General features: G+C 38.8%; 6 protein-coding genes and 1 pseudogene across 10 annotated transcripts; 2 read left to right on the top strand and 5 right to left on the bottom strand.

Moving 5' to 3' along the window:
* Nucleotides 1–13,349: 13,349 nt before the first annotated feature.
* Nucleotides 13,350–34,647, bottom strand: SWN (SET domain-containing protein). Of its 3 annotated transcripts, none has more exons than XM_010260991.3 (17): nucleotides 34,497–34,647; nucleotides 33,238–33,336; nucleotides 32,625–32,899; nucleotides 32,011–32,172; nucleotides 29,454–29,538; nucleotides 29,131–29,286; nucleotides 28,965–29,012; nucleotides 28,817–28,888; nucleotides 25,052–25,707; nucleotides 23,043–23,196; nucleotides 21,445–21,665; nucleotides 20,045–20,176; nucleotides 15,255–15,345; nucleotides 15,125–15,172; nucleotides 14,917–15,045; nucleotides 13,826–13,903; nucleotides 13,350–13,751 (listed from the first exon to the last, which is right to left on the bottom strand). In XM_010260991.3, exons 1-17 carry the CDS (start codon nucleotides 34,533–34,535, stop codon nucleotides 13,560–13,562), a joined length of 2,637 nt encoding a protein of 878 aa, XP_010259293.1. In that variant the 5' UTR covers nucleotides 34,536–34,647; the 3' UTR covers nucleotides 13,350–13,559. The 3 variants fall into 3 exon arrangements, with proteins under 3 accessions (XP_010259293.1, XP_010259296.1, XP_010259294.1); XM_010260992.3 differs by having other exon boundaries at nucleotides 13,613–13,751; nucleotides 13,826–13,878; XM_010260994.3 differs by lacking the exons at nucleotides 33,238–33,336; nucleotides 34,497–34,647 and having other exon boundaries at nucleotides 32,011–32,177; nucleotides 32,625–32,764.
* LOC148801824 (1-aminocyclopropane-1-carboxylate synthase CMA101-like) lies at nucleotides 16,759–19,552 on the bottom strand (annotated as a pseudogene). Its single transcript, XR_016084574.1, has 4 exons — nucleotides 19,546–19,552; nucleotides 18,810–18,898; nucleotides 18,550–18,710; nucleotides 16,759–18,435 (listed from the first exon to the last, which is right to left on the bottom strand). The product of XR_016084574.1 is annotated as a 1-aminocyclopropane-1-carboxylate synthase CMA101-like (transcript).
* A 6,726-nt stretch (nucleotides 34,648–41,373) lies between the features above and the next one.
* Nucleotides 41,374–44,401, top strand: UBC32 (ubiquitin-conjugating enzyme 32). The gene is made up of 5 exons (XM_010260990.3): nucleotides 41,374–41,601; nucleotides 42,229–42,360; nucleotides 42,520–42,604; nucleotides 43,404–43,567; nucleotides 43,662–44,401. Exons 1-5 carry the CDS (start codon nucleotides 41,491–41,493, stop codon nucleotides 44,109–44,111), a joined length of 942 nt encoding a protein of 313 aa, XP_010259292.1. The 5' UTR covers nucleotides 41,374–41,490; the 3' UTR covers nucleotides 44,112–44,401.
* A 5,744-nt stretch (nucleotides 44,402–50,145) lies between these two features.
* Nucleotides 50,146–51,983, top strand: LOC104598777 (uncharacterized). 2 transcript variants are annotated; one of them, XM_088901644.1, is made up of 4 exons: nucleotides 50,146–50,546; nucleotides 50,733–50,870; nucleotides 51,304–51,809; nucleotides 51,954–51,983. In XM_088901644.1, exons 1-4 carry the CDS (start codon nucleotides 50,383–50,385, stop codon nucleotides 51,965–51,967), a joined length of 822 nt encoding a protein of 273 aa, XP_088757770.1. In that variant the 5' UTR covers nucleotides 50,146–50,382; the 3' UTR covers nucleotides 51,968–51,983. The 2 variants fall into 2 exon arrangements, with proteins under 2 accessions (XP_088757770.1, XP_010259291.1); XM_010260989.3 differs by having other exon boundaries at nucleotides 51,304–51,983.
* Nucleotides 51,984–60,186: 8,203 nt separating this feature from the next.
* Nucleotides 60,187–74,891, bottom strand: LOC104598776 (ATP-dependent Clp protease proteolytic subunit 5, chloroplastic-like). Its single transcript, XM_010260988.3, has 9 exons — nucleotides 74,438–74,891; nucleotides 74,237–74,356; nucleotides 74,010–74,127; nucleotides 73,818–73,910; nucleotides 64,050–64,095; nucleotides 63,897–63,969; nucleotides 62,705–62,739; nucleotides 62,488–62,576; nucleotides 60,187–60,804 (listed from the first exon to the last, which is right to left on the bottom strand). The coding sequence occupies exons 1-9, from the start codon at nucleotides 74,563–74,565 to the stop codon at nucleotides 60,601–60,603; spliced, it is 906 nt and encodes a 301-aa protein (XP_010259290.1). The 5' UTR covers nucleotides 74,566–74,891; the 3' UTR covers nucleotides 60,187–60,600.
* Nucleotides 74,892–77,101: 2,210 nt separating this feature from the next.
* On the bottom strand, nucleotides 77,102–88,514 carry LOC104598775 (protein SEMI-ROLLED LEAF 2-like). The gene is given in 21 exon segments (XM_088902227.1): nucleotides 77,102–77,528; nucleotides 77,660–77,866; nucleotides 78,111–78,239; nucleotides 78,610–78,747; nucleotides 78,869–79,060; nucleotides 79,517–79,641; nucleotides 79,718–79,796; nucleotides 80,599–80,748; nucleotides 80,909–81,289; nucleotides 81,291–81,314; nucleotides 81,442–81,591; nucleotides 81,705–81,988; nucleotides 83,608–83,804; nucleotides 83,949–84,139; nucleotides 85,208–85,255; nucleotides 85,376–85,504; nucleotides 86,136–86,250; nucleotides 86,711–86,826; nucleotides 86,921–86,995; nucleotides 87,910–88,047; nucleotides 88,375–88,514. Coding segments are annotated over 20 exon segments (2,979 nt in total). The 5' UTR covers nucleotides 88,045–88,047; nucleotides 88,375–88,514; the 3' UTR covers nucleotides 77,102–77,414.
* Nucleotides 88,515–98,719: 10,205 nt separating this feature from the next.
* Nucleotides 98,720–100,480, bottom strand: LOC104599041 (pectinesterase PPME1-like). Its single transcript, XM_010261411.3, has 4 exons — nucleotides 100,000–100,480; nucleotides 99,687–99,899; nucleotides 99,353–99,582; nucleotides 98,720–99,224 (listed from the first exon to the last, which is right to left on the bottom strand). The coding sequence occupies exons 1-4, from the start codon at nucleotides 100,402–100,404 to the stop codon at nucleotides 99,062–99,064; spliced, it is 1,011 nt and encodes a 336-aa protein (XP_010259713.1). The 5' UTR covers nucleotides 100,405–100,480; the 3' UTR covers nucleotides 98,720–99,061.
* Between the last annotated feature and the right edge of the window lie 11,051 nt (nucleotides 100,481–111,531).

Raw genomic sequence — 111,531 nt, forward strand, 5'->3', positions numbered from 1 at the left:
CACACTGCTCTCTAGAAGCACATTGCCTTCTACAGAAACAAAGATGGTCTCATTTATTTGTGGGAGACCTACGAAGGTTCCCTTCTCTGCGATTTTTTATTTTTTATTCTCCTTAATGTTTATGTTGGTCATTCTTTATCTTATCGATCGAGCACTTTTGCTAATATACATTTCAGGGTTTTATGTGATCAGCTGTGACATCCCCTTTTCCGTCGCCACTGCCATCTTCATCAATGTTGTTCTCAGTTGGCAGAGGAGTTTGGACTGTCAATCATTCTATGCAAGAAGGGTTTTGGTGTTTGTGACAGAGAGAATTGGTATATGTTTCATGTTTTCCTGAGGAAGAAGATGATGAACAGTGTATTTTATTTTTAAGGATAATTTTATCATTTTCAAAAATCTTAAGTGGCACATGAGGTCACGTGATATACATAACCAACTGTTCATTAAAGCATGTATCAGATTGTCGCATTTTAAAGTTTAGAGACCAAATTATCACTCAAACCAAAATACAAAATACTCATCTAAAATTTTCCCTTATTTTTTATTTTTTAAAGCTTCGAGACCGACACCTTACAATACATTATCTTTTCGAGTTATTACACCTCAACTACGCCTCTAACGCATTTACTACAGAGTGTCGCCTTGGAAAAAAATAAATAAATAAAACTACAGGGTGTCAGTTGCTGGTCTGCATTAAATTCCATCTTCAGACCATATGGTGTACTAGTTGCTCCAAGTATCCCTTTATTAGGTACAATATATAGTCAATTAGAATGTGAAACTTTAATAATTTAGTGGTCAAAATAACCAATGATGTTAATTTATTAATTAATTTACTCTCACTCTCTCTTCTTCATGGGCTACATACGGCTGAAACTTGGCCTGGGTTAGCATGACACCAAGGGTAAGTGATGATCCACAATCCGGCCTATCTTAGCTGTCAACGATCTTGCCTCTGAACTGAGTGGCAGGGACCTGAAACGGAGGGAGAGAAGAAGCTCCGGGGAGAACCCGGTGTAAGGGCTCTGAAGCTCAAGTTAGAGTCTTTCAAAGGCAAGATAGACCAGATAGCGCAAAGTTAGCATACCTCGTTCTTGGGGGGTAGGAGCCTTTTATAACCACCTCGCGCACTCACTTCCAGGCTTCCGTCAGATCGGGCATGATTATTTCTGAGCTCCTGCCAGTTCGGATGTCATTTCCTCTGGCCAGACAGAACCGTCACTGCTCCTTTTGTCGAAGCCGTCTCTGCGGCTAGTAACGACGGTGGCAAGTGGTGGTAGCAGGAGGCCGTTTGAAGTGCGGCTGTCAGGTGTCAGATCCCAAATCAGTCAGGTGCATCGCCCTTGGATACGGATGTCCTTGGTGTCAGGTACGTTTGGTCAGCCTGGTGTTTCGAAAGTGAAGTGCTGGAGTGGCGAGCGAGATGTCTTGAGTTCGGTTTGGGGAGTGTTCCGAGCTGCCATGGGCCAGCTCGGGTCACAGCTTTGTGAGGCTTGGGACCCGAGATAGTTCGTGCTCCTTGCAGGGAGCTCGGGTTCTCAGTAGGGAGCTCGGACTCTTAATAGGGAGCTCGGACTCCCAGTAGGGAACTCGGACTCTTGGTAGGGAGCTCGGGCTCCTATTAGAGCGGTCTGGTGGAGTTCGGGCTCAGTAGTGAGCTTGGACCGTTACTTTCGGTGCTCGTTTTGGGCGCTCTGCTGTCCCGAGTTGCTTGCTTTTGCCACGTGTCGGGTGATTGCGAGGTCGGGCCAAATTCCCCTTCATCAATTGCCCCCCACTCCCTGCGACAAGGGTCCTGTCTTGGCGCGGGGAGTTCGTAAGGTAGCAGGAGGGTTTTGGTCCGTACTGAGGGCGCTCGCTTTAATTTAATTTTCAAAAAAGGGCGTGCGTTTGGGAGACGTGATGGTAGTCGTTCGGGAGTTGTGCTGCAGATGCTTTTATTGCGAGGAGACGTATGCCGACACCCTGTCAGTTTCGAGAAGATGCGTGATGACACCTGTCCTTTGACAGGACGTGCGCGACGCCTCGTCAGTTTCGGAAAGACGTGCGTTGGTCGGCTTCGGAAAACATGCGGTTTAGCGCGGCTGTGGGCCGTTGGATTGGCTTCGATCTGGGCCGTCGCTTTCCGGCCGCTGTGGATATAAATAGCGCGAGGGGGGGCGTCCTTGCTACTGTACCTCTTGAGCTCGCGCCTAAGTTTCAGTTCGCGTCCAGGCTCTTCAGCTCGCGTCCCAGGTTCCTTGCTTGTTCGAGCTTTCGTGGTCTACTTCAGCCTTCTTCCCGGGTGAGTGCTCTTGGAATCCCGTTCCATTCCCTGATGTCTAGTTCGGAGGGTTCAGACAGTTCAAGCGGGTCTGATGCAGGTTCTACGAACCAATTTGCGTCCCCCGGTAGTTCAAGTGAGCCCGACGTAGGTCCTGAGGAAGGGGTTGAACCTACAGGCCGAGGTGCCTCGGGTAGGTCGGCGTCCACCTCCCGTCGTGGCCGGGTTTTAGATCAGTTCGGCCCTTCGACTATGACGCCTGAGGGACTTCAATCCCTCATAGACTACTACAACTTGCCCGAGGAGCACACCTACTTCATCGCTACGGGTAGCTTCCCTTGGGAACACGGTCCTGATGAGATCGTGATTTTCCGGGAGCAGCTTGCTGCGGGGTTGCGACTGCCTTTTCATCCTCTTCTCGTCGAGGTTCTAAACCACTTCAGTGTGACGGTCGACCAGCTTCACCCGAACTCCATTAGGAATTTAGTGGGGACGATCTCCTTGTTCTGTGACGAGAACTTTCCTTTGGATCTGGAGATTTTCTCCTCTATTTTAATGTTGAAAAAGCAAGCGGGTCCCCTTCCCGGGCGTAGGCAGGCATACTACCTATCTCCTCGTCCAGGCTTCAAGCTCTTACACGGACTCCCTAATAAGGTCCCGGCGTGGAAGCAGGACTATTTCGGGGTGCGAAGTGCGCTGGGGTGGCCGTTTCAGACCGGCTGGGGGATGGCCACTCCCGACTCCGGCATCACACTCGATAAGGAGACGGCGAAGGGCCTCTGGCAATGGGCGCGGCTTGGGCAGGAGTGTCAACGGTATCTGACGGAGGCCAAGCTTATTGTTGCTGGCCTGAGTTCGGGTGCGATCCTGTCTTGCTCTCCTTTTACGTGTCTTACTGATGCCGAACTCCTTTTTGCAGGTACGATGGACTCTCGAGGGACCCGAGGTGGGCACTTGTTCCAGGGCATGAAGAGGAGAAAACGGGTGGCTAAGCGAGCTCGCACCGAACCACCCCAGGGTGCGGAGCCTGAGGTGCCGGACTATCCGGCGGAGGATCAGCCTTTGGAGCCCGAGATGGTTCCTCCTATGCAGGAGCCGGCGGGGGCTCCTTATGCCGAAACCACACACACAGGGGCTCCCGCTTACTCCGAGTCTGCCCATACGCGAGCTAGGCCGTCGGGCTCGGAGGCCCCGGGGGACTTTAGGAGTGTGTTGTCGCCTGTTCACGCTCTTCAACGGAGTAAGGAGGCCATGTTTCCCGAGGAAGTCGCGGCGTGGACCGAGCTCCCTCTGCACCAAGTGGCCTGCCGTGCCGTTACTCATGCCATGGTGGTAAGTGCTCCCTTCTTTAGAGTTCTTCGGCCTTTATTCTTCTATTCGTTCCTTTGATCCCGTTTCCCTTTGATAGGTGAACTCTTCTATTCACGCCTTGGCGAACCAGGTGGAGAGGTGCTCGAGGCAGGCGCGAGCTGCCGAGGAGGCTGCTCGAACTGTCGAGGAGGCTGCTCGTGCTGCCGAGGAGGCTGCTCACCTCGCACGGTCTAGGCAGGCGAGGTCTCAAAGAGATGCCGAGGCCATGGGAGTGGTGGTGAAGCATATGGCGGAATTGAAGCTGGACCTGCAGCATCAGGTCGAGTATCTTTAGGAGGATATTAGGGAGAGGACTCAGATCTTCTCTCAAGGCATCGAACACGCGAAGAAGAAAGCTGTCAGTGATTATATTGCTTCGCCGGATTTCGATGATCTGATGGTGGACTCCTACAGGAGGGGTTTCAAGCTAAGCCGGTGGATGATCTGGAATACGTACCCCGAGCTCGATACTAGCGCCATATCCACTTTGCACATTACTCAAGAGATGGCTAATGCTGCGGATGCCGAATCGGACTCCGAGGGGGAGGCAGGTCCTTCGGGTGTTGTCGAAGTGGCTTCTGATAATGATGAAGTAGCCCCTGGCTTGTGAAATGGCTTTTTGTTTAAGTGGCTTCTGATAATGTACTCAAGAAATGAAATGTACACCTTTTATCTGAAATGAAATGACTTTTTGTTAAGTGCTGGTTGTCTTGTCTTCGAGCTGCGTTTTTTGCCGAACTGACCATTTCGGTCCTTCAATTCATTTTCTACCTAGGCTTCGGGGTACTTGCCTTGGTGGTTTATAGGTAGTATCTTCTTAAGTTGATGACGTTCCATGCCCGGGGTACTTGTTTCCCTTCTAGGGTTTCGAGCTCGTATGCCCCCCCACCGAGTGTTTTCTTCACTCTGTAGGGTCCTTCCCAGTTTGGTCCAAGTTTCCCTACGCCGGGTTCGGGCACCATGACCTTACGGAGAACCAGGTCGCCGATGCGGAAGTTCCTCTTCTTTACTCACGCGTTATAATACCGAGCTACCTTTTGTTGGTAGGCCGCAGTTCGGATGTGCGCGAGGTCTCTCACTTCGTCCAGTAGGTCGAGGTTGGTGCGTAACTCGCCCTTGTTTGTCTGTTCGTCGTACGCTTCTTGTCACAGCATAGGCACTTCGATTTCCGCTGGGATCACCGCCTCGGTGCCGTAGGTGAGGTTAAAGGGGGTCTCTCCTGTGGCATTTTTTTCCGTGGTTCGGTGAGCCCATAGAACACTTGGTAGTTCGTCTGCCCACAAACCTTTGGCTCGGTCTAATCGTGCTTTCAGTCCGCAGAGGATGGCTCTGTTCATTACCTCTGTTTGGCCATTTGCCTGCGGGTGTGCGACCGACGTGAAGTTCTGACTAATTCTCATACTTTGGCACCATTCTTGGAACTTGATATCTTCGAACTGTTTGCCGTTGTCGGAGATCAGTACCCGAGGTAGCCCGAAGCGACATACAATGTTCTTCCAAAAGAAGTTCTGTATGTTTCAGGCTGTAACTATTGCCAGGGGTTCAACTTCTATCCACTTTGTGAAGTAATCTACTGCCACCACTAGGAATTTTCTCCCGCCTGTCGCAGGTGAGAATGGCCCCAGGAGGTCGATGCCCCATTGGGCGAAGGGCCATGGGCTGGTGAGGTATTTGAGGTCGGCAGCGGGCTGATGGTGGATGTTGGCATGCTTCTGACACTTGTCGCATTTTCTAACGAGCTCGATTGCCTCTGTCTTCATCGTTGGCCAGTAGTATCCTTGTCGAAGTGCTTTTTGGGCGAGGGCTCTGCCCCCCAGGTGTTCTCCGCACAAGCCTTCATGAGTGTCGCGGAGTACCAACCCGGCTTCGGCTGGGCGCAAGCATCGCAGTTAGGGGAGCGTGTAGGATCGTCGGTACAACCGTTCGTCTATCATGACGTATTTGGCTGTCTGGCGCTGCACCCTCTTGGCTGCGTTGCGGTCCGCGGGGAGGGTTCCGTCTAGCAGGAAGCTCGCGAGTGGGTCGATCCAGCTCGGCTCTGCTTCAGTGACGGGAGCGACCTCTTCTGCCCCACCGAGAATGCTGGGCCGAGGTAAGTCCTCTACGTACACGGTTCTCCTGGCGTTGTGGCTCGTGCTAGCTAGTCGGGCCAGGGCGTCGGCCTCAGCGTTCTCTGACCTCGGGATTTGCTTGATGAAGTGTGACTGAAAGTTGAGTAGAGCCTCCTTTACTTTTGCCAAATATGCAATCATTGTGTGCTCGCGCGCTTCGTATTCGCCTGTAACTTGGTTGACCACGAGCTGGGAATCACTGCAGATAACCATGTGCTTCGCTCCAACCTTGTGCGCTAGGTTTAGCCCGGCTATCAGTGCCTCGTACTCCGCCTGGTTGTTGGATGCCGCGAACTCAAAGCGTAGTGCGTATTCCAGCTTTGTTCCGTTCGGGCCGCGTAGCACTATTCCAGCCCCGCTGCCTTGTTGGTTCGAGGAGCCATCTACATGAAAGATCCAGGGCTCCTCATCCCAGTTCGCGCTTGGTCTAACCAGGAGGGATGCTACACTGGCTGCTACTTCACGGGGTTCGGACTCGTTTGGCTTGGGAGCTCCGAGCTCGCCCGAACTGGGGATCTCGGGCTCGACCGGCTCAGGGGCTTCGAGGCTAAACGTGCATTCTACGATAAAATCTGTCAAGGCTTGGGCCTTAATGGCAGTTCTTGGCTTGTACTGGAGATCGTACTCGCTGAGTTCGATGGCCCACTTCGTCAGTCGGCCGGAAACCTCGGGTTTGAGCAAAACTTGTCTCAGAGGTTTGTCGGTCAGGACGATGACGGTGTGAGCCTGGAAGTACGGGCGGAGTTTCCGTGCTGCTATCACCAGTGCGTACGCTAGCTTTTCTATCTGCGGGTACCTTGTCTCTGCTCCCTGCAAGATTTTACTAACCTAATATATGGGTCGTTGGACCTGGTCTGCTTCCTTTACTAGTACCGAACTGACCACCTCGTCGCTAGCCGAGAGGTACAATTCTAAGACTTCGCCTTCCTCGGGCCGAGCTAAGGTTGGCACACCGGCGAGGTAACCTTTTAGCTCGTCAAACGCGAGCTGGCAGTCTTGGGTCCACTCGAACCCTTTGCTTTTGATTTTTTTGAAGAAGGGTAGGCAGCGATCTGCCGACTTGGACATGAAGCGGCTTAGAGTGGCTATGCGGCCGTTTAGCCTCTGAACTTCTTTTACTTTCTGGGGTGGTCTCATATCTAGGATGGCTTTTATCTTGTCCGGGTTGGCCTCGATACCGCGCCGATTGACAACGTAGCCTAGGAATTTGCTCGAGGTGACGCCAAAGACACATTTGTTGGGGTTCAATTTCATGCTAAACCGACGCATGATTTGGAAGACAGAGTCCAAGTCTTTTATTAGTTCTTGTGAAAACCGTGTCTTGACGACCATGTCGTCTACATAACACTCTATCTTTGTGCCAATCAGAGGCCGAAACAGCCTATTTACAAGTCTTTGGATGGTCGCCCCAGCATTTTTTAACCCGAAGGGCATGACCTTGTAACAGTACAGACCGAACTTGGTTATGAAGTTGGTTTTTTCCTCGTCGGACTGGTCCATCCGGATTTGGTTGTAGCCTGAGTAGGCATCCAGGAAGCTTAGCAATTCATGTCCCGAGGTCGCGTCCACTAGGTGGTCGATCCTAGGAAGGGGGAAGCAGTCTTTCGGGCCAGCTCGGTTCAGGTCGGTGTACTCGACGCACATGCGCCACTTGCTGTTCGCCTTTTTCACTAACACAGGGTTGGCCACCCAGCTCGGGTAATGGACTTCCCTTATGAAGTCTGCCGCGAGGAGCTTCTCGACTTCCTCGTCGACCGCCTTCCAGCGCTCTGGGGCTAAGTTCCGTTTCTTCTGCCTAACGGGTCTGACTAAAGGGTCAGTGTTAAGTTTGTGAGTTATAAGGTCAGGGTCAATACCGGGCATATCGGCACGGACCATGCAAAAATATCTAAATTTTGAAGTAAAAAACTTACTAGTTCGGTCCGTATGGGTTCTTTGACGGAAGCACCGATCTGGAGTGTGCGAGCTAGGTCCGTAGGCGAGGTTGGAATAGCGACTGTTTCCTCTGTGGGCGAGGCTCGTTCTTCGCCTTGTTCCGCGGGCCGCTCCAGATCGAGGTCGCCGGCTGCCTTGGTCTTTCCCTTTAGGGCGGCAACGTAGCACTTGCGGGACTCGAGCTGGTCGCCTCGCGCTACCCCCACACCGAAGTCCGTAGGGAACTTCATGGCCAAATAGTAGGTGGAGACCACCGCTCGTAGGATATGCGTGATTGGCCGCCATATTATGGCATTGTATGGGGAGGGGGTCGCGACCACCAGGAAGTCGTGGTTGAGTCTGACCACATAAGGCCACGTGCCGACTTCCACAGGTACCGTTATTTTTTCGAGGGGCCTGACTTCCTCTCCGCTAAAGCCCACCAGGGGAGTGTTTGCGGGCTTTAGTTTGCCCCTCGGCAGCTGTAGCCAATCAAACGCTGATTTGAAGAGGATGTCCGCCGAGCTGCCCGAATCTACGAGTATGCGTCTGACCTCGAAGTCGCTGATCCTTAGCTTAATGACAAGCGCGTCATCGTGGGGGTAGCGAACTCCTCGCGCGTCGTCTTCCGTGAAGAGGATTGGCTCTTCGGTCTTTGGCCTTTTCGGAGGGTTCTGCTCGAGGACCGCTTCGCGAACTGAAGTCTGGGCCGCTGCCGATGTACACCCCGCTACCACCGAACCTCCCACAATTACATGGATGGTTCCCCGAATTGGTCTCTCTACCGGAGGCTGTCGCTGCAACGGTTCGGCAGGCCTGCTGCTAGATTCGGGGGCGTCCTTTTCATGCTCGCCTGGCCGATCCGCTTTATTGTTATTATTGTTGTGCTGTACAAAGTTTCTCAAGTATCCGCGACGGATGAGCCCCTCTATTTCGTCTCGGAGATTATTGCACTGCTCGGTACTGTGACCATGGTCCCTATGGAAACTACAATACAAATTCTTGTTTCTTTCGTTCGGATTTCCCTTTAGGCGAGGTGGCCATTTCACGTACGGGGCGTCCTTGATCGTCATTAAGATCTCGGTCTGCCTTGTGTTCAGTGGCGTGTAATCCATCCGAACTGGTAGGGGAGCTCGGAACGACTGGTTCGGTTTTGGGTCCCGGGCCGGGTTTCTTCGGTCGGCTGAGTTAGAGGGCTCGCCATCCCTCTTTCTTTTCTCGTTTCCGCCCTCGGTTTGTTGGTTGATTTCCTCCTCCGTCCTCATGAACTTGTCCGCGAGCTTGAGAAACTCGGCCACGGTCGCGGGCTGGTTAGCTACCATGTGCCATTTGAACTCTTTGTGCATCACCCCTCTTTTTGCTGCCGCGAGCTGCACCGCGGGGTCTAACCGCGATATCTGTAAGCATGCTTCGTTGAATCGTTTGATGTAGCCCCGTATGGGTTCTCCTTCCCTTTGGACTACCCCGAAGATGCTTTCCTCTGCTCTGGGGCACCGTTTGCTGGTGACAAAGTGTGCAGTGAAGACTTGCACGAACTGAGCCCAACACTTTATCGACCCGGGGGCCAGGTTCCTGTATCAAGTGCGGGCTACCCCCCTGAGAGTGGTGGTGAAAGCCACGCACATGCATGATTCGTTGGCTCTGGCGATGTGCATTTGGGACTGGAAAGCGTCAACGTGGTCGTTGGGGTCGAAGGACCCGTCATACTTGTCTAGAGGTGGGAGCTTGAAATCTCTAGGCAAGGGGACTGCCAGGAGTTCTGATGCGAGGGGGGAAGGAACTGAGAGAATCGGGGCAACTCCTACCTCGTCCGAGCTCGTCTCGCCTTTGCCTCTGAGCTCTGACATGACGCGGGTGGCGGTTCGTCGACCTCGACGGCACCTTTGCTGTTGAGTGGGCCTTGTACTGGCGCGGCTGGCCTCCGTGTTGCCAAGCTCGATGGGCCCGGAGTGCTGGTAGTCCGCTGCTGCCAGTGCGCCGAATCGGTTTTCCACGAGTGGGAACTCCGGTTTGGAGCCCCGAGGTGCCGATCTCGCGGGCGAGGTTCCCGACCCGCCTACGAGCTGCGAGGTGGGGATGACTTTTCTCTCTCTCCGGCCTGGGGACGAGGCCTGGCTGTTTGGGGGGTTCTAGGGCCTGGAGGCCTTTCCTTGGTGGGGGCGCCCATCCTGCGGAGAGGCCTTGACCGGCTTCGGAGCAGGGTGGCGAGGTGGAAGTAGTGGTTGGTTCGGTGGCAGTTGGGGGAACTACTGTTGATAGTGATACTGGGAGAGGTTGTGCAACACTTGGTGCTGGTGAAGCTGGTGGTGCTGGAATTGTTGCATCTAGGCTTGCATTGCTCGCATGCACTGCATCAGGTCGTACAACCGATTTTGGCTAGCTGCCAGGGGGACGGCGGTTGGTTCAGCGAAGGTAGTCTCGATGGGGAGAGGAAAGGGGATGTTTGTGGCAGGAAGGTTTACAGGCGCCACTGCTTGTGGCGTATTCAGATTGGGAATTCCGTCCACCGAGAGGGGGATGGTGAACTGCCCAACACACACCACGAGAACTTGAGGCTGTTCCCCGGTGGTGTTTGTCTCTATGCCGCGTCCGACGTTGCTGGAAGAGGCCATGAGTGTTGAGTTTTTCAAAGAAGAAGAAAGGGGTATGAAAGTTTTGGAGGGAGGCCTTTTGAAGCTTTCCCACAGACGGCGCCAATTGATGATGCACAATCCGGCCGATCTTAGCTGTCAAAGATCTTGCCTCTGAACTGAGTGGCAGGGACCTGAAACGAAGGGAGAGAAGAAGCTCCGGGGAGAACCCGGCGTAAGGGCTCCGAAGCTCAAGTTAGAATCTTTCAAAGGAAAGATAGACCAGATAGCGCAAAGTTAGCATACCTCGTTCTTGGGGGGTAGGAGCCTTTTATAACCACCTTGCACTCACTTCCAGGCTTCCGTCAAATTGGGCATGATTATTTCTGAGCTCCTGCCAGTTCGGATGTCATTTCCTCTAGCCGGACAGAACCGTCACTGCTCCTTTTGTCGGAGTCGTCTCTGCGGCTAGTAACAACGGTGGCAAGTGGCGGTAGCAGGAGGCCGTTTGATGTGCGGCTGTCAGGCGTCAGATCCCAAATCAGTCAGGTGCGTCGCCCTTGGATACGGACGTCCTTGGTGTCAGGTACGCTTGGTCAGCCTGGTGTTTCGGAAGCGAAGTGCTGGAGTGGCGAGCGAGATGTCTTGAGTTCGGTTTGGGGAGTGTTCCGAGCTGCCATGGGCCAGCTCGGGTTACAGCTTTGTGAGGCTTGGGACCCGAGATAGTTCGTGCTCCTTGTAGGGAGCTCGGGTTCTCAGTAGGGAGCTCGGACTCCCAGTAGGGAGCTTGGACTCCTAGTAGGGAGCTCGGACTCTTGGTAGGGAGCTCGGGCTCCTATTAGAGCGGTCTAGTGGAGTTTGGGCTCAGTAGTGAGCTTGGACCGTTACTTTCGGTGCTCGTTTTGGGCGCTCTGCTGTCCCGAGTTGCTTGCTTTTTCCACGTATCAGGTGATTGCGAGGTCGGGCCAAATTCCCCTTCATCACTAAGGGTTAAGATTGACTTTTGCCAATTCGTCTGACCTGAACCCGATTTTACCATTACTGTTATACATATGTATTATTAGCCATATCCATTTCATAATTCCTAACTTTAATGATAAATTGTCAGTAGCGATCTTCATTTCCATAATTTTATGTTTTACTATTATTAATTTCATGATTTTAGACTTTTAAATAATATATCCATTAATAATTCATAATAGATTCTAGTCATTTAAATATTGAAAATATTCGTTTTTGCACCAAAACAATAAATGAAAGTATTAAACATGTAAATATTAATAAAAATATGGCCATAAAAGTTCAGTTTAGGTTTCTTAATCAATGATTAAGAGAATTTAAGAGATTTTATCAGATTTTTAGAGGATAGGACAGATCTGGTTGAGCCCAGCCCAACCCAAAGTTAACTTTGGTTAGATTAGGATTAGGGTTGAAGGTTCAAAATCTGAGGCTGGGTAAGGATTGACCTCAATCTGATTTAACCTTGCTCAACTTGCATCCCTGCTACAACAGACTTTATCAACTTGAAGAATAACTAACAATTTCAATTTACTTTTGGTTGTCTTTTTTCAATGATAGAGAATCACTATTAATTTATTGCTTTGGTATGTGATAAGGACAGCTATATCATGAGATTTTGATTGGTCAAAGATTTTCTGATATTATGTCTTTTCAGTATCATAGATCTTTCCTAATAACTAATATCTTTATAAAAAACAACTGTTTTGTTGGATAAGGTATTAAAAAGCTTTGGTTGAATTTACTTGATTTAAGCTTTTTAAAAGATTTCTCTATTCATTTGCATATGACTAGCACCAAGGTTTAAAGTATCGATATGTCTGATATATCAGTATGGGCGAATCGGTACAGCTTTTGATGTTTTTTGTTTTTTTATTTTTTTTTTGCAACCAGCTCAGGGGGACCAGTTTAGGGCTCCTCCACCCCCTGAACCAGTCAGACCCCCAATACACCCACTGTAGGAGTGTATCGGAGGGGTCTTGGAATGATACATATTGACTGATACGGACTGATACACATCGATACTTTAAACCTTGATTAGCACCAAGGAACCTTGAATTTTCTGATCTCATGCGTCCTGTTCAACTGTGTTTGTTCTATAATCCACAACGGTGATGGATTAATGTTTCTGAATTTTTGAAGTATCCTATAACAGTATATAAATAATTTTTCTTGTCACACCATATAATCAAAATTGAGCGAATCGTCTTTAAGAAGAATTCGGTTTCGTTCATTGCAAAGTCTGTTCGAACAGCCTTACATTGAGAATATCTTTGTATTTGGATGCTAAGATATTCTTTAGAAGAGATTGTTGCCTTGTTAGAACGGTGTGAGCATGGGCTTACACTGACCGAAGTCGAACTCCTTTTAAGAGCCGTGGGTTTCTGGCTTGCAGCTGCTATCACCTTGTCGGTCACAAGTGGATAACAAATTCGCGTGGTGTGATTGGATGTATAGCTTTTACGTACAGCTAGTTTTCACGGCTGCACTACAGTATAACATGCATGAACCTCAGTTGAAAAACTTGGGGTAAAAATCCCAAATTGTTCAAATCGGTTAGATGAATCTTCAATTGTGCATCTAGAGGCCAAAATGGTGAACACGGATAGCATTCAACAGCACATTAAAAAACTAACATCCAATTCCTTTCTATATCATAAATAACAATAGTTTTTATTTCTACGCTTATTTTTATTTTATATGATGAAGAAGTAGTAACGTAGACAGCTTCCTTTCTTGGTCTGTTGTAACAATACTGGATAAGACACTTACCACCTCTTGATGGGATGATAATGTCATAATAATAGGAATCACTGAATTGCTAGGACATCTCACAAGAAAGAGAAACTGGAAAGAGCTCACGGTCACAAGCTCACAGCTAACTTCGGAAATTTCGGGGAAGAAAAAACAAAAAAAGGATTCATGACCCCACTCCCCGCTGCTTATTTCCTCCAAGATCTATAATTAATGATAAGATGATCATAACCATCTGGTCCAATCTATTAAATTCTCTTCAAGGCTATGGCTATTGGCTGGTGGTCCATTCTGGTTAGTGTCATATCCATTTTTTACTACAGCTCAGTTTGGAAAGAGTACAAATACAAATATGTACACTAAAAATACATACAAATAATTGTAATTTACTGCATGGCTTATGGTACCATATATTAGTTTTTAATTTTACAGAATAATTAAATTTTATGTAAATATACACGGTAAAGAAAAAAAAAAAAAAAAAAAAACCTTGCCTGTCATGTAAAATGGGTTGTACTATGAATAAATATGAATGATGAGTGTCTCATTAAAAATCATGGTAAAGGTTGCAAACCATTAATGAGATTGGTGCTTTTGTGCTCGGCCGTGAGATACTGACGTATCGTCTTTTTTAGAACCTTCAGGTTTCCGGGCCCAAATTGGTGCTTGATCAGGTCCATATCGATAATCATAGAAAAGTTCTTCACTAGCCTCAATATGCTCCTTAGCATAAATGCCAACTCGATGATCTCCAGCTACCAGCATTACCTGTACAGACAAATATGCACCCAATAAAGGAAACTAAATTCTGGGATCATGTAGCTAAAAGCTGCATTGCATACCTTTGCATAACAATTAGGGTTTGATGAATGATTTGCAAATTTCAGCTTGTCTCCTTTGCGATATGCATCAAGAACATACTGTCAATAAGGGAAACCAATCCTGAGATCTTGTATATGAAATTACACTAGAATATGACTCTTTAAGATAAATGATCTACTCTGTTAACAAAAAATAGAAACTCTTTGGTACCTAGAGGCAATAATAGAAGCCGATAAAAAGATTACTAAACTAGAACTCACCAAAAAGACGAAATCACAAGTTTAGGCCTATAATGGATGCATTTTTGCAGCTCATTTAAGTATTCATAGTGAGAATCTTTTTTTTTTTTGTTAATTCCATTAAATGTTTGGCTCATGTTTCCAAGTTGCAACTATTGGTGTTGCATGGACTCAGTAGTTTCATCAATGAAGTTAGAGAGGGTAATTAGAACATTTTGCAAAAATGATAGTACAAGGAAATTGTATTTAGAATTTAAGAACTTAAAACCATGGATAATGAAAAAGAATTTTACACTCTACAAGTACAAAGAAAAAAAAAAGAATGAAGCCTAAAAATATAAATCTGTCAATAAAAAATCAATGCCATGTTTGGTTGCTTAGAAAATGAGTGGGGATGAGAATTTTGAACTTTTCTCAGAGACAGATGATTGATTGGTTTGAGAAAGTGATATGGCACAAAAACAAGATTTTCTTGTGTAAAAATTTCCTTACAAGTTCCAGGGCATTTTTCCCTTAAAAACCTTTCTGAAAAGTAAGAAAGCTGAGTATTTGCGAAATGGGTTGATTGGACTACTGATGGCAAGTTTTTTTATCATTTGCTTTACTTTAATTACAAACTAAACATCTATACGAAAATAAAACTTTTCCTTCATTTTCTTTTATCATCTTTTTTCTTCTAATTTCGTTTGACTTTCATATGTTTTCTTTGCAATCAAATGAAGACTAAGGTAAGAAAGAAGCCTGTTGATCTCAAACCTGGCACTAGGGAAAAAATCAAAAGCTTCCTACTCCAAGATATAGAATGAAAAACTGAAAACTTGAGAAGCTTAACATCTACTTTGAAGATACAGAAGCAGGTGAACATCACTTACCTGATCATTCAAGTCAAAAAGGAATGATGAATTTGCACGGTCATAAATCTTCCCACGCTTATCTGCTTCCTGGTGGGAGATCAATTCACCAGTGTATTCTCCAAGATAATCATTTTTGTTAACAGGATTCTGAAATCATGATAACCATAATTTGTGTGAATAACTAGCAAACAAAAATACAAAACAGAGAGTTGCTCTGTCTTATCACCTTTATGAATGCTCCCCATCCAGCAACATCAGATCTCCCCAAGAGTATCTGGAAATTGGGTAGCAGAAGTTACACATGTTAAACCTTTATTTTATTAATTTAGTAAACAGAAAAATCTAGAGCTTCTCACTCTCTGCTGTTGCTTTAGAAGGAGACTCATATTCCCACATTGATAACCATCAACTCGTTGTGGTGGCTGACCTAATGAACCATCTCCACAGCTGCACAAAGTATTAAGTTATTGTATTAAAAAAAAAAAAACATCGTTAGAAGGAATTCCCTACAATGAGATTTAAAAGAATAAAATCTCATTTCAATGGGTAATCATATGACTTGTATATCATATGGACTCAAAGTCTAAACATGAAACTCCTAATCTTCTACCAATATACATCTTCCCTTATTTTCTTGCATTCTTTCTCTCTTTGGTAGGATAGGGGTAAGTGGATGTTGTTGGTTTTTGAGCTGCAGTCATGTCAAAATCTTCTGATTTCACCAAATTAACAATTACTACCTAAAGGAAAACTGATGGAATGATCATGAACCAATGCTTAAAGTCTAATCAAAAGTAAAGTTGAAGTATCTGGCTTTCTTAGTTGGTAAATTTGGAAATGTAGATAAGATAGGCCAAGCTCCAGAATTCTGACATTGCCAGAAGCCACTTGCCAACCTCCCTAGGAAAAATCTATTATGCCAATAGATTTTGACAAGCCAACTTATTGAATTCACAGTACATTATAGAAGGAAAAATATCATTGATATTTTATCAAATAAACTTTATATACAAGTGCTCTAGAAAGATTATGATGTCAAGTTGAGAGTTCCATCTATGAGGATGCTGAAAAGGATAGATTGAAAACATAGCTTTACATGGGATATGTTTGATGAACAGTGACCTAGTCATGTAGCCAACCTAGTTATGACATGGCTTAATTGAGTTGATTTGCATCTCACCGTCATATCCCAAATGAAATGCTGGAACTCATTTGCCAAATTGAGGTATGGTCGTATGGATGTCAAAATCAGAGGCTGCAGAATTGAGCAGTGTAGCCAAGCTTGATATTTGGCTAAACAGATTTTTTTGTTGGTATCTTATACAGTTCAGATTTGGAATTTTGGTTCTCGCAACCCTTAACTTTGCAAAAAAAGTGCCACTTTTGACCCTAAAGATTCAAAAGGGCTACTTTTGCCTCAAATTATGGTGAAAAGGCCCTTTTTAAGGCAAAAACAAACAATGTTAGAGATGTCATTGATCGTTCCGCTAAACAAATAATAAAATAATAAGGCTTACTGATGTGGCACCGCTCAAGTAAAAAAAATGGAAAATTATAGGTGGGTTCCACTCAAAACTCCCACCCATTTAAATGTGACCAAGAATAAAAAATTAATTGTTTTTATTTAATATTAATAAATTATTAATAAAACAAAAATACTCTTCTTCTTTCTCTCCTTCCACCCAATCTCTTGTTCTCTACAACTAAACCACAAGACCACCGCCATTGAACACCTACACTGTTGAATTGGGGCTCATGAACCCAAATGCAGCTAGTTTCAAGAGAAATGGAGAATTCATATTCAAAGAACTCGCACTGTTTCAACTCACCATGCATTCTTCTTCTCACCCATCTGAAATCTTGAATTAGGGATTCAACATCGTTATTGAATCTATATTTTTCTTTATATAGGCATTGGTGGAATTCATGGCATAGATCAGAGGAAACAGAGTGGGCTTTGATCCTAACAAGTTGGTCCTCATTGTCAATGCAACTTCTTATAACGAGATGCTTATCTTTTGTCTTGTTGAATCCAGGAAAGCTTTCCTTCTTCCTACTCCATACAACCTAGTGTAAACTTTTTTTTCTTGTTTATTTGATGTTCTTCTTAGTTAGTTGATCATATAATATATTTGCTAATTAAAATGCAATGTATTAGCTCATTGTTCTTTTTTTGGATTCTTCTCATGTTCGACCAAGATCTTAAATGGCAAACCTAGGTTGAGATCATTCCGATACAATGTAACAACTCTAAAGGCTTCAGAATTACTCAATTTGCTCTAGACAAAGCTTATCAACAAGCCCAGAAACGTAATTTGAAGGTAATGGGGTCTTTATCATCAACCCTTCTTATCCTTTGGGTGTGACCATCAACAACGATGAGCTCAACCGCCTTATTAAATTTGTCACTGACAAAGAAATCCACTTAGTAAGCAATGGAGTTTATTCAGGAATAGTTTTCAACTTGTCGAGATTTGAAAGCACTGCAAAGGTTCTAATGGACAAAAGCCTTGAGGATACCTAAGCTTGGGACCGGGTCCATATCATCTATAGCCTGTCCAAGGATTTGTGTCTTCTTGGATTCTGAGTGGGTGCGATTTACTCTAATGACATCGCTTTAGTCTTAGCCCCAATACTCTCTCTACTCTGTCCTTCGCCGTGGGGCGACTATTGTGGAAAGAGCATGGTCATCCCAATACTCTCTCTCTCTCTCTCTCTCTCTCTCTCTCTCTCCTTCCACTCAATCCCATGCTCTCTGCAACTAAACCACAAGACCACCACCATTGAACCTATTATTGTCAAATTCCCAGTCTTTTGATTAGGCATTACATCATCCACAATGGCAACATTCTATAAAATGGCTGAAAATTAATATTAATTTCTTAACACCTGTTGCAACGCCAGTAACAAGTATTGAACAGGATGGTTGAGAAGTCAACAGCATTGTTTAGACTGGAGACTAGCATGTTGTGTCATTTTTAAAGATTCCTTTGGTTCTCTATAATAAAGTTTCTAGCGAACTTGATGTCGGAGAGGATGGCAGAACGAAAATACTAGGTTTGAGAAGAGATAAGTCCAAAACTTGACATTTTGATTGCGACTGAGACAAAAGTGACGTCATTAGAGTAAACATGCTCACTCAAAATCTAGGAAGATGCAGATCCTTGGATAGGCTATAGATGATGTGGACCTAGTCCCAAAGTTCAGTATCCTCAAGGTTTTTGCCCATTAGAACCTCTGCAGCGCTTACAAATCTCGGCGAGTCAAAGACTATTCCAGAATAAATTCCACCGCTTACTACGTGGATTTCTTTGTCAATGACAAAGTTAATAAGGTGGTTGAGCTCATCGATTGATGGTTGTGCCCAAAGGATTGGAAGGATTGGTGATGAGAACCCCTTTAACCTTCAAATTACGTTTCTGGGCTTGTTGATAAGCTTTGTCTAGAGCAAATTGAATAATTTGGAAGCCACTAAAGCTGTTACATAGTATTGGAACGATCTCAACCCCGCTTCACCATTTGAGATCTTGGTTGAACCTAAGAAGGATCCAAAAAATGAACAGTGAGCTACATATTGCATTTTAATTAGCAGATATATTATATGATTAACTAACTAAGAAGAACATCAAATAAACAAGAAGAAAAGTTTACCCTAGGTAGTATGGAGTAGGAAGAAGGAAAGCTCCCCTAGGTTCGAAATGACAAAAGATAAGCATCTTGTTAGCAAAAGTTGCACTGACAATGAGGACCAGATTGTTAGGATCAAAGTTTACTCTGTTTTCTCTGATCTTCACCATAAATTCCACTAATGCCTACATAAAGAAAAATGAAGATTCAATAGCGATGTTGCATCCCTAATTCAAGATTTCAAATGAGTGAGAGAAAGAATGCATGGTGAGTTAAAAATTTACTTTCTTAAAAGTTGGAAGGCCATGATAATCTTGAAATAGCGCAAGTTCTTTGAATACAGACTCTCCATTTCTCTTGAAACTAGCTGCATCTGAGTTGTTCACAAGCAATGATTCAACAACAATGGTCTTGTGGTTTAGTTGCAAAGAATAGGGGATTGGGTGGAAGGAGTGGAGAGAGAGAGAGAGAGGTGGGGATTTTAAGTGGGACTCACCTGTTATTTTTTCCCTTGAAATTACTTAAGTTGAAGGAGCCAGGTTATTTTTATTTTATTAATATTTCATTATTTTATTTATAAATTATTAATAATTCATAATTAAATAAAATAATTATTTTGTTTTTATTCTTGGTTACATGTAAATAGGTGGAAATTTTAAGTGGGACCCACTTGTAACTTTCCAATTTTTTGAATTAAGTAGTGTCACATCAACAAGCCTTATTATTTTATTATTTGTCTAACAGAATGACCAACAACATCTCTAACATCATTTGTATTTGCCTTAAAATGGCCTTTTCACCATAATTTGAGGGCAAAAATGGCCCCTTTGAAGCTTTAGGGTTAAAAGTGGCTTTTTTTTTTGCAAAGTTCAAGGGTTGTGAGAACCAAAAACCTTTATTTCAAGCTATATGCATAATCTTTTCTAGTTAAGTTTCCAAAAGAATGGGCACATGGATCACTGAACTATTGATCCCTAAAAGACATTGAAACAAGCATAATCCCCTGGTGAGCAACATAACCTGTCATATAGCCATGGTTTATTTATGACCATACTACAAAAGCATTTCCTTTTGTTGTCTAGGTAAGAGATAAGAAAAATAAAGAAAAAAATATAGCTAATCTACATGGTTGAAAATCCTTGGTTTTAAAGAGTCTAGAAATGCTTCAAGGATGGATACAAGAAGTTACATATCCATGAGAAATCTATGCATCAGTTGAAATTAAGTCTGAGAAACTTTAGTATTCGAGTTTGGCAATGATTTTCTATAGATTCAACCAAACGATTATGTGCAGTGAGTGAAACAATCAAATCCAGTCTCTCTGTTGTCTTGATATTTTACCATGGAATGCTGATAACATGACATCTTCAACAATTTGCTGGACAGTAACAAAATACTGTATACAGTGATTTATTGCAAAGAATTATCATTTACTTGATGAATTAGGATAAATTAACAAAACAAATGAAGCTGAAACCAACTCACGGATCAAAGGATTTAGAGATGCAAAGCTCATTACCTGACCCAACAATTCCTGCAAACATCTGGATCACATTCACGGCCAGCTGCAAAGCATGGGCACTGTCGGCTTCTGCACTGACTTTTGGCACAGTGGCACCCTCGAAACCGGTTTTTACAGCTCTTTGAGCACCTTTAAATTAGAAGAAACTCTTTGGATGAGTCAAATGCAATGACCTAACATTGTAGTACAACATGTGAAATTAACAGGTAGAAATAATATGTGGTTAGGTCTTGCATTTCACTCGATGTAATGTTTAATCAGTGGAATATTCAAAAACAAAGATGAGCATAAATTACATGAACTAGTGTAATTTCTCTAGGAAACTACCTCTGACCGAAATTAACATGAAACATCCTAAAAATCAAATTTGCATTTCCATAAACAAAATTCATCATTGTCATTCAAGCCTTATCCCAACTATATGGGGTCAGCTACATGAATCCTGTTTCGCCAGTCCATTCTGTTTAAAGCCATATCAATTGGTAAACTATTGGCGCTTAAATCATTTCTTACTACTTCTATCCATGTCCTTTTTGGTCTACCCCTTGCCCTTCTATCCCCTTCAACTTGTAACAAATCATTTCTTCTTACAAGTGTTGTTGATGGTCTTATGACCAAACCATCTTAGTCTACTTTCTCTCATTTTATCACCTATTAGAGCTACTCTTAAGTTCCTAGAAATGACTTCATTTCTGATCCTATCCTTTCTAGTTTTTCCGCTCATCCATCTTAGTATGCACATTTCTACCACACTCATTTTCTAGACATATTGTTTCTTGACTGACCAACACTCTTGATCCATACAACATAGTCGGCCTTACAACTGTTTTATAGAGTTTCCATTTTAATCTAGTGGTATATGCCTTTTACATAATACTCCACATGCACACCACCATTTTTCCCATCCTGCTCTAATTCTCTGGGCAGCAACATCCTCCTCAATCTCTACTTTGTTATGAATTATCAAACCAAGGTAACGATAAAGGTCACATTGAGTTATCTCTTGGTCTCTAATCCTAAGTATAACATGATTTGCACTCCCACTGTTATTAAATTTACATGCCATATATTCTGTTTTAGCCCTACTTACTTTAAAACCCCTTGTTTCTAAGGCATTTGCCCATAAGGCACAGTTTGGAAAGAGTACAAATGCAAATATGTAGAGTGCAAATACATACAAAATACAAGATTTTGCACTCTACATATTTGCATTTGTACTCCTTCCAAACTGAGCCTAAGCTTAATTTTGTATTTAATCCTTCATTAGTTTCATCAATTAACGTGATGTCATTACCAAACAACATGCACCATGGGACCTCCTCCTGAATATGTTTAGTCAATTCATACATGACCAGTGCTTCCATAAACAAAATTGTTAAAAGAAAATCTTGACATACCCACAGTATTTCTCGCAACAAGTTCCTTCTTGAAGACAAGGACACTGCTTTCCACACATAAACTGGCATCCACAAGGTGTATACTGTTTACATAATTGATGCTTTCCATCTGCAATTCTTTTGCGACTTGATGAATGGCCAGCAGACTTCCATGTGTATTTCAGTTTCCGTGCTCTTCCTCTTCTACGAAACAAACGTGATCTTGTTGGCATCTCTTGCTCCTAGTAAAAGTTCATACCAAATTAAGAACAAACCAGGAAAAAAATATGACAAAATCACAAGAAATAGCACGGATAAAGTAAACATATTAAAGGCCCTCTAATCCTGGAAAAGTGAATAATGGTTATTTATCAACCCTACCGGTCTATTTAACAAGTCTTCAGGAAAAAAACTACCTACTAAATTTAGAAAAGAGCTTCAGCAAAACAACTTCATTATTCTAACACAAGCCAAATGTCACAACAAATAGCAGCCACAAAGTTAACATTTTAAAGACCCTCCCAACCCTGCTGATAATAGTTATTTATCAACCCTACTAGTCTATTTAACAAATCTTCAGTAAATTCTCTTTAACCATTTAACTAGACAACTAATTTAAATAAACAAATAACGTGCAGAGAACAGGCAAAATTGAGATGGGAAAATCATTTTTTTTACCAGCACAAGATGATAGAATCATATTGATTCATGTGCATTGCCTGAAGCCAGATTAAGTGTGATATCTTAACATTTCAATAGTGAGAGGAACAATCTCTTTACAAATTTAGGTGCTTATATAGAAAAAAGAAATACAAATAAAAGGAGGGAAATTAGGATTTATATACCTATCACTGAGAATATGAACAGGGTTTACTGTGGAGTTAGCAGACTGTTCAATGAAGGGTATTCCATGGTAACTTCTATCCTATGATTAACTAACAGTAAAATTCAAATTTCCACTACTAATGTTGACTATTTTCAGTTTTTTTTTTTTTACTCCACAAGGTTTGAAGGTTTAAAGACTTGATTATGGCTATGAAGCAACTAGCCTAAACAACTAGGAAAAGTCAAAGATGATACAACTTGATTGAGTCCATTAAAACCTATGTTCTCCTTTTGAATAAGAAGGATGAAATAAAAAAAAAATGAAGACTGAAATTAGTCTCATAATCTTTATTATTCACTTGCACATAACCCTTGAAGGATAACTAGTCATTTAATTGCCTTTTCCAGTTCCTGAAAATAGATATTAAAGGTATACCATTATTATGGTATTTCACTATAAAAAGCAGACAACATACAATGAAGATATTACATGCATGGAACATAGAGAGCCAATCTTTAAGAATATATCATTACTATGATATTAAATTGTTCTGATCTGACAGAGCAAGTAACATATAATCCATATGCAATGACAATGCTATGCATAGAGAACACTGAAACTAATTAAATGAATACTTTAACCTATCTAACTTTGCCAGATCATCAGTTATTTACTTTGTTTATGAGTATCGTCAATTATTTACTTGTAACCTAACAATGAAACATGGCTTTCCTAAATGAAAAAAAAAAAAAAAAAGCAAAAGAAGAAGAAAAGAGATTGTTCCAGCACATACCATATTCTCGTTATCATCTTTATCATTGCTTTCCAAGCATGGACTTGGCAGATCTGCAGATTGGTGTGCCATTGCAGCTCCTTCCTTAAGCATGTAGGTGAATACCTCTATGCAGGTCTTCAAACCAGAGAGTAAATTCCTAGCTATGAGGCAACTGCAAAGCATGATTTGTAGATTAGGCATAAAAGAGATAGATGGGGCTTACACACAAAATTATATGATCAGAAGTCTTGGAGTAGCACAGACAGCCAGTATCATTCTCGAATAAGGAAAAACAATTATCCAGTAAGTCAATACATTTCATTTGCAAGAGACATGTGTTAGAATTTTCAGAACTAGTCTCGAAAATGCATAACTATAATCAACTATATCTAGTACGGTAATGCATAATTATGTTTTTATTCTGTTACTTCCATTGGAGATTGAGTTAGCAGTTTACTACTATGTAGAGATTTTAAAACAGTCGGATATCCAAGTTTCAACTTCTCATGTAAGAGATGCAGTACATTGTATCAGGCCTCCTACATTAGGTAAAATAGTAACAATATATTGAAGTTGTTGTTCCCTTGCCATATGCCTAAAGTAGCTACTGTTTTCGTATTTTGGAATTGCTATATCTTCTTTCTCTTGGTTTTCTAAGGAAACCTAGGGAACTTTACCATGAATTCAGGTCTTGGTTCAAACTCCATAGATGAAAATTTCTAAAACAATACCTTGCAGGGATTTGAATTGTAGTTTCCTAGTATCATTTTAACATAGAAATATACCTGTATAGCCACTTCAGTCCTGTTCTTCAATATATATGTGCATGCCTGTGAGTAGGTGGGATGTCAATCTGGGCATTGCTATCAATTCAGATGCACATAAAAGTTCTCGTTGTACCCATATTTCTTCAAAGCAAAGGTTATGAAAATTTGGTCATCGGGTATCATGTAGTGCACATACTGAAAACTGACACATCTAAACTCTAATTGAAATTGAAATTTTTCATAAATGTTATTTTTTATGATTAATTTTCATGAATTTTCCTTTTTACCTTTTCTTCTTGGTAACTCCACCAATGTGAGCTTATCTTACACTGCCAGTCCCAAGCCCAGATAAAGGAGGAGGGTTGTGTTAGGTTGGCAGATGGCAATAAAATGTTTGCCAAACTCTTATGGTCATGGATGGTGATGATGATAATGATCTTTTCTTCTTGGTCCTTTTGTGGACCTCCATAAAAATTCCCCTCTCATCTTCCTTTAAGTATAGAGTATCTATATCCAACGGGGAGGAGACCACCTAGCATCAAGGAATGCAACAAAAAAAGAAACAAAAAAACAAATACCATTTTCCAACTGACAAGAGACTAGTAAACAGTAGATAGTTTCACAAAAACAATTTCAAGATAGCGGAATAACAAAAGGAAAAACCAATGATTTCTTACCAATCAAAATAACTTAACCTGCCCTAATTTTATGGGCAGCGGCTCTTCAATGTTCAATCTCTCCTTCACCATGAATTATAAAATCAAGGTATCTCTCAGTTGCAAGTTTTAATTGTATCACCATTTCTATTCCTGATATTGCTAAGTTTGCACTACATATATTCCATTTCATCCTATCCATAAAACCTTTTGGTTCAAAAGCACCTGTCCACATGTATAATTTTGGATTTAATCCCACTTATACCAATGTTGTCCATTAGAAAATATGCACCATGGGACCTCCTCATATAAATTTCATTTAAGATTATTCTTGACTAGCATGTCCACTTGGAATATTTGCACCTCATTCACCAATCAATTTTTCTTTTTTACTTTAATGATTCTTCACAAACTCAAGGTTATCACCTTTCCTTGGATCCACAAGTAACAGTTGCTTTTCCCAAAGATCAAAGTACATAATACAATAACTCTAGAGAGCATACCATGTAATTATTTAGTTCTATATTATCAACAAATATGAACATGAAGGATGGAGGGGAAAAAAGAAAAGTGGAATGGATTAGATAAACTTAGAATTCTATACCTGTTTTTCCCAAATATCTCTATTCCCTTCAGGTACAATTCTTTCTCAATAGGTTTCCACTCAGAACCATTTAAAGTTCCGTCTTCATGTATTGCTCTGGAACTGGGAAATTGCTTTGTCAAAGGCCCTTCTACAGCATTATTTGTTTCATGTTCTATGTTCTCCTTATTCTCATCATATGCAACACTGCTAGGTAAAGTAATATTTTTCCAAGTATGCTCAAAAGATTCATTTAAACCACAGTCAGTGCTTGTTTGGGTTTGATTTTCATCAGGAGCTCCAGTAAGTGGATGCACAATATTGGCACTCAAACTGAAATCTGAATTTGGTACATCTGTTGTATTTGAAGATGATATTTTCTTCTGCTTCTTGACAGAAGAACTCTGGAAGTTGCTGGAATCTTGTGTTGACTCTTCTGGTGCTGTATTTCCATGCCTTGAGCGTTTCCCTAAATTTTCATGTGAAGATACTCCTAGAATAGATGTATCATTATCTAAAGCACCAAAAGAAACTTCTGGAGTATTATCATCTTGTGAAGAAACATTAGCAATCCCTTTCCCATCTTTGCATCTTTCATCAGTTCTGATGTCAGTGATATTATCATCAGGGCTAGAACTGGTATTAATCCTTTCTGATAAGTCTCTGGGTCCTTTTACCTGCAAGACAACTAAATTGAGTTAAACATGAGAAGTTACCAATAAAGGAAATATTAAATCAGTAACCAAAAAATTTAAATTTTATATTTCCATCTTGCTTTTCCCTCCACCAGTGTGAGCTTGTCTTGAACCGCTGATCCTAAGCTCGGATAAAGGAGGGTTGTGTCAGGTTGGCAGATGACATAAAACTTTTGCCAAATTTCTATGGTTATGGATCCTGAATTGTCTTTTCTGGTGAAATAGGATTCATGTAGCCAACCCCATATAGTTGGGTTAAGGCTTAGATGGCGATGATGATGATTTCCATTTTCCTTTTCCCACCTTTTCTGGATGAAAGATCCATGAGAATTTACAAGCATTTTTATAAAATGTGGTTCATGTAGATGTAGGACAAGCCCATGATTTCAGGCAGAATATATGATATAGAGGAAGTAAAGTGATAAACTAACCCAAGAATCAGCTCTATGGTTGTCTGAGTGTGGATTGATACCTAAAGGTCTATTATGAGTTAGTACGTAGTAGGGATTCTTTAATTCTTTAAGGAGTATTTCATTCCAGTCACCTTATAAATGTTTCTTTATTTATCAATGCATTCTGCTATTGTGATTTGTGATAGAATATTGGTCTCCAAAGGAGAACAAAATATCACCTAAGATCCTCTAAAATATTTACTAAGATGTTCAAATTGGATATCATATAACAAGAAATGTTTGTGGGGCCAACAATAGAGTTTTGTTTTTCTTTGTCAATTACTGGACCTTCATCATTCTCACCTGGCTTGAAAAAATTCATTCATGAATTTTCTTATGGAGGATAGATCTTTCTAGACAAAATCATTGGTTAGGAAATGAAATTACTTTGTCTATCCAATGAAGGGTACTAATACTCCTTGTGTTTTTTGAACTTGTTGAGCCTTCCAGGTCATCATGAAATGCCAACAATAAATAATCAGTAGATCAAGAGATGAAACCCATTTTTGGATTTTCTAGATTCTTGACATCTTCTGTAGCAATAAAATTCTGACATACAGAGGCATTATCATTGATATTGTAGATGATATTGAGAGTCTCTCCTTCAAAACTCAAGATTGACAACCTTTAGATTGAATATGTATTTGTTCACATGGTTCTGTGAGTGTTTAACTATACTTGCACCCATTAAGAGTGATCATTTCCAGCCCAGCCCAGAAATGTCTAGATCTTGGGCCTGGGCCCACAATATATATTATATATTTTAAAATATATAATATAATATATTTATAATATGAATATATATATATATGTATGTGTGCATGTTTTATTTTATTCTTTTGTGAATATATATATATATATATTTGCAAGTTGACACATGTCCACCAGTTAACTCGTAGAAGAGTGCATAGCTTATTCTCTTTGTTTAATTATTCTTATATAGGTGAATGCAAAATCTTCATTCTCATAACTAGTCAATGTGGGACCTTGAAAGTAGGGGTGATCATGGGTCAGGCCCAGGGCCCCGGGCTGGGTTTAGCACCAATTATAAAGGCTTCAACCTAGGCCCGGACCTGAACCTACACAAGACCGAGCTGGCCTTATGGGTTTCCCGGGTCTAATGAAAGATGATTTAAGGAATCATGGGCCAGGCCAGGAAGAACTTTGGACCCGTGGAATATAATGATAAAAATTTAATTATTTATAAAATTTTAAATTAAATAATATATAATACTTAAGAAATATTGCACAAGTCCAAGCTAGGCTAGACTTCGCTAGGCTTTGGACCTACTGCACAAAAAATAAGGCATGGGCCTTGCTTAATTCCTAGACTTAATTTGGCTTGGCTTACCTATTCTTTTATAGATGAAGGCCTTCATTCCCATACATTGCTCAAGAATGGGAAAAAGCCTTGTCTAGGGGGACAAATCTCAGACTTTTGACTCATGTGTTGACACATGAGTATATATATAATTTGTTATATATAATACATAATATAACACATTATAATGTAAAAACATTATGTATATTATATATTATATTATATTGTGGGCTGGGTCGGCCAGGTTTCCAGGTCAGGCCAAGAATGACCACCCCTGCTTGAAAGAACAAAGCAAGTTGAAATAGTTGGGAATGCAAGATAACATTCAAGGTCCCACATCGACTAATATGAAAAATGAAGGCTTTTCATTTGTCTATATAAGAAAAACAACCACAAGTGTTGGGTGGCCATATTTTTTGATGTCATAGGCCCAAAGCCCAGCTCAGCCTAGGTCTGTACAAACCTAGGCCCACCCCATGGTCAAGCCTAATGCCCAGAATATGAAATTTTACATTTAATTAGATATATATGTTTGGGAAAATTACTTAAACTATCCCTTAGGTTTTTGACAATTACTTAAAGTAGCCCTTTGGTTTCAAAAATTACTAAGTACCCCTATATAATGATGTATAATGAAAAATACTACCCCTCCATTAGGTGTCCATCACATTCCGTTTGCACCTGACTAGACAAGATATCTCTTATGGAGTTATGTGTCATTATTCAATTTATGCATCAACTACATACATCTCATCTAGAAGTCACTGAAAGATTCTTATCCTATCAAAAAGGGTCTCTAGAGTAACTTGTGGAACTTGGGTGTTGGATGCTTCTGAATTCTGATAAACCAACTACGATGGTCATTGCACGTAACATTCATGCACTCCCAAGCAAAGGTTCAAAGTATCGATACACATCAGCCCGTATCAGCCAATACGTATCGTGCCGGTGGCTTCCCGATACGCCCCTACAGGGGTTGTATCAGGTCAGACCATGGTTCAGAGGGTAGCCAGGACTTAAACCGACCCCACTGAACCGGTTTTGAAAAAAATAAATAAAACTTAAAAAAAAGCACCGATACTTTGAACCATGCTCCCAACTAATAATCTTTGTTAAAGACAGACCTAGGAAATATTTGAAGCTAATGTTTGCAGTTTTCTATTTTTGAAGAAGAAAACATTTGGGTCTACCATATGAAATAAAAGGGCAATATAATAAGAAAATTGAGGTCAACCGCAGAAACATTTTGGTCAGCATTTACAATTATACACAACCATCATGAAGTTTGCCATCTCAGTTTTCAAAAACAAAGAAATACCTGAAGATAGCACTGATCACCACAAGGTTTTCCATTTTCTTCATGTTCACCCCAATATGACCGCTTTTCACCCTGAAAGGAGACCTCCTATTAGGACAAATGAAAACAACTACCTACAGATTCCATGTAGGGAAAAGAATCTGCTTACTGGGATGACTAGATTTTGAGAACAACCATGCAGACGACAATCAAATACCTGTGGGATGAAAACCAGAACAGACAATAACTAACAGTGACAGTTAATGCCACAAATTAGACTGCAGAAATAAATCACTCTCTAACAAGTGGACCAACAATTTTCTGTGGCCAAGTACCAGACAGCGGCGGCAGAAAAGGTTATCAAAAGAATCTAAAGCAGCACTAAGGCTCTTCTCCAAAAGTAGACTCCTTTCAAATCCTCCTTGCACAGAATCTTGCATATTTTTGCTTGCTTTCTCATGATATTGCTCCATAAGTATGTTGTATCTTTCCTGCAAATCTCAGATGGTAGTATATATCTATTAGTATAAACAATTGTCGTAAAAAATGAATCAAGTAAATAGATAAATTATGATCTTTAAGTTGAAGTATTGAAGAAACCTCATCCATACTCATGAGGTTGAGGAAAGGAAGTCCCAAGTTTGCCAAATATTATTACCTGGACCTCAGTTGTTGTAGCCTCAATAAATTGGCTCAGAAGATTCAACACTTCCTGGTCTACCCCATGCTCCTGTAAGACGTTCCTGCAAAAGCCATGACAGGAAACAGAAAATGCTTATGACAATAAAAAGGATTCATATTACACAAGCATCTGCTAACAAAAGCTGAAGAATGGAAATGGGCATAAAGAAAAAGGATTAATAACAAGATATGAATTTGGGAGTGACAGAAGCAACAGTTCAATCAATAATAGAATAAACTTAAGCTCCATTTATAACAACAGAACAACATTGTCTTAGAACACACTCAAGTAAACTTCCATATGAGCTCATACTACCTTGTGGACCCAGTAGGTCAGAAGACGGAAGAAAGTTGATTGAGATGGTCTTATCATGTGAATAAAGAGCAATGGCTACACCACTGAGGAGTAATTTGGTGCAATAGGAAGGCCAGAAAATGCCTTAGATTGATGTAGTAAGTCACAAAGATTCTGAAACTTATTTGTTACTGGGATATGCCCTAGATATGTTGGATGGGCAAAGCAGGATTTATGTGGACAAACCCCAAATGCATGAGTCAAAGACTTAGTTGAGTTGAGTTAAACTCAATTTTCTCAAAACATTTCCTGAGCTTAGACATTTCAATGTTTTCTAAAATTTATATCACAATCTAGCTTATTTCTAATGTGGAGCATCATATGAACAGGAAAATGAAAATCCCTTGCCGCTGGTTTAAAAGCCAAATTAGATCAAATCATTAAGTGTTCAAATTACCAATAACTCTAATTTTCAGGCTAACCATTATATTATCACTTTCCAATATAAAAGTTTTTGTCAAGCAAATCACAGCTACCGGTTATACCACTAATCCCTGATCCAGAAGGTTACAATCCAATGGTAGTATTTAGCCTATAAAGACAAGACAACAATAGCTTCTTCCACTCTATAGTCTGTGTCTAAACATCCTTGAACATTTTCTTTTTAATTGTTAAATTAATTACAGCAATGACACCATGCTCAATATTTAGAATAGTTAACTACATTAATGACATAATGCTGCTATCATGGATCTAACGTGCCAATTGGATAGCTAACAATGGACAAATCACTTCAGAAGTCTGCGATCTGACTATGTTTCCAAAACATTGCTTACTATAATGCAAGTCTTTATATTTCAAGCACCTTACTGCCCCAAAGGTTCTGTTCTTCCCCTTAGAGAATATGTGACGCTTCAGATTATGATGACGTGCAACAACAGGACATGTTCATTTAATTTAGACAACGTATCAACTATTACAGGTATAAAGTTATGTTCCTTTAGCATTACAAGGAGCATGTATATGACACTACATGCCATTTAGGTCTGCCAACAGTCTGGGCCAACCCAGCTAACCTGAACCAACCCAATCCTATTACACAGGGCCAGGGTCTGCATGTTGAATTCCAATTATAATAAGGTGAGGATTGGTTTTACCTGTTCCGACCTGATTAAGATCGAAGCTTGATTTTGTTAAATACATATTATAATATATATTAGGATAGCATGTCAAAGATACCCCCAACATTTTATACATATTTTTCATGCCTTACCTGTGAGAACATCATAAAAGATGCCTAAATTCATCATTTTTAGGGCTTACATAAGATTTTATGAGAAGAAAGAACAAGATAATTAGCAGGTTTGCTGCCAAATTACTAAGCTAAAGGCCTGTAAACTATAATTGGGTCTTATTGGGTCAGACCTGATAAGCTCGATTAGGTTCTGAATCTAGTTCTTACAGAACCTATAGGATCTGCATCAGGACAGGATCTGTGTGCTTTCGGGTCAGGATGAGGTCTACCTTGACCCAACCCATTGACAGCTCTAATCATCTAAAGGAAAGAAATATAATAGAATAAAGAACATAAAATCATGCATTCTCAAGCAAAAGGTGAAAGGAAACAAAGATCATCAGCCCTGTCAGCAACAGAAAGGTATTTCTTCTAACAGAAAGTTCGATCTTTAATACTCAAGGATTTTGAGCTTATGCAAAGCAGTTATAGGTTAACTATTAAAGCAGAGTTCACAACTTGAGCCTTGAAATTGTTAGAATTAGTTGACAGGGGAATTATTGCCTTTTCCTTGTTATTTTTTCTCTCTTAGGTCTGCTGTAACTAATATAAGGGCATTGTTGTCATTTCAGCTTTAGTAAAATGTTAATACAAGCTGGGTCGACAGTAAGGAGGGGTGTGTGAGATTTCTCCTTGCTTGCCTTCCCTCTTTTTTTCTCCTTTTTCTTCTCTTTCCCTTCTCTTTCTCTTCCTATCTTCTCTTTCTTCTTTCTATCTTTCTCTTCAACTTTTCTTTTCTTTATTGAAGTTGGAACAGAAGTTAAACAACTTTTCTTTATTGAAGTTAAACAACTATCACCAGGAAAAGAAGGATAATTCCTAGTAGAAAAAGAACAAAACAAGTTCTGTTCCATTTTCATGCACATATGACCAGGTTTCTTGTTGATAATACAATGAACCAAGGATGAAACTGTAGCAAAGTAACATAAGCCACTTAGATCTTACCACAAAATCTGATCTTCACCTTCAGAGAACTCATGTTTCTCTTCCTCTGGTTCAGCAATATCTTCCTCACTATCACTACAGATCAGGGCTTCACTGCCACATGGATCATAGTAAATTTGTCTTCTCCCTAAGACTGATTGATCTTCAGCCATTCTCTGATTTCTGTGCTGTGTGAAGCAAATTTGAGAAAACAAGAAGAAGAAATAAAAAATTTATGGAAAATTAAGAGAAAAGGCAACCTGTCCAAGTAGGTAATCTATTTAGTGCAGAGTATAAATATAACAGTCCAAATAAAAATTGTTATAAAGTGTAGGAGATATGCACAATAGAACTTATAGTCAATGGGTAAAGGAAAAAAAATGCAAAATTCACAATAGATGTGTTATCTGCTAGTGTTTAAAATTTTAAAATTTCAATTACATTGCTCCCCTTTATAAGCTACTTGTTACTTATAAGGATCAATAGATTGCTCATGTCACTCTTATAATATTCATGATACAGCTATTCCTAGATTCTGTCCAATGCCACTAATTAAAATGCAGGAAACACTAGACCAAGAGTGAATGAGCAATCTTGTAATACTCATGATAAGCTATTACAGAACTGTGTCATACTTGTCCAAAAATATCCAAGTAGTATAAGGTGGAATCTTCTCGATTAAAGGAAGCCTGATAGCTGTTGAGGACAAAATTTCTTCATCATTAATGCAGTCCCTTTCTCCTGATCCCTGAGCAGACCCACTAAACTTACAAAGAGCATTCTCAGCTCTAAAAGAAAGCATGTCTTTTGACCCATTGTGCTCCATGAAATAGAAATCCTTCTTCAATGCTGCTGACTGAAGTTGGGAGGTGTGACATTGTAAAGTCTTTCTATTTCTTTCAAGCTTTTCCTACAAAATAAAACAAAAATCAACAAGAATCAATTACTGCTCACATGGAACAGACAGTGCAGCATCAGCTTATATGGTTCCTCTCCCTCCATTCACATTCAAAGTACACACAAAGACTGGCTTCAACACCAAAACAACCAAATTTTGAACCTCTTGGCTAAAGGTTTACATGATTGAGCAATGATAATGCTCAACCTATAAGAAGAACAAATATCGATACCATCTCTAGAAGGGGAACCAATATACATTAAGGTTGATAATACATATAGGAAAACAAGTACATACAACTTTCCATTGTTTTGCCAAAAGATATATATAGAATCCAATAATTGACTTACTCTAATTGAAGCAACTCTGGCGTTTTGAATCTCCTTTTTCAGTTGAGATATTCTGGATAATAACATCCCAAAAGTCTCATTTGTGTGTTCTTCAGATTTCTGTGAAGACATAAGAGATACCATATGATATGAATCCATGCTTAGTTTCCAATTATTTGATCTAGAAATCTAGGCAACTGAGCAAGACTTCGTGATTACAAATGGGTGAAAAGAAAAAACAAGGAATTGCTCTCTCTATAGTAATTCCAGTTAATATCATGCTGCAAGATTAATTTGGAAGGATAGCATGTCCTTTCAATGGCTTGACTACTAAATGCAAAAGTAATAAATTAAACTCCTGCATAATCCATGCCTCTGCTCATTTGATACAAATGTTGACTAGAAGTACAAAACAGTCTGGAGATAACCGATATCTGGCCATTTCACCATTAATTCGTGTAAAAACTATAAACCCTTCGCCCGTTTAAGCTATATATGATCAAGATTTGGAAATAAGTCAGGGCTTATAGGTACTAATATGAGTAGATGTCACATGAATTCCAACGAAATTCTGAATTATTTATTCATTTGATTCTCAAACAACTTCTTAAATAGAGACTTAAAGTCTAAAGGAGTAAAAACCTTCTTATTGAGATTATAGTTAAAACAAATTAATTGTCGATCAACTTGGGGGATTAAAGTATATCGAAAGGAATTGCCCCGCGTAAAATTATAATATAATTCGGATATCATATATAATTGAACAGAAATCATGAACCATCTCTTTACACTTATTTTCCCGATAGCATATGGTGTATCTATATTCTATAATCTAAGAAATCATGCGCACTCAGTTGAAGCAACGGAAAATAATTTCCTTTTTCTTTGTTCAAAATTTAATCGCCCAGTAAAACCGTGACAAGTTTGATTACATGAAACGCTAGTTCTTAACAAATTATTGATCCGGAAAGCCCGTAAGCCAAGAATTTCGATATTCTATTGCAATATTTTCTTCTAAGACACCGAAACAACTAACACTCGTCTTGAAACCATCGACTGAATTCTTACATTGATAACAAATCTCAGCAAAAAAATCAAGGAAACAAGAATCACAATCGCCAGCGTTGCATATTAATAGTATTTGGATTATAGATTCAATCAAACTTCTTTAAGAACTCGATGAATCGAAGGCAAAAAAAAACAGAGACAGAAATGCGCGGAAATAGGAAGAAAGTTTCCGGGAACAAAAGTAAAAATAAAAATAAAAAGAATCAACTGACTTTGATTCTTGATGCAGATTCGGTTGCTTTAGATGCCATGACGAATGCTCCCCTCTGTAGTCCGAACTTCGATCGACAGAGGGAGAGAGAGGAATGGAGAGAGGTGGGCGGAAGGGGAGGGGGAGGGGGAGGGAGGAGAACAGAGAGGTCAGAACTCGTAAAGCGTATAGGAGGAATATAGGGGTGTACTAAAGACAGTCGAGTGGATGCTTCATACTCGTGGCGCACTTTCAGAGGACCAAACTGTCGTGGTCCCACGATACGATCAGGTGACGGTGATGACTGATGACGAATTGACGATGGTTGGGTTTGGGTCATGAGAAACGATGGGTCACCCGACACCCGCGGGTGAAGAATTCGGATTTCGGATTTCATCCTCACTGCGACGTGGTTTTACCGTTTTAGGCTTGGATAATCGGATTAAAACCGTAAATCACAACCTTTGATGTATTGCAGTGGCCCCACCCTGACGTCACTGATTTAGGGTGGGGCCACTGATCTACATCGGAGCCTATGATCACTCACCGTTATGAGAGACAAATGCTCACAAACGCAAACCTACCCCGATTCATACGAGTACGAATTTGTTACCAATAAAACGCTCCCAACACTATTCTAATAAGCCACTACAGCCGTACATTGAGAACTTTCTTGGGAGATGTTCCCGATGTATGATACTTAATGGTTTGTTGGGCTTCATGTGATTACAAAATGGGAGTTCGGATCTCAGTTTTATGTATGCCGAGGTGTACTTCCAATTAAAATATCTTGCATTACACTAGGCCAAGGTTTAAAATTTTATCAGTTCGTATCGTCTGATACATTGCGGTTGAAGATCCGATACACGGAATATATCGAATCTGTATGTTTCGTGTATTATCGTTAGTATCGGTCCGAGACGAGCCTGATTTCGGGTATGTATGGGCAACTTGACTACTAAAAATCGCAAATAGAGGGCAAATGGATTTGAACCCTAGTCATTTATTTGTAAGGGCAAGAAGTCCACCACTATGGCACACTACAAGTGTTTGTCATATAAATTTGTATTTTAATTCTTAATTAAATTCGTTTGTTAGTGGATGATTATCAACAAAAGTTAAAATTCATCATTAAAAAATATAATAAATATCAATGATTAGAGGACCGGGCTAGACATCAACACAAAAAAGGGAGAGGTTCATAGGTTAGAGGTTTAACCGAGGTCAAATTGTGATGACGTAATATATTATATATTATATATATTAATATATAATATATAATATATATTATTATACATATATATAATATTAATATATAAAAATGTATATTATATATATTGGATTATAATATTATATATATAATATATTGAGGTGACCTTGGTTTCCGGAACAATATATGATTATAATATATATATATATATATATATATATATATATATATATATATATATATATTATACAATATTATAAATCATATATTGGATTCTAATATATTCAAATTATATAATTGTATTCTTTTATAATAAATATTTTATTTTAATTTCAATTTTTTATAAGACACCTGTAAACAAAAGGTCACTGCAATAGGACATCTAAGCAAAAAATTATGGCCTTTAGAATTTTGCATTAATGTACTAAAACAATTTAAAAAATCAGTTGTTTTTCTAAAACTATGACTGCTTCACTAGTTTTTGAGTTTGACTAGTCAGGTCAACACTTTTGGGAAATTTTTAACCTAATCTAGTCATGGTCCAACCGGTCCAATATGCCAATCAGTCCTATTTTCTAAAAAAGGTAAATATTAATACAAATTATATTAATTTTTTAAATACTATGGTATGTATCTATATAGAAACATTTTAATTCTTTTATCATTTTTCAACGGTTTCCAATTATGTTTCAATATTTCACACTTTGTATAAATCACTGAAATATGGATTTTTATGTTTTAATAGTTTATTTATAGTGATATAAAACTCATATTTATTGTAATTAACATAAGTTTTTAAGATTTATATGAGTTTCTTAGTGTATTTATGTGTATCTTAATTTTTCGTCTGTATCCATGCGTATCTTAAACGAATCTCAATACGTTTCTTAAAATTATCTCTACAATACACATTACGTTTCCAATACTTTAAACCTTGCACTAGGCATGATACTCCTACTCACATGTGCGAGCTCTACTAAATGACTATTGTTTTCCTGTGATATTTTCTAAACTTTAAAAAATAAAGTGAAAATTAGTTCGAGAGAAAAACAGAGGAGCAACATAGGAAATAAAAGGTTGCAGATGAAATCCTGGACGCCATTATGATTGGAGATTAAACATAGGGGAAAGCCATTGTTCCATGGTACCATCGTGGGCACTAATTAGTTTTTAGCGACTCGGACTTCGTTTTTTACAATGTTTTCAAAATCGGATTGGATCGCTTCACCCTAAAACCGGGAACTGGTCAACGAACTATTAATCCAGACAGTCGAACCATCAAACCATCGACCTGGACAATGATTTTTTGCCATTTTTTATTTTTTTAAATTTTTAATTTTTTTATCAGAGCAAGCCATCCATTCTGTCCAAACGGTCGAACCATTTGACTTGAGAATCAAACCCATAATGGTTCCTTATCTGGTCTAAAAAAGTCTTGATTTGTTTTAGTAATGGGTTCGACTATGATATGAAAAATATATGATGTCTGAAAAACTTATGACCAGTCAACTGGAATCATAAACGTAGTAGCCAATCAAGTGTTATTTATCAAAATTCATGGATGGATTTTGACTGAACAACTAAAAAAAATTACTTTCTTTCAAATTTTTTGGACCCTTGGTGCATCACACGACATTTGCACAAACTTGGTGGTAGTGACTAGTGAGTTGATTTTACTACCAGTTCTTGACGGGTCCAGGTCATTGGACCTAATGGAGTTAGATAAAGCCTGTTGAAAAGTTGGATGAAACTATGAAAGGGAAGATCCAGATCATTGCTGAACTAGAGGAAGGTAGTATTCAAATACAGATTATCTTCCAGCAACAGAAAATACACAAGCAGATGATCAACCGGTTGATTGAGAGGTATAATGTTAGAATGCAATAATTTCTGTGAAGGATTATGATGGGATTGACTTAGAATCCATTGTAATGGAGTTCATATTTTGAACTGATGTGCTAAGAGATTTTTTTTAACTGTTTTTTTTAATTTATTTATTTCTAAGCTCTCTGTTTTGGTAAGTGACCCTTAGGGGGCCTTGTTTTGGGGATTTATTTTTATTTATTTTTTTTTTGGGGGGGGTTTCAAATTTATGTAGGGGCCACGAAAAGCTTATTTTCCTCAGTGTCATTTACCCAAATGTGATACTTATCTCCCTGGTTGGTAATTTAGGGCCTGTTTGGTGCGTCTTTTTATGCGGTCTTTCGGCTGTTTACAAGTTGGAAGACCGAAAATTGGTCTGTTCTCGTTTGGCACGTGGAAGATCTAGCCACTAAAAGACGGGGCACCGAAAAGACGTGAGAAGCCCATTTTGAGCTGATTTTGGGAAGCTCCAAATGAAGTTTCTCGCATCTTTCGTGTTTTAATCTCGCGCGGAAAGACCCGAAACGACGCGTGCCCGCCAAATGGTCTTCGAGCTACCCAGGTCTTATGTCAAAAGCTCAATGTGTCTTTTGACTGTCAGAGCTACGAGAAGGTCTTCTCAAAAAGACTTGCCAAACGGGCCCTTAGTTTTCCCATCTTAAGGAAAGCTGTCAACACTTTGATGGGACAAAAATACCCCTTTTGATAATAGAATTTTTATGGATAAAATAGTCATTATTCTATTTACCCAAAAAATAAAAGAACATAGATAAATGCACTTACCCAGATAATTAACTTATCTTGGAAAGAATACAAATATAAACAATGCAAAAACTTATATTTTGTATTATTTTACATATTTTGCACTCTACATATCTATATCTGTATTTCTTCCAAACTGAGCTTTATTACTTGTAATGGAGGTAGGGAATTCATACCAGAATCTGCAGGTTTGGATACAAGGAGATTGCTTGATGGTGATTTCGCATATGAAAGGAAGCGCAGATGGAACAGCTTATAGATGGAGACAATTACTTCTTGATGCCATAGATTTTCTTCAGTCCCATGGTGTTATGGGATTTTCCCTTTTGACTAGGAATTTAAATGTTTTGGCTAATATTGTTGCTACAGGGTGCCTTGGAACAAATTGGTATGGAGATTGGGTTGGATGATGTCAATCATGCATCAAATACATTTTAATTAATTAAATTTATTTTTTGATGGTGGTTAAATTGGTAAATTTTTTCACTCATTATTGCAGGGACTTGGAATCAAATTTCGTGTTGTCACTGGAATTTGCGGGTTTATAGGTATGAACCGGATACTCCTATTGTATCCATAAATAAGAGGAATAGAAAAAAAAAAAAAAACTTTCATTAAATCTAGCCCATTTAAATAATCTCAATTATACAAGTATTACATGAAAATCTCTAAATATGAGAAAATCTATGATTCATTTAAGATATGATAAAAGCTTTGACCAATTAAAACTCCCCCATGAATTTTAATAAATACCACCTCCTGATTGCATACCACATTTATGAAACCGGGTCGATCAGTCACAAGTTTTTCGGATATCATGTCTTTAGTCGAACCAAAAAGAAATAGAGGCCAAGCAGTATAACATGTTAAAGTTAAACCTACGATTTTGGATTTTGGACCATCAGAAAAGGCCTCCTCAAATCAGTCAATGAATCTCAGCCATCCAAGTAGTGTATCAAAATTTCACCCGGCCCATCCAAAGATGTATCAAACCAATCCAAAGATTGAAGCCATCAAAAGGGGTTTCTTAATATGTTAGTGAATCAGTCTTGATCATTCAAGTAATATACAAGATTTTAACAAATCAAGGCCATCCAAATAATGTACCAACTCAATGCAAGAATCCAATCCGTTAAAGCATTCTTTTAGGGTAGTGGATTAACATCATCCATCTAAGTGATGTACCGATATTTTAGCCATAATCTAAAAAAAAAAAACTAAGTTGATATATCATTTGGATGTTTTATATTTATTATACTTTATGTTGTTTTTTTACATCAATTACTTAACCTTATTAATAAAATGTATTGAATGTCTAACATCAGCTTTGATATTATTTGTACTTTGTACATACTTGGATTGTCATTTGGAAAGGGTGTAAATGCAATAATATCATGGTTTTCAAAACCGGACCGGACCAGACAGTTGGACTCAGGTGATTGGTTCCTGCTTTTTCCCTAAAATCGGGATTTTCTCAAAAAAATGTTGATTTTGATCAATAAATCATTGACCTGAATGGTTAACCGTTCGAACCATTTAAACGGTTTTGACCGTTTTTTCACCTTATTTTTATTTTTTAATTTTTGTCAGAATAGGCTGACCGTTTGAACCCGATAACCGGACCCTGACCGATTCAATTTTAAAAACCATGAATAATACACGCTACAAATCATGACACCTCTGGTTTAGGTGCATGCAAAATGGGAAGAATGAAGAAGAGAACTGGGAGAGTGGGAGTGAGAGAGAGAGAGAGAGAGAGAGAGGGGGGGGGGGGGGTGGGGGGGGGGGGGGGGGGGGGGGGGGGGGGGGGGAGGGAAAAGGGAAAGGCACGGCGGGTGTCAGACAAGCTATTGTGGAAGTAGGAGGGATCACCGGTGTCAAAGGTCATCGGTGATTCGGTCGGAGGGCGGAGCGCCAAAGGCTGTTGGTCCTTTGGAGAAGAACGAAGAAGAGAACTCAGAACTGGGACTGGGAGAGTGGGAGTCTGAGAGAGAGAGAGAAGGAAAGAAAGGGAAAGGGAAGGGCACGGGTGTCAGTCTATCAGACAGGCTATTTTCCAGTCTGCCAGATTGGCGCGGGTGTCAAATTGTCAGATTGGCGAACTGAAAAGTCTCAGTTCATATTAGATTTAAAAAAAAAAACATAATATATATATCGGTCGGTTCAATTAATCGCCATTTTTTTAAATGGTTAACTAAAATTGAATCAAAACTATCGATTTTTTAAAAACATCGAACCGAAACTGAACCAACCAATAACCAAATTGGTCGGTTCAGTTTCAGTTAGTTTTTTCTCAGCTTTTTTTTTTTCTCAACCCTTATTTTATCTACATGCCATCAAAACACATTCCATTTTCATGGCTTAGATTAGTTGAAACTTTTGTACATCACTTGGATTTTCAAGATGAGCCGATTGGTTTTGAGGCACTACTTCAATAGTTTAGTTCTTTGCTCCATGATTTTTAATATATCTGACAATAGATATTATGATATGGTTTTCCAACCATCATAAACCTAAAACGGTCGAATAGCTTAGACAATTGGTTCGGTTTCACCCCCTAATCTCTCCTTTGCCAAAAAACTTTTGATTTGGTCAGCAATACACTGACCCATTGTTGATTTATTTGACTCAAACAATCAATCATTATTATCTTAATTAATTTTTAAATTGCAACAGACCGTCTGTTCAATTTAGAAGAAATACAAATGCAAATATAGAGTGTAAAAGTTTATATTTTATATTACTTTGTATGTATTCGTATAGTACATATGTACTCTTTTCAAAGAGATAAAAATTTACGGGGTAAAAAATAGTTTCGGCGGTACGTGGAATTTACCCGAAAAAAGAAAGAAGGGTTCGACTATGATATGACTACGAGATAACCAATGGGAACAAAATATGACTATGCAGAAGCCAATAGATGCATGACACGTTTGATATCGTTGAAAAGCCGATACACCGTCTGAATCATGGCCGTCAAATCTCCATCAGAATAGAAACGTGGCAAACGAAAAAAGAAACACGTCTATTGATCAATATATTTGGTCAGCACCTCCCTATAAAGGAGGACCTTTGCTCCCCGAGTCCCTCTGTTACAGGCTTTATCGCCGACGTCCGTCGTCCTCACTTCCGTCGTCCTCCCTTCCACGGCCAAATCGAAGGGTGTGTTCTATCTTACGCCATGGCGGAAGAGAAGTACAACCTGAAGAACCCAGCGGTGAAGAGGATCCTTCAGGAGGTGAAGGAGATGCAAGCAAACCCTTCCGATGATTTCATGAGCCTTCCTCTCGAGGTAACACCCTTCCAGACAGAACTTCTGCGATCCCCAGATCTCCTCCCCCGATCTGATAGGATTTCAAATTAATATCTCTGTTTATTATCCTTTTTCTTTTGTTTTTCGATTGGAAAAACTAATTTTGATTTTTGATGTTTCTATGTAACCGATTACAGGGATGTTTTTCCTTGTGGAACATTTCGAATTTTTTTTCCCTTTTTAACTAATTTTGGGAATGGTTCCTCTCTTGAGGCCGATGAGGTATGTTTTGAAAGTAAAGTGAGGTTCCGATTTTGGTTGGGAGCGTGATCAGAGTTTCATCCTTTGTTTTTGTCGTCTCTGGGGTTTCTTTTAAAAAATTTGTCACCGTCCCTTGACACAATCCAACTACAACGATTTTCATTTTTTTTCCGGTTAATTTGAGTTTTTACCTGAATTTAGGAGGCTCGACCATACGGTCCATACCATTAGGGAATTTGGGATTCGTATGGGTAACTAGGGATCTGATATTATAATCGGAATTTGAATTCCAAAGGAAAAAAAAGAGAGATGTAGCGTTGCAAGATATTGAATTGTCAATTTGTTTTTCTTATTGCAACTCCTGGTGGTTTTCAAAATCAGCTAATTTTGATATTATGTTGCCAGGAAAATATATTTGAGTGGCAATTCGCGATCAGAGGTCCCCGTGACACAGAGTTCGAGGGAGGAATCTATCACGGACGGATCCAATTGCCAGCAGAATATCCATTCCAACCTCCTGCATTTATGCTGTTAACTGTAATGACCCAACTCTCCACATGAAACTATTTAGGTTGATTCATCATCCAATAGTAGTAATAGAATTTACATGGGGTGTATTAGTCAACTTATTTGCATCCTATTTAATAATTTTTCATCAGATGATGTAACTTTTGAGTATTCTGTTTCCCTTTTCAGCCTAATGGTCGTTTTGAAACACAGACGAAGATTTGTCTAAGCATATCCAACCATCATCCGGAGCATTGGCAGCCATCTTGGAGCGGTAAATCACTCTCCTTTTTGAAACATTGTTATGGATGTATTTTAAAGAGTGGTGATTCTTTAGTAGCTCGCACACTGGAGCTGGATAAACCATATCTCTATCACTCATAAGCCTCAAAATTGAGTCACCAAGAAATTTGTTAGCTTTTAGTGATAATAGATGGCGTTTGGAATAGCACCCATTATATTTCTCATATAAAGTAGCATTGGAGCACCAAAAGTTCATAGTCTGGTTCATTAAATCCTCGGTTTACTGACTATACGAGCATGGTGCTATAGAGATTTCTTCATGGTCATCCTGCTGTTGTTTGAAGCTTTTGCCAAATGGCTAAGGTGACAGAGGACATCCACCAGAGTGATAACATCCTTTAGAAATGTGAGGGGTTGAAATTCTCAAACTGTTAAATGGTTTGGTCATGTGCATAGAAGATCATTTACAGCATCTGTTAGAAAAAGTGATCTGTTAGAAAAAGTGATCATTTAAGTGCCTAGAATTTAATGACAGATATTACACTGAGCAGAAATGAATGGTGTAATGTAGAAGACACTATATGGTTGGGACAAGGCTTAGATGAGGATGAGGATGATGATGAGAAAATTTCAAACTTCTAGATACTGGATCCATGAATGTTGTTTGGTTATTAAGCTTGCAATTGCCGCAGAAAAAGCACTTGCATTTTCATTATATTTATGTAGTATTCCTCAAATAGTGTTCATAAATCACATAAACATATAAGGCTATAAGCATTGATTGCATCTAAATTCTTGTCATGTGGTTAATATTCCACCGTTGTTTGCAGTGAGAACTGCTTTGGTAGCATTGATTGCATTCATGCCCACCAACCCAGATGGTGCACTGGGCTCATTGGATTACAAGAAGGAAGAAAGACGTGCATTAGCCATCAAATCTCGTGAAGCAGTCCCCAGATTTGGAACTCCAGAACGTCAGAAATTGATTGATGAGGTCAATTGATTACAAAACTTGGAATTTCCATGTATGAACATGTTGCTTGGTTTCTAATGCCCTCCCCCACTTACAAAGCTTTTTGACGGTGCAGATTCACCAGTGTATGTTAAGCAAGGCACCACCAATTCCGCAATTAAATGCCCCGCAGGCCTCGAATGAAGAAGAATCAACCGAGAAAGAAGCAGAGGCAGAGGTTAGCCCGCAAAATTCTGGTGCGGTAGCTGCAGCCGAGGGGGGTCATCCAAACCCAGAAGGTGATGATAGGATTGTGGAAGATGTGCGAGAGGTCCGAGTGAATGCTAATGCTGGCCCATTGAGAGTCAGCTTCAGCGCAGGTTTGAGGGTGTCAAGACGGATGCCTGCTGTTGACCCCAATGAGCAGCAGCAGTTGCAGAGGCAGGAAGTAAGAGTGCGGAAGCCCACTGATGATCGTATCTTTACGTGGGCTGCCATTGGCCTCACCATTGCTTTAGTGTTCCTTTTACTGAAGAAAATTTCCAGATCCAGCGGATACAGTGCTGGTTACGTGGAGAGATTGTAGATAGCAGAGACCTGGGGCGATGCAGACTGCAGAGGTGGAGCTATAACATTTTCTCGGCGAATTCCTATTTAGAGGGTTAAATAGAGAAAATGTATCCAAAATGCATGACATGTATTATATATCTCGTATGCTTATGCTTTCTCAAGTTTACATGTTAATAATATACATTGCAACTCGTTTCGCTACTGAGTTTGCGTTGGTGCAAACTGCAGAGGATAATTATCCTCCCTGTGTAAAAAAAAAAAAATCTCTCTTTAGTCTTAAGAAAAATGGTGCCAGTTGAATTTCAACATCACTGTTGAATACCTGTCTTTGTTAAGATCGATATATAATTGCCCAATGCACTTATTTACAGGTAATACTTTGAACATGAAAAAATATATATTATCCATATGGATCCACCCCCTTTTCATCTATTATGATCATGTTCAGGCTAAATTGAGGAGTGTTTAAAAGTAAGTGCTCTTACTTGATTAAGTGCTTATTTTGGGCCGGAGAACATCAACAAGCGATTTATTTGTTTATTTTTTAAAATAAGTACTTATTTTAAGTTAAAGATTTGGAGTTATTTTTAAGTGCTTATTTTCTTTGTAGCCTGTCTTGGCCCATCATGTATCATGTCATTTTGAAAGTATCTATACTATCTATAGAATAAGCATTTATTTTTAAGTGGATATTCAATAAACACTTATTTTTCAAATAAGCGCTCCCAGATACCTTTATATCTACAAAAAATTTATATTGCATGTTTGCAGTTTAAATTCTGTGACACAGACATTAGAGTAATTTTTAGTGTATTTAATTAATAAATATAATATTTTGATCAATTTTAGTTCAATTAATAAAGGCCATTCAATATCATTGTAGAATCTGATTATCTGATCTATTATACATTTGGGTTTGCAGCTATGTAGATTAGACATTTAGACCTTGTCAGCATCTTCATCCCCAGGACAGTGATCAGTACCCCTTTCATCAGGATACTGATCTGAAAATAAATAGTCCTTGACCAGTGAATTATAGTTTTCCTACAATAATCATAAAGAAAATTATCTTGTTTGGAAAGAGACTGGAACTACTAAGCACGTTAAATGGGCACTTGATAAATATTTTGACAACTGTCAAAAGTGGGTATTAATCTTTTTTAAGGATAGACCGGAGGTATTTTAAAGGACAGGTGTCGAAAAAAATTCGAAGTGTTCATTGCCAGGGGACCCAGGGGAACCATGACCCCCCATGGTCAGAAATAGACCTGTTCACGGGTCAGGCTTCGGACCTGACTTACATTGTGTTGGGCTCGGGCTTCAGGCCAGACCCATTCAAATTTTGGCAAAAGCCAAGCGTGAACTCAGCCTATGAACAGATCTACCCAGAAATCCCCACCATTAATACCATTTTTTCATGTAAATTCCTCCCTCCCCACCCCCCTAATTCGCTTTAGGTTTTGGCCCCCCCAATGAAAATTTACTGGCTCGGCCCCTGTGTCGTGCCTACATGATCCGAACTGCTCTTATGAACAACCGTCCAAACTTGATGGTTGCAGGTTTCGTTGGATTGAGCATCAAGGCAACAACTGCCAAAGTTGCGGACTTGCTTATGAGGATGAATTGGCCTGTGAAGCAGTAATAGAAACAAGAAATTGAAGAAATAGCAGGGTTGGTGTGTAGGAAAAGGGAGAAGAAGATGGTAGTAGGATTGGGGGTGAAGTTTAAGTATATATTGTGCAGTGGGAAGCTAAGACTACTTGATCATGGGAAAAATGAAAGAGAATGAGGTCTTAAGAAGGTATTATGCATTTACTGCAACGTGTATGTCTAATATCTCGTACAGAATTATGTTCCATGTGAAATCTCACTATATCATCATGTCAACTTCTTTTGAGTCTTTTGAACAAGTTTGAGAAGAGTGCAATTTGCAAATACAAGTATGTGTAAGCTAGGTTGTGAGACGATTTCTCCTCCTCCTCCTCCTTTCCCTCTTTTCTGCTTTCTTTCCTTCTGCTTGGTTGTTAACATTTTCATCGTGGACAGATTTTGGCCACAGAATCCAGAGATTTGCACTTAATTTGCACTACTTCAGTTCAACTAATTTTGATTCATATTTCATGATTCATCTTTCAAGTCATGACCGTGAAACTCGATGAATTTGATTGATACTTTTGTCATACATACTAGTGGAATATGGTTGGTTTTCTAACTCATTAATGAATTTGATTGATTCTTTTATTTGGCTAAAATTTCATTATTCATCCCCATGTCAAGAACAAATATTGCAGAGTATGTGACCGAAACAAGTATTATCCTATTTTGCGGGCATATAACGTTTATTATTTACAATGTTTCAAAAACCGATCCAGAATTAAAATCTTTTTGGCTATCGGTTTTCAGTTAAGCAATTCAACCATCCAATCCGAACAGATGATTCATTATAATTTAAAAAATACAAAAATAATTAAAATAAAAAACAGTCAAAACCGTTTTTCGGATCGATAATTTAAGCACCCAGATCAATGGGTCGATGATCAAGTCAATGGTTCTTGACAAAGAAATGGTTCAAGGGAAAGGATGGCAATTTCCCCCGTAAAACTGGGGGCTCGCCCTGCCCCAAATGGGGTGGGTTTTCCCCGACTTTAAACAAGGACGAGGCGGGGACGGGGAAAATAATTTTTCCCTGAACTGGGTATGGGACGGGGGCGGGTTTTGTATATAATTCCCCGAATCCACCCCAAATCCGAAGGTAAATTAGTAAAATATATCTAGGTTTAATATTGATATTTAAAATATCTCTAAATTTTTCCTAAAATTTTAAAATCCTAAGATACCATAATTTTATTTTTGAATTATCTATAAAAAGGTATTATAATTCAATTCTAAATACCCCAAAATTCTTATGTCTATGTATAAATTGTCCATAAAATAGATATTTTTTAAGTAATTGCTTTCGAACAGAAAAACTCAGGAATTCTCCATCCTCGATGGGGAATGAATGCCTCACCACCGGGGATAAGGCGGATACAGGGCAAGTATCGTGACTTTGGGGCAGAGACAGGGAGCAGGCCTGAACAGTTTTCTTGTCAAAGAGGACTAAGGCCGTAGCCCAGCGAAGAGAAGATAATTATTAGTATTTATTTATTATACACAGGACAGGAATCAAATGGACTTACAGAAATGAGAAATCCAATGTAATTAATGGTTAGTTAAGAATTCTCTTCTGAACTTAAAAATGAGTGATGGATTTAATAAGCATTCAATTATTTGTCACATTTCTGCTCTTATTTTGGGTGGTGAAGCATTTATTAATCCTAGTGTAATAGTGCTCCACCATCTCTCAGTCTTTCTCTGTGAATAGTGAACATTCTATTGAGCTGTGGGAGTGGAGGCATTAACATCTCATTAACTTGCTTCATGATCAGTGCATGCCCCACGCCCATATGCTCATCAGTCATCAATCGCCCATCAATGAGCTGGACCCCCACCACCTTCATCTCTTACCAATAATAATTCGCATCCTCTTAAATGCACACTTGCACACTACTTGGTGCTAATTGCCCTCTCTCCAACATGGTAACTCTCTAACTTCCATCCATCCAACTGGTAATAACTTTTTTTTTGCCACTTGGCTTTGTTTAAAAAAATTCTCGCACCCACTTGGCTCCCTCCAACATGCTGCTTAGTGCTTATTTGTCCATCACAGAGGAGTTGTTTGGTTCCATTGCTATTTATTTAATAATATTTTATATTTTATTTATTTTAAAAAATAAATTTTTATGTTTTTTTTGACAACTAGGCACATTAGACACCATCAAGCGTCACATAATCTCAATAGTGAAAAAATGCCTGGATGTGGGGGAAACATTTAGATGGTGTTTGGTATGGCTTATGTTTCTTTGATAAACGGTGCTGGTTCATTGCCATATAGGTGTTTGTACTAAAATGTTATTTGGTAAGTCTGTTAATAAATGTTTATTTCGATTTACGTGCAAGTCAACCGTTGGGAGAAGTTTCATTTTAACATTTCCCCCGACACCAAGGTGTTTATTTATTGTTCCACTTATGTGGTGACGAATGGTGCCTAGCTGTCAACAAACAATAGAAAAACTTACCAACCACTTTTCTTTGGTTTCAAAGACAAATCAAGTACAAACGTTTTTTAAACAAATAGAAGCCATACCACATATCCTCTAAAATGAAGCTTTCTCCTAACAAATGGCTCTCACACAAATCAAGACAAATGTTTATTTAATTAGCGATTTCACCTAATAACATTTCAGGAGAAACACATGTGATACTGAATTAGCATCGTTTTTCAAATAAATGACAATAGAACCAAATACCATCTAAGATGCTCATAGGATGTAAGCATTCATCATTTAAGAAAGATGAAGATGAGTTTGGATTGGCTCCCTATAGAGTGCATCTACACATGCCCCATAACATATCTCGATGTGCACCAGAAACATTTACAGTACTTGTCATGGGAGATATTCCCAATGCACAATTGGGATATTCTATGTGGCTTGTGTAGGGCATACTCAGTAGGGAGCCGATGCGAATTCGGTGGAGATTTGTCATTTGATATGATCCATTAACATCTCTCTTTCATCCTACTTTGTCTCATTTTTCTAAACCTTCATCACTCCATAATCCATCTTCTTAAGAACACTCCCGTGCTAAAAAAAAGAATAAATTGCATATTAATATCGTGTACTTTGGGGCTAGTCTCACTTTAGTACTCGAGCTTCAAAATGTTCCATTGTAATACTTGAACTCTAAAAAGCTGTCAATTTAATTTTCAAATGGAATGTGAAAGGGCATAAATATCCTTTGAATTTTGAATAGGTGAGAGGAACATAATTTTGAAATGGACAAAACAGCCTTGTTTAAATCCTTTGTTCACTTTATGCCCTAACCTTTTTGTCGAAGAACCAGTTTATCCCACCTGAGAACTATACGAAGAAGATGATGTCATTTTCTCGGAGAAGAGGGATTTAAATCGCCATCATTGTAATCCTTTCTTCAATTATTAAATTTATAATAAAGGGGGTTTTAGACCGCCATTGTTGCTATAGAAGACGAGTAATTCTTGATCTCACCAAGGTAAAAAGGTCTCAAAAACCTTAAAAAGGATAGATACTAAACCAACGGTTTTTGAGGAGTTGAATCTTCTGCTAACAAAATAAGTTCCAACCCTCAACTAATAACACAACACACCCCATCATAAGATTGGGACCCGCCATGTATGAAATGTGCGGTGTGAGATCATGTTGATAGAAGGTTAGAACGTATTTTGTTGATAGGTGATCTGTACTCGTTTTTGAGAATTCAGATACTCTAGTGGGACATTTTGAAGTTTAGGGACTAAAATAAAATTAACTCCAAAATATAGGGTACTAATATGCAATTTAATAAAAAAGTTCTCTTTATATTGATTATTTTTTAATTTTTATATTTTGATTATTCACAAGTCTCTTGTACACCTGTGCAGATATACGAGCTCTCCGGCCACTATAAAAATAATAATAACAAGGAAAGAGATGGGAAGAAAGGCTTTGCCTTCGAAGCCCCGAAATAATGACTTTTGGATCCAACATCCGTGCATTTTGCACAAAACGGCAAAATAAACACCAGTTTAGGTGTTTTTGGGGTTGGGTTTCAGGTTTCTAGTCCGGTCCGAGTAGGGAGGTCCGCTCCCCTCCTATCCAGTATCCAGATTCCAGTTTCCACCCAAAAAAGAAATTAGTTAAATAAATGATGATATATGATAGTCACCCTATTCCTACCTCAGCTCAAACTCATGGTGCAATGGTGCTCCAGCTCCACCATGAACATCATTGATTCAACTAACACGCTGACGCTACCAACTATATTTGCTTGCATCAGCACACTGGACCCACATCTCTATTCAGACGGCCAGGATCGTCTGATCTGTGCTGGTCATGATTGAGTTCTTCAATTGAATCATCAGAGAGAGAGAGAGAGAGAGTACGTTGATTATTTGTAAGTTGAAACTACGGTTGTTTTTTTGATAGGCTATAGCTTTTGTGTTAAATGAGATTGAAAAAGAAGAGAAAGCAACTTGGGCTTTGTCATCTCTTGTCTCCCCTCTCTCTCTCTCTCTCTTGATTAATTAATTGGAACTCTGCTTTGATTCCATTTCTTTATCACCTTCTCTGTAACTCCCATCTCTATCTTTTCGCCATCTCCCTCTCTGTTTGATAATCAGATTTTTTTATACTTCAAGCCAGAAGCAAAGAAGAAATAAAATAAGATCCATGGGAGAAGAGACTGCTGTAAACAAGTTACAGGAACAAGGACAAGAAGAAGAAGAAAAAGAAAGCCAGAAGAGATCTACAATAGATACTGCTTCTTCTTATGCAAAAGCAAATTCCAAGCCTTCAAAAGACAAGAAAATAGAAAACCAAGCATCCAAAAGAAGGTGGGTGTGTTTTCTTTTCTTTTCTTTTCTTTTTTAACTTGGCAAGTGGCTCACCAATGTTCTTTTAGTTTCAAAATTTTTTGCTTGGGTTTGCTTTTGGAAGATACTGTAAGGCTGAATTTCTTCCATTTCTTTCTTGCCAAGTGATCCAGTAGAATTTATGCATGTCTTTTGTAATCATGATAGGAAGGTGGTTCAGAAGACTGTGGTCACAGTGAGAATAGAAGCAAATTCTGACAGACAGAAAAGTGAAGGGCCACCTTCTGATTTTTGGTGCTGGAGGAAATATGGACAGAAACCCATCAAAGGATCTCCTTACCCAAGGTATGTCTCCTTTTGCTTTCTTTTTCCCTCTTCCTTCTTAAGATGTCATGATTTCTCATGCAAACTCTCTTACAATTGTCTATCAACTTCTTTCTCATCTTCTCCTTCTAAACTTCATTTTAGGGAAAAACATTAAAAATACAAGCTTTGGTTTTTAGTTTTTGATTTTCTCCTGGTGATGCCTTAATCCCAAATCATGGTAGACATACTTTATATGGGTTTTAGGATCTTTTTTTTTTCTGCTTCCTTTTCTTCTCTCCTTTTTTCTATAGGAAATCTCCAAGCATATTGCTCTCATGAGCTAAAGCAAAAAAGTGTTGTTGAATTGTCTCTGATGCAGTACTTTAAATTCTCATTCCAAGTCAAATTTCACATTGAGGAACATTAAGAAATTAAATCTTATTGTCTCCTTTTCCCATTCGATTTCTTACAGGGGCTATTATAGGTGCAGCACATCTAAGGGTTGTTCAGCTAAAAAGCAAGTAGAGAGATGTAGAACGGATGCTTCAATGCTCATCATAACCTACACCTCCAGCCATAACCATCCAGGTCCTGATCTCCACACTATCGACCCAAACCAACAATCACAACCAACCCCAGAAAGTCAGCCCACTGAGGAACTCCCTGCCACCATACTACAACAACAACAACAACAGACAATTACTAGTGAGGAAGAGGAAGATGCCCAAGAAAACCATCTCCAATACTCCCAATCTCCTATGGATTGCTCACAGGACAACCCCGCCAAGCAGGAAGAAGACCCTTCAACAACAGAACCAGAGAAGACCCAAAACTCATTAAATCTCCTCTTTGATGAAAATAATCCTCTCTCCTTTCCCCCTCTTATGACATTCCCAACCTCCAAAGCGGAAGAAAATGACTTCTTTGATGAGCTTGAAGAGCTACCCATATCTTCATCTTTAAGTGGCATCATGAGGAGTAATTTCTTTGATGAAAGGATCCTTATTCTTCCATTCTGAGAGCATTTAAGCAAATGTAGCAGAAATGCTCAGATATCATATTAATTATCATAGAGCACTAGTGTATGTCTTTGATTGTAACTTTTATTTGTTTATTGAAAAGGAGGAAAGAAGTGACTCTTCTCTGGGCTGAGATTCTGAGAATTAACATAAAAAAGTGGAATAGTTTGGGATCAAATGGTTACGAATATCGACAAATGGGAGATCCAAGGAGACACTGTGAAGTGCACCGAGGAGGTAACGGTGGAGGATATTGAATGGTCCTCCGTGTTTTGTGCTTTTTGGTAGAAAAGAGAAGATAAATGCCACGAAATTCATGAGGTGGCTGGCTTCCCGAATCCTGATTACTACTATTGCAGTTCTTCAGATTGGGGACTCGATTCTCAAGACACGAGCACTCTTTGTCTCTATCCTCCCTACGTTTGGGGAAAATTTTGGCCGTCTATATTCGATAGCTCAAGGTGCCAGCTACCTTTGCTGGTAAATAGGGGTGTCAATTGGACTGGGTTTCGTCCAATTCAATCCAGTCCAATGTGAGCCCATTACAAATGACCAGGTCCAATTCAGTCCATTAAAATATTTTGGATCATTTTGGATGTTTGGACAGTCTAATCCATTTAATTTAATTTTAATTTAGATTATTTTTAACCCAAACCTGATTCATTGACACCTATATTCTTATATTCTATTGTCTCAATCCAATCCAATCCAATATAAATTCATTATGATGGATTAAGTCCAATTTAATGTTTGGACTGACAATTTGTTTAATTTTATTTTAATTTAAATTATTTTTAACCCAAACCTGATCCATTGGCACCTATATTCTTATCTTCTATTGTCTCAATCCAACCCAATCCACTATAAAATCATTATGATAGACCAAGTCCAATTCAATCCAATAAATACTTTAGACTATTAAGTCTGAACCGGTCTAATTCAATATGTTTTATTGGTCCATCCAATCCATCCAAATTGATTTTGATTTGGACGGGATCCAACACAAAATTGGTCCATTAACACCTCTACCGGTAAAATCTCTCTAGCCAGTCATAACGGAGACCTGGGATCTGAGTCCTGCCTTCAACAGGGTTGAGGGGATTTAGGAGTTTTGGGAGCGAGGTACCTGAATGGGTGCCTGTTTGGAAAGGCTTTAACGTAGTGGCTTCTAACTTTGAAAGATGGACCCCACATAAAAAGCTTATAAACAATGTTTGGTGAAAACCCCAAAAGCCAAAAATACGCTTTCATTGAGACAAGAAAGTGACTTTCCAGTGAAACTGCTTTTAGTATAACTTCTTCAAAGCGGCTCAATGAAAGCAGTTCAGTCGAAGCTGAAGCCCTTACAAACGGGCCCTAGGTATTTATTCTCTAACATGCCTCTCACGACTTGGGATCTCTTGTCAACAAAACACATCCCAACAACCTAACAACATGATCTCCTCACTTTGAGACTGCGACCCACCATAAAAGTGGGACCCACCGTGCATGAAACGTGTGGTGTCAGATGATGTTGGGAGGATATGAAACGTATTTTGTCGGCAAATGATTCGGATTACACTCATGCAAAAGTTCATCAGGCTTGAAGTATGAACAAACACAGATCCATCCCTATCTTGTACTGAAATCAATTAATTATAACGCGGGTGACAAGGATCGAACGCTAAATCACTTAACTAAATAAGCTCCGATACCATCTTAAGAAACCGTTTAACATAAAACCTTAAGCTGTTTGGTGAAATACCTAAATAGGTATTTATTCTCATTGTACAATGAGTATTACACTAAGCATTTGCTCCAAAACTTCACACTGGTTGCCTTGTTGTGAGGCCTCACTCGGTTGAATCACTGTATCACCATTCTTGGGTTGTCATCTCAATTACAAACTTGAGCAATAGTAGAAAAAAGAGGTTGAATTAATCTTGTTTTGCAAGGATGAAATCCTGCAGGTACAAAATCAATTGCTCAAGTTAAAAAAAAAACAAAAAATCTTATCTTTTGATTGCCTCAGGGCGGGGGAATTGATGAAATAGAGCTTCCAAGTAGGTCCACACTCCATTGATTGCACAATGTATGAGGAACTAGAAAATGAAATGCGTCATCTCCCTCTTTTTTTTTTCTTTTTTGTTTTGTTTGCAATAGGGATAAACCGTGAAGTAAATGCCAAACTGAAAAGATATTGATTAAGATGCCACCCCAAAACAAAAAACAAAAACAATCGTTAGTGAGAGAAGAGCTGGAAATTGCCAGGCACAAGCACAATTTGTTGCAAGGTTGTAAGGTTGGGGAATATCATATTTCGTCTTTTAGTGTGTTTGGTAGTAGATTTACATTATTTTTATTTGGGAATCTTATCTATATGTATCTTAGGCCGCCAACCCCCACGTCTCCACATGGTCCCAGTCTTAAAACTTCATCCAACAAACGTGATATGGTTTAAGATTCTCCCCCTAGGCCTAGCTCTGTGAATTTATTGATGTAAACAAACTTGTAAAGCAAAGAATTCTGAGCTACTTGTTAATGTTTGTCCATGGTTGGATCCTGTGCAACACTAAATGTAGTAGCTTCTGAACTACCAAGGTGGTGGTCCTTTACATTTACAACATCCCTAGTGAATCACATCAATGAATGATTGATCTATCTACTGTGAAATCGAATATTGAAGCCTTCTTCCATAATTATTGCCTGAGTTTGGAACAGTATGGTATGGAATATGGAATCCATTTCGTTTCATGAATAGAAATGAGGCAGGCCCACAATCTAGGTCTTGCTTTTCACGAAACAACAGATTTCCCGAAGAGGGCGCTTTGGGTTTTGGAGCCACAGGAGTACACAACCAACGTCAGATTCTGCAAATTAGAAGAGAGGACCAACATGGGGTTAAGACTTAAGATTTAAGGCTCCGTTTGGTTTGTAGGAAGATTTGGGTGGGATGGAAAAATGTAAAAATTTACACTTTCATTGTTTGGTTTTAGATATGGGAAAATGACGGGAAAAGCACTGTGGCGAAGAGAAAGCCACTGTAGGGTGCTCTGTTTCACCGAGACAAAGACGAACAGTAGTTCGCCGGTGAAAAGCGAAGACGATGAACGATGAACGGTGCCACAGAACTGGGTTCGAGCGGGGAAGGTAGCAGATATGGGTTCGAAAGGGGAGGCAGCAGAAGAAGAAGAAGAAAGAGAAGCCGCCGTCACTGCTCTACTTCTGGGTTCAAACGGGGAAGGTAGCAGAAGAAGAAAGAGAAGCCACCGCCACTGCTCTGCATCTGGGTTCGAATGGGGATGGTAGCAGATCTGGGTTCGAAAGGGGAGGTAGGAGAAGAAGAAGAAAGAGAAGTCGCCGCTGCTGCTCTGTTTCTGGGTTCGAACGGGGAAGGAGAGGTAGCACTGGTTCTTTGTCGTCGATGGTAACAATGATTTCTCAAAATTTTCCACCGGGGTCGCATGGTTTTGGTGCAACCCCAAATCTATGATTTTGGAATCTAACATCCCACATATTTCTCATCTCATCTCTCTATTTCCCTCAAAACAAATGAGAGAAAAAGGAAGAATATTCCCTTTTTCTCATCCTCATCCCACAAACCAAATGGAGCCTAAGAATTTGCTTGCCTGACAGCCTGACACTACTTGGTGCCTGCACCTAAGAAGTGTGGAAAAAAGTGTCACATCCACGGATTAATCTTCATTAGAAAAAAAAGGTCCCAATCAGAATCAGAACCGGTATCGTAATAGTCTATTCCTAGTCTATTTAGTTCAAATAGGAGTTGAATTGAAAATTAGAATCATCTGGAATAGGATTTCATTCCCAAAAGAGAGGGAGGAAATGGCCATTCCCTCAAGTGGGGGAATGCCATTCTAGCAGGTCCAACCAAATAGTTGAGATCGAGATGACCCATTCCAATTCTAATTCCAGACCTGTCTTCCTGCAAAGCCAACGGGCCCTAATCACCTTTATGGTGGTCTAGTTCCTTCATATGTGCTATAAAGTGTTTCAAAGGTACTGTAGCTCCAGCGAGGGCAGTTCACATTCAGGGTTCTGCCCAGGTTTTAAAAACTGATCTGAAAATTGAACCACTTTGGCCATCGGTTTCTAAGCCAGCGGTTCAACCATCCAGGTCGAGTGGGTCAAAATGGTCAAGGTACAATTTTAGGTGTTTATTGCATCTTGACCATTGAATTAGCATTTAAGTCACAAGTTGGTTGGGAAGAAATACAAATAGAGAAGAGGTAGTTGTAAGCTTCCGCTGGGAAAGGAAAGAAAAGAGAGAGAAAGGGAAGAAAGAAAAGGAAAGAAAAAAAAGAAAGGAAAGGGAAGAAAGAAAGAAAGAAAGAAAGGAGGAGGAGGGCGTAGTGGTTCACCTGCAATGGCAGCGGCAGCAGCAATGGTGATGGTAACAGATAGCAGTGGCGAACTGGCAGCAGCAGATCCGACCTCAGATCTCATCTCAGTTCTCTTGCATCTCATCTCAGATTTGAGATCTGAAAACTGATCTAATTGATCTCATTTCAACCCCTCTCCCATCTCTCGATCTGCTCTTGATGTAACCGTTTCTGGTCATGTACCAATTTTCTTTTTTTGCTAAGTACCTTGTCATTTGACCTGGTCCCTGGTGGCGAATTGCCTGGGGGAGAGCTATGTCGAGCTCCCTGATGGTGAATTGCCTGGGGGAGAGCTATGCCGAGCTCCCTAATGGCGAACTGCTTGGGGGAGAGCTATGCCAAGCTCCCTAATGGCAAACTGCCTAGGGGAGAGCTATGCTGAGCTCCCTGTGGTGAGCTACCTTGGTGGACTCGTCATTTGCCCTACTCCTAGGCGGCCTGTGACTCAGAGAATGGTGGAGCTCCCTGGTGTAGCGCAACTCGACTGCCCTCTGCATGAGGTGATCTTCTCTCCTTTGTAGGCGGTGGGAGCTGAGGGACCTGTGAGACCTCCATCTTTTCCTCCTCTTCGTAGGCGACGGGAGCTGAGGGACCTGTGAGAACTAAATCAGGGGACCCGGGGGTATTTACCTGGCGGGGACTCTCCGATGCTTAAGTTAGCACTCTGACTGTGGAGAGCTTGAAGATGATATTAGAGAAATGAGAGAGAGCTAGAGAGCAAGGATTACCTCCATTTTTTCTCCCTTTCTTGTCTTTGGGGGTCGGAGTCCTTATATAGCGGTGTCCTGTCTAATCAGGCGTAACCGCTTCTGTCAAGTCAGGCATAACCGCCTTTGTCTCTCTGTCACAACCGTTACTGCCAGAGCTGAGGTGGCGGGTGCAGGCAGCTATTGCAGAGTACAGTTCTGCCAGGCAAGGGATAGCTCTCAGGGCTGACAGGCACGACGCCGCCTGTCAAGAGACGTGGGCGCAGGTCTCCGGATCTGTCAGGCAGGAGATCTTCCTGCGATATGCCAAATTGCTCTTCCGCGAGCTACCCTGTATCGAGCTACCCTACAAGTGGCGAGCTGCCTATAGCGAGCTGCCTGGGGAGAGCTATATCGAACTGCTTGTGGCGAGCTCTGTCGAGCTGCATGTGGTGAGCTATGCCAAGCTACCTGTGGCAAGCTATGCCGAGATGTCTGTAAGTGGCAAGCTGCCTGTGGCAAGCTCTGCCGAGTTGCCTGTGGCGAGCTATGCCGAGCTGTCTATAAGTGGCAAGCTGCCTGTGGCAAGCTCTGCCAAGCTGCCTATAGCGAGCTATGCCGAGCTGTCTGTAAGTGGCAAGCTCTGCCGAGCTGCCCAGTTGTCAAGAGGCTGCACTTGGCATGAGGTGCCAGGTGTCACAATTTCACTGGAGGGCCAAATCCGCCCTCATCAGCTCTGATCTCATTTCAATCTCTCCCCCATCTCTCGATCTGCTCTCTATTAAATGTTAACAGTTCAATAAACCATACCTCACTGCAAGGATCAAATGGTTTAATGGTTCGACCGCACAGGTCAGCATCAGCGGTTTTCTGACCTTTTCAACAATTTTTTTTTTTTTGAAGAAGAGCAGTTCATAATATAACAGGAACCAAAGACCTGACCGATTCCCAATTTTTCCAGTCCAACCATCCAATCCGGTCCCGTTTTGAAAACATTGGTTCTGCCTTTCCCCATTAATCGTTTCCTTTTTCAAACCGTTATCTGGGGTAAGAGAAACTTCATGCCAAAAACAAAGGTCGGCAGAGATTCCTGAGTACCGGCCCTGGTGTGAAGGAATTTCCCAGATGAGCCCAGCCATCTAGCGTAAAACAAATTAAAATGTGACTTTGATAGAGACGGGTTTGTTGTTAAGCGGCTTTTGTATTTTCTCCTCTTTTTCTGAAATCTGCTTTGTCGTTGAGCCCACTAAATGATATTTGTATCACAATTACAATTACTAAAAGATCGTAAAAGAAGATGAAAGATGTGTGCCAACCTCTTACATTGAATTCTCTCACCTCCTATGTGCTTCCTATGTAAGGTATGTTTTAGCCCACAGCCCCACCTATCATCTATTAATCTCCAATAATTTTCTACTCAGGATTTTGGAGCATGCAAGGTTCAAAATATCGACAAATATACGAGAAAGGTATTGTATCAGCATCCAAAGGCATGGGTGGAATGACACAAGGGCCATTTGAATGTTAATGGACCTATGACCGCAGTCATGACCACCACTAAAAGCTTGTGACTGCTAGCATATACCAATTACACCGGCTGTCCAAATTTGTTAGTTCCATGGATTTCTCAAAAAAAAAATGAAAACTCTGAAAATTATAAAAATAACATTTTAAATGTTTTTTTATTGCAGGAGAGAATTATAAGATGGATCTATAAATTATCTATTAAACTCATTGATCCAACAATAGCTTATATAAAAAATGATTTTTTCTTAATTTTTAGGAAAAGTCTGAAAATTTAAAAATATATATTTCATATATTCTAAATGATTTTCATGATAAAGAAGAACTATAAGATGGATCTATCAAAATCTTTGATCCAACAACAATTTAATGCATCTTGTAATGATTGGAAGCACAAACATTTATGTATTATACGGTTACTGTACAGTATCTACATGTTCTAGACTTGGTAATGTTGATTGTAATGTATCTCTTCATATAAACTATTAGTGTTTTTACACCCCAGTTATTTCAACATTTGATTTAGTGTTATTAATATACTTATGAGATTTGTAAGAGTTTCCCCAACATATTCAAATGCATCCATGTTTTTCCACTGTATCCATGTGTATTCAATGTGTATTGTGATACATATCCATATCCAAGCTTATCAATATGATGATTCATGTACTGATATTTTGAACCTTGAGAGCATGTCTTTACCCCCCTTGGATGGTCATTGATTTCAATTAAACCTTCGGAAGGGGGAAATTCTTTGGAAGTTTACAACCGGAATCTCAATCAAATGATCCATGCTGGGTGAAGACAACTAACCTAGAGAAATTCTCTTTTTCCACATATGGTATTCTAAGATGGTCAAAGAATAGCATCAACACCATAGTTGTTAAGTCATTGCCTAGGCGCTTGCTTGAGCAACAGAAATGGCTAGGCATCTTATTAGGGAACTAGATGCCCCACCCTTGGATGGTCATTGTCACTTGGGAGCCCAAGTGACTAGATGCCCCATGGCACCTTGACAACTATGCTCAATGCAAAAGGCTTCACTTAGCATCATACCTTCCTCTGTGGGACAAGATTAAAAATGAACTTTGATGGATTTAGCCTTGGGAACCCCGGTGAATCAAGTATGGGGGGTGCATTTAGGGACTTAAATCGGAAAATCAAAATGGCATTCTTTGGGCCAATAGGGACTTGCAACTGCATTCAAGAACTCCAAGTTTTTCAAGAATTGAAATTCGTAGTATCTTCTGGCTTTTGGAGATACCATGCTACAAGGGGGGATTCTAAAACCATCAGGTCATGGCTGGAAGCTTAGTAGTCTGGGCCATGGAAGGTCAGACATCTGATAAGAGAAGCAACTGGCAAGTGGCAACACACTTGGATGTGGGCCTCTTCTAGATTCCTCAATCTGCTAACACACGTGATGACTCACTACCTTGTGAAAGTGTTGGCACACAGGCTTTTGGTGTGGGGAGAATATCCTTTGTGCTAAAATCAGAGAATTGTATTTTTTTTAATTAGGTGCATATGGGGATGTCTTGCTCCTTGTGCAACATACTGTTGTAAATACACTTGTATTCTGATAATAAAAGTTTGTACTTTGTAGTTACTGATAAAGAAAAAAAAAAGACTCAAGACCTGGTGAAATACCAGGTGGGATGAGAATAGAGGGATCTGCTGACACACTTGATAACTTGCTAGCTTGTGAAAGTGTTAACAGACAGGCTTTTGGTATGGGGTGAATATATTTTGTGCTAAAATCAGAGAGAATTGTATGGGAGCTCTATTAGGGACATAGGAGGATCAATAGGGCTTGCTCCTTGTGCTTGTACATACTGTTATACACTGTATATTCCATTAGTGCAGTTACTTACAGAAAAGAAAAAGAAAAAAAGATTCAAGACTTGATGAAATACCTACCACGTGTGATGAGAATAGAGGGTTGGCTAGATAAACAAATGGAGATTTAATGGATAGATCATGCACATCAAAATGTATTCACTTCAAATTTGTTACTCTATCTCTATTGTAGTCTTCCTTTAGTACCAATGATGCGCAAGCTATTGAAGGATGAGAAATTTCATAACTTTACCTTTTTGAAATGAAATCTCACAAAAACAGAGAGAGCAACTAATTTGTGAAATTGACATGGAGACCGTCTTCACTGGTCGGTGGTAGGTGTTAGCGGCTGAAGGGCTTTCAGAGGGTTCATGATTACACCATCAATTAGTCCATATTCTTTGGCTTCTTTTGCACTCATGAAGAAATCACGGTCAGTATCCTGGTTGATCTTCTCAAGGCTTTGGCCAGTGTGGTAGGAGAGGTAACCATTCAGGTTAGCCTTGTGGTGCAACATTTCATTAGCCTGGAGAAAGATGGATACTGATTATCAAATAGAATTCCATATGCCAGACAGAAAGCTCCAAGGAAAATATGCTGATGATGAAGTGACACATTCAAAACATGTGAGATAGACATTTCCACGGGCACGCACACACACACACACACATCCTCTCATGTACATCTTCCTCTCCCCCTTTTGGAAATAAAAGTAACCTTTTTTTTTCAAATATATATATATAATATAACTAGGTACGTATATAATACAAACATAAAGTACATTAAAGCCAATTTTAATTATCCATACTGGTGTTAGAGCACGTGTTATGCTTGTATACAAGTAAAGAACAAACATACAAGTTTATATTACATAATCAAATTTTACTTTTATGGCATGCACCAATCCCAAAGCAAGTATCCCCTTATATAGTATAGATATCATTTTTTTGGATGATGTATGTGCATATCATATACTCATAATTCCATCATAATATTATTACGCATGTTCTATACTTGTATTTTATATACTTGAAAAATAGGTATGCTCACAATATACTTGTTTATATATGTGACTTTATAATTTTCCAAATCAATACAATATAAATCACCATCATCATCTAAGCCTTATTCCCAACTATTTGGGGCCAGCTACAAAAATCCTGTTTCGCTATTCCATTCTGTTTAATGCCATATTCATTATTAAATAACGGGCACCCCCACCTTCATGGTACATGCATGTAATATTCTTAATCTTTGAATATAGGCATGTAACTTTGAACTTTGATCTGGTTGTCCATTTGAATTACTTAGTATATGTTTGGCATCGATGCTGCAGTTGCAGCATCTTTGTTTGGAATTGTTGCTGCCAGGTAGGACGTTTCCTGGAGCAACAGCAACTTTTTCTGTTTGGTACCATTGCTCCAGGAAACGTTTTCAGCACTGGTACCCATTATCCAGTGCCACATCAATGCCCTGTTGATAGCAACGAGCTGCAGCTCCAGGAAACGCCAAATTTGGCGTTGCTCCAAGCCATGGCTTACCGATTTCCGAGGCGTGGCTCAGAGCACCGTTTTTGATGAAAAAACGGTTCCAAACAAATGCCCGTTTCCTGGAGCACCGTTTTTTCCGATGTGGCGCCGTTGCTCCAGGAAATGGCAACGATGCCAAACAGCCCCTAAATCTATTATAATATCAAATGATAGTATTCTATTCAAAAGATTAAAAAAAAACGTGTTAGTATCCTCCTGTGTTTTTCTCTTCTACAAAATAAGAGAAAAGATCAGGGCAAATTAGGAAATGTACCGCTTGTGCATATTATTCACAAAGCAGGTGATGGAGAAGGAATCAAAGAAACAAGATTGAAGGAAAACATTAGAAAGAAATGGCTTCAGTACCTGGAGTAATGATACAAGGGGGAAGGGAAGTTCAGACAACTGTTGGAGAAGAAGCCTCTCCAAACAGCACTCCATTAATAATATATAGTCTATTAGGCATCATGACAGACCATCAAATAACATGTTAATTGAAAATGACAACCAAACTAGCCTCAATAGAGGCAACCTTCATAAATAATATAGTAATCATATGCATTCTAAAAATATAATGAGAAACTACCAAATAATATGTTATTTTAAAATGACAACAAAACATGCCTAAACGTCCTATGAAAGACGTGAAAGAAAATAGTAATTAAATAGGTAACTTTTACCTGGATGTCTATATCAGTCTGCCCACCTTGAGCCCCACCAAGAGGTTGATGGATCATTATCCTCGAGTTTGGTAAACTATAACGTTTCCCTTTATTGATTAAAAATTTCAAGATGAAAAGGAGCATATCCAGAGAAACACATCATGAGCCAGGAAAAAGGAGAAGAAAAAATTAGACATCCTCTGCTCTTAGGAAGAGAAAGATATATATACATTACCTTTGGTGCCAGCACTCAGAAGGAAAGCCCCCATACTGTTCACAAGAAGGCCATTATGAGTACAATAGCTCAGTAGGCCGATGCCTTATTGCAAACCACAATTGTCAAGTTCTAGACAAGGAACACACTAGAACTAACATTCTAAATATTTGCATTGCAATTCTAACAACAATCCATGCTCCCATACTCAAGCATGAAACCACCGAGTCCCCTTTAATAGCCTCAGGTGTGCTGGAATTTTAATAACCAACTAATGTAGGAATTTAACAACAGTCCATATTAACTCTACCACAGGTCCACAGTCTGATGCCTATCTATCTGCTCATTTTACAAAAGAGGTAAAATTCCATCCTCTGATCATTCTACCAACTACTGGTAGTTATTTATACTAGTACCACCTTAACCTGTGTCTCTCATAAGATTGCCTACACATGCTAGCACAGATATACATGGATTATACTTGTATATTTACATGGATATTGTACTTAAATTGATATACACACATAAATGAATACATGTATATCAAACATATCACACATAGATTCAGAACTAATTTGTTAAGACATTTAATTTACATGTATGCAAAATTACTTATATTATTATTTAGATATGAACATCCAAACAGTTGGACAGATGACAATGAAAGCTTCATATTGAAATGCAACTTGTGACCTACACAGGGTGACAGTCCAACCAGTACAAACAAGCTCCACTGTAAAATTAAGCAATAAAAAAATAGGACTTCCACCATCCAAATTCAGCCCCCACCCCCTCTCCAGGGACTGGGACAAAATCCTAGAACAATGAACATTCTGGATGAAGCACAATGAACAATACACACATGCATTATAGTGGATACTACACCATATATTTAATCATTACTGAATAGTAACAGTAGAGAACTCCAACATTGAAGCAGAAGAATCAAATAAAGATATATAGCAAAAATGTAAACATGGAATGTTAATTATAATTATAGCACCATTGAGAGATTATAAAGTTTTAGTTAAGCAATAGAAATTTTTTCACCATCTGTAAACTATAGCATGTTTAATGAGGAAAAGTGAAACATATACATTAACGTAATACAAGAAAAAAGTGAAAAAAAAAAAGAATGGAAAGCAGGAGGAATCAAAATCTGTGAACTGTAAAGGCAGCATGATATGATAAAATCTACAATAAATGGGCCTACCTAGCTGCCAATCCAACACAAACGGTTGAAACATCAGGACGGATATGCCTCATGGTATCAAATATAGCCATACCTGCCAAGGATTTATGTAGTAGCTTAGACGAACAAAGCCAGGGTGTCTATGTGATATAGAAGGTATAGATTTGTTCTTACCAGCTGTCACCGAACCCCCTGGAGAATTTACATACATTACAATATCCTGTTATAAAATGTAAATAAATGTATTAAATTGTATGTCATGATTATTAATGGCTAAGCAGGAGTAGAAGGTTGGGTTGGAAAAGATAACAACCATAAGCAACAAAGAATAAAAGATATATCACAAGCACAGACACATTGGTCCCAACTATCTAGAGTCTTGGGATGGGTGGACTGGATATAAGATCTAACCTTTGGCCTTTTTTGCACATAGTGGTGGCTCACAGCCTCAAAATCATGTTGTTATGCTTGTCAGTCCAAGATTTTAGCATTACAAACACAGACACAAACAACTAAAAAATAAAAAATAAAAAGAATGCAAACTCAAAGAGTTAACTGGGATGTGAAAGGCTTGCATTGCTGTTTACCAGAGTTGAAATCTTAAAGATAGCAAATAATGCAAACAGAAAGGCCTAAATATATCGCCAGAAGGCCATTAAATTATGGGCAAATTTCTTAAACTACCCCTACCGTTTAGCGAATTGGCAAACTGCACCCTTACTGTTTAACTATTGTCTTAAACCACCCCTACTGTTTCTGACCATTGTCATCGCCATTAAGTCGTAACGAAAATGATGAAATGTCCCTTTTGCCCTTAGTTTCTTCCTCATTTAACTTAATTCAAAATCTCCCCTTCCTCCGGTCTAGCTGTTATCGTCCCCAACCTCACAATGGGAACATTTTTTTTTTTTGATAAATCTCACAATGGGAACATTGCATGCCAGCAACTCCTCCGATTTCTTCTCTTCCTCTCCTTAGACCCCTTTTTCTAATTATCTCTCTCTCTCTCTCTCTCAGCTTCTCTCTCCATCTCTCTCTATGTTACCCCTAACTACCCAACTCAAGTAAACCAACCCCAAAGCACCATTGAAAATTGTAGAAGATAACTGTAAAAAGTGAAAGCATTGGATGTTATGGGCCCGAGCGTAGGATCGTGTCACAGGTCGCTCCACCGCAGGAACCTCAGATCTTTCCTTGCCCTTGGCCTTGCGTACAAGCCCTATTTTGACTATCTCGTGGGTGATTTGTCCAAGAGATCACCCGAACTCTCCTTACTCTCTTTCTTGACTGCGAAAACTGAATGTCTTTTATTTCAATTCGTAGCTCCTTAAATAGAAAATTACAGAAGAAAATTCCTAATTAAACTCAAACCCCAACTTGAACTCAAACTCCTAATAACCTACTGTTAATGTCTTTTATTTCAATTCGTAGCTCCTTAAATAGAAGATTACAGAAGAAAATTCCTAATTAAACTCAAACCCCAACTTGAACTCAAACTCCTAATTACCTACTGTAATTGGTAACACACTCTTAAGATAAGATAAAGATAAGATAAGATAAGGGATGAGGATAAGGCTGGCAGCGAGTTCTTTTGACGTGTCCAGATAAGGGTGGGCCCACCCCTATGAGCTGTCGTGTGGGCCCCGCTCTGCTGCTGCTATCGGGTGCGTGCGCGCGGCTCACGGTGCTGCCGCCGCGCAGTGCGTGCGCGCGGCTCATGGTGCGTGCTGCTGTGCGCGCTGCCGAGCGGTGCGTGCTATGCATTGCCGGCAGTGTGTGCTGCTGTGCACGCTGCCGAGCGGTGCGTGTTGTGCGCTGCTGGCGGTGCGTGCTGCAGTGCGCGCTGTCGGGTTGCTGTGCGGCGCTCTTGGCGGTGCGTGCTGCTGCCTATGCCTGCATCGAAGTGTGCTGCCCGGTGGTGTGTCCATAACATCACACCCCTCCCGGACTACGAGCTTGTCCTCAAGCTCAAATTGGGTGTCGAAGACACCCTCAAAGGAATCCTGAATGGCTTTGCCCTCCTGGATTGGGTTCCCATGGAGGGGGTTCATCCTCCTCTTCCTCTTGTTTCACCAGGAGGCAGAAAAGTCTCTTGCACCTGTGCCCTGTTGAGTAGAGTTCATCGCAATTAAAACATTGCCCCCTTGCCCAGCGTTCTGCCATCTCCGCCCTAGACAAGTGCTTAATAGGGGGTGTACCGCCGCTACTCCGCACACTAGATGCTGATCTGGAATTGGTGCTCGTCTGTGTCTTCCGTTCTGGGCTGGCTGCTGGATATGGGGCCATTCCGAGGGGTTCCCTGTTGGCTGCCAGCGAAGACCCTCCTTCTGTAGGCTTCGGGTTTGTCCAAGCTGCTGCTGGGCATCCCATGCTGAACGGCCCTCGGCTAATCTGTAGTTTGCGCTCGAAGGCCCGGGCCAAATTCATTGCCGTGACCAGGTTAGACGGGCTCTGCATCTCTACATCCACTCTCAGGGGTTCGGCTAGACCAGTTGTGAACATATCCACCTACTGGTCTGGGCATACTGACGAGGCCCTGGCGAGAAGGGTCTGGAACTGCCGTTGATACTCCGCGACGGTCCCGGTCTGCTTGAGGTTAATGAGCTCCCCCAAAGGGTTGCTCGTTAATGGGGGCCCGAATCGGAGGAGGCAATACGACTTGAACTGGCCCCAACTAAGGCCTGGTTCTTCCTGCTCCACTCGGTAGAACCAGAGCTGTGCTTCATCGGTCAAGTGGAATTCTGCTAGGCTGATCTTGTCCTTCTCTTCCGTGCGCTGATTGCGGAAGAATTGCTCATAGCGGTACAGCCAGCCGAGTGGGTTGCCGCTACCGCTGTACGAGGGGAACTCCAAACGACTGTATTTGGGTATGATTGTTGCTGTCAGTGTGTCGTTCTGTCGCTCACCGGAGCCCTTTGTCCGATCTGGGCGGCGGCTGTGGTTAGTGGCTGCCCCTTCAGGGCTCCCTTCCCTGGTGGAGAAGTATAACTCCAATAGACGCCGAAGTTCCCTGACGTCCTCTTTAACTTCTCTTACCTCCGCATGATTTTCCGCGAGACGGTGTTCCAGCTTGTGAACCTTGGACGATAGCTGCTCCATGTCGCCCATGACGCTTGGCTCTGATACCAAAATGTTATGAGCCCGAGCGTAGGATCGCGTCACGGGTCGCTCCACCGTAGGAACCTCAGATCTTTCCTTGCCCTTGGCCTTGCGTACAGGCCCTATTTTGACTATCTCGTGGGTGATTTGTCCAAGAGATCACCCGAACTCTCCTTACTCTCTTTCTTGACTGCGAAAACTGAATGTCTTTTATTTCAATTCGTAGCTCCTTAAATAGGAGATTATAGAAGAAAATTCCTAATTAAACTCAAACTCCTAATTACCTACTGTAATTGGTAACACACTCTTAAGATAAGATAAAGATAAGATAAGAGATGAGGATAAGGGATGAGGATAAGGCTGGCGGCGAGTTCTTTTGACATGTCCAGATAAGGGTGGGCCCACCCCTATGAGCTGTCGTGTGGGCCCCGCTCTACTGCTGCTGCCGGGTGTGTGCGCGCGGCTCATGGTGCCGCCGCCGCGCAGTGCGTGCGCGCGGCTCATGGTGCGTGCTGCTGTGCGCTGCTGGCGGTGCATGCTGCTGTGCGCGCTACCGAGCGGAGCGTTGTCGGGTTGCTGTGCGGCGCTCTTGGCGGTGCGTGCTGCTGGGCGGCCCGTTGTGCGTGCTGCTGCTTATGCCTGCACCGAAGTGTGCTGCCCGGTGGTGTGTCCATAACATTGAATGCAGGTGGAAGGTTGAATTCTTCTTGGCAATGTTTGAATATTTTATTTAAATATCAAAATAGATTTTTTAAATGAAATATTATAATCTATAGTCGAACAGGGCGAAGAAGGCCATCTGCTACTCTGCTCTACAACCAATTCAACGTGGATGGAGAAGGCCATCCGCTGGTACAACCCCTGAGGGCGAGGGCTCTTGCTGTGGTGGCCGAGTTCGGAAGCTCTACTACTCTACACACTTGGCTGCCGGTGGCACTCTGTGCACCTAATCATCACAGAGGGCGAAGGCTCTTACTGTAGTGGACAAGTTGGGAAGCTTTGCTCCTCTGCAGTCTGTACAAATATCTTTAACAAAGATTCGAGTAAGAAACATGCGGAGAAGGGAAGCTTAGTGATATGTGAGGCCATTGCGGAGACAGCATCGATACAAGCAGACTGGATGACAGAATCATAGTTGTCAAGGACTAGGCGCCCTTGGTTGGGCACCTCACCTAAACGCCTTGACTTTTAGCAACTAGGCGCCCTTCTAGGCGATTAAGCGCCCGCCTAGGCGACAAAAATGACAAGGTGGACGCCTTTTATAATATCATTTATATTGTTGTATCTTATTAATGTATGTGTTAATACATTTTATTATATGTTATATATATATATATATCAATTATATTTTGTTTTAATGTTTTACTATTGAAATTTAAAAGATCAAAGGGTTTTGAGAAGAGAAAAAGAAAGAAAGAAAGAAAAGAAAAGAAAAGAAAGGGGAAAGAAACAACAGAATAATAAAGTTCTTTTTTCTATTCTCTCTCTAATTAAATAAAACAGAAACTCCATCCTTGTTTTTTTTTTCTATATTACTTTCCATCTTGAATATTTATCATATAAAGTTAATAACCTTCTTTAGCTGCTAATTAATATGAATTTGCTCTATTAAATACTTATTATAGTAGTATTATTTTTGAAAATAATGAAATTAATATATGTAAAAGATTTTTATCTTTTAGATGTGATGATTTGCCATATTTTTAGAGGAAACTTAATGTTCTTAATAAAGCGAATTGCTATTTTTCAATTAACATACATGCTGAATGGTATATAAAACTAGGAAACTAGCCAAAAGTCAGTTTTTCATATGATAAAATTTTTATCGCCTAGGCGACTAGGCGCCCCAGTGTCGCTTAGGCCTAGACGCCTTGAAAACTATGGGCGGAATCAGGGTCTCTAAGGTGACTTCATGGTTTCAAATGTCACCCGACATATGTCGATGTCGAGGCTCACCGACATGAAAATGGATGGTAATATAAAAATTACATTACGCCAGTCGCAATTTCCTATATTTCGGAAATGTCGACCAAATTGGTCCAAATAACCAAAAAAAATACAGTTTTTCCTATTATGTCGACAAGATGTCGACTAATGTACATTAAAAATATAATATATTAGTATATTATATTAATATAATACAATATATTAATATAGATTACTCCATTAATAATTTCTATTTAATTATTTCAAATAAAATATTTATAAAAAGAATTAACAAAATATAAAAACAAAAGAATAAATTAATTACTTTATAATATAAAACATAAAATATTTTTCAAGTAATAAAATATTAACTAGTTAATATTTTTTAAAATCAGAAAATGTTTATTAAATTTTATAATAAACCGTATTCTACATTTAATATAAAAAATCAGAATAAATTTAATAAATTTTATACTAAATCATAATTTATTATAAATTTAGTATTAAAAATCATAATAAATTCATTAAGTTTTATAAGAAATCAGAATTTATCATAATCTTAATACTACAAAAAAGAGAATCAGTTTATTAAATTTATAATAAAACATAATGTATTATAAATTTAATATTTAAAAAATCAGAATAAATTTATTTCTATTTACTAGTGTGAAATAAATATATTAGACTTTATAATAAATCAGAATTAAAAATAAGAAAAGAAGATATCAGATAACCTTGTAAAAACATCAAAATGCATAATAAATCACTAAATCGTCATTTACTAATTTGTTATTGATCTTAGTTTCTTAGCTTTATATAATGGTTGGGAATAAGATAATAGTCTAGAAATATGTATTAATGCTTCTTTTATCATTTTACAAAATATCTTTCCATATTTCCACATATTTCATAATATTTCCACAATGTCTCTAATTTTTACAATATTTCCCCTCAACATTTCTGATATATGTCCTATATTTTGGTAAGTGACATTTCCATCGACATCGACATTTTAAACTTTGGGTGATTTAGATTCCGAGCGATGGATTCGAGCTTGGAGGTAGCAATGGCATAAGTGTCTCGGTCATAGTTGTCAAGGCCCTTGGAGGCTCGCCTCGCCCAGTCGCCTAGCAGTTTTGTATACCGTCTTATAATATACTTTTATATGGTTACTTTTTTGAGATTATAATTATAAAATAGACATTATTAAACAAAGATATTCATTTTTTGTGTTTAAAACTAATTTCTTTTTATTATTTTCTTATTTGTTAGGGTTTAATCAACACAAACATTGCTAACTGCTGTATTGAACCCTCAAAAATATTCTTCTTCTTTTCCTATAACAAAAATAGGGGTTCAGTCCCCATATTTTTTGAATTTTCTGTTCTTTTTCTTCTCATAAATATATTGATTTTCTAGATATAAACATGAAGTTTATAATTTTCTTATGAAAATTATGGATAGTTATTAAGGAAAGATGGTTATGGAACCTAAGGAACTACCTAGGATATGTATTTTTCACTTAAAAAAATCAATCACCTAGGCAAAGTCTAGGCGCCTAGGCGACAAGGCGCCCCCTGTCGCCTAGCCTCGCCTTGGCGCCTTGAAAACTATGGTCTCGGTCAGAGAGCTTGTTGAGGTAGGTAATGACATGTTTTTTGATCAGTAGGTAATGACATGTTGTTTGAGATAGTGGAAGCATTTTGGGGTGGAGTTAGGGATGATCGTTTCGACTGAGCCATTGCTAGAGATGGAGAATAATGGGCATCAGAAACCCACATTTGTGAGAGGTGGGTCAGGTGGAAAGCAATGGCGCAACTGATATCTACGACAACATTGTCAGACTTGAAAACTATGGATGGTCTCGGTTAGAGAGCTTGTTGAGGTAGGTAATGACATGTTTGAGATAGTGGAAGCATTTTGGGGAGGAGTCAGGGATGATCATTTCGACTAAGCCATTGCCAAAGACGGAGAATAATGGGCGTCAGAAACCCGCATTTGTGGGAGGTGGGTCAGGTGGAAAGCAATGGCACAACTGATATCTACAGCAACATTGTCAGGCTTCTTTGACGTTCATTCAGATAGTTAGTTGAGATGTTCGTCGGTTGCGTAGGTTCGTCTTACTGACTCTGAAGCTGCAATTGAAGATATTATTGTTGTGATATTATCGCAGCTTCCCTTCTGTGCACTTCGACCTCTGTGAGTGCTCCGATGTTCTCCAACTTCAATGGTTGGTACTCATTGAACCGAAGTCTTTACTGGATATCAATTGGAAAAATCCAAGAAAAGGAAAGGCCATCACAGATTGGAAAGGGAGTGATCACTGATAGCATCTGTGTAGTGTTAGAGGCCTAACCGAAGAAGTCGGAGTGCTCGAAGATGAGGGGTCATATGACTCCCGAAGAAACGTATCTAGCTAGAAGACCAAGGTTTAAAATGTCGATGTCGATGGAAATGTCGCTTACCAAAGTATAGGACATATGTCGGAAATGTCTCAGAACATATGTTGGAAACATATCCAGCTCGAAGATGAGGGGTCTTCAGTGCATTCTTTGCCTTCTAAATTGTCTTAGGATAAGACAATATATCATCATCATCATCATCTAAGCCTTGGTGGCAAGGTTTAAAATGTCAATGTCGATGGAAATGTCGCTTACCAAAATATAGGACATATGTCGGAAATGTCGAGGGGAAATATTGTAAAAATTAGAGACATTGTGGAAATATTATGAAATATGTGGAAATATGCAAAGATATTTTGTAAAATGATAAAAGAAGCATGAATACATATTTCTAGACTATTATCTTATTCCCAACCATTATATAAAGCTAAGAAACTAAGATCAATAACAAATTAGTAAATGACGATTTAGTGATTTATTATGCATTTTGATGTTTTTACAAGGTTATCTGATATTTTCTTTTCTTATTTTTAATTCTGATTTATTATAAATTCTAATATATTTATTTCACACTAGTAAATAGAAATACATTTATTCTGATTTTTAAATATTAAAGTTATAATACATTATGTTTTATTATAAATTTAATAAACTGATTCTCCTTTTTGTAGTATTAATATTATGATAAATTCTGATTTCTTATAAAACTTAATGAATTTATTATGATTTTTAGTACTAAATTTATAATAAATTATGATTTAGTATAAAATTTATTAAATTTATTCTGATTTTTTATATTAAATGTAGAATATGATTTATTATAAAATTTAATAAACATTTTCTGATTTTAATAAATATTTTAAAAAATACTAACTAGTTAATATTTTATGTTTTATATTATAAAGTAATTAATTTATTCTTTTGTTTTTATATTTTGCTAATTCTTTTTTATAAATATTTTGTTTGAAATATTAAATAGAAATTATTAATGGAAATATTATTAATGTACATTAGTCGACATCTTGTCAAAATTAGTTGACATCCTGTCGACATAATAGGAAAAACTGCATTTTTTTTTGTTATTTGGACAGATTTGGTTGACATTTCTGAAATATAGGAAATGTTGACCGAAATAATGTAATTTTTATATTACCATCCATTTTCATGTCAGTGAGCCTCGACATCGACATATGTCGGGCGACTTTAGCAACATTTGGCGACATTTGAAACCATGTAGAAGACTGAGGGCAAAAGATGAAGAGGGTAATATTGGGTTTAAAAAAATGTGTCACGTGGTGTCGCGTATGTACGGATTTTGATAGAACATTAACGGATGTTAACGACAGGGGTAGAGCTAGTCAAAAAACAATAGGGGTGGTTTAAGACAACAGTTAAACAGTAAGGGTACAGTTTGTCAATTAGCTAAACAATAGGGGTACTTTAAGAAATTTGCCCTTAAATTATTTAAATTTTAAACTCCCATGCAAAGATAGATCAACTGGATACATTCTTATTATCCATCTTTTATGCCTTTTAGCAGGTAATCTTTTCAGGACCAATGTTTTCCACACAAGCTTTTTTTTCCTCCCAAGGAAGTGAGCAACTAGCATACAAGCTGCTCTATCAATTACCTGACAGGCCAGGTACACTTATCTTCCAAGTGGAACTAATATCCTGTGTATGAAGGTGACAGATAGGTGCTGGTAACGTCTCCAGATTTGTTTGCCCTAGATTGGGATTTTATAGTGCCTTTTAGGCCTGAGTTACTGCTATTGGCAGCTCCCTACATAGTTGTCAAGAGGTTGCCTAGGCAACTAGGTGCTCTTGGCTGGTCTCCTCGCCCAAATGCCTTGACTTATGGCAACTAGGCACCCACCTAGGCGATAAAAATGTCAAGGTTGGTGCCTAATTATAATATCATTTATATTGATGCATCTTATAAATTTGTGTGTGAATACATTTTAGTATATTCTATATATCATTTATACTTTGTTCTTTTGTTTTAATTTTTATTATTGAAATTTAAAAGATCAAAAGGTTTTGAGGAGAGAAAAGGAAAGAAATAATAGAAGCAGAGGTTTCTCTTTTTTTTTTTTTCTGTTCTCTCTATCTCTATTCAATTAAATAAAACAGCAACCGCTTCCTTTTTTTTCTATTTTACTTTTCATCTTGAGTTTTTATCATATAAAGTTAATAACCTCCTTTAGTTGCTAATCGATTTCAAATTGCTCTGTTCAATACTTATTGTACTAGTACTATTTTTGAAAATAATGAAATTAATATATGTAGAGGATTTTTTATCTTTTAGATATGTTGATTTGCCACATTTCTAGAGGAAATTTAATGTTTTTAATAATAAGAATTGCTATTTCTTCAATTAATATGCATGCTGAAGCCTGAATGGTACATAAAACTAGGGAAATAGCCAAAAATTACTTCTTTATATTATAAAATCCTTTATCACCTGGGCAAACAAATCACAGTTAAGTAAACAGAGAAAAGGATAAGTTAAAACCTTGTTGGGATCCACTGCATCGAGATATAGAAGCTGGGCAACAATTATGTTGGCCATGTCATCGTCAACAGCACCACCACAACGTATTATTCTCTGAATCCAATTCCACATAAATTCAGAAGCTAATAAACAAGTAAACGACACTACAGAATTCGTAATTTGAAAGAAGCCTATCCTAATTCTATCTCTTACATGTTGAAAGAGCTGGCTGATAACACTCTGGAAACGCTCTTGAACCATAGGAGGCGGTCCTTGCCCTCCTTGAGCATAGGCAGGAAAGTAAGGAGAAGATGGAACTTGCAAATCATCCCTATATAATCAAGTAATATGTTTTCAGAAAAGAAAATGGATAAACCTAAATATGACCATAAGAGTGCATCGACTACGACAAATTGTACCGACAAACATAAATAAGTTACCTAATAGACCAAATCCCTTGCCGCGAATTCGTCTCCGGAGCCCAAAATCCATCGGAGTAAATGGCCTTGGTTGGATAAATTCGAGGGATTTTCTCCTTAGAAACCAAACTTGTTAATTTCCTGTAGAGTAGACGAGAAATCTCAGAGCGAAGTCTATCAAGAAAGTTGAAGAGAAGGGAAGGGATGAAGAATAAGAAAAACCTGGGACGTAGAGGGTCAAAAGGGAGAGGCAGCTTCTGGGTTTCGGAACGGGACGTAGGGTTGGAGGAGAAGGCGAGGGAGTTGAATCTGAGAGTTGAAGTCGACGTTGCGACGCATGAATGCGCCATTGCAGGTAGTAGCTAAGCACTGGACTGGACCAACCACTGAAAAGGAAGCTTGGTATCGGAGTTTTCTTCTCTTTGTTCTGCCGTCTTATCCACTATTAAAAAGGGGAACGTTCGAGCGCAACAACGGCACCGGACTCCTCCGATCACGAGAGAAGAGTATTTTATGTTTAGGCGCGATGCGATCAAGAGAATGAGAGATGGAATCTCGTCACTCGTCACTCACGCTTTGAGCTCGAAGAATGAAGAGGGATTTGCCGAAATGGACTTGGGCTTGGCGCCTGCGCTTTAACTTGGGGTGTTCCGTAACGTTTGTATACGATTGTGGCAGGACCTATTCACACCACATCATTGTTTAAGGTGGACGATCGACGGAAACCGTTTACACCATTCTCCCTTCATTTTATACATCTCAGTATAATTTTGTGGAATAATTTATAATTTGAAATAATAATTGATAAAATAAAACATCAATATATAATTATTAATAAATATATTTATTATTATAATATTATCTTCTATAATAAATAATTAAAAAAATTAATATAAATTAAAATACATTAAAAAATTAAGTAAAAATTAGGATAGTTAGACATGTATAATATAGGTGTGTTACACCTAATCATTCCCACAAATTGTCTATGCCTTAGTATGTCCTCATGGAGGAGAAAATGTTGTGAATGATAAATTAGGGTGTGGCTCATCCCTACTCATGCTATTTTGTGGGTGGAAACTATACACACAAAACAGAACGTTGCATTGTATTGTTAACATAACCAAAATAGTCCCGTCCACGATATATTCGCACTACCAAACAGCATGCACACCTTTGCACTCGTTAAGTTGCTATTCACTAACGTGGTGGGATCTAATTCAGACTCACACATGAAAGTAGGGTGAGCATTCGGTTTTTTCAATTAAAAACCAAAACAATCAAACCAAAATTTTTTATTTGGTTTTCAGTTATTTCAGTTAAAACTGAATTTTATATAATATAAGTTAATATAATAAATAATATATAATATGTCAATTTGACTTTTTTAATTAACCAAAATTTTAAACCTCAAAACCAAAATAATCAAATCCATACCAATTTTTTTGGTTCAGTTTTTCGGTTTTAATTGAAAAATGCTCACCCCTAGTAATAAATAACCAGTATCATAAAACCAGTACCAATCGAGTGGTGTTTATCAAAATTCACACAACTTCTAGCATTTTATGAGCCAAACAACTTTAAAAGTTGTAAAACCCTATCTATTAAGGGAAAATTCCCAATTAATACCTTGTACTTTGGGCCTAGTGCCACTTTGATCTTGAACTTTTAAATGTGACAATTCAGTACTAAAACTTTCAAAACATGTCAATCTATTAACTGTATTAAGTGGCATTTGAAAAGACACAAATGCTCTACCAGTGTTGTCTAATTCTTTTTATTAAGTATCACATCTGGTGGGTATTTTGATGATCCCAACTTTCTTGAATAAAAGAAAAAGATTTAGATCTGTTCTTTTTTTATCAACATTTAAATAATTGATAAAGAGAATTAGATAACAGAAGAAATATCTGTTTATTAAAAAACTAGACAACTGAAAATAGAATTATATGAACCCAAAAATCAACTTCCTATAAAACTACGTAAGCTCGAAAGCGGCTCGCTCGGTCAACACAGTGCCATCATCTCAGAAGCCCTCCCAAACGGATTCACTCTAAAAGTTAAAACAACGATGCTAATATCCACGTCAAGGCTGTGGAAATAGTTGTGTAGAGAAGAGTCTTCCTAGATCGAATCGAAATTTGCTCCTCACGGAACGCATCTCGCAACCACCTCGTAGCCTTATCCCATCGTGTATTGGGGAATGGGGTACATATCCTGAATAACACAATACGGGAGATGTTCTAGATGTGCGGCTGAGACGCGCTGCGACGTTGGTGTGAAAAACGCTGTGAGGAGCAGATCCGGACTCTACTAGACCGGCTTGAAAATCTTTGGTCAATTCTGTGACTCAGAATAAAAGATTCTAAAGGGACGGTTTTCTTACTGGGCTGGACAACCTCATGCCGGCGTTGGCAGGGAAGATATTAACAAGGAAATGGGGATTTGATTAAACAGAGAATGAGAGAATACCTGCTTGAAGGTGGTCCAATTCAATCCAAACAATTGGTATCATAATAAGTTCTTGTCTTTTTTTTTTTCTTTTTTGAAGCTTAATAAATTCTTATGAGTATATATTAATTTAAAGACAAATAAATAAAATTATCAGTTTGCCTCCTATAAAACTAAAATGGATGGTTATGGCTGGTAGCTTGGTGCATGGATTAAGAGATATGGAGTAAACCATGTAAACTCTTCAGCTTGCCATACACGTGGCGTGGATAACCGAGATGAATCCACCCACAACACAACCATTCACGCAAATGTCTTGACAGTAGAATGAATGGTTTAAACAACACTACTGTTGTGATTTGAAACAACCACCCGTTGAATGAAAACTTCTGATTCATGACTGAGCTGCCACATCATATTAGAGAGAGAGAGAGAGACTAGTAAATATCTATTCACTCACAAGAAGATAAGAGTATACAAGGTTCACCACTGGGAGCACAACCCTCAGTCCTAACTACAATCCTAATCACTGCCTATGACTATCTATACATGTTAGAAAACATCAACAACCATGCACACACATGAGAAAGAGCAGTTAACATCTATTCACTCGCAACAAGATAAGAGTATACAAAGTAAACACCTGGGAATCTGTCCCTACAATCCTAATCACTACCTATGACTATACATGTTAGAAGACATTGACAGACATGCATACACATGAGAGAGAGAGAGATGGGTTCCTTCCCTAGCACCCAGCAGCTTTGAGGAAGTTGTCAAATGGGCTGGCAGGAGGCAACCTCATGGACAGCCACTGTTCAGTTGATAGGACACCTTGAACAGGGCCGCTCTCATTGGTTATCTGCAGGAACAAGGAGACCAGTGCAACAAAAGCAAAGTTAGGGAAAATAAGGTGTTATAGGCTTATTGTGATCACTAAAGAGCTGTTCTGATATTAGTCCAATATATATCTTGCCTAATAGAGTTGCAAACCTTTCTGATGGTTGACTGCCCATCCGCAGAAAAAGTGGATGGCATCTTGTCACTGGCTTTTACTGCACTTGCCTCGTAAGCCAACCAATTAGACAGCTTCTTCCTTGTTCCTGTACCAAGGGCCTCACACTGGCTTGCCATGGCGCTGTATGGAAGGGGTGAGGTTGACACAGTTGCCCCAACCACCTGGCCAGCTACTTCAAGTGCCTGATAGCACAACCCACATGATAAGAGTTTATAATAAAAACACATAAAAAAACATGGCATACCAAGACCAACATACAGTCAATGTGCATGTAACTCGTTGAAGTGTATACACACTTATTTGGGCATATGCTATATAGTACAGTTGGTGGTCCAGTCTGGATACTAAACACCTAAAGCATTGATATTTGTACAGATACTTCGCATATCAACGTATCTGTAATAGGAGATAGGATGAGAAAGTTACCGATTCTAGAAGCTGTCCAACACTGATAATATGAGACAGGGATGGAGAAGCAGGAACTTTGGGTTTGACAGGGAAGCCATTGGAAGAATCGCTTGTTACATCATCTTCACTTGAATTTGTTGGTAATCCCTGCAAAATTAATAGTACCTGTCAATGCTTTGTTTTTTTCCAACATTTTATTACTATTGTAAGTGCCACATGTCCAGGTGCCAAGAGGTGTCCAACATGTCAATCCCCAAAATTCCCAACACAGAAAAAAGCTATATAAGAAATGTAAAAATAACTTAGAAACAGGAACAAAAATAGACTTAATTCCATTCCTGATCTCTGAAAAAGAAGTTAACTTCAAAGAATTGTATATAACAAAGCATCAGGTAATTTGAGAAACAAATGATATTTTCAAGATAGTACCGACATGCAAGACACCTCATTTAAGGCTCTAGGACATTGTATAAAAAGGTTCTAAGTGAGCCAAAACACCAATCATAAAATAGCATACCCCATCTGAGTGTGACTCCTTTCTAAGACCAATCATCTGAAAGTAGCGCAAGCAAAGTGCAGAGTGCGGAGCAAACATTAGTGCATCATCAGGAGTGAAGGCTTCTGACAGTTGCTTGGCCAAATCATGCGTGTCCATCTTGTGGAACATAAAGCAACAAATTAACACTGCAGTTCACTAGTGGCAACAAAAATGCGTGTACATGCAAATACACTGAATTAAAATTTTCAACAAACCAGTTTCTCAGTAAAATGGCTACCTCAGTGACATTAGAAAGGCTTCCTACTAAGATGTCCAGTATGATCCTGTCAGATTCACAGGATACCTCCCTCAGCTCAGAGAGTGTGGCCATAGCAACTTGACAATCACTGGCTGATCCACATTCTCTCATATCTGCCTGAGGCCTTATGTACAATTGTGAGTCATTGCCAATGCTCAAGAATGGATCAACCTGATTTTATAAGAAAGATTCAATCAATTGAATACAAGCACAATGGTGAAGCATATTAAATCATAAGCATGTGAACCAAGGTCGCCAAAAATATGATATTTGGGGATACAAGCTAGTGTGATATGAAATAAATAGGTGAGAAATGAATACAAGAATAAACAAAATGTTTTGGTTCAGAAATTTTCCTTGGCTATGTGCCCAACAAAGAACCGATCATCTATAGTTCTACTCATAATACTGGGCCAATCACAATACATCAATTCATACGTGGGTGATTGCAATTTTGTCCATTGTTTTCATCCTCACAAGGGACTAAAATGATGTAGCAGCAGGTATTAATAGGCCCAATGCTGTATTTTTGACAAGGTGAACCAAATAGGATTCAGAGTCTGCCTGACATTCATGGTTCCGATTGGAAAGCAAAACAAACATATCACAGCAGAGAGGGGAACTTACAACATTGGAAATTGATGATTTGAGCAGATCATTCAGATCAGAAATATGATAAATCTTGGCTGCAAACATCAACATGGCTGTTGCTAGTGTAAAAAGTGATCTCTGGCATGACGGTGGGAGCATCCCTGCCAAGTTGACACTCAACATTAGCATGTAAGCACTAAATTTCAACTAATCATACAAGACTATCAATTATTGTACCATTATGAGGATCCAGGGATATATTTCTCAGAGAAAGAGGAAGCTGAAAGAATCGGACAGCAATGCTGTGATTAGGGTTCTGCATTGTCACAAGTTAGAGAATGTTAATGAGACCTCACGTGAAAAAGGACAGGTTCAGATACCTGAACTGTCTAGTATGAAAGATTCAATAGATCTATTATAAAATTCCACAAAGCATTTACCAATAGAATATTCTTTTATAGTCATTTACTAAAAGAATATGTCAAATTATTATAAGTGAAAGCCTCTCTAAAGTTTATTGAAATTACCATCGTGCCAAATGATTATATAATTGGTAACTGTTAAATTTATTGGATAATAAAAGAATGCTTTATGTACAAGCATGCCAAAAATCCGTTAGTAGGCTAGCAATATCACCTAACCCATACTTCTACTAGTCACATCATACACCACCAGTCTCCAAAATAACTGAACCCTATTTATTCCTTGTTTGGATAGGACATCTACCAAGGTGTTTGCTGATCTAGTTATCCTTCCCTCTCCAAAGCATTATACATACATGCATACAGGCATATGCATGATAGTGAAGAAAGAAAGAAAGAAAAACTTGTATCAACTATAACAGGTAAGTACATCCAGAATCAAACTAAGACCAGAAGTCTCTAATGATCCCTCCAATACCTGATGGACCTAGGTTGCTCCAGGTGCAGCCATCAAAGTTTAGTTTGATTAGATTAATACTAGGCATTATAACTTAGAAGAGGAAGCCACCCATTGCCAATTTCTTACATTTTCATCCATAGAGAATGGTTCAAAAACCTTCAAGGTTTTAATCCAATGCACTACCCTTACATAATTGATTCTGCATGTGAATGTAAAGTGTCTTAGTGAAGTCTCACCTTAAGGCGTGATGAGATAAGTGTCAGGCAGAAGGAATGGGCCAAAGCTTCAAAGTTTGATGGCAAATTATCTGGAAGATTGGCTTGTATCCAAAATGCAGAAAGCAACTGTGCTGTTTGGTCTTCACTTAATTTCACAATATTTGGTTCCTGAACGAGTTAAATATAATAATATATAGGAAATTAGTAAGTAGAAGGGCGTAGTGTTAAAACTTCACTAAGCAAAAAATAGGTAGAGATGCATCAAATTTCACCATGTTAAATTCCCATGAGAAAGATATAACTAATGCAACATGACTGAAATGCTTACTGTCTCAGGTGAGCAAGCTGACCCAGATGTCCTGTAACAATTTAGCTTGTAAAAGTTTGGTGAGTTTTTGCGGGCCCACCCATGTTTCCACTCTTCTTCACTAGTTTCTCTATCCCTGGAATCTTCCTGAGTATTATTCCTGTGCTTTTCTGATCTTGTGACACCCTTTTCCCTGCGAAGCTTTTCAAGTAAAGCAGTAGCTGAGGCCAATGCAGATGCAGTTTTGGACTGCCACCTCTTTGATTCATACATATATACACATTGTAAAGAAGCTAATTCGTGTCTGGGATGGTTGAATGTTGGGACGAGGAGAGATGCGAAAATTTGGTGAGCTCCAACACGTACTTCAGTATCTGGATGCACCATGGTTTTTAAAAGTTGGGAGGAGAAGTGCATCTGGGAAGGCCTATAGATAAACAAACAAAAAACATTAGAAAAAGAGTATTGCAGTCAAAAGGAAGAGAATCATAGTGGATGCAGCAAGAACAAGATTGCAAGAATGAATTTGGAAGAGAACAAAACTCATCTCTCACCTGCTGTGATTGCAAGGGGGCAAATGCTAAAGATATTATATGAGTTAGAATCAGCAGTGATCCAATGGTGGCCCTTGCCACAACTCCCACAGATGGAAGCTTCTCCAGTGCTATTCCCATAATGTCAAACAGTGGCTGAGCATCACCAATCTAATTGAAGCTAGCTGAAATTAGGTTAATTGTTCTAACAAAAACTATAAATAAGTAGACTTTAAAAACCTTATAAGAATAAACTTCATGCAATAAAGAAGCGTCTGCCTTACTCCTTTGGCAATTTCTAGTAAGCATTCTTCAATAGAGTTTTGAAGTGAAATATTCAAATTTGCCTCTTCCTGTCCAACCAATTCAGCCTTAGCTTGCAGACTTTTCCTTAGATGCCTGCACAGGTCACTGACAATTCCAATTTCGGCAACTATGGCTCGTCTTCTGAATTGTCGAGCCAAAGCAGCAGCAATCTGAATAATATAAGATTTGACCCGGGGATCATGTGCAATCTTCTTGTGGTCCAGATGCCGGATGGCAGAAGCTAGAATCAATTGCTCACTTCCTGAAAGCAGGGCAAAAGAAAATATAGACAAAAACATAAAGATCATCTTGGTCCTTCAAAAATCTTCTGTATTGGAAAATTAAATGAATCAGTTCAATCAAGATCACAAGCAGTACCTTTTTAAAGGAAAAATAAAAGGAAACAAATAAAGTAATAGCCTTTTTGAGTACAAAGACATCAGGGTCTACAACATGTTACAAAAGAACAAACTGGACAACTTTTTATGCACTACTTATGGATCTGGTGTACTTTATTCACTAGAAAAATTTTGGATTTAAGAGGCCAGGGAGTAAGTGAAAGTGTGAAATGTTACTACCACAAAAGGATACTTTATAATTTAAAGTTCTAAGATTAAGGCAATATGTAAACAGTCCAATTTTAGTTAAAAAAAATTGAATGAGGATAAGTATATCATAAATTAATGGCCAAGAGATAAATAAACACAGTTTGTAAATATCATAAGCAGGACCTGTAAATTGGCCGACTTGGGACAGGTTGTATGGAGTAGAATAACTAGTTTTGTGCAACAAGACATGTCAACTTTTTTATTGACAGTGCAAGACAAGCTACACTATGTTGGATATATTTTGTTGGGAAACCAAGGCCTGAATTACAGAAATTGAGAAGGACGGCCGAAAAGGGTAGAGAGTATAATTACAGTTTGAATACATCTAATAGGATACAACTATCAATGAGCTGACTAGTTCCACTGGTTTTGCAAACCAATCCTATACATAACTTTGTAATTCATGAGCCAACTGGAAACTTCAGTTAAGCTCATTTAGGCAAATGAGCCTAAGGGGCCATTTGACAACAACTGAAGTTGCTGAACCAAAAAGCTTATTGCTTTATTTTCTAATGAATTAAGTTTTGAGGAGGTTATGAGCTCCTTAATGGGAAAATATGAAGTTGGGAAGATTATCATACCCTTGAATATTTTATTATTTAATCATTTTATCCACTAAAAGACAAAGCAACAAGTTGTTCAGTTCAGCAAAACCAAACAGCCCCTAAGCCAAGCAAGGGTAGGCAATGGCTGCTTAAAGCTTTAGCTCTTATTTGTGTTTGACTCACTGGGTCTAATCAAGCAAACACACATTATAGGTTTATATTAGTTACATACTGCACAGTCACGCAGATACAACAATATGATTAGTGAGTCAAGGCTAGGCAATCTGAACCCAAGTCTATGAAAATCCTTCCAAGACAATCTAGAACCTTACCCTAGTCTAACAAACTCGAGTCATGTTCTAAAAAGCTCATACAGTGAAACCCAAGGTGCAATATAACATAGTCCAATAGGTTGTAAGATCAATCAAAGTGGAAAGTGGGAAACATTAGAGTAGCCCAGTAGATAGCAGGATCAGGATAGCTCAATCCTTTGAGATTTGTTTGGGGTCAACATTCATGACCAGGTGATGGGTCGAATGGTGCTACCACCCAGGTCAACAACGGGTTGAAAACACTGGTGTAAATATGTACTATTAATAACTTAAGCAGCATGGCATGAAAAAACATAAAAGGAAAATCATGGAGCTTAGTGACAACACAGCAATAGTAATATCAGTAAAGTTTCTTGCAGACTGAAAAGAAAAAAGGATTGGAATGGCACCAATTACCTGAATTTTCTGCAAAGTAGCACATATCAGACATAACCACCATGGACAACCCCTGGTGAGGAACCCAATTTCTTTTAGTGTCAAAGTAATAGAACATTGGATCCAGTATACGGCGCATTGTTGTACTCTCCTTGGCCAATTCAACCATTTTCTGAATACAAATCTGTGCCCAGATTTTGGGTGTCTCAATCTCTTCTCTATAGAGAAATATCAATGTATTAGCCACAAACCAATATGCTATTTATTCTACATGAACAAAGAAGAGGTACAAGAAATAAACATTACAGAATAAGACATAGGTTCCAATTCTAGGGGTCTTAGCATTGGATCTCATTCACCACCTTGTCAATAGTGATAAATCCTTTTTTTCTGGCCGTGCCCTGATCATTGTGTGGCTTGAGTTTAGATCACTACCAACTCTTGCTTCACATCTAACTACTTCATCAACCCAGTTATGATGTGGCTCCCCTCTTTCAGAGTCACCCTCAAGATACATATCTGGGTCATAGTTATCCAATGCTAAATGCACAATCTGCATAAAATAAAGATCTATAAATCAAAAGCAGCCAATAATCTTTCACAAAATACACCTAACATTTAAAGTTGTCCTTAAAATGAAAACATAAATCGACATATAGCATTGTCAGACTCCATGAGATATTTGTATGAACCATCTCAATTGGCTGACTTATAAAGGCCTAAAAATTGCCATTGCTTCTATGTGATACAGAAATGGCAAATGGATGGTGCAAGACATAAATTAAAGTATCAACAGCATGGCCTCAACAAACCTGAAATTCTAGCAATTACATACACTGTTTTATGCATGTCCATGACAATTCTGAGGAATAATTATGTAAGTAGTGCAATAAATTTACTCGGTAAGCACGATAGAGCTTGAAAAGGTTTTTTGTATGTCTTGTCCTCTCTTCTTTTAATAGTAATACAATCATACACCGTTTATAAAAAAAAATTACCTGGTAAGCATGATCACAATATTATTTGAAATATGACAAACTCAGTTGTCTAAATAAAAGTGCTTTAGTATTTCTGACATGTCAACACAAGATAGTTTCTGGCACAAAGTTACAAAGTGAAGGACCCTGGTCACATTGCCTATAAAAACTGCTTACTAGAAATTAGTTTAATAGTTCTTTTTTTTATGAATAAGCAGATTTTATTAAAAAAGAGATAAAAGATACAACTGATTAGGAAGAGGCATGAGCTGCAACCTCTCCCAACAGACTAAAAAGAACGACAAATTACAACTCTGCCCAATACAAATGTTCCCTATTAGCTCCTTGCTTGGCTAAGCTGTCAACCATAGCATTAGCTGATCTCCCCACCCATTGTATCCTTACAGATAGTCCTGGTCAGCCATTTGAACTTTTCAGTTCATTTTTTGTAACACCAAATTGCATTCTCCGGGTTCTGCAACCACCCCATCACCACCTTAGAGTCACCTTCTATTAATAGCCATTTGAAATTAGTTTAATAGTGCCCAACATAAACATTCACCAAAAGGGGGAAAATACTATGCAAGCATAATTTAAAAGTCAGGAATAGATCCACTTAATAGAGGTGTTACAATAGTACCCACCTCATCAAAATCAGCAAAAATATGTGAAAATTCTCCCATAAACCACACCTGCAATGAGAGACCAATCTACTCAGTTGGAATCACCAAGATATACAGTTAAGACCTGAAAGTACTGTCTAAAAAGATCCCTCTGCAGCCACCAAACTAATGATGATGGGAAACAAATACCATAGCTGAAAGGCACTGCAAGCTTGATGCTCGCAAACATTGCTTGCTTTGTTCTTCCCCAGAATCATGAGCCACAGAACACACTTTATGAACCAAACCTTCAATATTGTGCGTGTAGGTACCATCTGCCTGTTAATGCATGCAATAAAAATAAAGCCAAGTTATCACATGATAAAATGTTTCTAGAATAGAAAAGATGGAAATAGATGTACAAGTATGCAAGAAGATTTGAGAAGGAAGCCACAACGATAGTTCATTTAATAAATAAATTTAAGGATAATGAAATTTACGAATCTATCATATATATTCATGTGTATAAGATGGATAGAAATTAGAAAGAGGTCCACTCTAAATCAACACAGTATGTGCATTAGTTAGGAATTATGATTGGCACTATACTCTTACATGTCCTTGTCAAATTAAAATAATTGAAGAAAAGTCATTGATTGTCATGCATCAACCCATCAGTAAGGTGAAAGGTCATAATGCCAGATAAATCACCACAGAGGGGAAGGCATAGAGTGGAAGGTCATAAACATGTAGACCAGAAAAATAATTATTTATGGGGATATGACAAGAGACATATGTGGCATTCTAGAATTGATAATAATAGGTGTCTCCATGATTTACAAGAAATGTCAGTAAAATTAACCCAAATTTATCAGAATCTAGAAAATATCAGTAAGATACTTCCAGAACTCCTCAAAAACAAAAGTAAAAAATATATATAATTAAAGCATAATGGATGTAGTAAACTTACCTGATTGTAAATGAATCTAGTCAAGGTTTGGCATCCAAGAATGCACACTGCATCTTTCTTCGTGTGATCCAAAAGTTCAATAATGACATTCAGTATGTTGAGAGCAAAGTATGCCCTAAGAACAACAGCAATAACAAAAGTAAAACTGGCATGGTCCAAAAGATTTACAACTAAACTGTGCATCTAAAGTTGTAAGTATAAAGTAAACACAACACAATAACCTATTGGCTAGTGGCAACTGGAAAAAAGGTTAATACAGCTACCAAGAAGAAACAGTTAGGTAAAAGAGAAAGAACTGAGAAAAGAATCCTCTCTAATCACAGGTATAAGAAAACATGAAAAATTATATTTGTAATGGAAGTTTCATAAAAAATGTAGATCCAGTTACCATTTAAGGAATATAAAATTTTATGATGAAAATAAGATTGGATATAGTTTAAGCTGGTTTTATCATGAACCTAGCAGGGGAAAAATAGATCTAGTTTCATTAAACCAGTTATAACTAATATATTCAGCTTCAGCAACGGAAATCTAGGGTAAAACATGACAAGAAACAAGAAATTCATTGGACTTACATTTGCTCCTTACACATGCAAAGCAATTTGTTGAAGGCCTCTGTGATTATATTAACAATTTTGATGTGCTCAGATCGCAGTTCCTTGTAGATCCTTTGTTCCAGATACTTTGCAATCTACAGAAATTTAAACGCGAGGAAAATGACCTCGAGTTGATTGAAGTTACTATTTCTTCTTAAGAAGAAACAAGAAAAAAAATGCAATCAGTACCTTGGGGATACGGAAAGGGTTCCTAGCAGCATATTCACATAACTTGACAATTTTTCTTTCATTTGGAGGACCATCCTGAAAAATCAAGATAACCTCATTATACTAGAAGTTGATAAGAAAAATAAAACTAGTAAACAAATCAATAGCAAAAGTACCAGTTTAAGCTAGTAAATAAGGCAAATAGCATAAATGCTTGTTGAGTTTTAACTCCAAGGAGGATATTGCCACTTCCAGTTGACTTAATGGTTAATCCAAGTTAACAAGTCAATTGAAAGTTTCACAGCCATATTGAATCATCCCTTCATACTGTTTGCCTACCTTAAGACGAAAAAAGAAACAAAGTAGGAACAAAAAAAAAAAAAAAAGATAGACTGGCTTGAAAAGGGAAATGGAAGTTGTACCAAGATCGTGTTTGACAGATAGAATTTAAGTCTAAAGATAGATGACAAACTTATTCCAAACATGGAATGAACCGACCAGTGTGCCATGAAAAACAAGTTTTGATCAAAGAAGGGCAAGGAGAGAAACATACATAACCAGGACAAGCATTTTGGGTAACTCTTCTATGGGTAGGAAACACCTTGCTCCACTGAAGCATGAAGTAATGAATGATAATAATGTTTATGACTTTATGACAAGATATTGGATAGTTTACCACATGAATCCCCAACAAGTAAGTAGAATAGCACATTTCACTATTTATCTCAGTACCATAATGTGTTATGTTTAAATTTCGCTTACCTGTTAAGTGAACATATGGTCAACACTGGGAATAAAACACACAAAAAAGGAATGAAAAAAAAAAAAAACAAAAATGTTTGCAAGATAGCTGAGCAGGAAAATGAATATGCATCTCACACCGCATGATCAGATACAATACTAGCTACTAAACCTATGAATAACCAAGGCAAAACATATTACGTAACAAATGAAAAATTGGTTGAAGTGCTGAACCAGAGGTAAGAAGTGTGAAGTTGGCGGAGCCTTACAACGGACTTGGGGAAGATCTCAGCAAGCAGCTTCTTGTAACGCTTAACTGGTTGTCGAGATCTCGACCTCAAAGCAGGGCAGCACACGCACATGTTCCCACATACTGGAAGAACTCTCCTGGAAATAAAACCCATCCCCTGTAGAGCAAAATAATGAGAAAGAGATGACAGTTGACAATGAAAAATCTTCTCTTCAGACCTCCACAGCTCGAGCGTAGAAGCCCAACAAAATGTGTTCAAGCTAAGCCACCAACAACCGAAAGGGGAAATTAAAAACTAAAGAACGTGAAAAACCAGACTGAACCAAAGAACACTTTAAAAAAATGGCGATAGAAAAACAAAAAAACATAAAGAAAGAAGGAAAAGACAAATGTCCAGATAAAATTGTCTGCAAAACTAACCAGAGAGACGCGTAAAAGGCAGAAACGCGTCTCTCTTACACAAGTAGGAGGCAAGAGAACATACTCTGCTCTGTAGAAGAAGATTTGAGGTGGAGAAAATCAAAAATCTCCCTCCAGATTACAATGCTTTGCTTCTGCAACGTGAATCAGAAGCAGTGAGCGAGCGAGGGAGACACTAAAAAACTATCGAGAAGAACAACTCGGTCACGTGACTATACCCAAAAGAAACCTGCTTTTTGTCAGAACTCGGGAACACTGAACCTCGACTTTTTAAGCTGAAAAAATGCTTTAATCATGGCGGATTCCAATTTTCGATTAAAATCCCTTAATTTGATTTTCTTGCTTCAGTGCGATCAATCAGAAAGGAGCAAAATGGAGGGAAGTGGGAAGTTCAATAATGTGTAGTAAGCTAACATGCTTTGGTGGGATAAAACAATAATTTGAGGGAGAATCTCTTTGTTGGGTTTTCAAGGATCAAACAAAAAAAATTCATTTTGGGGTTCCAGATCATACTTTCAGTAATTGATGAATGTGGGTTGTCTGGTTTTCTAGTCTATCCCATTTGACTGGTAGCAATAAATAAATAAATAAACCAGACAACCACTCTGATCCACTGGAAGATAATTGTGTTATGGCAGTTAGTTGGTCCAACCACCAACAACTTCCCGGTTCAGATTGAAATGGGTCAAAATGGTTCTTGGTAGTAGGCAAAGTTAAATATCGCTGTATCGATATTAAAAATCATATATATTCTAAGGGTTCTCCAAACATCTATCAGAACCTATCAGATACGATATGATACATTTGATACAAGATATATTGTATTGAAATTTTAATTTTTTATTTACAGGAAGCCGGTTGCCCTCTTTAACAAACAACAATAAGTATTTTCAGCCCATCATTAACCCATATGGTGAAACCATTTGAACAATCACTCGGCCTGATTCTGGGATTTGATAAAAAACTGTTGATTTGGTCTAAAATTGTTCTGTCATTAAGTTGAACCATTGATTCATTTGACCCGATCAATGGGTCATGGGTTACACGCTCTGTGTATGTGAAAATTTTGGAAATCCAATTGGGGTGATCATTATCCATTCCGCGTGATTTTTTGAGACCTATGTGTTTGGACATTGGAGGCACCGAAAAAATTTCTGGCCTCAAATTCAAAAATAAAAACATAAATTAGACATAAAATAATGTATATATCCAAGGTTTTTAAAACCAATCCAGACAATAAATCGGTCAGGGTCTGGTTCCTGGGTCGAACAGTCCAATTGTTCGAATCGAATGATCGGCCTATTCTGACAAAAAAGTACAAAAATTAAAGAATGATTCAAATGGTTCTAACAGTTCAACCGCTCAAGTTAACAGTTTACTGATCAAATCAACATTTTTTTGGTAACAGTCCGGTTTTAGGAAAAAATGGAACCAGTCACCTGACTAATTCCCGATTTTTTCGGTTCAGCTCAGTTTAAAAAACCATGTATATATCATATGTAATATATAATTATACATTATTATTTTATTGATATCATACTTGTTTATATAGATGTACATGCCATATCACAATCTTATCATTCCACCCAAATGATCAAACCATTAACCCATGACCCAGGCAAAAACGATTCAACCAATCGGATTTTAAAACACTGATAACAACAAATCAACAATTTATGGGTCCTCCTTGATGTTTGATCTGTCTTGAACCGGTCCAACCTGCTGCTACCGCATCAATCCAGCGAGCTTCCATGGAGTGGACCACATGTTCTTATTATATGCACAGCTTTAATGGTAAAGATGTGGGACGAGTCTTTGCACTCAACAACTGATGAAAGTAGTGAAAGCGACCAGAATTGATTTCCAGTCATTGTTTGATCAGAAGCAGCCTAATTTCTCAAACAAGTCATATTTGCTTGGTCAGACCACATGTGCGGTGTGGTGTTTGGGGAACATTGTACGTTTGATTTTGCTTATTGTTATTATATTTTTATCCATTAAATTTCTATTCTCTTATCCTCTTAATGCAAATATCAGCGTATCTGCTATGCAATTTGAGAAAAGGAATATTAAAATAATGGTAGCAGCAGTGGTATCATCCACCAATCAAGGAACTATATTTAATTTAGTTTTTATATCTTAGAGTTTTTTTTGGAGAAGTACAGAAAGGTCCGATGCAGATTTTTGAATTCCACTGCAAAGTTATAAACATTCAAAATGTAAAAAATGCACACTTTATACATCAGTGCCCCGTGCATTGACATCAATTCCAAGCTGATAACCACACTAATTGTAATTTGGGCCTAAAAATTCTGACCATGGGCTGAATCTTCTTTCTCCCATTTTTTTAATACTCAAGGCTTGTTTGAAGCCATTTTTACATTTAGTTATCATTATACTCATTATTTATACAAAACATAGAGCCCCTTTATCAGGATTTCACAAAAGGTTGCCCTGCCCATACCGTAGACAAAGGTGCTGTTTGGTATTATTGACATTTCAAGTACAAAAGCCACCACATCATTATTTATACAAAATGACTGCTCTCAAACTCAATTCATGCATTGCAACTGCATGCATTTTACATAGCCAGTTAGGCTTGCTCTACGATTTAATTAGCAAAGTATTAAAAGAAAATAGGGTAATTATTTGTTTTACTATTTGAATGAATATATACATTTTTCTTGAAAAAAAAAATCAAACGTAGTCAATATGATGAAGCTGCAAGGTGCCACTCAGCTAACGTCTTTAGCTGGTCGTAGCAGAGATTTAGGATCGAATCCCACCTGCACCTGGGTTGGGGGATGGGTTCTATTTTCATAGTGTGGCCCTTCAAAAAATAAAGAAAAAAATAAATAAAGGATGAAGCTTATACACGCATCCCAAGTTAAAAATTCTATTATTTATAAGGATATTTTAACTGTAAAAAAGAAATAAATCCCTAAAATAAGGACTGCCAAATGGAGTCTCACTGTTTTGAAATTTGAGATGACAGAGGCATCCATCTCATACTGGTTAGAAAAAAAAAAATAAATAAATCATCAATTGGCCACCTTTTTTCCCTTTCCCCAAAAGAATGGAAGAAAAGAAGGTAGACCCCATCTTTACACCTGGTAACTAGGAGGGTGGGCCATTGGGATTGGGGGGACCTTGTGATCCGACACATCATTTCCTCTCCATCTGTAAAGCTTCAGCTAAAGGGAACTCTGCATGCTGCAGATGAAAGGCAAAAAAAAGGAGAACTTTTTCTGGCATCTCCTTGATATTGAAAATTTGAAACTTAAGCCCTCTCTACTCATTTTGAAAGTCAGAATGCAAATTTCAAACTTCTGTTCAAGAGCACTTTATTTGTTCTCTTGTTTTTCACATTAGGAAGGAAATTTCAAAAGGATTAGGAAAAAACAGTTTAGTGGCAGCAATTTATACAAAAAGAAATTAAGTCTACAGTGCAAGACCCAAGATGTGGATAAAGTGAATTAAGGGCCACCCATCTCACCCATGTGAGCAATTCAAAGGATGGGCCCCCACCCCACATCTAATGGGCTTGGATTGGCCGTGCAAATGCTCCTTCACATGGGAAGAGACATGATAAGGTGGTTATAATTTATAAAGCTTAGGCCTAGAAAGGGTTATAATAATAATGCAAATGCAAAAGGTGGTATTGCTTGTGAGTTGTGACTATCATCGTTTATTTCCCGCCATAGTTATAGTGAATTAACTGAAAGAATATTTTATTGCTGCCTTGCTGGACGGGCCGTGGGCGTTGAAGCAGTTGAAGTGCACATGGCGATTCACCCGTAACATTATGCCCACGTGTCAACTACATTTAATGCGAGTTTCTTACAAAGAGACATCTCACCATCACGGGGCCTTGTGAAGGTTGGCCCTACGTGTAACGTCACGAAGTTGTTAGTGTGTTTGATGAAAATCTTGCAAAATAAAAAAAAAACAAATAAAAAATCACACTTTTCAATGAAGAAGGGTTCGTTTGGCACATCTTTTTGAGAAGATTTTCTGGTAGTTATGACTGGGAAAAGACGCATTGAGCTTTTGCATGAAGATCTGAGTGGTCTGAAGTTAGTTTGGTAGTAACATGTCTTTCCGTGTCTTTTCACACGAGAATAAAACACGAAAAACTTCATTTGGAGCTTCCTGAAATCAGCCCAAAATGGGCTTCTCGTGTCTTTTTGATGCTCCGGCTTCTAGTGGCTAGATCTTCTATGAATCAAATGGGAAAAGGGCTTGTAAACAGCCGAAAGACCGCACAAAAAGACGCTCCAAATGGACCCAAACTTATTTTGTGTAATTTCTTTGAACCTGTTCAATCCAAGGTTTTTAAAACCGGATCGAACATGGAATTGTTCTAGGTCTGGTTCCTGGGTCGAACGGTCTGATCATTTGGTCCAATTCCCATTCTGACAAAAAAAAACAAAAAACGGCCAAAAACTGTTATCTAAGTCAACAATTTATTGGCCAAAAAGCAATTTTGGGGTAAAATGGAACCGATCAAGTGACTGGTTTCCAGTTTTTCCGATCCAATCCGATTTTCAAAACATTAGTTCAGCCAATGCTACTCAATCAACATTAAAGTTCTCCCCTAAATGCCTGTTTGGAGGGTTTTCACGTAAACGCAGTGGCTTCCTACTTTGCAAGGTCTCACATAAAAAGCCTAGAAATTATGTTTGATGAAAAACCCGAAAAGTCCTAGTATGCTTATTAAGCTAAGCAATCAACTTTATGATGAATTTAGGGCTCATTGGGCGCATCTTTTTGGGAAAATCTTCAGGTAGCTCTGACAGTTAAAAGATGTATTAAGCTTTTGAATGAAGATCTGAGCAACTTGAAGCTAGTTGGGTAGTATCACGTCTTTCTGTGTCGTTCAGTGTGAGAATAAAATGCAAAAGACGTGAAAAGCTTCATTTGAAGCTTTCCAAAATCAGCCCAAAATGGGCTTCTCACGTCTTTTCGATGCTCTCATTTTGACGATTAAATCTTTTGCGAACTAAACAGTAATTGACCGAAATTCGATTTGCCCAGCTTATAAACAACCGAAAGACCGAGTGAAAAGACACGCCAAACAGGCCCTTAGTTTATTCCCGCTCATGAGAGCTTTTACATAGCATCTTCTTATTTTGCAAGATGGGGCTCACATGGAAGGTTTGGAAAGTTTAGCAGCTATGTTTGCTGAAAACCCCGAAAAGCCTAAATACATCTTAATTCAGATAAGAAATTGATTTTCCAATGAAGCTAGTAGTTTTAGTGACTTCCTTAAAACTGTTTAATCAACCCAACTTAATCAAAAGTGAAACTCTCACAAATAGGCTTTTAGTAGCTTCAAAGCGGTTCAGCGAACACAGTTCTATAAAAGGTGAAGCCATCCCAAACAGGCTCCAAGAGAGTCATCACTCTTTAGTATGAGGCTACAAAGATCAACGAGTGAGACTCGTCACTGTAAGCACTTAAACAGTTCTATCTAAAAGTTTAAAACAGAATTCATATCGAAGGCCCACTCTTAGTCAGGCTTGGACAGGAATTTAGGCCAGTAGGCACAAGCTCAGAACGAAAGCATTAGGTCTGACTTTTTTTCAGACTGGATTTGAGATTTTTCAAAAAAAAAAAGTCAAATCCAAACATGAACCTGACCTGATGATATTTTATTTAATAAAATATATTTCATATAATAAAATAATATATGTTTTTTTCGTTCATCTTCACTATTCTCAAGCCATAGTAAAATCTTTTAGTATTATTCAGTTTGAGGTCATTAATATAAATAAATCAATTTTATTACTAAATAAAAAAGTATTTTTTCTCAATCTTTTTCAGGCTCGAGCTTTAGACTTTACATAAGGGTTGGGTTCAAGTTCAAAATCAAGGTCCAATGGTCTGGCCAAACTTGGGCTCAGACTTGATTGTGTTCTATTGATATAGAAGCAAAGCTTAGCCCAACCTATAAATAGGTCTAATTGAGACAAGGCTTAGATGACGATGATGATTGAATACAATCGTAGTTGAATATGATCCAAACCTACCCAATTACAGCCATAGTCTAAGGTGCTTGGAATCCCCACTTCCGATTGTGTTCAATGTAATGGGATTCTCTCCAAACAATAATCCTGTACAACGTATAAACATGAAAATCCCATCATATATTGAGAATATCTCTCCATAAATTTAAAATAAATGTATAAAAAAACATTTCCAATGTACAGTTAAATGCTATAAAGTTTTTGCTTGGATATCCACACATTTAGCTCCATCTTCCCCATCACTCTCACTCTCTCTAATAGCCTTTGTAAGAATATAATATACTTGGCATATGATAAGCCAAGACAATAGTATGATTGGGGACCTTAGGGCCAAGAATGTAGCACACAGCCGGGTCCAACATGTTCTTCCAAGTTCCAACAATGGTGGTACCCCTTTTGAACACACAGTCCCAGACATTATTCCTTCAACATGACATGTTCGATGTTTAAAAATCTGAAATAAATAATCTTGAAAAGCTGGAATACCAACTGAAATCCCGGTTATCTCATGAGAATCCTCTCTACGATTCTCAAAATATATTCCAAATATTCTATTCAAAAAATTCCTTTAGAGGTAGGGATTTGGTCCAATCCAATCCAGTCCAATGTAAGTCCATTATAAATGGATCAGTTTCAATCCAATCCAATAAATATTTTGGACCATTTTGGATTGGTCCAATTCAATGTCTGGACCTTCCAATCTATTCAAATTTGTTTTAATTTAGATTAGTTCTAATCCAAACCCAGTCCATTGACACCTATATTCTTATATTTTATCAATAGACCAGATATTAGCTCAATCCAACCCAATCCAATATAATTCATTATGGATGGACCAGGTCCAATCCAATCCAATAAATACTTTGGACCATCAAATCTGGATTGGTCCAATTCAATATGTCTTATTGGTCTGTTTCAATCCGTCGAAATTGATTTTGGATTGGAGTGGATCCATTGACACTCCTACTTAGAGGCTTAGACAACCTAAAAATTCCATTCCAAATAAAAACATGAACAAATTTGTTTTGGTATCAAAATTTTTTATATTTTTGTAAACCATAATATTGTTCCATTAAAGCAGAATCACTGTGAAGGGCTAGGAGATTTCATGAAGATTTATCCGGTAGGGTTAGGAGGAGTGCTCTTGGTCCTATCCACGGTGAATGGCCAACCATCCTATTTAGACCCTGTTTGGTACAGCTTCTGTGTAGAGATGAGTTGGATGGCAACAGTGATGGTTGGAGCACTTGTGTTTTTTAAAAGCTACCTACCTACATTAGCTTCTGTCTTATTTCTCGCATCTGGAACTGGAAGACAATGATATGCTTTTCAGATTTTCATCAAATGCAGCTTGTAGTAGGAGTGCAACTTGGGCAGGCCTAGTCCAAGTTCGAACCAGCCTAATCGGAAATTTTACACGGGTTAGGTTTGGATTTTCGGTCTTTGGGTTGGGCTCAGGCCTAAGAAGTCGAGCTTTTTTATTTTTCGGGCCGAGTTTGGACTTAGCCCTTAAGTAGCCTGAATCTGACTCAAGCCTGGACCAACTATATACATCCATACATACATATGTATATGTATATAAATTTTGCATACATACATACATACATTCATTGACCAACCCGAATCCAATCCAAATGCATTAAATTACAATATGGGCTGGGCTTAGATTGAAAATGTTGGGCTTTACCTCAAACTTAAGTCTTAAACCCAAATTTTAGAATTAGGTCTGAATTAATTATAAACCCAATCCAACCTGCTCAACTTGCACCCCTAACTTCTAGTGTTCTCGTATAGAACTAAATTTAAAATGTCAGAAGTTACATCCCTAAATCCCTCTTAAAAAGGCACTTCATGGGAAGTTTGAATGTAATAGTCACATTCATTGCACATTGAGAATAGTGGTTATAATTTACATCGTCGATATATTCCTAATGTATATGATTACCAACAATGTATTAATTATAGTCAGCAGATTCAGACTTCTTCGTGGGGCCATGGTGGCATCTCCCACCTGTACGCAAGGGTTTCAACCATTATCATCCGGACTGATCGTAGTCATGTCAGCAATATGGTGAACTACCACCCTTTTAATGATTTAATAGTTAATGCCATCTACACTATCAGCTTTTATAATTAATGACATCAGTGCCTCACAAGCGAGCGCCTCACAATTTAAACACATTCCAACCGTGTATTGAGAATTCATAATTAATTGCATTATAGTTGATGTCCGTGAGGTCAGAGATTCGATGAAGCTTTGAGGGCTGAGGAGTGAGGTACCATCAACAGTATCAGACCATTACAAGTCAATTTGAGCAGATTTCCTTTAGTCATGTCTACATGGAAGAAGGCAGCAGATATGGGCAGGGAATGAGACACAGGAAAATGAAACCAATAACGAGTCGGGATCTACTCACAAACCAAAAAGTATACCAAACACGTTCCAACTATGACTGCTAATGGGCCAGGTCTAGCTGGCATACCCAAACCATTTTGTCTCGATTAATAATTGGGTCAGTTTGTTATTGGATGCCTCGAATCGGTTTACATTTGGATCCGATTTTTTATTATATATATATATTATCATATTTTATGTTTGAAATGATATATTTAATAAATAATAAATAAGATAATAAAACATATAATTTATTAATATACAGATAACTTAGTAATTTTTGATCGTTTTTACTAAGGTTATATTATCAAATTTTAAATTTTATGTTATTCTTTAAATAAACAATATAGTTTTCAGTATAATCGAACCTATCGGGTCTGGACCCAATAGACCCAACTAATAACTAGGATAGTTTTGGGTCTGTGATTTTGTCCCATCAATAATTGGTTAGGAACCGGTTCTACCTAGACCCGACCTAGACCTAACCCATTGACAGCCCTACTAATCTCAATTGTTTGCACTCTTATCAGTACAAGATAGCTTATGCATTTCATAAATAAAAAATCAAGTACATCACAAATTGCGCAGAAAACTTTTAGCCATCTAGATATCAATTTGGTTTAGGTTTGGTCATTTTCCTTTGCCAAACATAAGAAAATTAGAATCAAAACATCCTCCTAGGGAATATCTATATGTATACATAATTATATTTTATATACATAAAACAATATTTTCTGATAATAAAATAATATTTTTTATTAAATGAGATTAAATCCACATCCAATCCAATTATTAATTGGATGCAAGTTCTAACATTCAAATTTGTGATAATCATATCAAAGTCTAATCGGGCATTAGACTTTCAAACTCTAATGACAACCCTAGTGGATAGGGCCCAAGCTAAGCAACCCCTAATCTCAATGAGGAAGTTATATATATAATTATAGATAGATAGAAAGATATATATATATATATATATATATATATAGTGAGAGAATAGACTAAAATTAAATAATTTTTTTAATTTTAAAAAAATTTATAGTTTTATATTTAAGATAGGTAAGCCTGCCCCTATCCTAGGCACAAACAAATATTATTATGCTTGAGGTGTGGGTTAGGTTGGGTCAGACAACCTTAAAAATTGTTAATACCCCATCAAAATTTGGTTTGAGATCTTTTATTTAATTATTTTATTAAGTAATTAGCAATAATTTATTATTTTTATTAAAAATTATTAATATAACTAATCCAAAGTACTAAATTATTTTTTAACAAATTACTCTTTATTGAAAAGATCATGTACGAGAAACTGGTGACAACATAAACCCATATAAGTTATTATTTTTCTTAAGAATGGAGACCGGAAATGAATAATATGAAAAAAAAAACCCAAAGAAGATAGCCCAAAGGTTCATGTAGATATTTGAATCCCATGAAAAAGGAATTGTAATTAGGGATTCCTTAGGCTCAGTTTGGAAGGGGTACAAATACAAATATGTACAATGCAAATGCATACAAAATACAAGGTTTTGCACTCTACAAATTTGTATTTGTACTCTTTCCAAATTGAGCCTCAGGCTGTATTTAGTTGCAACGAAAATAAATTTACACTGATGCAAAACTATGATAGTGCAAATGATTTGAGTGTAAATTCTGATATATTTTTGTTTTAAATTTTAACTTATTTTGTTTAATTGTAATACAAATGAAATAAATTAAGAAATGAAGCAGAGTAAAGTAGAACCCAAAACAAAATTAAACAACAATTTGCATTATTTTCATTTGCACTCGTGCATTTGTATTAGTGCAAATAAAATTGCACTGCAATCAAACACAACCTTATCTATTAATTGCTTGCAATTGGGATACCCATGGGTTTTGGGGTGATCAAATACTCTTTCCTTACATTGCATGCATATGTTCCATATAATCGGCCGGGTGATGATAGTGTTTCATTTATATATAATAAGATTTCTCCTTGTGTGTTTTTGGAACTAATGATAATATTACTAAAGAATTGAATTTTGAAGACACACATGGATTTTTTCTACTATATAAAACATATGAAACTCTTTATTTTAAACAAATAGAGATGGGTCTTGAAACATATGTCTAGCCATATGTCTCAATAAACCTCATCAAAAAATACAATAAGGAAACCTATTCATTATTAGTAAGTACAATTGAAAACAAGGGGGTGTGCATTTGCAAACATAGGTAAGCACACCTCTCCTTGCACTTTGAACCAATGGAGATAGAAGAACAAAGTGGAAAATTGAGGTCAAAATTCTAGAAAAGAATGGTGTGACGACCATGGATGGATTGGTTTACAAACTTGGAGGAGGGGTAAGCCAATCATCGCCATTAATGAATCCCGTGCTCAAGAAAGGTTGGACTTCTGCATCACTTAGCTTTGTTTTCACCCATGCTGGACGCTTATCTGTGTTTGATCCTGGTCCTGTGTTCTTATACTCAACGAAGTAAACATTGCTGCAACATGATAACAAAAATTTAGAATTAATGATCCGAATTAATAGTTTAGAGTTGATGCATAAACAAATAGTGAAATTGAATTATTGTTGCGACATTTAGATTCAACTAAGACATTGGTTGCATACGTTGTGGGAAATGCTCCTTCATGCCAGCCTAAAGGATTGACTTGGGCGCACATATCAGTGAAGGCGAAGATAATCCTTCCGTAAGGAAACCATGGCCGCCCTAAATAGATGTCTCCGGTTCCTGTAACCTTGCAATGAACGAAAGAGAAGCCATTATCTTCACTTGCATTCTTTCTCGCTTGTGCCACGATCATTACAAGCTCATTTGATATCGAGCGTATCTCAGTGTTCTGCAACCACACAAAGGAAGTTGTTTATATATACAAATTCTTTCTCTATGGTTCATTAATTATCACAACCCATACAGATATAGACAAACACAAACACACAGTACCATAAACAGAGTTTTTCCACCACCGAAGACGAAATCCACTGTCCCTTCAACGTAGCAATCCTTGAAGTAGTGCCTGCCCTTGTAAGCCAACAATGTGTCTTGAAAGCCGATGAACCTGCAGTTATAAAACGCCGCCTTGTCCCCGGAGACTCTCATTGCCACTGCCTGACCTCCGTTGAATCTAAATTGGCCGGTGGGTATTGGAGCCGAATTCTGAAACGATATGAGAGGGAAAATTAAAAAGAATACACATGGTGGGTTAGAAACGTATATGTACTCTATATAATCATACAGACAAGAAGATGGACAAAACCTTCATGATGATATTGGCGGCCACAAAGTAGTCAGCCAGCACCATTACGGAAGCACTATCGACGGTGCCATACTCATGAGCCGTACCGCCGAAGGACAAGGTGGGCATGTTCTGGGGCGACCCGTAGAAGGTGATGAATGGCTTGTCCACTGTGATCTTCTCTACATACTCCCCCGGTCCTATCGAAATGACAACACGCTCTTTATTATCCGTAGGAATGCTTTTGAGGGCATCCGTCACCGTCTTGAACTCGCCGCTGCCGTCCAGGTTAACCTTGATCACTTTTTTGCTTTTTTCAGCGTCAGCTAAGGCAGCATCAAGAGAGTCACCTCCTATTGGAAGGACAATCAACACCAAAAATATCATATATTTCATCAGAATACAACCGGCGGTGGTGCTTTTCATGTTTTCGGCTATGTTGTTTTCTTTATGATAGATAGATAATTCAATGATGGAGAGGGCAAGGGACAGACTCTCTTTTATAGCATCACATAGAGATATAGAGATACATAGAGAAAGAGGGCGAGAGTCAATAGAAAATTTCATGCATTGATTTTCGGTCTATTATTGATTGTTTTTTAAAACAGAAAGGAATTTCCTTCTTGATGAGACACAAAGTAGTGGAAGAGAGTAAATTTATGAAACAAGTCCTCCGAAGCATGAGGAGTGCCTTGCACATGAGTTGTAAAATAGTTTTGGGTGTTAGAGATTTTTCCTCTTGTCATGGGCAGTTGGGTTAGATAGCCTGGTAGTCAAAATTTGTGGTAGTAAATCCTGACACATGGCTAGGCGCTTGGATGTACAATGCACAAGAACGACACTCAAATAGACCTCTTCATGGTCTTCATAAACATGGTTTTGTTAGGCCCGAATCCGAGCCCGGACCTGATAAAAAACTTGAGACCGAAGCCTGTCCTAACAGAGGATTCACCGCCGGTGGCTGTGTTCACCGGTGCTGAGTTCGCCGGTAAGCTGAGATTTTGACAATGAAAAGTGAAGTCAGTTCGCGTCTGTGAGAGAGAGAGAGAGAGAAGACTCATCGCCGATCTGTCGGAGTTTACTGGTTGCGCCAGTGAGTGTTCGCCGGTTCTGTGGCTGCCTGAGAGTGTGAGGATGTGATGTGAGTCACTGTAAAGAAAAGAGAGGTTCGGAAGTTCGACTAACTTAAAAGAGATGAATGAGAAAGAGGGATTACTTAGGAGTTAGAATATTAGGGTTTTTGGGTTTAATCTATAGGTCGGGCCGAGTCAGGCTATTTTAACAAATCCCAAGCCTAGCTAGAATTTATTGTGAGCCGAGCTTTTTGGCCCGAGGTCAAATCCGCGGGCTCAAATGTATATTCAAGCCCGTCAGGGGGCCAGGCTGGGCTGGCGGCCTATGAACAGGTCTACACTCAAACCTATTGTAAATGTAACCCAATACACAACCTTCCATGCAATAAGTCCCGATGCTTGTATATGCACTTAGATCTGTTACCCTCAAGAACATTCGTCACACGTTTTCGATAGCTAATCCGATACAAACCAAATCATCTCAGCCCTTAGTTATATTCTAAAATATCCGTTTTCCTTAGTTTGGAAACTTATATTGTCAAAACCAACCTGATGATTGTGTTATGAAAGAACTTGAAGAGGATGATTAATTCTCAACTTGTATTTTGTATCACGATCTCTGTATAGTATATATACAGGTTGTATATGTACATGATAATTATAGATAAAAATAAAGATAATATATATATATATATATAAGAGATAATCATAACAGTTGCAATAGTGAAAGGGCTTGCCCTTATCTCAAATACTAGGGAACTAGGGGTGGATTTGAGTCGGGCCGAGCCAAGCCGAATATTTAGTTATTTGAGCTTGTTCACTAGAAAACTATGAGCCTCAAATTTGAGTTAGAGAGTTGATCTCGAGCTCAGCTCGACTCAAAAGCTCATAACCTCGAGTTCGACTATGAGCCATGCTTCGTATAAAAAAAATTATACATATAAAAATTATTATTTTTTATTTTACATATAAAAACTAGTTATTATTATACATATAAAAAATAAAAATATTATATATAATATTTTTAGTTTATGTATGTATGTATAAGCTTGATTAGGCTCGGAAGCCTCTTGAGTCAAGCTCAATTAGCAAACGAGCCTATACACAGGGCTCAAATTCGGCTCTAAGCTCATTTTGGACTGAACTAAATTGAGTTTTTCACGAGCCAAATTCGAATAACTTATGAAAAACTTGATTCGTTTCCATCCCTATGGGTAACCAAATGCTCTAACAGTCCCCCTCAAGTTGATGGTGGTGAGACAACGCTCAACTTGAATCGTAGTAGCTAGAACTGAGAAGAGAGAGCCTTGGTGAAAATGTAAGCTGACTAATCAGTTGCGGCAATGTAGTGAACTTGGAGTTGTTTGCGAGCAAAATGGAAATCAATTTCAATGTGCTATGTACGTACATGGAAGATAGGATTCACTTTGTTTGGTGGGTTTGGCATCACAATGCGCAACTTAGAGAAGAGAGAACGAAGCCACAAGACTTTGGAGACAACTATAACTAACCAGTAGAACCAGAATTACTCCTTTTTGTGGGATTCTGTAATGGAGAGATTAAGTGTTGTGGGGCCCGCAAATTGCTAACTTACATAGTGTTTGGTAGCATGGGCGTTATCGACATGTTTTTCAAAGATAAATGCCCACGCTAAAAACACACACATTCAACTTTAAAGATGGTGTTTGGTAGTGTGGGCGTTTATGCCACCTATGCATAAATATAACAGTGTTAGAAGTGGCCGTGTGTCCTCTCACACCAGCTTGTGCCCCCACCAATTAAACAACAATTGATGACTCCAAATCTCCTGTCCACGTCTACCCACAAAACACTATCCTTGTGAATTGGGAACATCTCCCCCTGCATAATACTACGTAGGACGGTAGGAGGATGAGATGTTTTCCATGTGTGTCTGCAATGTTATGTGGACAGAGTTTGTGTGGGCAGGAGATCCGAACTCCAATTTTACCGCTTCCTCCAATGGCTAGTTCATGAAAATATAAGCATGGATGTTTATTAGTGTTTTTTCATTAAACGCCCCAACCAAACAACACAATTTGCCTTGATAAACGACAACGCTTATGTGCTACCTAGCTGGCACCGTTAAAAATGGCTTCGATACCCAACATCCCCTCAATTCAACCAAATTTTGGGTCCGTTTGGTTTGCAGGAATAGGAGTCTGGAATCAGAATTGGAATGGGCTATTCCGATTCTAATTGTTTGGTTGGACGGAATCAGAATCCCATTCCCATTCCTGCTGGAATGGCATTCCCCCATTTGAGGGAATGGTCATTTCCTGCCCTTCCCTTGGGAATGAAATCTCATTCCTGCTGATTTTAATTCCCATTCCCATTCCTGTCTGAACCAAACAGACTATGGGAATGAACCATTCCGATTCCAATTCTGAAGGATTTCGATTCCATTTCCAATTCTGACTACAAACCAAAAGGACCCTTAATTGATTGAGTTCAACTCAATTCAATTGAACCATGTACAAGTGTGCATTAGATTCTTCAATTAGGTACATTATTTGAAGTGAGGTTGCTACATTGATGGGATGAGTGATTCAGAAATCACCAATTAATCCTTGAACTGGAATTCGAGGGGAGAGAATGCAACTAAGGTTGTGTTTCATTGCCATGCAATTTACTTGTATTCATGGAAATGATTTGGGTGCAAATTCTGATTTATTTTTGTTTTAAAATTTATGATTGTAGTGCAAAATTAATCCAGAATTTGTATTCTTTTCATTTGCACTTCTATGCATTTATATTTCCCTTTTTGCAAATATAATTGCATTGCAACCAAATATAGCTTGAGTATTTTTAGATTGAATCACAAATTCTATCTACCAAACTCACATTCACCTCTTTTCCTAAAATCCAATGTTCTTTTAAAAATTGAACCCAACAATCAACATAGAAACTAGAAAGCTGTCCCGGTTACAGGGTGAATGGCTTAGCCGGACAGATTTTCACTTTTTTTGCTCTTTCTGGTTCAATTTCATAGAGCGATTGCATTTGAAAAATGAGGACCAGTTTGGGAAAGCTGAAGTTTTGATTTAGGTGCTTTTGACTACTGATTGAAGATTCAGCTTTGTTTGTTGGACTGCTTTTAATATTAAAGCAAAAGGGGTGTTTTTCCTGACTCCGAATCTCCTGCCCATGAGAACATTGTCCACTCCTACCCACAATACATTACTCCCCGTGAATTGGGAACATCTCCCCCTACATAATACTATGCAGAGGATGAGATGTTTTCCATATGTGGCTGCGATTAACGTAGGCAGAGTTCTCATAGGCAGGAGATCCGGACTTGTTTTTCCCTTCCACAACCCCTCTCCTTTCGCTAAATGGAATATTTTCCTTTACTAAATGGAATCCAATCCTGTGAGTACTGTAGCAATTCGTGTGCGAAATATTGTAGCCCTTGGTTCTACCCCCTCATAGGCTCCAGATCGAGAGGTGCCATCTCTCTTCCCTTTCTCTCTCTTTTACATCATTTATTCCCTTCCCCATAGCCTCTATCTAGACTCTTGATATCAGCGTTTTCGAACCGCCGTTGACCTAGACAGTCGGACTGTTCGACCTGGAAATCGTCTAGGCAACCAGTTCCGTTTTACCCAAAACCCAGAATCTAGTAAAAAACCATTGAAAAAGTCAACAAACCGTCGACCCGTTCAACGGTTTTGACCATTTTTTTATTTTTTAATTATTTTTATTTTGCTATCAGAACGAGCCATTTGTTCGAATCAAACAGTCGGACCATTGACCCAGAAACCGATGGCCATAACGGTTTCATTTCTCAGTTATTTGTTAAAACGTTGCTTGTTATCCTCAAACCATTTTTCTCTTGATTTTTAATTGATATGGTTTTAAGGGTGGATCAGTGTAAAAGCTTTTATAATTTTGTGAGAAAAAACCATGAGGTGATTTGTTGACATGTCAATGTCATTCTTGAAAATAAAACTATTTTATTATAGTATTTTAATATATTAGTTTTTAATTTTTTTTGTCATTTTTAGGGGAAGAGATGGGACCTGATGGGGCGATGTTAGAGAGAGAGGTTGTGTGAAACCTAATGGACCCAATTAGAGAGAGAAAGAAAGGGGTCATGTGGGAGTCAATGTTATAATGGGGGGTGCGGGGTGGGGGAGTGGGATATATTAGATAGAGAGAGATTTAAAATGACATAAAAACTAGTGAAATGCAAAATACAATGGCCGGTCAACCCTATCCAATATTTTTCAAAAAACCTATATAGGATATTGACATATGAGATGGGTCCTCTGTGAACCATTATCTTACCTAAAAGGACAGTTCTCTCGGTTTACCTTTATCTGTGCCAAATTTCTTCTTGCTTTATAGAGTAGGCTATACAAGCATAACAAGAACTGTTTTTGTTGAAGCTATTGAATCAACGAGCTTTCAAATAGTGGAAAGAAATAGTACAATTGATCATTTTTATCTCCTAATAATCATTCGATATAATTAAATTTTTAATATAGTTAATTTAATTATTTAGATTATTTTAATTTATTTAATGATTTTAAAATATAATTATTAAATCTAAAATTAATTAACAAAATATTTAAAAATACATTAAATGAATTTAATTTATTTGACACAATTCAATTATCTAAATCAATTTAACATAATTCAATCACATAAAATTAATTAATTTATTTATTTAATTTTAGGTTGTGGATCCCATGTATCTTATGACTAGAGTGGAGCATTAGTATTGATTACATAGCATGCTAAATAGCTACTATGTTCAACTAAAAATATCTTTGTTTTGGTTGGACATGTGGGGTGGAGAGAGAGAGAGGGAGGGAGGGCTTTTTGGGGCTTTGTATCAAAGAGAGGGGTTATATCAGGTCTGGTGTTAGCAAAGATAGGCTATATATGTTTTTTTTTTAATTATATTTTTTATTTTAATGAAAGCTATTTATTTTCTTTTTTTTTAAAGACAATTTATTTTTCTTTGACAAATTATTTTTCTTTTTATGACTTTCAATCTTACAACCCTTAGAATAAAATTATTTATTTGAAAACTATTTATCTTATAGCCCATGCAACCTCTGCTATTTGAATAATAATGACAATGTATGAATCTTGATGTCAGCTAATTATTAAAACAATTAATCTTTATTTTAGCAGTTTCAATTAATTATATTAATAACTTTTAACAAACATAATAAATTACCACTAAGTAGGATGCATGTTGGGGTTCCCAAAATTGCTCCCTACTTCTTAGGATAGTGACATTTGTCCCTTAACATGCATCCTACTCTCCCATGCCCGAGTTCTTTTCTCTGTTAGATCTAAAAGGCCTAAAAGAGCTCGCATGAGCTCCAACCTATCTTCTTCTACCTTCACCCGTTCGTCTCCTATTTGATAGTAGAGCTCGAAGACCACTATTCTTTAGTTTTTCTTCGGTTGAGAATGCCTTGTCTTCACATTTCACCATATTAGTGTGATTCTAGTCGGAAAGAGCAACATGTTGTAGGTGAAATGAGATGGGGAGTAGGAATGGTAACGGGGCGGGGATCATATTCCCTGTCCTTGACTCCGATTATAAAAGTAACCCTATCCTCGATCTCCGTTGGAGATAAAATTTGTCCTCCATCCTCGATCCTCGACGGGGATGGGTTTCCCGCGGGAACCCAAATCTCCAAATTTTTTAGATAACAATATTTATTTGAAAAATAAATTTACTTCAAATAAATAAAAATTTTAAATTATAAATAATTTTTAAATATGTTTTGATATATATATAATAATAATATATATTTAATATGAATAATATAAATAATATATAAATACATAATCGGGGTTGGGGACCTCAATTCTCATCACTGACCTCAATCAGGGATTCCTATTAATCCCCGTCCCTATTCCCGCCCCGCCAAAACAATCCTCATCCCCGACCCCATTGGGTCGGTGGGTCGGGGAAGTCAGGTCCCCGCCGAAAATGGGGAAAATTGCCATCCCTACTAAGGAGAGGAATATGTAGGAATGGAAATGGGGCAGGGATCATATTTCTCATCCCCGACCTCAATCCTTGTTGAGGATAAAAGTTGTCCTCCGTCCTTGATCCTTGATGGGAATGGGTTTCCCGCGACAACCTGAATCCCAAAAATTTTTTAGTTAACAATATTTTTAAAAATAAATTTACTTAAGATAAATAAAAAAATTAAAATATAAATAATATTTTAAATATATTTTGATATATATAATATGAATAACATCATATATATGATAATATATTTTAATATAAATAATATTTATTATATATATATAACTGGTGTTGGGGCAAGGTAGGGACCTCATTTCCTATCCCTAACCCTGACCCCAATCGAGGATTCCTATTAATTCACACCCCATCCCTGTCCCACTAAAGCAATCCCCATCCCCGACTCAATGGGGTCGGGGAAGTTAAGCACTCTTAGAGGATGGGGAAGGGGAAAGGGGATTAGGGTTCAACCGTTCAAGCAACTTCTACAAATAATGGGAGAGCTCCGTTGGTGAAATGAGCTGGGGAGAGAGGTAGCAACTAAGTTGAGGGAAAAGCAAGACGAAGTGGGTTAGGTTTTTCGGTGTCCTACTATTTGAATGTTCAAACGGAGACAGAGAATATTTTTGTTCCAAACATATGTTTTTTAGAGATCGCATTAATTTATTAATGTGATTAACTTAACACCCACACCGTTGTACTCACACATGGGAAGAATTGTAAATCGGGCTGTGCTACCCACAGGCCTGGCCCGTCATTGTAGCATGCAGGCATTAATCAGCCCCTCACGAGATTGTCCCCCACAACGTTCCACAGCACATCTTGCCCACAACGTTCTACATCACATCTTTGCTGTGTATTGGGAGCATTTTCTGATGATGACATCATCATTTCTGGGATTATCATCAGAAGATGTTTCTAATACACTGCGGGGATGTACTGTGGGATGTCGTGGGGGGCAATCTTGTGGGGGGCTGATTTAGTCTCGATCCATACCCCTTAGGTCATGTTCGGCTTGGGTTTTCAAGTTTGTGGGGCGGTACAACAAAGCGAGCCATGTTAGTATAGGCTTGTGGTGTGCATGATCCATATATATATATATATATATATATATATATATATATATATATATATATATATATGTATATATATATATTTATTTATTTATTTTCAATTTTACTGTATTTTTTACCCTAATTGTATTGTAATTTTTTAATTTCATTTTCTTATTATTTCATGTAAAATAATTTTTTTTAGAATTTTTAACTTCTTATCTATTTTATTAATTTATTTTCATTTATTTTTATTTTTTTAATATGTCTCTCATGGCCTAGCTCAACTCGGCTTGGGCCCGCCTGGGCTCCTGCCATGGGCCATGCTAGGCCTGACATATTAAGGATCCTAGAGGAGGCAGGGACGACCCATGTAGGCCCATTGGTCGGCACAAACAGCCCATAAAGTCGATTTACACCTCTACACAGGGGATAGTGAGATGTATTTAAGGGACAGATGTCTTGTTCTTATGGGTTTAAATGGATCAGTCATTCCAAATCCAATCCAATTTCTGTCAGATTCGAATATCAGTCAGATTTTTTGAACATATCGGATTCGGATCACCCCTATTTGATCTAAAAAATCTGATTTGATCCAACCAATATGTATGTATAATTAATTATAAAAATATGTATATATTAATATATTTATAAATATGTTTATATTGCATTTCAATATATATATATATATTGAAAATAGTTGAAAAAATACTTATACTTTTTGTTTTTCTTTATATATATTTTTTATTTTTTTTCTTTTAATAATTTAATAAATTTTTTATAATTTGAATTGGATCAGATCAAATTGAGATATCTGACATCTTTAATGATTCGAATTTGAATAACCATTTGTGAGATTCGATCAAATTTTAGGGTCAAATCAGATGTCGGATATATGCTGTCGAATCGGATGCAGATATACCCTTATTCGAATTGAACTGATACATTTGCATCTCTCATTGTTATGTGATCATATTTGAACCAATTGAAGCAAGTTATATAGTTTCAAACAGTTTGAAAATGCAAAACATCATCAAGTAAAAGAGAAGACGTAGGAAATTTAAGCTCACCTTGAAAGGAGTACAAATGCAGATGCTATACATATTTGTATTTATACTTTTTCCAAACTAAGCCTTAATTACATGCTTTAAAAGAACAAAACTACAATAAAAAAATTGAATAAATACCGATGGTGATGAGGGCAGATTTGGCTCTCCAATGATATTGTGACATATGGCACCTCGGAACAAATAGGTGACACCCGGAACCACTTAGGCAACAACTTGCCTTAGTCAAGTTGATGGTGTCCCACCGGGCGGCCTAGCCCAGGCGTGACCTGGTAGCCTGGTACAGACGCCGACCTGGCGGACTAGCCTAGGTGCAGCCTGGCCCAAGCGCTGACCTAGCGACTTGCGAGACGTGCTCGCTGAAAAATTCGGCATGCATATCCTAATACTCCCACGATCCTTGGAAGTTGGCCCACGTGCCGAACGATCCGGAGGGTGGTCAGCGTGCATGGTGGTTGCCTCGGGGATTCTCGAACCACTTAGACGACTTCTCGGAAATCTCAGATGCGATGCGTGAAGCCCACGCCAAACAATGCCTATATAAAGGCACCAAGCCCAATGGCATAGGGGAGGCAAGTAAGCATATTCTAGCTCTCATACTTTGTGATTTTTAGATCACAGTCTATTATGAGAGTACTGATTTAAGCATCGGAGCGACCTTGTTGGGTTAGCCACTCTCGGTCCTCTAACATTGATTCCTTGCAGATCTCTAAAGAACTACGAAGCTCAACAATCAATCTAGCTCGCCACCAGGCAGCTTGGCATCTAATAGGCAGCTCGGCCCTCTGGTCAGCTCGGCACCTAATAGGCAGCTCGACACTCTGGTTAGCTCATCACCTAACCTGCCTAGCTCGGCCCAGTCAGTTCAGCACCTAACCTGCCCAGCTCGGCCTAGTTAACTTGGCACCTAATCTGCCCCCAGCTCAGACCAAATGACGAGGTACTTAGCACAAAAAATTGGCCATCACCGAAAAATCGATTCATCAATTGGCATCGTCTGTGGGAAGCGCTACAAAAGGCTAAGTTCTCATCCTCCGAAAGGCTGAGTCCTCTTCTTCCAAAAAGCTAAGTTCTCACTTTTTAGAAACTAAAAACTCACACTTTCTAGTTTCCATTTTTTATGAACTCAAAGACTATGCAGGAAGTTGATGGCCAACTGACTAAGCAGCTCTACCAACTTTATTTCAACTCGGATAAAGCCTCATAAGTCCTCTTCACGAGGTACCCTCTACAAAGATGAGCTCTTCGTGGCTTCGGCGGGAGTAGGCGGCCAACAGACTGCATGGACGCCCTTGCTGGTCGAGCCTTCCATGGCTCCCGTGCGAGCTGGTGACCTAAAGTCAGTAGTGCTGCCCTCATAGGTCGAGCTCCTATAGATTCTTGTAGGAGTGGGTAACCGACGTCACTAACAAGGCTGATGCAGCGCAACCGTAGCTCTAAGGTGCCGAGCTGATAAAAGACCTCGGCACCACATAAGACCTAGTCACCTCTTTGGCATGGGAAAAATCAAAGATCAAGGAGAGTGGACTACGAGTCGCTCCCAGAGCCCAAGGGCTAAGGTGTTGAGCTGATAAAAGACCTCGGCACCACATAAGTCCCAATCGCCTCCTCAGCATGGGCATACAAGTCCCAATCGCCTTCTCGGCATGGGCACATAAGACCCAGTCGCCTCTTCGGCATGGGCAAAATCAAGGGTAAGGAGAGTGGATTGCGAGTCGCTCCCAGAGCCTAAGGAATTGAATCGATGCTTACGAGCTCATCGAATTAGTCATTTCAGGCCAAAAGGAGCAATCTACTCCCTTCGCTGAGTTATTTTCAACTCGGGAGTGGGGGGGCAAATGATGAGGGCGGATTTGGCCCTCCAATGATATTGTGACACATGGCACCTCAGAACAACTAGATGACATCCGAAACCATTTAGGCAACAACTTGCCTTAGCCAAGTTGATGGTGTCCCACTGGGCAGCTTGGCCCAGGCACGACCAGACGACCTGGCATGAGTGCGAACTGGTAGCCTAGCACAGGCGCGAACTGGCGGCCTAGCGGCCTTGCCCAGGCGCGAACTGGCGGCCTGGCCTAGGCGCGACCTGGCGGCCTGGCCCAGGCGCGAACTGGCAGCCTGGCCTAGACGCCGACCTGTGAGACGTGCTCGCCGACAAATTCGGCATGTATATCCTAACACTCTTACGATCCTTGGAAGTTGGCCCACGTGTCGAACGATCCGGAGGGTGGTCAACGTGCATGGCGGTTGCCTCAGGGAATCTCGGACCACTTAGACGACTTCTCGAAAATCTCGGATAAGATGCATGAAGCCCATGCCAAACAATGCCTATATAAAGGCAC

The sequence above is a fragment of the Nelumbo nucifera genome, chromosome 3, assembly GCF_055504915.1.
Source record: "Nelumbo nucifera cultivar China Antique chromosome 3, China Antique-T2T, whole genome shotgun sequence".
Lineage (NCBI taxonomy): Eukaryota > Viridiplantae > Streptophyta > Magnoliopsida > Proteales > Nelumbonaceae > Nelumbo > Nelumbo nucifera.

Coding starts and splice junctions, on each gene's coding strand:
- LOC104599041 (XM_010261411.3), bottom strand. CDS start 100,404: ATGAAAAGCACCACCGCCGGTTGTATTCTGATGAAATATATGATATTT. Junction 99,900..99,999: donor CCGCCAATATCATCATGAAG/GTTTTGTCCATC, acceptor ATATCGTTTCAG/AATTCGGCTCCAATACCCAC. Junction 99,225..99,352: donor GAAGGAGCATTTCCCACAAC/GTATGCAACCAA, acceptor ATCATGTTGCAG/CAATGTTTACTTCGTTGAGT.
- LOC104598776 (XM_010260988.3), bottom strand. CDS start 74,565: ATGGCGCATTCATGCGTCGCAACGTCGACTTCAACTCTCAGATTCAAC. Junction 73,911..74,009: donor TCAGCCAGCTCTTTCAACAT/GTAAGAGATAGA, acceptor AATTGGATTCAG/AGAATAATACGTTGTGGTGG. Junction 62,740..63,896: donor TGTGTTGGATTGGCAGCTAG/GTAGGCCCATTT, acceptor TCTTGTGAACAG/TATGGGGGCTTTCCTTCTGA.
- UBC32 (XM_010260990.3), top strand. CDS start 41,491: ATGGCGGAAGAGAAGTACAACCTGAAGAACCCAGCGGTGAAGAGGATC. Junction 41,602..42,228: donor TCATGAGCCTTCCTCTCGAG/GTAACACCCTTC, acceptor TTATGTTGCCAG/GAAAATATATTTGAGTGGCA. Junction 42,361..42,519: donor CTGCATTTATGCTGTTAACT/GTAATGACCCAA, acceptor TTCCCTTTTCAG/CCTAATGGTCGTTTTGAAAC.
- SWN (XM_010260991.3), bottom strand. CDS start 34,535: ATGGCATCTAAAGCAACCGAATCTGCATCAAGAATCAAA. Junction 32,900..33,237: donor CCAGAGTTGCTTCAATTAGA/GTAAGTCAATTA, acceptor TTTATTTTGTAG/GAAAAGCTTGAAAGAAATAG. Junction 15,046..15,124: donor GATGGGGAGCATTCATAAAG/GTGATAAGACAG, acceptor TCATGATTTCAG/AATCCTGTTAACAAAAATGA.
- LOC104598777 (XM_010260989.3), top strand. CDS start 50,383: ATGGGAGAAGAGACTGCTGTAAACAAGTTACAGGAACAAGGACAAGAA. Junction 50,547..50,732: donor AACCAAGCATCCAAAAGAAG/GTGGGTGTGTTT, acceptor TAATCATGATAG/GAAGGTGGTTCAGAAGACTG. Junction 50,871..51,303: donor AAAGGATCTCCTTACCCAAG/GTATGTCTCCTT, acceptor GATTTCTTACAG/GGGCTATTATAGGTGCAGCA.